Raw genomic sequence first — 139,963 nt, 5'->3', positions numbered from 1 at the left:
TCAGGCCGAGGGCAGGCGGGATTCCAAATATTCACATACCGAGATGCCGAGCCTCGCTCACAGGAAGTGAGAAACACGGAGATGTCATTTTCCGCTGAGATCAAAGTCTGACAACCGACCTCCCGGAGAGGCTGTGGGGAGACCGGCTCTTCCATACGCAGCCCTGCTGAATGTCCAGTCCAGCCTCTGGGGACCACAGTTTGGCAACTGTACCAAACCAGAAGCACACAGCCCTCTAACCCAGGGACCCCTGTCTAGGAGCCTGCGCTGCAGATACACACCTGGCCCAAACTGAGCGCAAGGTCACGACCACACTGCCAGTGTGCCGGAACCCCAGAAAAACCCACATCTCATCAGTGGGGGACGGACGCGGTCAGCGGAACCCAATACACCCTCCAGTAACACCCACAGCCGCGTGGAGACAACAGCTACCAAGCACTCGGGGCTCACCACGGCTGGCTTCAAGTCCACAACACCAGGGTCTCCACCCGGAAGAGGTGGAGGCACAGACACGTTAAGATACTTGTCCAAGGACACACAGCTGGTTTAAGTTCAGAGCTAGTTTAGACCAGGACTGGAACTAGGTCACCTAGCTTCAGAGTCTGGGCTCCGGAGCGGTAACCTTCCCGGGAGGGGGGTGTGATGTCCCGCACAGAGACACAGAGATCCTCCCTGAGATACAGGCTCCGGTGAAAACGGCACTGACTGCCGGAAGCGGACGGCGTGGTGGCAGAGCCGTACGTGAGAACGTGTTTCTGCCCCTGAAGAGACCCAGAAAACGCCAACGTCGGTGTGGGGCCAACGGGGAGAGAGAGGGGTTACCTTTTCCCAGGCCACTTTTATAATCGATTTTTTTTTCTTGTGCCAAATTACTTATTCAAAGTTTTAAAAGCTATTTCTCCGTGTGTCTCAGAGAAGTCTAAGGACTCAGGGACCTCCGCACGCCCCAGGGAGTGAGGCACAGAGCCCCGGCAGAAGCCAGGCCTCCGAGGGGAGAGGCGGCGCGGGCCCCCGTGCACTTCCTCCAGGCGGGGGAAGCCGGGGCCGCTCACGCGAGAGGAAGCCACTGCCCACAGCCAGGTGTGCGGCCCGGCCGGGAGGGGGCAGGAGGGAGGGGGCAGGAGGGAGAGGACAGGGACACGGGGGAGAAAGAGGGGGACGGTCCTCCTGGCCCTGGGACACCGTGTCTCAGCGGCCCAGTACCCGGCTTCCAGGTACTCGCCGTCACACTGGACCCGTGCCCTCCCATGTCACCTCCTGTCATGCCACAGCCCCCAAGGCCACCACCCGGCTCTCGAGGGGGAGGGCGGAGGCCACCCAAACACAGACAGCCGGGCTGGGAACTTCCCCTCAGCCAGGGGCAGGTCCCGTGGCCTCAGTAAACAGGTTTCAAAACCATTAGTCAGCACTTTGGCCCGCAGATCCGCCTCAGGTTCCCAGTCCCCAAACTGGCTCTCCAGGGTCCCGGACCCTCACCGGAGCCGGGCCCCACCTTCGGCCCCAGGGGCGGTGAAGGGACCCGGAAGGGGCCTCCTGAGCCGGCTGGGCCTGAGGTGGACTGCCGCCTGGTTGCCTGCCGGCTGCCTCCGGCCTGGGCTGTCTGGCCCCGACTGCCAGCTAGAAGGCATCTCCTCGGGCCCCTCCCCTCCCCCAGCCTGACGCAGGGAGGGACCGGCCAATGCCAGGCTGGAGCAGTGTCAACAAACAAGCCGCCGGCCCAGACAGGTGGGCCAGGCCGCCGGCACCTCCCTGCCCCAGGCCTGCGCGGGGGACAGGACCCACGGTCCGGGCCACTGGGTCAGATCCCCCCGAGGCCCACGCCGCAGCCGGCTTGACCTCCGTCAGTCCCAGGAAGGCGACCCGTGGTGACCTGCTGGTGCCGGCGGCAGACAGGCTGCTAGGGCCGGCAGGACTCTCCCCGAATGCCCAGAGGAAGCAGGCCCTGAACTGGGCCGAGAAAGAAGTCTCCAGGGTCTTGCTCAGGCCTCTCAGTTGGACAGGCCAGACAGCGATCTACACCCAGGGGTGCCCAGCTCCTTCCAACACAAGACCCTGGCCTAGAACCTTCCACGACCCAGCAGGGTCTCAGCACCTGGCTGGCTTGGGACCCACGCTTGTGGGGCCTGAGGCTGTGCGCCAGCCCGCCAGGGAGGGTAACACACCCCCTCCCCACCGCCGACGCACCCAGAGCCTTACCTGGAAGTCATACAAAGCCACGATGTTTTCATGTTTCAATTCCTAGGACAGAAACCAAGTTTCTTAGGATGAAAGCTAACTCACCCCCACCACCGCCCCTACCGCTTCCAAAGCCCGCTCACCTTGAGGATCTTGATTTCCTTCCCCAGGAGCGTCTGGGACTTGGCCAGGTTCTTTTTGTTAATGCACTTGACCGCGACCTCCAGGTCATGCTTCTAAAAAGCAAGCATGGATGTTCCTCAGGGACCAGGAACCCAGAAATCCGTAGAGGGCCACCCCCAGGCCAAGTAAGCACCTGGGGGGGGGGATTCCAATGCCAGTGGAAAGGCCCCAGGTGTGGGGTGGGAAAGATGGACTGTCCGGGGAAATAGGGAGACCAGGATGTGGGGATGGGGATGAAGGCCCATGTGGTGGGGTGGGTATGAAACCCCCGCGGTGTGTGGTGGGGATGGGCCCAGGGATGGGGATCCCCGGGCGTGAGGAAGAGATGGGGGTCCCCGAGTGTGGGGCGGGGTTGGGGGTCCCGGTTATGAGGCGGAGATCGGGGGTCCCCGGCTGTGGGTCAGAGCTGGGGGTCCCGGGTGTGCGGTAGGGATGGGGGATGGGGCGCCCCGGACGTGCGGGGGGAGGAGGGGGCGCCCCCTCGCCGGGGCTTGGTCCGGGCCCGCCGGCGCCCCTCACCTCCCGGTGGCGCCCCTTGAAGACCACGGCGAAGGCGCCGTGCCCGATCAGGTCCTTGCGCGAGAACTCGAACTTGCCCACGGCCTCCAGGCCGCCGCGGCCGGGCTCCATGGCGCGGGCGGGCGGCTCAGGCGGCGGCTCGGGCCGGGGGTGGCGGGCGGGGGGCGCGCCCCATCGGGCAGGCTGGGTCCGCCTCCAGCCCCGCGGGCCGCTCGGGGCACGCTGGCAGTCCGGGCTGCTGATCCGAATCCCCTCCCGGCTGCGACTCCGGCTGGGGTCCGCGCTCCGGCTTGGACTCCGACTGGGAAACAAAAGAGCCGCGGCCGCCGGGCCCCAGAGCCTGAGACGCCGGCGCAGGCGCAGAGTGCGCCTGGGGGCGGGGCCGGGGGCGGGGCCGGGGGCGGGGCCTGGCGGGGCGGCCGCGCTAAGTGGGCGGTGGGGCAGGCGGCGGGGCGGGGCCCTTCGGGGGCGGGGCCGTGCCGGGGGCGGGGCCAGCACTCGACTCGCCCCTTGGGGGTCGGGGGGAGGGGAGGTTTCCCCGCTGCGACAGAGCCTGGAGCCCCTCATCTCTGCACAGCGGTGTTAGTATCTGGACGTGGCCTGCGTACCCCCGGGCTAGGGACCGCACAGAATAAATCGGGCTGCTTTAGAGCTGTCGCATTTTATTTATTTTTATTATTATTCTTTTTTTTAGTAGGCTCCACACCCGAACGCTGAGCCCAACTGCGGGGCTTCACCTCAGGACCCTGAGATCAAGACCTGAGAGGCTGGAGAGTCGCAGGCTTAACCGACTGAGCCACTCAGGCACCTGAGGTGATGCAGTTTAAATTGTATTCAACAGTAACAAATTGTCTGCCACATTGAACCAAAACATAGGAAATCAGAGGGAAAGTTCCCATAAATCCTTTCACTGGGGTGATACCCAGCAGATTCCTAGATGCAGTGTTAACTAGACATGTGCTCGGGCTTAAAGTGCCCCAAAGTTTAGAATTAAAAACTGGGCTACTAGCTGTCATTTAGAAAGTCCTGTGAGGCTGTGAATGCAATGTAATATACAGGAGAACGCGGAGCCCAGGGCTTCCCACCGGACAGTCCGTCCCCAGAGTGACTCATTTATTTCTCCAAGGATTCCATGAGATGCTGGAATGCTGTTCTATCACCGTGTGACAGATGAGAACATTGAGGCCCAAAGAAATGTACCCAAAGTCACATAGCAAGCAAGGAGAACAGATTCTCATGCAAGAAACTGCTAGCAGGGTCTGCCCGGGGAGGAGCCGGTGCTTTTCACCGTCTACCTTGCACACCAGCGTGCATTATTCTAGTCTTGGTCAAGTCCTGCTTCTGTAAATGGGGAGTATGAGCAGTCCTCCTCTCTGCGCCCCCGCCCGCAGTGACACCCCAGGCTGGTGGCACCACCCTGCCCGCGGGGCCAGTGGGCAGCTCTCTGGGCTGGATCCTCCCTGCTGCCTCCACAGAGCTGCCTGGCGGCTGCTCTTCCCACACCTCTGGGAGGAACGCCACTCAGATCTCCCGGAAGCCCCTTCACCTGTACTCGGGGCCCTTCTCCAGGCCCCAGAACGTGCAGGCTCCTGAGCCTGGACTGAGGCCAGCGGCCACCAGAACTGAGAGGGACCAGGGGTGTCCTGGCCAAGCACCTTGCTTTTCAGGGGAGAGGTCACCCACATCACCCCTAAGGTCACTTTCCGTTCCCTCCATGCTCCAACACCAGCTACGTCTGCCCAGGGCCAGAGAGCAGCAGCCGCACAGAGTGCCCGCCCTCAGCAACGGTTGGGGTGGGGGGACGAGAGGGGCTGTAACTGCACCAAAGGTCGTAAGTTGCAATGGAGGAAGCGCACTGCGAGGCCGGCTGGGTGGTGGGGTGGGGGTGGCTGTGGGAGCAGGGGTGCTGGATGGAGCTGGTGCCTGGGGCAGGGGCCCCGCCCAACTGGGAAGGGGATCTTCAATCTCAACTCCGGGAAGGTGGGGAAGGTCGGTGGAGTTAGGAGTGTGTGGGTGGAGGTGGGATTTGCATTTGGAAGACGTCTCTGGGCCCCAGAGGAGAAGAGTCCCCCTCCCTCCCCCAAAACTGGGTACGCCCGGTTCCCCGCCCCATGGGCCCTGCCAGGTCCCTGCCAGGTTCCTGTCCTCCTCTGTCTCATGGTCAGTGCTTTTATCCTCATTACTCCCATCTGGCAATCTGTGTACTCACTGAGCTGTTCCGTAACCTCCCAGTCAGTTGGCAGCAGCATGGTCCCCTGGGGGCACATTCCCAGCTGGGGGCAGACTCGGCCACCGGACCCTCCACCCTATTGCAGCTTGCTACTCTAAGCGACCTTCTGGGCCATTAGGTGCCACACAGTTTGCATTTTTGTGCCTTTGGGGGTGACTTCGCTGTTGAAAACAGCCCCCTAAGGGGCGCGGTGGAGGGCTATCCGTGTTCCTGAGCACAGGGAGGCTGTGGCGGAGCAAATGCGTCAGGGAGCTCTGTCGCCTGTCCGTGGGATGTTACTGAACCAACAACATGTCTTAAGTAAGGTGTCTTTAAACAAAAGTGCGTATTGGGACGCCTGGGTGGCTCAGTTGGTTAAGCAGCTGCCTTCGGCTCAGGTCATGATCCCAGGGTCCTGGGATCGAGTCCCACGTCGGGCTCCTTGCTCAGCGGGGAGCCTGCTTCTCCCTCTGCCTCTGCCTGCCTCTCTGTCTGCCTGTGCTCACTCTCTCTGACAAGTAAATAAATAAAATCTTTAAAAAAAAAAAAACAAAACAGAAGCGCATATAAAACAGACTACGTATCGAGCAGTGACAAAGGCCCGGTGAGCAGAGGCCCACAGCGACCGAGCCTTGCCCCTCCGTGGCGTCCTGCTAACTCCCTGTTCCTCGTTCCCGGGTGCAAGCCAGGGCACGTGTACCGCAACTCCAAACTGGCTGTGTGCGCCGTGGCTCGGCGGCACTTGTCTAGGGAGGGGCTCTCACGCCCATGTTGACCCTAGGAAGCAGGTTCTGGTCCCTGTCCGCACTTCGTAGGAGTAGGAGCTGAGGACCAGAGAAGTGTAGGCGCCCACCCAAGGTCACATGGCTAAGTGGCCGCTCTCGGACCGAAGCCAGGCATCCCGGTTCCACTGAACGCACGTGCTCCTTGTCCTCCTGGGTCCCCAAGGCAAGGACTGAGTGCCATCCATCTCTGACCCCCAGCGTCCAGCCCACAGCCTGGCAAAGCAGTAAGGACACTCGGAAAGGAAGTTGAATGAACTTGAAGACCCACCTCACGCAACATGCAAAACCCCACCCCAGCTACCCACCCACACCGGGTGCCAAGGCCACCGCCACTTTCTACAACAGGCATGACAAACTGGTGTCATTTCAAAGGGCCTGGTGCTGCCTCTCCAGAGCCTTAAGGCCAGAGCTAGGAGGGGGGCCTGTGATCACTTAGTAATGTCTGTCACAGACGCTGGGGTGAGGGGTGGTTTGTGAGCCTTCAAACAGACGAAGTCCACATTCTTGGGTCACCATGACTTCAAAGATGTCAAACTTTCAGGGCGCCTGGGTGGCTCGGTCGTTAGGTGTCTGCCTTTGGCTCAGGTCATGATCCCAAGGTTCTGAGATCGAGCCCCGCATCGGGCTTTGGTGGGAAGCCTGCTTCTCCTGCTTGTGTCTCCACTCTCCCTGTCTCTCTCTGTCAAATAAATAAATAAAATCTTTAAAAAAAAAATCAAACTTCCAAAAAGTTAAAACCCTTACAAATACGGAAAAAGCAGGGGCTGGAAGTTTATTGAATTCATTAACAAGGAAACCGCAGGATGGTAGAGATGGTTGCTGGGTGGGGGGCAGGGGGCCCTGGCTGGCTCATTTGGTGGAGCATGTGACTCTTGACCTCAACGTTGTGAGTTTGAGTCCCACACTAGGTGTGAAGTCTACTTAAAAGCAAAAAAAAAAAAAAAGAGAGAGAGACGGTTGCTGAGTGGAATTTGAAGAATCGGTTATTTGCAGATGTGAAGACTGTTAGAGTAGATTGGCTGATCAGATATGAAACTGTTCCTTGCTCTCCAGGACGAATGTTTAACCTGCGACGATCTTTCTCAGTGTGGAGGAATCATCTGTCCTCTGCATCACAGAAACCGGCAAGTTTGCACAGAGATAGTATTGCAGGCCCAGAGCCTTCAATCAATGGGTAACAGAAACCCAGACACACGCAGAACCCCTCCATCAGGGACTGGCAAACTTCCATGGAAGGGGCCAAATCCAGCCCCGCTCGTGATTTTTTTTCTTTTCCTTTTTTATTATGGTAAAATAAACATAACCTGAAAACTGGCATCTTCTTACAATCTAAGTGGACAGTCGGGGGTACTAAGCACATTCACACCGTTGTCAGCCACCGCTGGGGTTCACCTCCAGAACTTTCTCGTCTGCCCAAACTGACGCTCTGTCCCCACTAGACACGGACCCCGCCCGGCCCCTGGCGCCCACCATCCGCTCCGTCTCTAGGAGCCCGAGGGCTCTGGGGCCCCCCGGCTAGGTGGGATCACGCAGCGTCCGATGATGACCGGCTCATTGCCCTCAGCATCAAGTCCCCAAGCTTCATCCATGCTGAGGCCGGGGTCCGAAGTCCCTTCCTTCTGAGGCTGAGCGGTAGTCCATTGTAGGGACGGACCACGTTTTGACTGTCCACTCGTGCACTGATGGACCCTGAGGTCCCTTCCACACTTCAGCTGCTGTGAACAACGCTGCTACGGACACAGGTGGGCAAATGTCTTGGATCCTGCTTTCCACTCTTGGCGGCGTACCCCCAGGTGTGGGATTGTTGGCTCGAACGGGAGCCCTCTTTTTAACCAGCTGAGGGAGCTCCGTGCTGTCCTCCAGAGCGGCCGCCCCAGTTTGCTTTCTCACCAGCAGGGCAAGAGGGTTCCAGGCTCTCCACGTCCCCACCAACACTCGTGAGTCTCTGATTTTTTTAAAAATAGGCGAGTGGGTGTGAAGCGGCTTCTCGCATGGTGTTGATTTGCATTTCCCTGGTGACTGGCGACGCCGAGCGTCTTCCCGTGTGCGTGGGGCCTTTGTCTTCCCGGGAGAGGCGCCTGCTCGAGGCTTTGGCCAGTTTCTAATCAGGTTGTTGGAGCTGCAGTTCTTTATACGTTCTAGATGAAACCCAACGGCGTCCCCCGTGTCTCATGGCGGCTGGTTTAGAGCTGCGGCTGCAGAGAGGAGGAGCCGGGGGTCTGTGCGGCCTGCGGAGCCGTGTGTTTCCACCTGGCTTCATGGAAGCCATGGGCCCACCTCGCCTTGAGTTTCCAAGCCATCCTCGGAGGGGCCCGGGCAAGGACCCTGCGGGACACGACGATGAAATGGCAGGCCACCGCCCTTCTTTACCAGCTGTGGGTCATTCTCCCCAACAGCGCGGGCGGGTCCCAGCAAAGCCCCACGAGCTCCACGTAGTTCCTGCCCGTCTCCGAGACTGCAGCAGCCGGGGCGGGTCTGTTTGTCAGATGGGACCGAAGCCTGCGGGCAGGGAGGTGGGCCTGGGGACAGCAAAGACCCCTGCCCTGGCCCTGACCCCTTCCCCACCACTGCGCAGCGGTGGGGGTGCTTAGCTACCTCCCTAGAAGATGGGCGAGGTCCCGGAGAGAATTAGGAGAACAATGTACCATAGCCAGCTTCTCTCCTCCAAAAGGACAGGGCACCTCCCTGCCCCTGGGGCCCAAGCTCCTGTCAGCCCCTGAGCTCATTCTGGAAAGGTCTTTGTCTTCCTCCAGGGGAATTTAGGCAAAGCTTCTCAGAGCACAGGCTGGCGTTCAAGCCTTCAGACTTCTTTTTTTTTTTTTTTTTTAAGATTTTATTTATTTAATCGACAGAGAGAGAGTACGAGTAAGCAGAGCGGCAGGCAGAGAGAGAGAGAGAAGCAGGCTTTCCACTGAGCAGAGAGCCCGACGCGACGCGGGGCTGGATCCCAGGACCCTGGAATCAAGAACTGAGCCGCCCAGGCGCCCCGAGGCCTGCAGACTTTGTTTAAGTGAAGGACCCCCCAACTCTGCCCCTGGAGCCGGTATTGTCTCTAAGCACTGTGGGGGGGGGATGGGAATTTGCCTCTTGCACTGTCTAAACAGGGGTAGGGTGACAGCCTGAGGGCTTCCGAGGAGGCTCTGGGCCACTTTCAACCCAACACCTGCCTCCCCCAGGCGGAGAAAATCGGTAGTTTTGTAATTCAAAACGTAAACGTCCCTGACAACCTGGCCATCCCAGGCCTGAGGTACTCCCAGTAAGTCCTGAGAGGGAGATGGTTGGGAGAGCTGATGACCCAGAGCTGGGAACCAACGTCCGTTAGGGGCAAAGAAGAAACAAATTGCAGGACGACTTCTCAGCAACCAGAAGGACTGGACAGAGGTCTGGGCCAGCAGCGGCGTGCACCAGCCGCTGAGCGGCGACACAAAGGCCCCCGTGGAGGGCAGCGGCTTCCCGGCGGGCTGGCGGCTGGGAGGCTCCGAGGCTCCTGGTGCTGGTGCCAGACACCGGCTCGCTGCTCAGGGGTGGGAGCACCCGTGGGAAAAGAGCTGGGCCCTCTGGGGCTGATGAAAGCGTCGGGGGTGACCGGGGTGGTGCTGGGCATTTGGCTTCATACAGTTGTCGAAACGCACTGAACTGGGCCATTAGGGGGCTCAGTCCGTGAGGCGTCCGGTGTCAGCTCTGGGCCGTGATCTCAGGGTCCTAGGATCAAGCCCCGCGTCCGGCTCCCTGCTCAGCGGGGAGTCTGCTGGAGCGTCTCCCTCTGCCTCTGCTGCTTGCTCCCGCTGCCCGTCTCTCACAAAACAAACAAACAAACAAACAAACAAAAAAACCCAACCCGCAGTGAACTGTGTGCCTTTCATCATGACTGAATTACACCCCGTGCAGCTCGCCTTGAGGGGACGCACTGACCCACGGAGTGTGCGCAGGAACCTGGAAGGCCTCCTGGGAAGCGAGAGAAGCCACATCCCAAGGGCCACACCTTGGCGCATTCCACGAACCCGAGATATCCCGATGGGGCAAACCCAGAGACGGGAAGCAGGGTGGTGGGCGACAGGGGCTGCAGGAGGGAACGGCTTCCCACCCCGCATGGGGGCACTGCCGTGCTGCCCGGCCTCAGGGGCACGTCTGGTGCCAACGTCCCCCGGGGGCGGCCTGGAGGGGAAAGGAGGGAGCTGCTGCTGGGCCCAGGGACCCCAAGCGCCATCCGGCACCCTCCAGGCCCAGAGGGTTCCCGTCCGTGTCCTTCAGCAGCTCCCGAAGGAGACCGGGACGGGCCCCTGCAGAAGGCCTTCCCGGGCGGCCCCGGGCGTTTGCACCCTGCTGGTGGGTGACTCAGCCTGACTCCGAGGACAGCCACTCCGCTGATGGAGGATAGAGAGTCACGAGCCTTGCAGGACATCCTCAAGGCATGCAGAAACACCCTGGTGGCCTGAGTCACCACACGGCTTGGACGGGGAAAGGCCAGGGGCCAGGGCCTGGGCTTCCTCCAAGCCCTGGACCCCAGCTCCAGAACTGTCCCAATGGACAAAGCTGTCCTCCCTCTACTCCTTGCCGCCTCGAGAGCCACCCAGGTGTGTCTCTGGGATGAGGCTGAGGCTCCCTCCTGCCTGGTGTGAGCCGGCCCCCTCCTTCTCATGCCCCTGCTCTGTGCTGCAGCGCCCTCGGTCCACCCACAGGGGGAGGGGGCGGTGAGGAGGGTGGGGGGCACAGAAGCCGCTGGGAGCTGCTGTTTATACTCTGGCTCTTGACTGGGCTGCTGAATTCACAGATTTGCAAAGTATAAATAAAATCAGTCCTGCCTGATGGTGACAACGTCCTGCAAATCAAGAGGCACGCAGGTTAGAATCTTCTAGAAGACAGCTTATGCAACCGTGCGGACACGCATGTGTACTCTCCCCCGCACTGGCCGCCTCCGGCCACAGAGAGTCAAAGGTCGCGTGGGCACGGTCCATTTCTGCGGCGTATCCAGGACAGGAAACTGCAGAAACAGGCAGGTTGCTGGTTGCCAGGGCCCGGAGGAGGAGGAGGCCAGCGCAGAGCTACAGCCAAGGGGCCCAGGGCTTTACTTTGGGGTGATGAGCACATCCTGCAATGGAGTGGGTGGTCTCGTGCCCTGGGAAGTCCTGGGTTGGGGGGATTCTAGCGCAGGGGGAGGGGTCTGAGGGGCTGGGGAAGGGCTCTGAGGCTCTGGTGTGAGTGGGGCTCCTGCCACCCTCCCCATTTGCCAGGTGGGAAAGCCAAGGCTGGCCTGGCCCAGGGTCTCCTGCTGGTACATGAGGAGCTCGGACGTGAGCCCAGCACGGGCACCGGGGGCAGGTGCTGCCCACACCTCCCGCAGACGCCCCCAGATGCTTCTGACGCTCCCTGTCTGGAGGCAGGCAGATGAGGCTGCGCTCCGTTTTCTTTTAGGTTAAAAAAAAAAATCTATAACTCATATACCATCAAATTCACAATTTAAAAGCATCGAATTCAGGGGTTTGGGGGTAAATTCAGGGTTCTGCAGTCATCACCTCTGCTCATTCCCAAATGGATTCATCGCAGTGGGGGAACCCCCATCCCCACGACAGCACCGCACCCCCCACGCCGCACAGCCACAAAGCTTTCTTCTGCGGGTTTGCCCGTCATTCGGCAGATGCTGGCTTATCTGGTGCCATGTGACATCTATCAGGCTCGTCTACATGGTAGCCAAACCGGCTTCACACCGCGTTACTGCTGAATAACGTCCCACTTTGCGGTAGAACACCCTTGCTTTCTTTAACTGTCAGTTGACGGGTATTGGGATTTTTTCCCCACCTTTGGCCATATGGAAAATGTTAGTGCCCGACTTTTTTCCTTCAGTGCCCGTGGTTCTTGGTGACATCACTTTGGAGAAGGACATTCACCATCTAACAGAACTTCTGTCTCACTTATTACGGTGTATGGTCTGTCTCTGTCCCGGAACTCCAAGACCTAAGGGATTCCCCAGGACATAAACTGGCAGCTGGCCCCAGGGAGCCCTCAGGGGACACTTGTGTGAATGGTCACAGGCACGGGCCCTGTCTCAGCTCCCAGACCCCATGAGTAGCATTATGAGTCCCTCGTATCCATCAGCTTCCTGGTAGGAAACAGTCCTGCTCCAAAGAGCTTCCTGGGACGTTCGTGAGGAGGCTACATGCGGGGACCTGGGGCCTTGCATGGCCTGCGAGGAAGGGCTGGAGCTGGGGCGGGGGGGGGGCGGCGAGGAGGGGCGGGGGCGGGGCCCGGCAGGGGCCCTGGTTGTAGAACTCAGTGCCGTGGACCTCTGCTTGGCCAAACCCAGGAGAAGGGACCAGCCTCCAGGAACCTGAGCCTGGCCTGCCATTCACAGGTCTGGCTGTAGGGGCACAGAGATGGCACAGGACATCTGACTCAGGGGACAAAACGGAGGCTGGGGGAGGTGAAAAGACCCCCCCCCCCCGGCGCTGGGCAGAGCCAGGGCTCGGGCAGAGCTGGGGCTCCACAGAAGCCACGAGGCCCTGGTCCAGGGCCCACCTCACCAACAGCACGGCCTCCCCAGGGACCCAGGGCCCTCCAGGCTAGCAAGCCAAGTGTCCGGAGCCAGATTCCAGCCTTCTGACACAGCAAGGCGAAGCTCTCAAGCAGGTGTCCTGGGCAGGAGCTCGGGCCCTGGACAGCCACACCCACCACACCTGTCCTCCTTGGGACCAACCCTCCCTGCGTCCCAAGAACTAGGTGTGACTCCTTAGGCAACCTACTTTTATCCTTTTTAAATTGCTTTCTCCTGGGTACAAGGGGGCCCTGACCTCCGAGTGTGCCTCCGGCGTCCCAGCTCCTGGGGCCCGGTGCTCACGGGCCTCCTGCCTTCTGGGGCTTCGAGGCCCATCATCGGTTCTGGCTGACCAGTTGTCAGTGGGAGCAATGTTTTCTGCCTCTGGAACAGAGCTCTAAGGGCTCCCAAATGTTCATGAGGGACCGGGCTCCAGCGAGCACCACCCCCTAGCCGGCAGGGAGCACGTAGTGGGACCAAGAAACAAACCTGCACGGATTTGAGTGGCTGAGCTGGGGGAGCTGCTTGTGACCGTCGGTCACCTGGCCTGTCCTGACGGACCGGTGGGCAGTCATCGCTGTCTGCGGGTCCAGGAGCCGAGTCTAAGCACCCCGCACACGCACGTGCATACCCGACAGGTGATTCACGGAGTCGGTGGGTCCTCCAGCCGCAGCGTCAGGCCTGACGTGTTCACTCAGGGCCTCCCAGCCCTGCCCTGCCCTGCCCTGCCCCGCCTCACCTGCCTCCCACGGCCTCGTGGCCCCGCCCACGCCGGCCCCAGCTCCTCCCCTGGGCGCTCCTGCGGGCTCACTCTCCCCTGCCGCTGGGCCTGGCCACCTCCCGGGACTCAGTCCACACTCCCTCCTCCCAACCGAGCCAGAGTCCCAGCTGTCATCGGGGCAAAGGTGGGCAGGAAATAGGGGACTGTCATGGATTCAAAGAGTTACAAACCTATCCCGTGGTCCTGGACCGGGTCCTCGGTTGGACAGATCGACCCTGAAGACGTTTGGAGGGACGAAGGGGTCAGATTTGATTGTGGGTGGGAGTCAAGGGACATCAGGGCACTCGTCTTCATCTCATGAGAGGAGACAATGAGGTTGTCCTCTGGTAGGAAAACGCCCTTACTTGTCACGAGATACACCAGGTACGGAGGGGTAACATGTCCTGATGTCTGTATTTTACTCGAAAACACCTTTGGCAAAGACAGAAATAAGCGAAACAACGTGGCAAAATGCGGCCAATCACGGAACCCAGTGCTGTGCGTCCAGCTTCTCTAAAGCCCGTAAATCTTCACGAAAAGGAAAAGATACTGCACGAGAGAAATTTAAGAATACCTAGTGTTATTGTGCACTCCTATATGTTAACTTTTTCTTAGGATTCAATGCACATAGAAAGCACAGGGGGACACCGCACAACCTTGAAGCCGCTGGGGGAGGGGGCATCCCAGTTGGAGGGGGCAGCGGCCTCCGGTTCGTGTCTGTCCTTCCTTTGTTGTGACTGTCAACCCGGCGACCCCAACACGCGTTAAGTGCTCTCATCTTAAGGATAATTTTTACACCACTCTGCTCAAGACACAGGGTTTTCCCAGACCCCAGAAGCTGTCGGGAGACTCCCCTTCACTGCCCTGCACTTCCTGCCGGAGCAGGAGCCCCGCTGGTCTTGAACTTGATAGAATCGGGTCACACAGAGCTCACTGTGTCTGGCCCCTTTCAGAGAGCACCCTCTCCATCAGGGGCACCCATCCCCCGGGGTTTGCAAAGCAATGCGGGCGCATAGGGGATACGGACCCGTAAGGGTTTGTCCGGGCGTCTAACTAGATGTATTTTCCAGGTCTGCTTGCTTGTGAGCTTTATAAAACTGGCGTCACCGTGTGGAAAAAGACAACACAATAGTCCAAGAAAGTGAGAAGCTCACCCGTGCAGGTGACTCTATAGACAGGTGACACCGAATGACGGCAACGGCCGAGGTAAGCCCCTTCGAATCCTAGTACAGAAGCTATACACGAAGTATTAAAAATAACGATGACTAATAAATATGTTAAAATACACACAGTAGGAAGAGATACAGACTGTGACCAAAATACCGTAAAACGTGTGTGTGGGACGGGAGCTAAAGCAGACGGGTTTTGTGTGTGGCTGAACACAAGTTTTCAACTTAAAATAGACTTTTGCGACTATAAGGTGTGTGTGGAGGTCAGGGGGTAACCACGAAAAGTTCCTAGAGAAAGAGGAATCAAAGCAGATCCATGTTGAAACAATGGAGACAGGCAGGGAGGACAGCCAGCCGGCGGGGAAGACAGAAGGACAGGGAGACAGCGCCCCTCGGCCAGGTCCTCCCGGCCAGCAGCCCGTGTGCCAAGTTGGGTTACAATCCCATCAGTGTCCGCGCAGATCCACCATCCTAAACGGATTAAACGCCTCTCCGCCGTGGAGAGGCTGGCGGATGAGAGACCCAGACCCAACTCGCTGACCGCTAGATTCCTCCTGAGACTTGGGGCCCGCGGCGGCCCGCCCAGGAGAGGAGCCCTCCGGGGAGTCCAGAGGCTGCCCTGGGGGTTCCCACGGCGCCCCCGTGCCAGTACGCACCCCCGCCTCCTGAGCCAGCGAGCTGTCTTAGAAAATTCTCCACGAGCTACATGAGGGACGGACGAGCCAATTCTTCCTTGTCCACCGGGCTCCCGCGCTCTCCTCTCCACCCCACGGGAAAACCCAGATTTTCTTCCATTCACTTACCCGTCTCAGCACTTCTCTGTAAGGGTGTCTTTCGATCTTTCTCTCAACTTCCTAACATCTGCCTGGTTCCCTCCTTGAGCGAAATCTTTAACACCTCTTGGTTTTTATAGCTCTGTGAGTCATGATTTTCCCTGTTTTGACCGTCTTTTAACAATAGCACGGGGAGGGTGTCGCACATGCTTTTCTCATTCACCGTGGTGTGGACGAGCTCCATTCCAGGCCGCGTGCGGGGCGGCCGCCCCCCCTGCCGCCCAGGCTGCCCCCCGCCACTCCATCCTGGAACGTGCTTTGCTCTGACCATGGCCCGGACAGCTGGGTCCAGACTGACACTGTTAGTGTCTCACTCCTGTTTCCTCACATGAGTCTCTCTGGGAGGCATCTGGGGGTGGGATTGGAGGGACGTTACAAAACATGCCAATCCGTGTTCCTGAGGAGATGCAAAGAGGGGGCGCACCCCTCAGAGCTCCCCTTGATTCGCCCCTCCCCACCACAGGCCTGGACAGCCCTTGACACGCCCGACAGATACTGATTTCAAAGAGCCCCACCTGGCAGCAGGCCAGGTCCGAATGGAGGAGGAGCTGCCCACGGGGACTGCCTGGAACAGCACCTGGAATGGAGTGGGTGCTCCATGAGCGCCTGTACGGTGGGTGGACGCGGGGAGGTGTGTGTGCCCAAGGCGTGCAGCCAACTCTGCGGGAGGCCACAGGACCTTGGCTCTGCCCTGGGCAGGTAGGACAGGAAAGCTGAGGGGGCCCGGGCCGCCACACGTCTCCAGGGGTGGGATGCATGGGTGCAGGTCTGTCCTTCCCTCTCCTGGTCCTTTGTCGTGCCCAGAGGCGGAGGCCATGAGTCACCCACAGGCTGCAGCTGTGGCTGGGGAACCTGGAGATCAGCTCTCCTGCTTGGGGGTGTTGGGGATGGCCGGCAGCTGTGCTGAGAGTGCCCGCGGGTCCTGCCTCCTTGCTGGGCCTGGGGACTCTGGGGAAGAGGGTCCTGGGCTGCCCCCGCACCGTCTCACCTGCCCGCTGCTGTAGGGCCACATGAGGTCAGTCGAGCGTCTGCTTGGGGAGGCGCCCTGCTTTCCCAGCTCCAAACCCCAGAAGCACCCTTTCCACCCACGCGGACGGAGGCTCGCTTGGGCCCGTGCTCCCGATCACCGTGCGGAGACGTGGTTTCCACAGCCGAGCTCGCCCCCCGGCACGCGGCTCTCACCCCCCGAGACCCTGGGCTCAGCCGGGCCTCCCCACCAAGTCCACACCTGGGCCAGGGTCACAGGTCCTCACCCTCCAGGACCCGTCTGTTGGGGGCCCCCCCCCGCCCTGTTTCGGGACCAAGACAGGCCTGCAGGGGCCTCTATAGGACTGGGGAGAGCCCAGGGAGCTGCAGAAGCAAAGGCAGAGGCCTGAGATGGGTTCATGCTTTTGAGTGACAGACGCGTCCAGGAGGTTGAGGGGTGGGGCTCCTCTGCCCCAGCCTGGAGGGGGGGTGCGGGGGTCACCCCATGACAAGTCCCCTCCGGCTCCTCCCGCATCCACACCCCAGACACCTGAAACTGGGCTCTCAGCAAAAACGTGTTTGGAGTCCACGTTCACGGCAGCTCGGGGCCCTGCTGTCTCCCTTGTGCAGTGGGAGCTGTTGGATTTCCCAAGCTGCCCGCCACAAGACCTCGAGTCTCATGTGCCTTTTGTGGAATGTGGACGGACGCTCAGTCACCTGGAGAGGTGGGATCTGTCCCCATCCTGCGGCTCAGGGCGGCCCGAGACCTCGGCAGGAGCCAGCCCACCTGACCTCGGAGACAAGGTCACAGCAGTGATGCGGTCCCCCCACCGGCCGCCATATGAGGACCCAAGGCCCGTAGAGGCCCCTCGGCAGCTGGCTCCTCTGCCCCCTGGGCTTGGCCACCGCCCGGCGGCAAGACTGGACAGCTGCCGGGGCAGAATGTTCTGCTGAGCCGAGAGACGTCTGGACACAGGACAGGAGTCGATGGGTGTCGCGGCTATAAGCCCCAAGATTTGGTGACCGGTCACGGCATCTGGCAGATGCCCTTGGAGAGAGGGCAGTGGGCACCAGGGTCTGTGTGCAGTGCCTTCTTCTCATCCCTGCAGATGCGCCAGGTTCCTGTCGCCCTTCGTAGGCTCAGGGAGGGACAGCAGAGCCAGCAAGGGCCCGACTCCCAGCTGCAGGCACGTGGCGGCTGGGGGCTGCTGGTTTGGTCCCCAAGGTGGGGAGGACTGCCCAAGCGCATCCGATGGCCGCCCCCACATTCACCCACCACACACAGAGCCACATGGATTAGCTCTGAGCATGGTCCCCTGGGTTCCACTCCCAGGCCCCTTGCCCAGAGCCCAGTCCTGGCGGCTCACAGCCCCTCTCCCAGGGAGACGCGACCACATGCCCTCCCTGCACAACATGAAAAGGATCCAGATGAGTGTGTATTTGTAAAGTGCAGAACAGGACCAGGACAGGACAGCGCCATCGTACTCTTCTTTGGGGTGAGGAGCCCCCCAAGCCCCACAGCCTACTCCCAGGGGAGGTGGCAGGAGGGGGCGCAGTGTGGCCGAGGTCGGAGTCTGGCCTTGTGGCCCACACTCCCACGTGTGTCCACAGAATGTCTGTGTCCCCCCTGGAGTCTCCCGGTGGGCGCCCCGCCCCCAGAGGAATGGCATTTGGAAGCAGGATCCCCTGGGTGGTGAGATTAGATGAGGTCCCAGAGGTGGATCCCCCGCGGACACAGCGAGAATACGCCGTCTGTGAGCCAGGATGCGCGGGACGGAAGCCACCAGCACCTGTCGCCGGCCGATTCCCGCCTCTAGAGCCGTGTCGGCTATTTGGGCCTGTCTGTGGTACTTGCCGCACTGCCCGAGCCAAGCCGTGCCTGTGCCTCCGTTTCCCCACCTGCTGGGGGTGGGGGGTTGTGCGGCCAGAACCGCTGTGTTCTGGACCCTGAAGTCACCTGTGCGGGTGTGTTTTATAAACTTGCCACCCACGCACACGGAGGCCGGCCAGCACCTGGGCCTGGCGTGTGGGACGAGGGGGGTCCTCGTCCGCGCCGCTGTGGTGCCGTCCTCTGGCCTTTCTCAGAGGGCTCTCGGGCCGGTCACAGGGCTGCTGGTCCCCTGGGGGGCCACGGCTTCCCCGCACAGAACCAGCACACCTGAGGTAAAGACTGGCTGAAAAATCCCAAATTCCACACAAAATGTCTAGGTGCCGAAGTGGTGACTCACCTAAAATGGAAAGACTGTGCGGGCAGCATCATTCCGGGACTTTCCTGCTGTTTACTTCTCCACGCAGCACGGAAGGGGCGGGGAGGTTTTAAGAAGAGCAGTTGCCTTTAACCCAGGGCTAGGAGCACAGCCCGTGTTCAGAACCCAGCTCCGTGCTGGCTGTGCACCCTGGGGACTTGGGGACCCTCTCTGGGCTGTTGCCTCAACCGCACAAGGGCCTAAGGTGGGCCCTCACAAAGCTGCAGGAGGAAATTGGGACCCCGCTGGAGCGCCCCACCTGCTGGGCGGGGGCAGCCACGCCTCCGCGTCCAGGGTGGGCTGTGGACCTGCCTCTGCTTTCTGGGTGTCAGGCGGGGGTGGGGCGTGGGGCGGCAGGTGGAGAAGCATGAACGTTTCTGTCCCTCCCTGCCGCCGGTGGCTGCAAGGCAGGGGTGGGACTGGACGAGCCCCCCCCTTTGCAGGGAGGGAACCCCCATGGGCTGGCCCTGCCCTCCCGGGTCCCCCACACCCCCGACACGTGCACCTTCCTTCCCTGGCCAACCTCTTCCATCTGACCACATAACCAGCTCCTCCCTTTGCTTCTGCCCATCGTGCTCAGGCTTTCCGGACCCCCAGGAGAGCAGTGTGTCACCCGGAGCTGGGGGTTAACACACACGGCCGGTGCACCCACTGTGCTCCGATCGCGGGGGGCGGGGCTGAGACTCTGCATTCTAGCAGGTCCCGGTCATGCCGGTGCCTGGGGTGCTCGCTCTAACGGGGCCTGGCAGGCCCTCTGCGCACCCACCCTCAGGCCTGTGGGCGCCTCTGGAATCAGACTGGTCACCTCCTCTCGCTGGGGAAGGGGTGAGTCCCAACACCTGGAGAAGAGGTGGGGGGCGGGCCTGGGTTAGGAAGGGAGGAGCCCGCTGGGGAAGGCCAGCCACACCCGTCACAGGCCGTCTCTCCTGACTGTGGGGCGCACCTCTCACTGCCTCTCCAGGTGAGGGGGCGGTCCCCAGACTAGCCGCCCAGCCGCCTCCCTGCACTTCCTGCTGGGTGGCTCCCTGGTTTTGGCAGCTGGTGTCCCAGACGCCTCCCCGAGAACAGGCACCGTCTCGCTCTGCACGTCCCCTCAGAGCAGCAAGCACACGGGGAGGGGCCTCGTCAGCGAGCCCGGGGCGCACACGCCCGAGCCCCCGTTCTGAGACCCGCCTGCGGGACGCAGGCTCCTGTCCCGGGACTGAGCCTCAAGTCCCCTGCCTGGGATATGGGTGTAAGGACCGAGGGACAGGGATCGGGAGGTGCTGGACAGGAAGGGGTCAGCGAGCCCCAGCGAGGAAATGAGCACGGCACAGGCCTCTTCCTGGAAGCCCGGGCCCCTCCCAAGGGCAGAAGGGTCTGGGGCCAAGTCTGCCCGGCCCCTCCAGCCCCAAGGACATTCACCCTGCGGCCCCCGCCTGCAGGGCTTCAGGGAGCCGAGGCCGAGCCAGGAGGAAGCAGGGAGAGGTCGTGTTTGTCTGAAATGTGTCAAGAAGGGGGTCGGCCTCAGCCCCAGCCTGGGGGCTCATGGGTGGGTTGGAGGCAGCTGCGGGCCCACAGGAGCGGGAGTCGGGGGTGGACAAGAGCCCCCCAGGGGTGGGCGGAAGCAACAGCGGCCGCAGTTGAGGCGCCAGACGGCGTTGGTTGGTGCTGGCGACGGCTGCGGCTTGGCTCCGCGCAGGCTGAGGTCCCCAGGCCCGCCCGACGCCCGATCCCGCCCCGCGTCCCCGGGCTCATCCCTGCGTCCTGGTGGTGCGGCGGCAGGCTCCCGTCCCCAGCCTGGCCTGGCGAGCCTTGCCTTGCCGGAGTGTCCCCAGCTCAACAGCCGGCAGTCAGCACCCCCGCGCCGGCCGAGCGCCTGAGGGGCAGCGCCCTCTGCCGGCCGCTTCGCACCCTGCGGGGCATGGGGGGTGCGACCAGGTGGCCTCTGCTGGGAGTCGGCAGCGCGTCCTTCTCCGCCAGGCTGGGGCCCCAAGGCCACGTGTGGCGCTGCAGGAACTCTCGGTCCGGGCACCGGAGGGGTGGGGGCATCGCCCATGTTCGGAGAGACCCCAGCCGTGCCCCCTCTGCCCTCTCGCAGGCCGGCGGCGGTCAGAGCGCCAGGGCCCGGGCCGCTGTCCACAGGACGCTCGGGGGCAACAGCAGCGAGGCGGCCAGCAGCGGGCCTGAGGCCCCCGCGGGAGGAGAGGCAGCCGAGGTGCAGGAGCAGACCTCGAAGGCGTCCTCGGCGCGGCTCTGGCCGTGCTGTCCTGGCTGGGCATGGGCCCTGGCCTCTCCGCCCGCGGCCTCCGGGTCCGCCTGCGGGTCGCTGCAGACCAGCCAGTCCCGCGCCGTGGACTGCGGGTACCCGGGGGCTGCCTCCAGCTCACCATCCAGCACCTTCCAGTACTCCTTGCCGCGGAAGAAGTAAGCAGCACCTGGGGGAGCAGAGACTGTGAGCTGTGGCCCCGTAGCACGCAGGGGTGAGGCCGAGGGAGCAGAGCGCAGGCCAGCGGGGAGATGGGGGAGCGGCGTCGGCCACAGCGGTCTGTCTCAGCTCTGATGGCTCTCTGCGGGCAGCCGGGGCCTCCCAGGGAGAGCCCGGGGGGCCTGCCAGGAGACAGGGGGATAAATGAGAGGAACGCTCGCTCTCTCACTGGATGTTTGTTGAGGGCCTACTATGTGCCAGGCCGCTCTAGGTGTTGGAGACAGAGCATTGAAAACAGAAAGGAAGCATCTGGCCCCATCAGCAGCCCCTGTGCGAGGGAGATGTGTTCTCCCCTCTGCCAGGCGGGGCTGCACCACATGGGCCTGAAGCGGGTGACCAGGCTGTGTCTGCGGGGTGCGGGGCAGGTGCAACGGCCCTGGGGCACACAGGTGCACGAGCCGGCTCCCAACGAGCCCGCCCTGATCCCCGTTCCACCGGCAGGGAGACGGAGGCTGCGCGGGGCTCACCGTCAGACCAGCGCATGGCATCGTCGAGCGTGCGGGGGATGCCCCTCCACGGGGGGCTCCGGGCGGGGTGGCCGGGGTCCATGCGCCGTGTGTGCTCATCGAAGCGCCAGTACAGCTCGTCCTTAAAGAAATAAGTCTTGTCATTGTGGGCCCAGGCGAAGGCAGCGTCGACGCCGCCCGGCGGGAGGCCGAAGTCTGAGACGGGCCGTGGGTATCCTTCCTCTACGTTATTGTCCTTAAATACCCAGTATCTGTCTCCTGGGGGTGAGAGAGAGCGCCGTGGGCCAGAGCTCAGCCCACCCCGCAGGGCGCAGGCTCCAGCCGTCCCTCTCCCTGTTGCCAGCCCCGTGCCATCGCCGGCCCCACCACGCCCCGGGGGCCTCTCGTGTATTTACTGAGCACCTGCTCTGTGCCTGGCACGGGGTCGGCCCACCTGCCGGCAGCCTGAGGACCCGGGTGTGATGAGGCACCCGCTCCACAGACAGGGGACCGACGGCCCGACCCCCAGAGGCCGCTGGGCTCTGACCCGGCGGGGTGGCGGCGTCTTCACGGGCAGAGACAGGAAGGCCACTGGTCAGGGCCTGACGCGGACGCGCGGTGCACCTCTGTCAGCGTTCACACGGAAGCGAGACGTTTAGAAATCACCAAGAACTTGCATTCCACATGTCAAACTGAAAAGAAACGGTTTAGGGTATTTGGGGGGGCACATCCTTGACTGTGCTCTGGGAACACCACTTTGCTGTTCTGCCAGTCAAGTTCTCCCCTCTGGCCCGGCCGTGAGCCGCTCTTTAATACGCAGAAGAGGAGGGGGGAGCGGGGCTGGGGTGGGGAAGGAAACAGGTAAAAACCTTTTGCCAGACAAAGGATTAGAACAGACATTTCGCCAAGGAAGATGCTGAAATGGCCAAAAGGCAACATGGGTAGATGCCTGAGGTCACTAATTAGAGACACGCAAATCAACACCAGCAGGGGGTGTACCACCCACACCCACGAGAATGGCCTCAAGCAGAGAACCGAAAAGACAGTGTTGGCGAGGATGTGGAGAAACCGAGCCCTGCTGGAATGGAACACCGCTGGCAAAACCGTCTGGACGGTCCTCAAGATATTCCACACAGAGGCTCCAGCGATCCCACTTCCGGGGAGATACTGGAAGAGCCCAAGGCGGGTCTCCGAGGGGTGCGGGCGCACCTGCGTTCCCAGCAGCATCACTCACAGGGGCCACGAGGGGGCGGCACCCCAGGCGTCCACGGGTAGGCGGTGGACACGCACCAGGCGGGCCGACCACAGGATAGATCACCTTGAAAAGGATGGACGCCGGGGGAGGGGGGGTCGGTGTTTCCTGGGAAGACGGAAGCGTCCTGGAGATGGACGGTGGTGGCCGCACCCCGTGGGAAGGGGCACGTGGATGTGGTTAAGATGATAACGTTTTAGGTGCTTCTTCTTTTTTTTTTTTTTTTTTACCACAATTAAAACCCTAATTTTAAAAAATCCTTAGCCAGAGACAGGAGACAACTGGACTGCCTGAGTGGGGAGGGGGTGCATGAAGCAGACCCCCACACACACAGGGGGGAGGAGAGCAACTGTGCCCACAACACAAGGGCAGAAGACACGGGGTGAGGGAGGGCTGAGCCTGGCGGGTGCGCTTGCCCGGGTGGGCGCAGCGGACGCTGCCGGACGGCCCCCGCTGTGGATGGGGCGGCCTAGGACACATCTGTCCTCGTCGCTCCGCCGGAAATGTGCGAGAGCAGAAGTCGCTCAGGAGAAACTGCTGGGTGACCTGCCCAAGGGGCGCCGGCCTGGATGCCGCGGATGCGCCCGGGGCAGGCAGACGCTGTGTAAAGGGTCCCGGTGTTGGCCGCTCCCTCCCACCGATTCAGGAAAACACAGGCCCGGAACCGTCCGTAGGAAGGAAAGGAAGCAAACAGAGTAAAATGTGAACACGGGGGTGAAGCTGGATGACGAGCACGCGGCGTTCATGGGCTGTTTCTGCAACGTTCCCAAAGTCCAAGATCACCGCGCAGCGACGGGGAGCCACCTCCCAGCTCCCGCGGGCGCCGTGAGACGAGGGACGGCTGCTGTCTGCGCGGAGGAGGGAGGCAGCAGGTGCGCCCCTCGGCCCCCCACGCGCACCACACGCTCTGAGAGGCGGGGCCCCATCCAGGGAGGCCAACGGGCAGCACAAACGGCATTGCAGGTGGTGTGTCCCATTTGTCTGGCTTTGCTCTTCCTGAAGGTTGAAATAACAGGGGCCATCGACAGGGAGCCCCCCGGAGCCTGGCTTCCAACTCGCCCCGCGCACGGGGACCGGACCCACGGGAGCCGGTGGGGATGGACCGGCCGCCCCAACAGCTCACAGCTGACAGCCACGCAACCCCAACCAGGCGTTGGTAGGTGACAGGCAGGAGCACGAGAAATGTGTGGAGTATCTGCTACCTCCTCAGAGAGACAGGTCCCCCGGCGGGTTGACGGTGCTCCCCCAAACGCACGCCCACTTGGACCTCGGCATCAGACTCACGCAGGAATGGGGGCTTTGCAGGTGAAATTAGTTAAGAGTGAAGTCGCGCCGGAGTCAAGGGGCCCTCACATCCGCTGACGGTGTCCTTGTCAGAGAGGACGCACGCGACAGAGGGGGCGCAGTGAGACACACAGGACAGAGCCCGGAGGGACACAGGCAGGGCCAGGTGGCGGGGCACAGTCGCCCACGCAGCCTCAGAAGGAACCAGTCCTGCCAGCACCGGGCCTGGGGGCTCGGGCCTCCACGGCTCCTCTCCCCGCTCGGTGGGACCTGGACACGGGAAGGGCGGGGGGCGCGAGGCTGACCAGCTCCATCTGCCCCGCTCGCCTGCACTCAGCTCAGGCCCCAGGCGGCCACACCGTCCGAGAGCTGGATGCTGGTGCCGCGGGGGTCTCTGGATGTTCAAATGTTGAGAAATAACCCCAATCTAGAAGACCGTGCCCTGCAGGTCCCACCTCCCTGCCTGTGGCCTTGGGGTGCAGGACCAGGAGGCAGTGATTCTGCCATCGGGGGGCCCACGGTATGTGGCTCCGGGGGTCCCTGGGTGGGGAGGGGTCAGCCTCTGGAGCCTGCACAAAGCTGGGCTGGACAGCCTGGGTCAGGGCAGGAGTGTGGCTTCAGCCCGGGGAAGTGGGGTGGCCCACCCCAGAACACAGCACACAGAGCAGCGTATGTGTGACGCGAGGCGCCCTGCCCGAGGTGCCCACACACCCATGGGGCTCCTGCCGCAGGCATCCAGCCCGTGCCCCAAGAGCAGGCAGTGCCTCCCCAGTTCAGCCCAGGGAACCCTGCCCAGGGAGCGGGGTGTGGGGGGGCGAACGACACCCAGCGGGCAGCAGACCGTCGTTGTCATCCACAACCACGGGGAGCCCGTGGAAGATGTGGGACCTGGGCGGGGCTCCCATGGTCAAGAGAACAAACCCAGCTCCCTCCCCGTGGGCACACACCTGCGCTTCCGGGCTCCCGCACCCCCACTCTGGCCTCACCCCCTCCTTGGGTATCTGGGTGCCCAGCAGGATGGTTCTTGCCTTTGTACTGGCCATTCCCTCTGCCTGAACGCTGTCCCCTCAGCTCTCCCCGACCCTAACTCCCTCATCACGTGCAGGTGCCAATTGCCTCCTGTGGGAACGAGGGGCGATCCCTGCCTGTGTTGCACACCCAGCAGCAGCCATGGCCATCAGGGTGTGAGGACACAGTAGGTGCTCAGTAAATACACTCAGGCGTTGTGCCCATGAGTGAGCTGTCCCCGCCCTGAGCAAGCCGCGGGGCTCCCGGGGCACGGCCCAGGCTCCAGCAGCCCCGCGGGCAGAGCGCCGAGTGGGGGTCCGCCCACCTTTGAAGAAGACGATCTTGTGGTCACTGGCACGCTCGTACACAGCGTCCACACTGTCCAGGCGTGGCGGGAGACCCCGCCAGAACCGGTGCATCTGCGCCGGCCGCAGTGACACCAGGTGCCCATCCCGCGTCAGTCGCCAGAAGTACTTTCCTGGGGGGACAGGGAGGGCGTGGGGCTGCAGACCACCCCCCTGCGTCTGCACGAGAGGGGGCCACCCTCCCATCGGTCAGCCACTCACTGGGCGCCTGACCTGGTGGTGGTTACCTTTGAAGAAAAAGGCCTCCCCGCGGATCTGGGCCACCGCGTCGAAGTCCGTACTGCAGCGGTGCGGCATGTCCTTCCCGGGCCTGGGGGCAGAGAGAACCAGGGGGCCTGGGGAAGGGGCTTGGGGGAGGGGCAGCGGGAGGGGTGCCTGGGGGAGAGGCAGGTGGGTGGGGGAGAAGGGGATGCTGGGGCTGGGGGCAGAGAAGGGGAGAGCGAAGGGGGAGGGTGTGAGGGAGGGAGAGGTGGGGGCTGGGGCAGAGTAGGGGAGAAGGGAGGGGGTGGGGCAGAGAGAGGTGAGGGCTGGGACAAGAGTAGGGGGGTGGCTAGGGAAGAGGGAGGTGGGTGAGGGCTGGAAAGAGAGAAGGGGTGTGGGTAGGGGAAATGGGGTACTGGGGCGGAGGCAGAGGGGGGTGGGTGGGGGAGAGGGGATGCTGGGGCTGGGGGCGGGGAGAAGGGGTGGGGGCTGGGGGCACAGACCCAGGCAGGTTGGCAGGAACCCCCTTCCTGAGCCGCTCTGAGGAGCTGGGCTTTACGAAACCCCGGAAAGAGCCCCCACATCACCCCCTGCAGGCTCGGAGATGCGGGACGATGGTGTGTGTCAAGACAGAAGAGGGATGGGGCGCCTGGGGGGCTCAGTGGGTTAAGCCACTGCCTTCAGCTCAGGTCATGATCCCAGGGTCCTGGGATCGAGCCCCGCATTGGGCGCTCTGCTCAGCAGGGAGCCTGCTTCCCTTCCTCTCTCTCTGCCTCTCTGCCTACTTGTGATCTGTCAAATAAATAAATAAAATCTTAAAAAAAAAAAAGACAGAAAAAGGAATTAAAAGGAGTTTTGTGTGTCAACGACACTTAATAACTAAAAACCCACAGCCTGCACCCCTTTTCCGGGGTCCAGAGTGCAGAGGGAGCGGGGCATCGGGGAGCATTACGGGGTGCATATCTGGGATAAAGGTGAGAGGTTCACCACCTCTGTTGCCCGGGGTCGGGGTGAGCAGGTGCCCCTCTGCTGTCTGGGGTTTAAGGAAAGGGATGTGGCCCCCGGAGCTGTGGTTTTCTCAGAAGAGCCTGGAGGCTCTGAGCCACAGTCAGGGGTGGTGCCGGCCACAGTGTGCAGACCAGGGCCCACGGCTTACGGGGAGTTGGACCGATTGTCGGGGGGCTCTGGCAGGAGCGGAGGCTCCTCGGGCTCCAGGGCGTCTGGCTGCGCCGTGGGGGACACAGACTCCCGCACGCCTGTGGAGACAGGAGGACGCATTAAACCTGTGAGTCCACCTCCCTGCAGACCCCACCAGCTCCCCGGGACCCCCGTGCGGAACTGCGGCCACTGGGAGGCAGGCCCGACACGTGAGCGGGACCCAGAGCGTTGCAGCATGAGTAGGAGACACGTGGGTCCCCAGGAACGCTCCTTGACCTCTATCCCCCCAGGCTCCTTCGTGGGTGCAGAATGAGGTTATCCCCCCGACCCCCTCGTGGGGAGAGAACCCAAAGAACCAAACACAGGGTTACAACCAAAACTCATCTGTGAACAAGCACAGCAGCCAAAACGGGGGAAACGCCCCAAGTGTCCACCAGCTCGAGTGGACAGATAACGCTTGGCCACCGAGGGAAGGCAGCGGTGGCGTGGGACGTGGGTGGGTGGCGGACAGCCTCGGGGACAGGGCGCTCAGGGAGAGAAGCCGACACAAAAGGCCACGCAGGTGCATTCCATTTGTGTGAGAAGTCCATGGCCGTGCACACAAACAGAAAGGAGGTCAGTGCTGCCGGGTGGGGGAGGGGGGAACAGGGGTGATGAGGAATGTTCTGGAACCAGGCAGAAGTGGCAAATGGGCAACACTGTGATTGTGGTAAAGGCCACTGACCTGTATGCCCTGAGTGGTTAATGGGGTACATTTTACCCTAGTAGGAGAAGCCCAGAGGCAACCGAGGGCGGAGGGCACTGGGGAGCTCGCGGCAGTGGGGGAGGGGCTGCCACGAGCAGGATGGGAGCAGGGTCTGGCCACGGTGCGGTGGGGGGGCACACCGGGGTCCAAGACCAAAGCCGCACATGGGGATGGGACCACCGTCTCTGGCCCAGGCTGGCAGGCTGGGGCCTCCTGTGCCAGTCCCTGACGCGTCCGCAGCAGAGCAGGTCCCCAAGGCAGGCTCTGTCGGCTGCCACCCAGCCTCCCATCTGCAAGTGGGGATGGCCGGTGCTCCCTCACAGGTGGGAAGACGGGGAGCCGCCAGGCACACGTGTGGTCTGCACAGGCCTGGGGCGCCGTCCGTGCCCACCGTGGTCACCGCCGACAGCTGTCTGGGGGCCGGCCCGGGATCTCGCCCAGGGCTCAGAGGCTCCGGGGCGAGCTCTGTTAGCAGGACTGCAGGCCCCGCACCCAGGAAGCCCGGCGACAGGCCGTTTCCTCACCCCACATGCACGGGGGGCGCAGCTAAGGTGCGCCATTCAGAGTGTAGACGCTGAGCCCGCGCGGACGGACAAGGCGGAAAAAGCCCTCCTCCTAGGGCGTTCTGTGCGCTGGGGGTCCCCTGCCTTTCTGTCCCCATCCCTGGGGACTCCGGTGGCTGACTCTGGGGGAGGACTCACCGTACAGCTGCCAGACCCGCACCCTGTCCTCGTAGGGAAGCCGGTAGTGCAGAGGGTCGCCCACCGGGCCCCGGTAGTAGGGCTGCATGATGGAGCTTGTGGCCGCCACGTGGCTCAGTCCGATGGCGTGGCCAAACTCGTGGACAGCCACAGCAAACAGGTCCGTCTCGTGGGCATCTGGGAACACGGGGAGCAGTGGGTCAGGGGAGGGACGGCCAGCCGGGCCGGGCCACAAGGATGGGACAAGCCTGTGCAGAGGCTAGGGGGCACCCATGGGGAGGGGAGTGATGTGAGGAGTACGCTGTCCTGGTTCCTGCCGAGGCCCTCCAGGGGTCTACGAGGGCCTCCTGGGCCTGAGTTCTGAGTTCCCGACATGCAAAGGGCCCACAGGTGCTGTGGGGTCCTTGTGGATTCCTCAGGCTGGGACCGGCTCCCCCCAGGCCGGAGTGTGGACTGACCCCGCAGTGGCCCCCATCTCTGGGCCCATATCCGTGCCCTGGGCCACATGGCTCCGCCCCTCTGCCCACCTTGGGCCTGGGGGCCTGTTCCAGGGCCGGTGGGGCTCAGGGAGCGAGGGGACGAGCGCGCGAAGGCCCACAGAGGCTTACAAGCTTCCGCCGCCTCTCGGAAGCTGGGACCAAGGTAAGGACCAGCCCGCTCAGCCCATCATGGGGGAGACACGTCGAGCCGCGCCTGTGAGCTCAACACCAGCCAGACATCTGGATGGCGGGGGGAGGCCGGCCTCCCTGCGCGGGACAGACACACACCGCTCTGGGCCTCGGGGGCTCTTCCTCCCCTGGGCCTCTAACCTGGGGGGGTCCCTGGGACTCAGCCTCAGCCTGACACACCTGAGGAGCGGAAGGCCCAGGGTTCGTCATCGTCGAAATGGGCGTCCCCCGCGGCGTGGTGGTCTCCGGGGAAGAAGGCGTGGGCCACTGTGCCGCCGGGGCCGTCGAAGGGGTAGGCGTCGTTGTGGTCGGCCGTGGAGAAGTCGATCTGGATGTCCGCCGCGCTGCCCGCCACCTCGTGGAAGTTGAGGGGCGTGATGTCGCTCCAGACTTTGAGGGCATAGTGCATGAGCGCCCGCACCGTGTCGCGGCCCAGGGGCGAGTCCCGTGGGAACGTGCGGACCCTAGTGGGGTGGGGTCGGGGACCAAGGTCTGTCCACCAGGTGCAGGCCCTGTCTCCACCCCAGGCCGATGGCAGCTCCCACATCCTTCCCCAGGGCTGCCCATCCAGGCCTTGTTGGGAAACAGGGTTTTGCGGATGGAGTTAAGAGTGAGATGAGGCCTCCTGCATGGGGTGAGTCAGAGGGCACAGCGGGGGTCGCAGGGACCGGGGAGAAGGCTGCAGTGGGTCGGACGTGGCCAGCAGCACCCAGCAGAGAGGCTGGGGGCGGTCCCCCCACCGGCCCGCCATGGAGCCTTGGAAGGAGCCAGCCCCGCGAGCCCCGGACCTCCGGCTTCCAGCCTCCGGAACTGAGGACACACTCCCCGTCCACGAAGCCTGGCTCGCGGGGGCTTGCTTCGGCAGCCCCCCACACTGGGCCCCCGGGGGTCCGGCCGGCGCAACCCACCCACCTCCAGGACAAACTCCGTCTGCTCCATGTGGTCGGAGCTGGAGCCTGGCGCCTCCTCCGCGCTGGGGCTGCGGCTGGGAGGTCGGGGAGGGAGCACCTCGGGGTCTTCATCAGCGCCAGGGTGGCCTCGTCTGCAGGGGTGGCTGGGGGTCAGGTCCCCTGGACCTGGTGCCAGGCTCAGGCCCTCTTCCCCATTCCCTACCCAGGGCTCCAGCGTGCCAGGCCTCACCATTGGGGGAATGTCCACAGGGGCCATGCGAAGCATTTACTAACCACGGCAGGGCCTAGACCCATCGGAGGGGTCGCCGCGGGGCCCTGGCTGTGGGAGGCAGCACGGCCCCGACCTGCATCCCACAGGCCGAAGCTCCCGGCAGTTCAGAGCACAGGCACCTGACCAGCTCTGCTGTGACATGGACATTCACGCCTCCTCCGAGGCCTGGGCACAGAGGCTCTCCCTCCGCCCATGGAAGGGGCTCTCCAAGCCAGGGATTTGTTGCCAACACGTAAAAACTGGTGCGCTCACATAAACACCCCAGATTTCCGGTTTCCCGTGGAAAGCTGCAAGTTTTGGCTGCACAGATCTGCCACTTGCACGGGACAAGAATCAACTGGGACTGTGGGTGGCAGATCCTGCCCCGACAGCTGGCCCCCTAGGTCCCCATGGGCTCAAGCGTGTGAGACCCTGCTGGATGGCATGCAGATGGGTCTGGGCACAGCTGGCTCACACTCTCCCCACACCGCACCCACATCTGGGGGTGGTGAGCGTGCTGGGGATCCCATGTCCTGAGGGACAGCGGGCCCAGCCCTAACCCCACTCCCCACAGGCAGGCTGGGGAGGGCCAAGGGCCCCAAGGGGCGGCCGGGGTGGGGTGGGGGGGCACTCAGGGGAAACCCCACTTCCCACCGCCACTGGAGGACTGACCCAGGATGCCGGTGGCCTCCAGACCTCCGAACCGCTGCATGGCCGCAACGGCCTTGGTCAGCTCCTCCTGTATCTGCAGCCGCCCTGCTGTGGGGTCCGCAGGGGGCAGGTAGCCGAACCTGCTCAGCCACTCCTGAGAGCAGAGAGCAGAGTAAGGCGCGGAGGTGGTGGGCTCAGCCCCACAAGAAGAGCTGCCTGCCCTTGAGGTGAGGGGCAGGCCTCTTCCGGCCCTGATCACCACCAGCCCCGGCCCCCCATTAGTCCACAGGGCACCTCGTGCCCTCGCCCTCTCTTTAAGTTACTTTATGGACAGATGCTGGAGAAACATCTTCATAAACTTGATGCCCCTTAGAAGGGGTGAGCTTATGCAGTGCACCACCTGTACGACTGTCCATGGCAGCCCATCCCACCTCACTTCTCCTAAGCCAGGACATACCCAGGGCACACTTGAGAAAGTGAAATGATAAAAAGGTTATTACATGTGGCAAGTGCCAAATTCAGGCCCAGAGCTGCCTTGGGAGGCAACAATCTAGGACCCGAGGTCTGAAACCCACACTGAGAAGGGCAGTAGGCTCAGACTTCGGCTTTAAGAATCTGGTCATGAGCCGCCCGACTCCGAAGCCAGGCTGTCTGGGGGCAAATCCCACTCGGCCACCAGTTTCTTGGGCTCCTGGGACAAGTCCCTCAACGCCTCTGGGTGGTCTCCTTGCCTGTGGATGTGAGGGTACCATGAGTTAGAACACGGAAAGTGCTCACAGCAGCACCTGATGCAGGTGCTCTAAACTGCATACATGGCGTTGTCAGGGGACGGCTCTGCCAAAAAGCGCACTGGCACTGGGGTCCCCTGAGCCAAACAGGAATGGCAGGTGACCCTTCCCCACGGACACAAATAGAGCCCCCTCCCCAAGCCCCAGCACCTTCACCCCTGTGGGGGGATGGGGACAAAGGGCGGCGCTGACACCATTCATTGGGGGAGCCTCAGCTTCAACCCCCAAATGGTGTCACGCCCACTTCCTTGCCTAGGTGACATGAAAGCCTCAGGCCAGGTCGATGGCGGTGGGCTCCCCAGAGGGGGAGGACCCATAGGTGGGTGGGGGGCAAGGTTGCAGGAATTCCCTGAGCCCCTCCCCTCCCAGGTCTGGCTCCAAGAAAGGAAGCAAACTGCACGCCTCTTTGTTTTTTGGTGGCTCACGTATGCTACCTGCAGGGTCCCCGGAAGCTTCTGAGTCTGTGGCCCCTGCGAGTAGGACCCCTGCCCGGAGGCTCTGCCCCCACAGGGGGCCCAGCAGGTGCTCGATGGGAGGGAGTCCACACTCCTAGAATTCTCAGGAGCTTCAATGGACCAGGAGGAGCCACCTCCATGATTTGCATACAATTTGCACACACCTGCAGAGAACCAGCTAGATTCCTCTCTTTCCAGGAAACACAGTCTTTCCTGGGTTTCTCTGTTCCTTTAACCCCTCAAACCCTTATTGGCCCAGAACCGCCAGCCCTGACAGAAGACCCCTTAGAGACTGTGCAGACCTGGGGCCCTCGGAGGCTGTCGGACAGGACTGGGTAGTGGTGACAGTGACTTGGTCCTTGATGGACAGAAATCAGGAGACGCTCCTGATTAGAGGGGCCTGAGGAGTGATGCCCTATGCTCAGACAAGGTGGGCATCGGCTGAGACAAGCCCACCTCCCCACCCTGCCCAAAGATCTAACCCCCCTCAGGGTTAAATCTTTGCCATCCTTGAACACCCCTCTTCCTTTGGGAGGACCCCCTTCGCATCACTTGGAACGCATTAAGGCATGTCTATCTCAGGCTCCAAGATGGGCCATGTCCTGCGACGAGTACCCGGCTAGGCACCAGAGATACTCAACACAAAACATGTATATTTGAGGCTACACACGTTTTTGGGGAAAATTTCACAAATATTTGAAACTTGTGATTTTGCAGTTTTCTTTCTGAATGTCAACACACACACACATTTCAAAGCCCTGCTGCTCAACACCACAAGGCTGCCTCCTCCAGGAAGCCCTCAGGAGTCTCCTGCCATACAGGATGCCACGCAAGGGTGCCAGCCCCCACCCTCCTCAATGGGGAAGGGTCCATGCTAGCGGGTGCCTTCCCCACCCCAGGCCAGCTGCTTCTGACAGGTTGGGGCTGAGGCGTGAGAGAGAAGGACCGCCCTGCCCCGGCTGCCTGGCCTGTGGGTCAAGGTAAGAGCTGGTCTCTGCACTGAGAGGCTCCACGTCCCCCCCGCCCCCCACAGGGTTCTGCTCAGGAAGGAGTCCTGGCGCCCCATTCCCGGGGTCTCCAGGGAAGTCTGGCAGGAGACCCCCATTTTCGGGCTTAGAGAAGCCAAGAGCACTTCAGGCAGTTTTGAAACATTTGCCAATGCTGAAAAGCAGGTTTTAGCCGCGGGTCCGAGTGGCCAGCCTGGGTTAACTTGCAGAAGAAGAGGCGGCTGAGTGCAGGCACGGCCCCGGACAGGGACGGCTGCCCCCAAGGTCAGTGGCCACCCCCACTTGCCCTGGCCCTGGGAACACTGCACCCTGCAGCACCCCCGTAGTGCGGGACCCTGAGATGGGGCCGAACCCGAGGGGCTGGCCAGGGAGCCCCCACCCGCAGGCAAGGGCTGGGGGTGTCTGTGTCCTCAATCACACTTCCCACCTGCCCCCAGTGTGGGCCCTCCTGACGACATCAGCATCACAGAGCAGTCCCGTCTGAAGCCCCAGCTGCTCCTCCCTGGGGCCCCCAGAGGCCCCTGCAGTCCTGGGGGGGAGGCTTCTGGGTCCATTCCTGGACAGTGCAGGGTGGGAGGGCCGGAGCACCCCACCAGCTGGCCAGGGGAGATCCTAAGGAGGAATCTGACAGCAGGATAAGCCCCTGGTGGGTGTGGGGGGACGCTGGCGGCCACTGGCCCTCGGGTGGCCAGGGGGATGGCACTGGGCCTGCCAGCCCGTGGGGTCCCTGCTCAGGACAGCCGTGGGTGGAGGCCCAAGTGTCTGGAACGGGACAGCCGGGGAAGGCTCGGTGGCCCCCGCAGAGGCAATGAGGGGTCCTGGAGGAGAGGGGGCGGCTACGACCGGGCTCCCTCCACCCGCCAGCTCATCTCCATCTGGGGAGGAGACCGGTCAGTTCCCGAACGGCCTGGCTTCCTCTCCTCCAGGGCAGCGCTACATTTTGAGGCCCGGGAGACTAACGGTGCGAGCGGCGGGGGCGAGCGGCGGGGGCGTTAACCCGGGACGCGGGCCGCCGGGCGGGCGAGCGCTGCACCGGTTCTCGGGTGGGGGTGGCGGGGGTCGCAGCAGGGGCCAGACGCTGCTCCTGCCTCCTCCTCGCGGGCACGCGCCGCGGGGGCCCGTCCCCACCCCGCCCCCGGGGGTCCCGGCACCCCCAGTCGCTACAGAGCCCGCGGGGTGCACGCCCAGGCGGCCCCTCCCTCCGCGCCCACCCCGCCCTCCCGGCGCCGTCGCCACGGCGACCGCGTCTCCAGGGCAACCAGGCTGCAGCCGCGGAGGTGAACCTTCCAGAAGGCGGTGGGGCTGGGAGGGAAAGGGGGGGGAGGGGAGGAGAGAAGCAGGGGTGCCCCAACCCTGCAGCTGCTGCCCCAGCGGGGAGGATCCCCAACAGCCGAGGAAATGAGCTCTGCCTCCTCCCAGGGACCCCTGAGCTGAGCCATTACCACAGATGGGGAAACTGAGGCTGGGGTCATGGTGCCTGGTGCCAGGCCCTGGCAGGACACGGGGCAGTGCATCAGACTGGCCTTTCCCGGTGCGCCCACGCGGCCCCAGGCCTCTGGGTTTACTCTTCCCCTGTGTGCTCATCACAGTTAATACCGGGGTGTCCAGCCAACAGGTCCAACTGCCCCCCCACTCTTCAGAGTCACAGGGAAGCGCAGCCCTGGCCCCAGGGCAGCCCCAGCAGGTGGGCACCAGGAAGCCCAGAGGGATGGCACTGAGCTGCGCTGTCCTGTGTCTCACCAAGCCCACAAACAAGAAGTGCTTACTGTGTGCAGGGTCTCATGTGGTCCTCCCCACTGCCCCACCGTGTGGCTGCTGTCGTCCCCACATACAGGTCACAGGTGGGGGCCTTTATAAAGCCTGTGGTGACCAGGAGACCCATGATCCCCTGGAGCCGGGCCTGGGTGCCTGTAGGTGTGCCAGGGACCATGGCCGCGGATGGCTGACCCGTGGGCCCTTCCCCTGCACAGCCCATCTCCGGCTGGACCCCCCAGCCTCTGGGGGGCGGGGCACAGAGAGCAGGTGTCGTTAGCATTCGCGGCTCTGCTCAGATGACGGAACCCAGGCTCAGAGGCCACCATGGGGCCGCGCTGTGTGCAGATGCCAACCCCCACCCACGGCAATGTGGCTCAGGAGCCGTGGCGCTGGCAGGCAGTGGCTTCAGAGCACCCTCAGGCCCCCAACGCTCAGAGAATGCAGAGCAGAGCCCGGCCGGAACCCCCACGGTGCCAGCTCGCTGCCTGCTCGGCGCACCCCCACTTGGCACCCATTGGGGGGGGCAGCGTGCCCACCACCTCCACTCAGCCCCTGAGAAATGCGCCCCCCCACCCCATCCCATGTCCAGCCAGCAGCGGAGCCCGGAGCGGTGGTCTGGCGCTGTCCCTGTCTGGCTTGTTTTGCCTCGGGGGCCGTTATAGATCCCGGAGGGGAATGACCTGAGAGGTCCTCAGGACGGGAACCCCTGTGCTTGTCCTCCTCTGGGAGTTGATGGCGGGAGGCTGCCAGGGGCCCAGGCCCCAGTGTCAACCCCAGTGTCTTCCCCGTGGGGATGCTCCTAGGTCCCCCCCTGGACAGCCCCCCATTCCCTGTCCAGCCATCTGTCTCTCCCAGGCTGGGCGCTGGCTGGGCCGGGCACCCTGGGGACAGCGAGGGCCTGGGAGAGCCCACCCTGCAGACAGGGCTCCAGGCCCAGACAGTGTCCTAGGACAGAACAATGCTGAGCAAACGTAGCAACAGGGACACCGGACTGTGACTGTGTCATGCGTGACCATCTTTAGCAGAAGTGATCCCAACAGCCAGCAGTCACCGAGAACTCCTCCGTTCGCTAACCACTCAGTGCTCATGACACCCCTCAGGGCAGAGCTCCATGAGGCCGGGGCGCATCGCCTGCAGTGTCCAATCCATGCCTGGCGCACAGCAGACACTAAGTAAGGACCTGCTAAATGAATCCGATGAGGCGGGCACCATTATCCCCATTTTACAGATGGGACAAGGAGTCTACAGAGATTAGGACATGTACCACAGTCACCTAGCAGCACGGGGCAGGGCTGGGACTGGAGCCGGGGCGGGGGGGGGGGGGGGGAATCTGGCCTCAGAGCCTATTCCCATAACCTCTGTGCTAGGAGGGGATGTGACAGGGTGCAGGCACTAATTAAATGGCGGTCGGGGCAGATGTGTCTGGCAGCCTGACAGCAGGCTAAGACCTGGAAGATGAGGAGCTGGTCAGGTGACAAACCCTACAAAAGTTCAGGGAGGTGGGCGTGGCAGATGCAAAGGCCCTGGGGCAGGAAGAAGCCTGGGAAGTTCCACGGAGAAAGGAGTTCTGTGGATTATAGGAGGGAGACAGATTACAGAAGCCGGCCACCAGGAAGGAGTGGGACCTGAGTCTGTGCGAGTGGGGAAGTCGGGCTGTGCGTCCTGCCAGACCACTCTGTTCTGCCCCTCCTGAGAGCAGGACAGTGCTTGGGGGACCCCGCAGGCTCTCAGCTTATGGGGAGCAGATGCCTCACCCTCCGTGAGCAAAGCACAGACCCTACACCCAGAGCATCTCACTAGAAACTCAGACCACCGCCGACAGGCAAGAAGCACACACCCTTGGAAGGCACTGTGTCAACCCCCCTGCCAGGCCCCAAATCCTGTGCAGCCTCCTCTCCACACACCCCCATCCCCAACACGCAGGCCGCTTACTCCCTGCCAGCGCCGTGGAGAGGACTGCGGAGGCCTCACCAGAACATCCCAGCAGCCCCGGCTCACCGACAGGAGCCTGAGGCCCCCGGGCTGGGTCCGGACCCCCCTGTGTCAAGGGCCCACATGAGAGAAAACGCATCCTAAGTCCCCAGGCCAGCTGGTCCACACCCCAAGGGCACAGCCCTCCCCACAGCGTACTGGCTTGAAGGACAAAAGCCCCACAAAGACTTCTTTCAGACTGGCCTGAAGCCCCGAAGACAGTGGGTGCTGGGGGCAAGGACTCCCTGCGGACAGCACGCCTGGGGGGGTGCTCGGGAGGGCTGGGGTGGGGGTCTTAGGTCCTTCACATTTAAATTCAACCTTCCACAGAGGTGCTGGCAGGAGCTTTCCCTCTCCAAGGCTCAGGACAAAAGCGGGCTGAGGGCAGGTTGCAGGCTAGCTCTCTGCCCTGGGGGTGAGTGCAGTCTGGCCCAGGCCCAGGTGTCTGTCACTGAGGTGTGCGAGGGACAGTCCCTGTCCCAAGCCAGGTCTGTGACCTCAGTCCCGAGGGCGCAGGGCCCACAGGCACCCCTGGGTGCCGAAACTGAGGAGTAGGGACCCAGAGGCCACTGGTGAGGGTGACCGTCACCCCTGCTGCAATCAGCCCCTGGGCCCGGAGGGGGACACGGGGCTCACACTCGCTCTGAGGTCCTGGCTGGCGACCAGTGTCGCCACTGTCCAGCCTCATCCTGCCCATCCCCGCGGGGCCTCCTGGGGCCTCCTGGGCCATGGGAGGGTCTTGCCCGTTCCTGGCCATTCTCAGCCACACACCGGCCACCTGTCCCGGAAGTCAGCGACCACAAGCTCCGCCAAGATGCTGCGTGGTTCGGGGCCCTGGGAACTTTGTGGCTACAAGCAGAAAGCTGAGCAGAAACTCCAGGGGATGCCAAGACACGGGGCATCCCCTTCACACTGCCCCCGCCCGCCCCCCCCTTCCAGGCCCGGGTCCCACCCACTCATCGGCAGGTGCCAGGTGCCAGGTGCTCCCAGCACTGCTGCCGGCTTGGCAGAGTAGCAGCAGCAGCCTGCACGTCTGTGCCCAGGGCTGGCTGCAGGATGTGACGTCCGGGTGAAGCGAGCGGGGCTGAGCGCCGAGCGCGGGCAGCCCCAGACATCCCGGTACCGAGCGGACTGCCAAGGGAAAACAGCCGGCGCGGAGCCGCGGGCAGCGGCTCGTCACCCACAAAGATAGGGGCCCAGGTCCCCACGTCCTTTTGAGTGCCCAGTCCACCTCCAGAAGGATTCTCAGGAACAGAGGGAGGGCAGGGAAGATGGGATTTCTCCCGCAGGCCCCTCCGTGTGGCCCGGATATCGTGCCACACTGGGAACCTACCCAGAAATTAAACAGGGAAAAGCTGGGGCCCAGAAGGACTCCAAGCCGACAGCCCCGGGGGAGCACAGCGCACTCCTCTGTCCTGCGCCCCGAAGGCCCCGGCTGGGCGCAGCAGGACTCAATCCGGGGCTTTGTCCTCCACTAAAGCCGCGGGTGGGCTGGGCGGGCCGGCCTGTCCCGGACACCAGCCAGGGCTCCAGACCCGCTGGGCTCAACTCGGGCAGAAGCTGGTCACACTGACAAAGGGGCCCTTCTCCTCCCTGGCAGCCCCAGATCTGAATATGCAGAGTCAGTGGGGCCTGGGCGCGGGGCAGAGGGGGGTGGGGGGGTGGGGGGTGCTGGTCTACGGAGGGGACGGGGAGGAGCCCCCTCCTCCCCGTAAATCCTGCCTGGGAGACTTCTTGCACCTCCGGGTCCGGGGCTCTGAGCTGTCATTCCCCAGAAGGCCGCCAGAGGCCGCCCTCCACCCACAAACAGGGCAGGAGGTGGGCAGGCAAGGCCACACCAGGAGGGACAGTCCTGCCTTCCCTGGGTTGGGGGGCCTCTAGGGTCGGGGCAGAATCCTCCGCTGTTTCCCCACAGGGCCAGATGCCGGGGCCCTACTGTCTCTGGGGCTCCAGGCTGAGGAGCCCTATCCCCCCACCCCTCAGTGCACCCCCCAGAGTTTGGCCCAGGACTGCCTGCCCCCATCCCCCTGGAAGCTCTGGGGACCCCGGGGAGGGAGACGAGGAGGTGCCCAGGCCCTAGCTGGGAGGAGTGTGCCCACCCACTGTCTCCAGGCAGGCAGAGAAAAACTTGAGAACTGCAGGGGATCTGAGAATGAACTTGGCCCGGCAGGGACTAGCCTCCCTGACCGCAGGAGGTTGGAGGTGGGTCCTCCTTAGCCTCCGGAGCAGGGCCTTTCTGGGCGGGAGAGAGGACCCCGAGACCTGCTGCCCCCCGATCAAGCGCCCCAGGAGCGGGTCCAGGAAGCCCCCAGCTACAAAGGGGCCCAGAGAGCGTGAACTGAGGCACCCCAACTTCAGGGCAGTTTGGCTGCGAGGAAGCCCAGTGTGGGGTCCCTCAGACATCTGGACGCCGTCTGCAGGGACCGCGGCTGCGCCCTCCCAGACGGCTTGGAGAGCTTGGCCAGCTGGGCGGGGGTGGCCCCAGCCTGTTTCTCAGCCAGAACCTGTGGCCAAGTCCTGCCAAGTCTACGGGGCTGCGGATGACTCCCAACTGCCCCCACCCAAATGCCCCCGCCTGCCTGAACCCCGCCTGCAGCCGGCAAGTGCCCACGGCGCTGGGAGAGGGGTCCGGCCGGCACCCCTCAGACACTGCTGCGGGCCGTGTACGGGGGTGGGGAGGCCGTGGCCCCCGCGCATCCCCGCGTCTCGGCGGAGTGGGCAGCAGCAGGGGCGGAAGCCCCAGAAGAAATCGTTCGGATCCAGCGGCCCCTCGAGCCCTCCCTGGCTTCTCGAACCTGGGGACGGCGACCCATAAAGTCTGAGCTCAATCCTCCGGGTCCAGAGGAGTCTGACTGGGGGAGGGGTGCGGGAAGAGGCCACTGCCGCCGCCCCCAGGACGGTTCCCAAGGCAGGGAGACAGCCGGCGTTACGGGAGGGGGCGCTGGGGACGGCGGTGGGGCTGCATCAGAGCCTGGGAATGGAAGGGGGACCCCATCAAGCTCAGACAGGGCCAAGGGGGCGGCCGAGCAAGGCTGGCCGCCCTGGAGGCGGAAGGGGACAGGGAACAGGGCCAAGATTCATGCCCAGCGGGGGCAGGGGGCCGCTTCTCTTGCTCCCCAACACCCCACGCCGAGCAAACTCGAGAGCCACCGGCTTTCCGGGGCGCCCACACTCCGCAGCCCCGACCTTTCCTGGGCGGTGGGTGCGCGCCCCTCCCCCCGCCGCCACTCCCACTGGGAACGCACGCGGGGCGCACTGCCTCCGGCGGCTGCGCCGGCTGTCCCACTCGCCCGGGGTACCTCTTCGGGGCCGCTCTAAGCCGCGCACAGGGCTCCGGCCGGAGCCTCAACCTCCGCTGCCTCCGGCGGCTGCGGCGCGCGGCGAGCGCAAGGAGCCGGGAAGGCACGCGGCGCCCCTTTCCCAGCCCCGGGTGCGCGCGCGTCAGCCGCTCAGCCTGCGCGCCGGCCTCAGCGTTCCGCCTAGGAAATGGGTCCAGGGCTCCCCGACCCATTCCCGCGCTCCCGCAGGCGCCGAGGGGCACGGGCGGGGTCTTCCCCAACCGCGGGACCCCGCACGCCAGCCGCGCACTCACCACTCCGAAGCTGAGGTCCTCCGCGCGGGGCGCGGGCGCGCCCCAGGTCCCGCGGGCCGCCAGCGCGAGCAGCAGCAACGGCAGCGGCGGGAGCCGGGGCCGGGGGGGCGACGGGCCGGGCCCGGGGGCAGCGCGGCGCCCCATCCCGCTCGCGGGGCCGTCGGCAGTGCAGGTCCCCGCGCTCCTGCGCCCCGCTACGCCCGGCTCCCCGCGGCCCTGCGTCTGGCTCCCGGCGCCGCTGCGCCCAGCTCCGCGGCTCTGCGCCCCTGCACCCCGCGCCCGTGCGCCCCGCTCTGCTGCGCGCCGCTCCCGGCCCGCCCGAGCCCGGTGCACCGCCTCCCAGCGGCGGGGCGGGGCATGCTAATATATGCTAATCACCGCCGGCAGCGTTCGCCCCGCCCACCGCCTTAAAGGCCCCGCGTCCCGCGCGGGTGCTCGGACCCCACCCGCGCCCCATGCCTCGCGCGTGCACCGGGGACTGGGGCTGCGGTGGCCGGAAGGCAGGAGATTGCCGAGTGTCCCTAGACGGTCTCGGGGCGGCGGGCGGTGCGCGGACGGGGTGCCCCCCCGGGGGCTGACCCGGTCCCCCCGCCCACCCGCGCGCTCCGCGGACCCGGACCCAGACCCGGAGCCCGGATTCGCGGTCACGGCTGGGCACCCCAAGCGGCAGTCGCAGCACGCCCTGCAGACGCCTGGTGGAGCCCTTGAGCCGCGAAAGAAAGGGGTGGCTGCCGGGAGGGGGCGACCATGGGGGCGGGGCGGGGCGCTGTCGGAGCGCGAATCTCCTGGGGTCTGGGCTGGGGAGGAGGGTGGGAATGCTGACGTTTACTGGAGCTCAGAGTGCGCGGGGCACATGTCCAGCCCGGCGCCTTTATCATCTCACCGGCTTCTCACAGCATCACGTGTGATGGGAACGGTTATTCCCATGTTTCAGACAAGGCAACTGAGGTCCAGAGGAATTACGTAATTTGCAGGGCGGGGGTGTTGCTGCGAGGTTCGGAGTTCAGATGCAAACGTCCCCACACCTGAGTGAGATTTCTCATCCTGCTGGTCTACAACGGCTTCCCAGCCACGGCCCCTTCACCCTCTGGTCCCCGCTGCTGCTGTCAGATTGAGGCCCTAGGTCAGGGAAACTGAGGCCCAGGCACTTCCGCTGGATCCCCATCACCCAGTCTGGGGGGGCATGGTGAGGGCTGGTTTCCAGGCAGAGCCCCCCTTCACCATCCTTCCCTGTTACTCTTAGAACCTCAGTGGCCCCTTTCAGAGCGAGGAGACTCTGCACCTGCTTCGGAACGGCTCTGTACTGACTGATTGAGACCCCTCGCAGCGAGGCAGCCCCGCACACACTGACCCTTCACCGGCACGTCCCCGAATTTTGCTCATGTGCATCGGGACAACCTGGTTGCCAGTGGCAGAGACCAGCTCAAACAGGCTGGTCAAGGAAAGAAAATTTAGGGGTTTGTTTGGCTGGGACAGCCGGGAGCACACTGAGGGCAGGCAAGGCTGAATCAGGTTGCACAAGGACCAGATCAGAACTCAGCTCCTCCCTCCATTTCTGCGTTGGCTTCATTCTCGGGCAAGGTTTCTCTGAACGGCAGCCAAGATGATGCCGGGCAGCTTCAGCCAACATCCTTGCCATGGCACGAGCCCAGCCACACACAGACCCACAAGCCACAGACCCAGGGCCATCTTTCACGGATGATGTGGATTGTGTGTTTGTCCCTGAGTCAACCATGTGGCCGGGGGATGGAAATGAGCTGACCTGCCTGTGTAGCCCATGGGAAAGAGGGGGTTTTCTAAAGGAAACTGGAGGTGCTGCAGTCAGATTCAGGAAGATGGATGGCAGGCAGGGCTGGATCAAGGAGCTCAGAAAGGGAGGCCGGAGCAGTCCACCCTTGTGTAAGGGTTCTTCCTGCATTTGAGGGTCTGGAGCAGGATGCTGGGGCGGGGTGGGGGGGGGCTCATTCCAGTTGGTGCGAGGAGAGGTAGCTGTGACCGTGGCCTCAGGAGCACAAACATAAGCGTGGACCTTAGGTGGGTCTAGATGGTGGCTGGCGACCTCGACGAGATCTGGGGAAGCTGGGCTAGGACACACTTGGAGGGGGGCGTCACTTCATGCCAGGGCCCATGCCAGCCCAGCTGCTGCTCCCTCTGAGCCTGCCGCTGAATTCTGGCGTTTGAACATGGACAGAGTTCAAGCACCGATGAACAGCCACTTTTCACTGTCCGACGGGTGATGTTGGAAAAGTGATAGATCATTGTGCACCCAGGGTGTGGGAAGTGGAGACTTTGGGGCCATGGGGTGGGGGTGGGGCACAGACTTACTGGAAGGCCATCAGGGAACAGCTATTAAAATTTAAAAAGTACATTTTCTGTGGCTAGCGTTCTTGGTGTCTGCCCTAGAGAAACACTCCCATCTTTGCACGAGAAGGCGAAGACCGGACGTACTAGTTCGCCGTCAGGAGCTGCCCGCATGTCCATGCAGGGCTGACCCACTAAAGCAGGACAGCGTGTTGGGTCGCTCGTGCCGGCTGTGGCCCAGGACGGGGCTGAGGGCGTTGCCCTCTGATCTGTGATTGCTGGCGCGGGGGTGTGTCCCGCGAGAGAAGCAGGCGCCTCTTCTAAGACACGGGAGGTGCCCCGGACAGACACACCCAGAAGACAGAACTACCTGGAAGTCAGAAAGAAAGGACTAGATGGGGGGTGCCCCAGCGGGCCCCCCCCACACCTTGTTGAGTGAAAAAAACAAAGTGTGGGAAAAGAAGTCAGGAAAACCCGCAAAACCACAAGCACATATAATGATATTATCCTTCTGAGCTCTTGATCCCGCCTTGTCTGCCGCCCATCTCCCTTTCTCTGGTGTCAGCATCTCCAATTTCCTTTAGAAAATCCCCCTTTGGCCCCTGTCCGCCCAGGGGTTTGGGACACGGACCCCCGCCGCCTGGAGCATAGAAGCCCGGATGGCCCCATCCCTCCTTACCATCTCCGGGCCCCACGACTGGTCCGGGGCTGCCCCCACAGCCCACGTCCTGCAAGGAGGGACAGCCCTGGGATGGTGGCTTGGGCTTGCTGAGCTGGACGGATGGGGGCTGCCGCTTACCTGGGCTCTGTGTGTGTGAGAGGGAAAGTTCTGGAGAGAACCCAACCCAGCGTGTGGTGAGGACTCCAGGCAGGAGGGCAGGGAGCAGCCTCAGACCCGAGTTCTACCCATGTCCTCCACTGGGCGCTGCCCCTGCCACTCTGTCCCGGGCCCTGAGTGTCAGGCCCAGGAGTGCCGCCGGGAGATGCTCCAGGCCCTCGCATGTGACCTGCCCCCTCCAGGGACACCGCCTCTCGGGGGCCCCTTTTGCCTTCCCGTCCCTAACGCCCCGGACGGGTTCTCTGTCCCTGGGATCCTCGGCCTGGGGTCTGCTGGAGGGACCGGGGAGGACAGCGGGCACAGGGCTGGGGGCGGGGCAAGGCGTTCAGCTTCTCAGCCTGCTTTACCCTCCTACCGGGAGCAGCTATTTCTGGTTTGCTTGTGTAACTGAAAATCAGTAAAGTGAGAACAAGAGAAGTGTTAACTACGTGTGTTGGATGCAAAAGGCAGACTTACTCAAGGAGGGGCCCTCCTCCAAGACGGGGGCTTCCGGGGGAGGTGGTGCCCTTAGGCCGGGCCCCTGACTGCACTCTAGCAGGGCGCTGGGGCTCGGGCCTGAGGCCCTGCCCTAGTGTGGGGACACGAATCACGTAGGCAAAGTGCGGAACACAGATGCCCCGTCCCAACCCCCAGGATCCCAGATCGTGGTCCCTCATGTGGCCAAACTGGCTCCAAAGCCCCGTGATCAAGTCAAAGATCTTGGGATGCGACTGCCCTGGAGGGTCTGGTGGCCCAGTGTCATCACCAGGGGCCTTACAGGAGGCAGCAGGTCACCGGACAAAGGAAGCAGTGGCCAGAGTGAGCCAGCAGCTGGGGATGCGGGTGTCCCTGACAGCCGGTAGCCCTGGACCCCCTTGGGCACCTGCTTTCACTCCAGCAAAGCTGAGCTCTGTCTGCTGACCTCGGGGCCGTGAGAGCCCGACTATGTCTATGCCAGTGAGCGTGTGCTCGGTGTCACAGTGGCCATGCGAACCCTTACTTGTGGGACAGGGTGGCAGTGGGGACGGGCAGGACAGCGACAGGACATGGATAGTCAGCTCAGCTGAGGCAGGACAGCCTGTGCCCAGTCCCTGGGGCAGCCTCTGTGTGTCAGAGGAGCCAAGGGGGAGGAGGCCGGGCGGTGGGATCAGAGGGGGAGGTGATGTTAAAACATGTCCTTAAGGGGCGCTTGGGGGGCTCTGTCGGTTAGGTGTGGACCCTGATTTCGGCTCTCCCTCTGCACCCCCAACCCAGCCGCTCTTGTACAAGCCTGCACTGGCATGCACCTTCTCTCTATTTAATAGATCTTTTTTTTTTTTCTTTTAAAGATTTCATTTATTTATTTGAGAGAGAGAGAGACAGCACATGAGAGGAGAGGGAGGGAGGGAGAAGGGGAGAGGGGAGGAGGGAAGGAGCGAGTGGGGGAGGGGCAGGAAACCGAGTGGGAAAACTCAACACCAGGCTACACGCGGGGCTCATCCCAGAATCCCGGGGATCATGACCTGAGCCAAAGGCAGACGCCCAACTGATTGAGCCACCCAGGCGTCCCAATAAGTAGACCTTTAAAAAAAAATTAAAATATGTCCTGAAACTGTGACTCTTGTCCCAGGGAGGCACTGCCCTCCGCTCTAGACAGAGCAGCCCTTTGTGACGGCCTCCAGAGCAGACGGGCCGGGGACTCATGTGATGACTTCGGAGCTGGCTTACCGGGTCCCTCTGCGCACTCAAGCAAGACATTTCCTGGCAGGGGTTGGGGGGAGGGAGAGAGGGGAGGGGGAGGAGGGGAAAGGAGGAGGGGGAGGGAGGGGGAGGAAGGGGGAGGCAGAGGGGGAAAGAGCGGAAGAAGAGGAGAGGAGAGGGGAGAAGGAAGGGGGAGGGTAGGGAAGGAGGAAGAGAGGGCGAGGGGGGAAGGGCGGGGAAGGGGGGGGAGGGGACAGAGATTGGCCAGGACCAGGGCGGTCCCAGCCACCCCCCCATACTTGCTCTGGGCTCAGGCACCAAGCCCGGGGGCAAGGGGGCCGTCAGGGCCGGTGAGAGCAGCTCTGTGCTGCCGCCCATGGCCGCGACCCCACGGGCCTCGAGCTGTACCAGCCCACTGTGTCGTGTGTGCTTCTCACTGTCCGGAGGTGCAGGGCCCCTGTCCAGGCGCGGCACAGGTCCCGTCCCCAGCGGCGGGCTGGCCCCTCCCTGGCACCCCCCAGGGCTGCAGGCAGCGTCTTCTCTCCCCGTCCTCAGGGATCCAGCCCCATCCGTGTCTGCGTCCCGCTCTGCTCTCCGCGGGGACTCAGTCCTGTGGGACGGGCCGGCCTGGGGGACCGCCCGTCTCCTGTCCCCCTGCGCACGCAGTCACATGCCGTGGTACGGGGGTCGGAGTGGGGGCCAGTTGAGCCCAGACGGAGGGTGTGAGGTCAGGGAGCCGGGTCCGGCGTGGAGGGCTCGGGTGAGGTGGCCGTGGGAGCCAGGGTCCCCGTTGGTGTCTCGCTGTGCTTGGAGACACAGCCTGCTCCTCACGCCCTGCCACACCTCTGTCCCGGGGCTGGTCCCCGTGCCCAGGCCGTGTCCCCCAGGAGCTCCACAGTCCCTCTCTGCATCTGGCCTCTGCATCTGGACCCCGCTCGGGTGGGTCCTTGCAGGCACCCCCCGCGGGGGGAACCGAGAGGTCCCCCAATTTAAAAAGAACCGCGGAGGGGGGCCAGGTGTTGGGTATTAGGGAGGGCACGGATTGCACGGAGCACTGGGTGTGGTGCAAAAACAATGAATACTGTTACGCTGAAAAGAAATTAAAACAAACAAACAAAAAAAGAACCGCGGAGCTACAGAGCGGGAGGGTCTCTGCAGGGTCGTTCAGGGCCGCAGAGCACAAACACCACCGGCCTGTGGATGGACCCCCGGGAGGGGGTGCACCCACCGTGGGTGGGGCCAATATGACGTGTCCACAGCCGACAGACGGGGCACCAGAGGTTGGGGGAGGGGTGGGGAGCAACTGCTCTTCTGGGGGAGGTGGAACGTTCTGGAATCCAACAGCGGGGGCCCGGACGCTGATGCCATGCAGGTGCGCCCACCCCCAGGGAAGGAGTGGTCAGGGCGGCTCCGGGCCCCAGAGCCGCATGTCCCTGTCCCGTGACCCCTGCACTCAGGCCCCCGCTGCATGAGCGGCACCTTGGGGAGCCGCAAGAAGCCAAGTTTCCGTGGGCCGCCAGGTCTGAGTGGCGCGGGGATGTCGAAGGCTTCCAGAAGCAAGAGCGCTGCGGGCAAACCAGGACGCGCGGCTCTGGGGTACGCCTTTGGTTTCCAGCTTGTGGGCGACACAGACCACCGCTGGTCCACTGAGGGCGACAGGACGAGCGTCCAGGGGACACCGCGCTGGTGGGGAGACGGGCTCGGGAGTGTCGTCTTGGGACCAGGGAGACGGGTCTGGGGGTGTCGTCCCGGGGCCGCGAGACAAGGCCCGCGCGACAGGCGCTTCCTAACCGGTGCCCGGAGGAGCACGGCCGTGGCGCGAAGGCCGTGGCGCGGGGCGACTCTCTCCCCACACCCTGCTCAGCCCAGCGCTCCTGGGAGCTACAGCAACTACTCTGGGGTCTCGGAGTTTCCTTTGGGGCCCCTGAAGTGTGGCAAACGGTGTTCCCCCAGATTTATGTCCGCCCCAACCTGAGAACGTGAGCCGATCTGGGGAAAGGGCTCTGCAGACGGAAGCACACTTGTGGCTCCCAAGAGGAGACCGTCCGGCTTCCCCAGCGGGGGCGGGGGGGGTCCCGAGTCCGGGACTGTGTCCTGAGAAGGGGGAGCGGAGGGAGCAGCCGCGGGGGCATCTCCCCCAGAGCATCCAGTGGGAGCCACCGCGTAGCCCGCATGAGGACCTCAAACCGCAGAGCTAAGACAGTGGGGTCCTGTGGTTTGGGACAGCTGCCTGGACATTGTCATACCACCTCCCTGCCCCTGCACACACCCTGCCCTGCTTAGTCGCAGTCAGGGCTGCCTTCCCTACATGAGCAGGGGTGGGGCCCTCTGCCTCACCCGTTAGGGGCGTCCCCTTGCACTCAGGAGACGGATCGCAGCTCCTCGTCTGGTCTGCGGGTCCTGCCCAGGCTCCTCATCCCCACCCTCTCCCCTAAACTGGCTGGAGCCCCCGCCCTTCTGCTTCTCCCTGTCACTCAGGCACATTCCTACCTCAGGACCTTTGCACCAGCAGCCCAGAACCCCGCAGTGCCCCCCGGACCCCTGCGGACCGTGTTACCTCTAGCAGGTCGCCGTCCCTGTGTCAGCGCCTCAGAGATGCCCCCTCGCTCGCCTTCTCTGCACAGCCCACTCTACACCGACCTCATGCACTGCTTAGGACAGAAAGACGGTGTCGGCCGCCCGCCCGGCAAATCCTGTGAAGGCTGAGCAGCACGTGGAGACCTTCTGGTTTCTTGGATGATGGGGTGAACCGTCCGTTCTTGGAAGCCTGCGTCCTTCCCACCTTCTTTGGACAGCAGCGCCCGATGTCTGGGGGGCGCTGGGCTGTCCCCACGGGCTTCGTCCGCTCCCGTCTGGGGGCCATGCTGTGCCGCGCCCCCCGAAGGCCTGGGCCAGAGCTTGGATCCTGACCCTTGGAAAAGCCTGAGAAGGGCTGCCGCTCCTGGGCTCCGTGGGCTCGCACGGCTGCCCGTCCCCTGGGCCCCAGGGAGCCACTGGGGCGCTCGGGGTCCCTTGCAGGAGGTCCCGCGGCACTGGGCTTGAGCCCGCGGGACTGAGGATGCCGCCGGTGGGGGCGGGCAGAAGGGAAGGTGATCTGCACGCTGCGGCCCACTCCAGCCCCCACATCGTGACGCACGGGCCACGCTGGGGTCAGGCCCCACCGCAGAGCACTTTGTTGGGTGGTCCTCGCTCTCGCGCGTGTCGACAGCTGTGCTGCAATGTTTATGAAGAAGACACCGCGGGGGAGGTTCGCAGTCAGGTACAAAATCGCTCCAAGGCAACAGTCACCCCGGCCGGAGAGGACGCTGGCGGGTGACGCGCCCCCTCGGGTGTGAGGACGGCCGCGGGTGGGGCAGGGCAGCCAAGAGCAGGTCTGCCCGTGTCTGTGCAGGGGTGCAGGGAGGGTGCACCAAGGTGAACGGGTCACTCACGCCAACACCCCAGTGTTGCTGGAAAGCGCCTGCTGGAGCGCCCGTGTTCCGGGTCCTTCCCACGGCTCCGCGCCGCTCCGTCAGGGGCCCTCCCAGCGGCTCCGGACTGTTCCGGGAATCTGCTGGAGCATCGGGCCGCGCCGCGAACAGGCAGCAAGAGGTTTTGGAGAACAATTTTACTGGCCCATTTTTAAGAGCCTTAAAAAAAATCCAGTAAAGGGCGCCTGGGGGGCTCAGTGAGTTAGAGCCTCTGCCTTTGGCTCAGGTCATGATCTCAGGGTCCTGGGATCAAGCCCCGCATCGGGCTCTCTGCTCAGCAGGGAGCCTGCCTCCTCCTCTCTCTCTACCTGCCTCTTTACCTAGTTGTGGTCTCTGTCAAATAAATAAATAAAATATTTTTAAAAATCCAGTAATTCATCCTGAGAGAATCTTTCTAAACGGGAAAAACTCTTGACCCAACGCCGATGGCAGTGTCTGTGGCGGACCGCGTGGAAGCCGTCCCGTGTGGAGGAGGAGGGCAGTGTCGGGTGGGGGGCACAGACCGGGAGGGCAGGGGTGCTGTGGCTACCTCTCCCGTCCCACAGAGCACGACAGCCTGGGGCTGGCGCGCGGGCTCAGCGGTGGTGGGGCAGAATGACAGATGCGTCCCACCACAAGGCCCGTGTCCCGGCACCCCCGCTGCAGCCGGCGCACCGCGGAGGCTCCGCAGGGGACCTGGGAGGGGCCAGGAAGCCTGTGTGGGGGGCCCTCCGCTCGTCCCCTTGTGTGGCGGCCCCCAAGCACAATCCCCATGGCTCGTGCCTGTCTGGTGGGCTCTCCGGGGCGCGCTGCTAGCATCTGTGCAAAGCTGGGGTATCCCCGGCGCGCTCCCAGACGCTGGGTCAGACGGGGTCCGACCGCGGGCACCGCTGGGGACACGGGGCCCACGCTGAGCGCCGCAGCCGTCCTGCTGTGTCGGCCCCCGCGACTCCCTCCCCATCCACACTCGCTTCCGGCTCCTTCAAGGGGAAACGACGCCGCTGCACGGGGCCCCTGTGAACAAGGAACGAGGGACAAAGCAAGGGCCTGCTCGAGGCCATGAGGAAAATGAACAGCCGCCTCTGAAAGCAATGTCTGCACAGAAACAAGGGACCTGCAGCCGAGAACAAGGGACAAATTAGAAAAAAGTAACTTAAAAATAAACGGTGCAGGGACGCCTGGGTGGCTCGGTTGGTTGGGCGGCTGCCTTCGGCTCAGGTCATGATCCCGGGGTCTTGGGATCGAGTCCCGCATCGGGCTCCTTGCTCAGCGGGGAGCCTGCTTCTCCCTCTGCCTCTGCCGGCCTCTCTGTCTGCCTGTGCTCGCTGTCTCTGACAAATAAATAAATAAAATCTTAAAAAAAAATAATAAACGGTGCAGACAGGACTCAGCGGGACACTTGGAGCGCCAGGACGGAGGCAGACGCTGAGTGACGGGCGGCCCAGGCACAGGGTCTGCTCCGCAGAAGAAAACACAAGTGGATGTTTCTGAGAGAAGCTGCTCCACGGCACCCCTGGTAAGAAATGACGCATCAGAGACAGCATCTGAGGTCACACCGCCCTGGGGAGGGAGCACAAGGGCGCGCAGACGGGTTGGGGAAGAGCCTTCCGGACAGCTCGTGTTCCTACCGAACTCAAACCTGCGACCGTCCTCGCACAGCCAGGGACCCGCTCTGCAGGCAAAGCCGCCGGCAGGCCGCAGGCTGACTCCTGGCGCATCCCAGTGGGGGACAGCAGCAGGACAGGCGAGAGGAGACAGGGCAGGGCCGGTCCCTGCGAGCCACCGCGTGCGTCTGGTAGGCTCAGAAGACAGAGCCCAGAGCAGTACTGGAGGCTGAGCGGTGCGTGTCCAGACGCTGGCCAGGGGGCGCACACATCTGGACGGACACCTGGCGGTGGGCGGGGGCTTCCTCCTCTGTTCTGCACCTGTCCCTCCGGCTCGGGGCCCCCAAAGACCCGCTGCCAGCCCCTCCCGACCGTCTGGGGCAGAAGGAGATCCAGGGAAGCAGGCGGGACCCTGGGGACCGGGCTGTGGACAGGCGGGGCACGCGCACGGGCAGCAGACTGCGGCAGTGCCGTTCCGAACCTCGGGCCGCCGCCAGTACGCCCTCGTGTTTGGTGTTTTGACTAAAACCGTACCAGGAACGGTGTCTCCTGTGCGACCCGGCCTGCTGGCACCCTCAGTGCCCGAGACCCCAGGCGAGGCAGCGAGTCTGCACTTTCCTGCCCGAGGGGGATGCCTGCCCAGCGCCAGGAACCGGGGGGCTGAGCTGCGCAGGGCTCGGGTGGAGACGCACGGTCTCCGCAGAGGATGTGGCGGCGGCTCAGGAGGGACCGCGGGCGCCGCTCCTCCTGCCGCCCAGGCTGGGATGTGTCCGCCCATCGCCGCCAGGCCGCCGCCTCTGTTAGGACGCGACGGGAGACCCAGGACAGATGACAAAGGGTGAAAACGCACTCAGCCAAACAAGGAAGAAACCGCCCCACAGTCGCAGCTAGAAAAGGTGTTTTCCTCCCATTTTATTTGATAATACATTTTCACAGAAACATGATATTATTTACAAATATACAGGTAAGAGACTGCTGGTCAAAAATCTTAAACTGAAAATGTCATCAAAAATTAATTTACAAAAACCACCAACTGCCCAGGGGAGTCCTGGGGGAGAACGTGGACGGCGTGGGACGGGTCTGTGCGCGCAGAAGCGTCCTGGCTCTCCAGCCCCCGCGGCCCGGGCGCTGGGCCGGCGCGATGCCGCGTCTCAGGAGGCACTGGTCTGCATGTTCTTGGACGCGGCGAGCATCGCCCTCACTTTGGCCATGAGATCCTGCACGGAGAGATGCATGGGGTCCCTGTGGCTTCCCGCTCAGACCCGGCATGCAGACGGCGGGTACAGGAGCGCCCCACAAACACGTCGGTGGGACGGCCTGGCTGGGGACGCCGCAGCCCTCCAGCGTCAGTCAGGGCCCACCGGCGGGGGCGAGATGGGGGCGCTGAGGGAAAGCCAGCCTCCCGGAGAAGGGGGGTGCCACTTTACCTGAGTTATTTTGCTCTGCACGGAGGAGACAATTGCCGAGGAGATCTGGCCATCTTTTTCCTGAGAAACTCCCCTAATGTAAACAGAGAGAGGTCACAGTCTTGAAAAATGCTTAGACGTGCTGTCGTCAACTATTACGAGCGTGTTTAAAGATGCCGAAGTTATAAATACGTATTTTGCGTTCATGTTTCACATTACAGACGTTTGAAATTTTTTGTAAACTGCAACCTAACGCTGAGAGCATTTCCCGTGAACACCCTGTGAGCCACAGGTAGCGAGGACGAGAACAGGACAGAAGCGGCGGAAGCCGGAGGCGCTCGGACCGGCGATCCCGTGGAGTCGGGCGCTCCGGGTCGCGTGCCCGACTCTGGCCTCGGGGGCTGCCACACGCACTCCTCGGCCAGCACCTGCAGAGCCACGTCTCAGGTCGCGACCCACCCTGGGAGCCAGCTGTACGCCTGCTACCTACGAACCGGTTCTCTAGTTTCGGGGCCCGCAACCCACACGGAGGAAGGCAGCGGGTCCGCAGCCAACAACGATGGAGCCTTGTTCCCGAACCACCGGCTCCGGAGCCCCTGCCCAGCTCTGGGTGGGTGGGCAGCAGGGGCATCTAGCAAACGCTTCCTGACGGCCACAGGCATCGAGGACACGTACATCCGTGCCACCGGCAGGCTGCTCATGTGACAGTCAGCTGTGGACTCTGATGTTCGACCCCGACTCATGTGGCTTGGGGTGAACAGGGTGACTGGGCTGGGTCCCGCTCACCACCGACCCCCACGCCCGCCGTCTCCGGGATCACGCCGGGCTCTGCAGCTGGGGCCACGCCCGCCCCAGGCGGCCCTTGCTGAGGACAAAGGCGCCATTGTCGGTGGTTTCAGAACAGCTGTGATCACACCAGGCACCATTTCCCAGCGGATCAGACAGTGGGGAGTCCTCTAGCCAGCACCTGGGGGGGTCGCCGGCCCACCCCGGGGGCCGCCACTGACAGGGCCGCTGCGCGGGGACTCCCTCTGCTAGAGCCAGGGCACCGGGGGCAGTTTCCGGACCGGCGCTCCCGAGGCCTGAGCCCAGTTCCGAGCAGCTGCGTGCGGGGAGCCCAGGCCGGGCTCAGGGTGGGCTTACCTGGAGCGCTCCTGGCTGGAGCCCCGACTCTCCACGGGAGAGATGCTGGCCGAGTGGGCCGTGTGCCGGCGTGTGGCCTGCTTGCTCGGGGATGCAGACTGGGACCCAGCCTTGGACTCGGTCCGGGACCGCGAGCGCCTCTTCTTCTTCTTCTCGTGGGGGCTTCTGCAAGGAAAGTGGCTTCAGACCAAGACACAGCAGACTCCGGAGGAGCGGTTTCAAGCGTCTTCCCAGGGCCAGCTGGTGGGGTCGGCTAACTCCTTTTGAAAGCTGTGCACGTTTTACTTAGCTCGCAACTGACAGATGCAGCAAGTCACACACACAGAAAGAAGGAAGCCCCTTCCCCCTCCCCAGTAGGAGGTCTGTCCCCCATTTCAAGAGGCCTATGGGATTTGAAACATGGTCAGCACTTTATCTGCATTTAAAAAACCGAAGGAGAGTCACCAAGTGCCGTTCACATCGCCTGTCCGTACGCAGACGTGAGGATGACTCCTCGCGCGAGATGGGGAGGATCACAGCCGGGGCCGCGCGTACAGCCGCTCCTGCTCCCTGACCTGCCCTCCCCGGGACTGCAGAGCCCGTCCCTGCTCGCCCAGCAGCTGACTCGGCCCACATCCCCCTCCAGGGCCCTCCGTCCCTCGTCCCCTTGCAGACACAGCCTGCTCCCCACGCTCCGGCCGGCGAAGCTCCAGTGCCCACACTGCGCTGTGACCCTCCTGTGACTCCCCAGAGAACATTTCAGAAGGAAAAAGAACATATATGGGAGGCCCAGATGGACACCGGGCCTCCTTGCTCGTGGCCTCTCTGCTTCCTCTGGAAACTGATGGTCACTGCTGTTTGGAAGCTGTGCCCCCTCACACATGACAGACAAGTGACCGAGAGGCGACCGAGTACTTGCTGGAGAGTCTACGTGCGGTCAGTGCCATTGTGAGACCCTCCCATGTGCCCACGTGGGTCCTGTGGGTGATGGGACTCACGAGGGTAGGCACCTGCGTGTCTTCAGAGCTCGACGTCCGGGGCCAGCCCACACGGCCCACTCTGCTCGGCGCCTCTGAGAGGCAGAGCGGCTCCTGGACCCTTCCCCACCTGGGGAACCCACGGCCTGTCCACACGCCCGCGCGCGCGCTGCCCCTGGGCTCCCCACGGTGCTCTCGCGCAGAGGCACGCGAGCGCACCGAGGAAGCCGTCGGACACTCGGGCGCGCCGAGGAGCGTGCGACCTGCTGCCACGACCGTGCTCTCTCCCAGGCGCAGACGTGTGCACTGCTGCCCGCTGTGGCAATGACAGATCAGGTCCTCCCGAGGACGAATGCTCCCGGCGGGGGAGCGGCGGGAAGGACCGTGAGGCAGTGGGACCAGTGCTCGGTGTCCCAGGAAGCGGCCCCATCGCCGGTCCCCGCTGCGGCCACTCCGCGCCGAACCTGAAAGAGGCCAGCGTGCTCGGCCGCTCTTCGGAGGCCAAGTCCGGAGGCCGCGTCCGTGGACTGTTTCGTGAACTCTGGTCACCGCCAGCTCCTCGGTCGGGTCGCTTCTAACGGACACGGGCCCTTGGCAGAGACACACGCCGCGAGCGCTCTCCTCCCTCCGGGCGGGGTTCTCCACTGGCGGGGACCTTCTGGGCGTGCGGGACCCTCCCCGAGCTCAGCTGTGTGCCTGCGGACCGCGCCGCCGTCCTCCCTCGGGACAGCCGGCCGGAGTGAGGTCCAGGGCACAGCGCTCGTCCCGACCTGCTGGGCGTCCCTGCCGCTTCAGGACGTCACCCTCACGGCCTCCCCGGGAGGCTCGAGTCTGGAGCGGGCAGGAAGCGCCCCCCAGGCCCGCTCTTCTGTGAGACCGCGGCGCCCACTCCAGGTCCCCCCGCGCACACACGAGCGTCCCGTCCGCTCGCGGAGTCCCGCCGGGGCGGCACGGCGCGGGCAGGACAGTTCAGGGAGAAGAAACCTGAGGGACGCCAGGCTTCCATCCACGAACACGGGCTCTCTGTGTACCTCCGGTTCTTAGCTTTCTCGAAAATGTTGGCGGCTTTCGGTGTAGAGAAGTCGACGTGAGTAGGGCTATGGTCACCTTCCCCCCGTTCCAGACTGGATCGCGGGAGGAAACCCTCTCCAGTCCTCCTGCCTTTCCGCCCTGTTCTCGGCCCGCTGTCTGGGCGGCCAGCGCGCCCCCATCCCCGCCAGACGCCTCCCCCGACTCCCTTCGCTCAGGGCTCTGTCTCCGTGTTTTCTTTTTAGTGAACGGGTGAAGCGTGTGTCCGACAGCTCTCCTGCCTCTGCCGGGACGTCCTGGGACTTTCCTCCCTGACTCTGAACAGTGAGTTACCAGGGTCGCCGGTGGGCGCTACCGGACCTCGCGGTCCTCAGAGCCACTCGGCTGGGACACGTCTCCTTGTACTACGCTGCTGGGCGCAGACTGCAGACGCTCCACAGGTCTCTCCACCTCTGTCCCTGAGCATTTTGGTCTGTGAACACACACGCCCCTCTGCACATGTGCACGCCCCTCCTGACACGCCCGCCGGCCTAGGTCTGCAGGAGCCCCCGCCACGGAGCCTCGCACCATGAGCTGCCAAGTGCTCCTCGTGTTCTTTCAAGATGGTCTATAAACTGGTCTCTCCTTGCCCTTGAACACTTGTTAGAATTTAATGATGGAAAGCATCTGGGTCTGGAGTCCGGTGGTTTTAAATGATACATAAATTCTTTGGCAGACACGGTTATTCAGATTTTTTATTTCTTCTGGTGACAGCGTGGTCACTTGTATCTTTCAGGAATTCGTCCACTTCACCCAAGTTGCCAAACTAACTAGAAACAAATTTCCTTATTCTCCTTTTAAGGTCTGTAGGCTCTTTCACTCTTGATCAACCTAAAGAAAGACGTTGGTTTTTGACCATTTTCTTTCCTTTTTAAAAAGATTTATTTATTTATTTATTTGACAGACAGAGATCACAAGCAGGCAGAGAGGCAGGCAGAGAGAGAGGGGGAAGGAGGCTCCCTGCTGAGCAGAGAGCCCGATGCAGGACTTGATCCTAGAACCAGATCATGACCTGAGTGGAAGGCAGAGGCTTAACCCACGGAGCCACGCACGCGCCCCTCCCCTCCTCTTTTAAAAGAGGCCACGTACAGACGACACACAGTGTTACGCTAGTTTCCAGTCCCCACGCGAGTGTGTGACACTGTGCTCACAGGTGTAGCCGCCCTCTGTCACCAACAACTCTGACCGGACTCCCTGTGCTGGGCCTTCTGTCCCCAGGACGCCTTCAGCCCACGACCTCCTGGGCCCCGGCGGCGACAACCAGCTTGTTCTCTGCACTGTGGGTCTGCTCGTTTCTGCAATTCCACAGACGAGTAAAATCCTGTGGTAGTTGTCTTTCTCTGACTTATTTCGCTCAGCACAATACCCTCTAGCTCCATTCACGTCACTGCAAATGGCACGAGTTCATTCCTCTTCGACCGCCGCGCAACAGTCCCCGGTACAGACCACGCCTTCTTCATCCACTCATCAGCCGACGGGAGCAGCTTCTTCTAGTTCAGCTGTTGCAAATATTGCTGCGATAAATATGGGCGCACGTGTCGTCTCCAGTCAGGATCTTCATTTTCTCTGGGTAAATACCCAATAATGAGATGACCCGATTGTAATTTTTTCTTTATTATCTTGAGGATCCTCCATGCTGGTTTCCAGAGAGGCTGCACCCGCGCTCGTTCCCACCAGCAGTGTAGGACGGTTCCCCTTTCTCTGCATCCCCGCCATTCGTTTCCTGTCTTAATTTTGGCCATTGTGACAGGTGTGAGGTGGGATCTCACTGTGGTTCTGATCTGGCTTGAACTCATGACCTTGAGGTCAAGACGTCAAGACCTGAGCTGAGATCAAGAGTCAGATGCTTTAAAAAAAAAAAGAGAGAGAGAGAGAGAGAGTGAGTGTCAGATGCTTAACCAAGCCACCATGGTAACCTTCTGCCCAGTTTTAAATTGGATTATTTTGGGGGGGGAGGTGTTGAATTGTATCAGTTCTTGACAGATTTTAGATCCTGGCCCTTTATCTGATACGTCATTTGCAAATATCTTCTCCCATTCTGTCGGTTGTCTTTTAGTTTTGTCGACTTTTTCCTTTGCTGTGCAAAAAGCTTTTGATCTTGATGAAGTCCCAATAGCTCATTTTTGCCCTTGCTTCCCTTGCCTTTGGCGATGTTTCTAGGAAGATGTCGCTGCAGCTGAGGTCACGGAGGTGGCTGCCTGTGTTCTCCTCTGGGATTTTGACGGATTCCTGTCTCACACTGATGTCTTTCATCCATTTTGAGTCTGTTCTTGCGTGTGGTGTAAGCAAATGGGTCCAGTTTCATTCTTCTGCACATAGCTGTCCCGGGTTCCCAGCACCATTTATTAAGAGACTGTCCCTCTTCCACTGGATGGTCTTTCCTGCTTCGTCGGAGATTAGTTGACCATAGAGCTGAGGGTCCATTTCTGGGCTCTTTATTCTGTTCCGTGGATCTGTGTGTCTGTTTTTGTGCCAGTACCATGCTGTCTTGATGACAGCTTTGTAATAGAGCTTGAAGTCCGGAATTGTGATGCCGCCGACTTTGTTTTTTTTCTGATTGCTTTGACTAATCGGGATCTTCTGTTCCACACAGATTCTAAGATATGCATTTTTCTATTTTCCTGATTTCTTTCTTTTAAAAGTTTTTATTTATGTATCTGACAGGCAGAGAGAGGGGGGGAAGCAGGCTCCCCGCTGAGCAGAGAGCCCAATGCGGGGCTGGATCCCAGGACCCTGACATCATGACCTGAGCCGAAGGCAGAGGCTTAACCCACTGAGCCACCCAGGCGCCCCTATTTTCTTGATTTCTGATCTTACCTTCATTATTTCTTTGCTTCTACCTACTTTGGGTTTAATCTGTTATTTTTCTAGGTTCTTTTTTTTTTTTAAGATTTTATTTATTTTTCTAGCTTCTTAAGACAGAAGATTAGATCATTATTCTTAGACCTTTTTTCTTCCCTGATGCAAACATTTAAAGCTACTAACTTCCTTCTAGCCAAATGAGCCCACAGATTTGGCTGTAACATTTTCACTATCATTTAAAAATATTTTCTCTTTTCCCTCGTGATTTTGTCTTTGACCTATGGGTAATTTAAAAATGTATTAACTTCCCAATATTTGGGGATTTTCCAGGTATCTTTTTATAGATTTTTAGACTTGCTGCCACATGGTAAGGGAACACAGTCTGCACCACCTGAGTCTCCGGGGACTTCCAGAGCCTTCTGCACCAGCACAGTGGACGAGCTAGCGCGTGGCTGTGTACGGTTTCCATATCCGCACGGTCTGGTTGTCTGCCTGTCCCCAATTCTCTCAGTGTTGCTTCAAGTATTTTATTTCTTCTTCTTACTATTTTGTTTTATTCATGTGTCAGAGCGAGTGAGTGAGCGAGAGAGCACAAGGTGGGGGAGCGGCAGGCAGAGCAGGCAGGGGGAGAAGCAGGCTCCCTGCTGAGCAAGGAGCCCGATTCGAGACTGGATCCCAGGACCCTGAGATCATGATCTGAGCTGAAGGCAGAGGCTTAACTGAGCCACCCAGGTGCCCGTTCTACTTAGTTTTTTTGAGAGAAAGAGAAAGAGAGCATGAGAGAGTGCGCACACACGAGTTGGGGCAGGGCAGAGGGAGAGAGAGAATCTTAAGCAGACTCCACGCCCAGCACGGAGACCGCCGTGGGGCTCCATCTCACAACCCCGAGAGATGAGGACGCGGCCTCAAATCAAGAGACGGAAGCTTGGCGGACTGCGCCAAGCAATTTTAAGCTTCTGCCTTGTGTCCTCTCCTGGCTTTTAACTCCTTTTCCTTTGCAGTGGCTGACCCACGGAACGAAGACACGCGGGCTTCGCTGACAAAGTCTACTGTGGACGGGCAACACGTAGCGTGTAAGAGCCTGCCACGGCGGGTGTCACTCGATGCTCACGGATGTGCCCGCTGCAGCGCTAAGCGAAAGCGGTCCGTGGCCAACCAGCCCGAGCAACCACGTACTATTCACTCTAATAAGAGGATGGGGACCCTGCGAGGTGTGCTGGGGTACGATGTGGCCATTCGCACAGATTCTACTCTTTAAAAAAGTTCACTGTAACCACATCTTGATCTTCAAAAGCTCAGTACAAGGAACCAAGGATCCTTGGACAAGCAGCGGACCCCCGTGCTGGGGCAGGGAAAGCACTGGCAAGGCCTGGAATATTTGGGGCCAAAAAGCAACAAAGTGCTTCAAGAACCACGGGGCCACGTGGGGTGGATGTCGCCGTCAGAGCAACCCTGGCGATGGATTCACGCGGCACCGACAAAAACACAAAACCCTGAACCCAAAGTCCACAGTGACACAAAAGTGAGGGGCGTGTCTCCTGTAGAAGACGACAGAATTTGAAAGGCACCACTTGGCCGTGACCACTGTGCGAACCAGTTTTGCGTCAGTGAACGCTAAGGCCAGTGGGGTGTTCGCGTGGCATCTCGGTGCCATCGCCTGATGACCTGTGTGGGGCGTGCAGCGTCACTGACGATGGGACAGGCAGCTGGTGTGACACAAAAGAAGTGACATGTCACTTTTGTGGTGCTCCTGCCAAAATGTTTCCCGTGAACCCAGCCACGGTCACGCAGTAAGACAAGTCCAAGTCATGGGACACACAAGTAGGGAGGGGCAGGAGAGGTCGGGAAGGAAGGAGAGGCGGCCGGATGGAACCACGCTGACCCTGCTCAGTCGGGCTGACACACACACACGCACGCTCCCTGCACTGTTTTCAATGGTGAGTGTAAAACTATCTAGTAAACCAAAAAAATTTTGAAACAAGAAGTCAGTGAAAGGGGCACTCAGAGATCAGCTTGTAGAGATGATCCTTCAACTTGGGGGGTGAACAGGCCCCCACGGGAAAGGAGCGGCCTCACCCCTGCTCTTTGTGGAAGGCTGCAGGGGAGCGGTGACTGCTGGGTTCACGGGCTTGGACCCGTGGCTGCACACGTGCCCTCTCCTGGCCCCACTGGACCCGGCACAGCCTCCCACTGCCCGGGGTCAGGCAGGGAGTGCGGCTCTGCGGTCGGCGGAGCCTTCACTTGCTTCGCACAACTCATTAAAACTCCAGCGATCACACAAGTTCTCACGATTCCTAATAGAACCGCCGCCTTCTCCTGAGACGGCTCCTTGAAATGCAAAGGTTAATTTGAGGCCAAAGCCAGAATGCTTCTGTGGGGAGAGATCTTTTGTTGCAGGAACTAATTTTAGACCATGCCCTTTACGTACACCGGAGGTGACAATAAATTTCAAATGTTCAACAGTAACGAGGGCAAGGAGTACAACGGGAAGTGGACCTGGAGCCCATCACGCTGTCCGGGCCAGGGCGGGTGCCGCACGTGGGAGCAGGGCCCCGGGCGGAGCGCACTCGGCCTGCGCGGCGAGCCCGTCCGCCGGCTCAGCCGCCTGCGCCCCTGCGCGGACTCCGCGGCTTCCAGAGAAAGATCGCACTTCGGCAGCGAGCAGACTGCAGGCCCGTTTCCCCGTTAGGAACGTCTTTCCAGAGCTGTGGCCGCGATGAGCCCTGCTGCAAAGGGGCCCCAGAGGCTGCTCGGCCTGTGTCCTCTGCAGACAGGCAGGACCTGGAGAGGGCAGGGCCCCTGAACCTGTCATTCAGGTGTGTCGTCTGGGAGGCTCGGGAACCCAGAGTGTCCCAACTCACATACATGCGAAGCAGTCACGAAACCGGAGCAAAGACGCACACAACCCCCGGCCCCAGCCTCCTCTGGGCAGGTCTGTCACGGGGAGAATGATGCTCCTCACCCAGCTACCTGAGCCGGGGCCTGGGCGCGCTCCCATGCAACGACACGAGAAACGAGAGCTCCTCCCTTCGGGGACAAAGGAACAATGAGTGATGGGAGACCATGGGGGTGGCAGCCCCCACGTGAGATGATGCCCCCGCAGTGCCCTATGGCCGAGACGGAAACACTTGGCGGCAGCCCCGTCCTCCACCATGCTCCCGGCAGGCGCGCCAGCAGGCCCTAGATGGGCCCACCCGGCCCAGACGTATCCCGTCACGGGGGCGGGGTGCCAGGACTTTCCGTGCTGTGACTTGGTGGTGCTCTCTCACTGGAGGGGCTGGGGACGCTGGCGGGCCGGGAGTCGGAGGCCGGGGGCCAGGCGTCCCGGCTGAGAGGCCTATTGTAGCGGACATGGCAGCCAGTCTCGCTAGTGTCCCGCAACCATGACAGGTGTCAAGGGGAGGAGCTCTCTCTGCTCTCAGCCCGGGAGGACCCTGTGGCCCTGCCCACAGCACCTGCTAGCCCGGGAGTGGCAGGGACTCACTTGGGACTCGACCTCCTCCTCTCCTTTCATCTGTGTGTGCGGGTCCGGCAGGGTGGCTAGACTCGGGGGCTGGTGCTGGGCGCTGCCCGATGCCACCCCGACCCCAGGGACACAGAGCTCCCTCTGCAGTCAGCTCCAGGAGTAACAGAAGAGCTGCTAGGGCTGGGTGTTTGCCGAGGGCCGCCTCCCTGGCTTGTGCAGCGCTCCGGACACGCTGCGGACACTCGTTCGCATTCCCGGCAGCGCAGACTGTGTCTCCGGACTCAAGCCGCCTACCTGGACCGGGTCCGCTTCCTGCTGACACCTGGGCTGTTACTCATCCGGTAGGCAGTGGGGACACTCCTTTCTTCCCTCCGTCTCTCGGGAGAGTGTGCTCTTCTCCGAGGGGACCGGGATCGTGACCTGGGCAGAGGAACAGAGGAGTTTTAGTCTGTGTGGCCGGGAGGCGATCATGTCTACGCTGAGGCAGGGATGGGCCCCATCTGGGTCTGCAGGTGCCTGACAGGAGCCGCCTCTGTGCTTCCGGGGGGCACAATAGTGGCCCCCTCCCTGGCCTCACTACCCCACTGACAGAACTGAGTCCAGGCGCAGAAGCGGACAGAGACTCTGCTCCCAGTCCGGAACACTCAGCACACAGCCGCCCAACGTAACCAGGGCACAGCACACGCGAGGCTGGTCCGAACGGCCCGCAGCACCAACGCTGCCCGATTCCAGGGCTGACGGGTGACTGACGGCCAACTCAGGCCTGCGGTTTTGCGTCCTCCTTCTGCCTCTGCGTTTTACTGCCCTCGGCCATTTTCAGCTCACAGACCTCTCGATCCAAATGACACAAGGAAAATCGCTGATATTCAGGGGAGCTGTTTCTATTTGTTCTGAACACTGGCAGCAGAAGAAAGCAGACGAACCAGAGGCACTACTTCAAACCCTCTCTCGTTCACACCCACCGCACGGCATCGCGGCGTGAATGCTGAGCCGGCCACAGCAGTTCAACTCCCAGCAAGCCGCCTCTCAAGGTAATTTACATTTGGGAGATGCCCTGGATTAAAACCATCCTTTAAAATATCTCATTTTTCCTTCTCGGGTTCCTGGAGAGACACTCGCTCTATCCGGGCAGTGACCTCGTCCACTCAAGGCAACCAGTGCTCTGAGCACCGACTCCAGACCCTCACCCACCGGGGGTCAAGGCCCTCTGAGGAGGGTCTTGTAATGACACGTTTAGGATTCTCCTTTTTTGTTCATTCAGTGAAATTACTGTTTTAAGAAGACAAAGAGTAAGCAGAAATCTGGACAAAAAACCAATTTCTTTTCATTCTGTTTCTATGACAACCCATTCAAAAATAATATAAAGAGCAGTTTGATTTTGCCATAAAAGATTCCACACCGAATCATTTTAATTACAAAAACCCCCCAAATAACACACACCGTTGTTCCAAACATCAGCTTATCACCACGGTCCCCGCTCCTGCGTCACAGAGAGAACCCTGCGTCACTCCTGAGAAAGACAGGCCGTGAACAGCCCCAGGTAAACCGTCATCGGCTTTGTCTTCTCCAGCACCACGTGTTCTGGCTTACAAAATGGTGTTGATGGTTTTTCTTCCAGACCTTTCCCAATATTTACAAACTTTGAGGGTGAGGTCCATCAGACACCTCAACATTTTACCAGGTTTCCCCTCCAAAGAGCTCCGGGAGTCGGGGAGAGGAGCTGCTGACAGCTGCTGCGGTCGGTGCTCCCGCTGGGCGAGCGGCCCTGCGGCACTCTGGGCTCGGGGGCCCCGGGGAGGCTGGGGCCTGCGACATGGAGGCGCACACTTTGCACTGAGAATTCAGGGTGCTGGCTGGGGTGGGACCAGAGCCCCAGAGAAAGCTCTGCGTAATGAGACCTCTACACCCGTGGAATGCTCACACGGAGAACGATACACTCGATAATCAGGAAACGTGCATTAGTTTTTAGTGCCTGCAGATTCCTAACTCTCACACAATACCACTCTGCAGTGACCGTTCCAGGTCTCTGAGAGGAGGTGGCTGTCCCCAGTAGATGTGGAGTCATCTGGGAAAGTAGCCTGCTCAGTACCAAGGGCAGTAAGCGTCGTCAGATGATAACTTAGGTTTTATTTCTTTCTTTAAGGTTTTATTTATTTATTTGACAGCGATCACAAGTAGGCAGAGAGGCAGGCAGAGGGGAGGGGGGAGCAGGCTCCCCACTGAGCAGAGAGCCTGATGCGGGGCTCAATCCCAGGACCCTGGGATCACGACCTGAGCCGAAGGCAGAGGCTTTAACCCACTGAGCTCCCTAGGCCCCCTTTAGGTTTTACTATATGAAAGAAGCACTGATGCTTTAATTCTGTTAATGAGGCAGTTAATACTGGTATCACAACAACGCCAGAAACAGGAGCTCCGTTTTATAAGTAAATAACCTGCGCGATGGGGCTCAGACACTTTTTCTTGCGGCTCATAAATAGCGGTCTGCTTTCAGATAGCGGCGGAACGCGGCTCTTCACCTCGATGACAGTGCTGTTTGCAAAAAGCTTCTTTCCTCCTGCGTTTAACCACTGAAAGCACCCCCTGCCCCGGTCCCTCCACCGCTCCGGAGCTGCTCCTGGCGGGCGTGGGGCAGCAGGGTGCAGTGCTCACCGGCCTGAGCAGCCAAGAGCTCCCGCAGCCGACCATACTCCACCCTCCGCCCAGGCGGCTCCCAAGGGGCCAGATGTCCCCGCACGGCTGCGGATGCGGAGAGCCCGCAGGCATCTGCTGGGCTAGGTTCCGCTCCACAGAACGGGGAACCCCTGGCCCTCGCCCGCACACTAAGCACTGAGCGTCACCTCTTGGGAACCCTGTGCAGGATGAGGAGATTGTAAGAATGACCATCATTACCCCAATTTTGCTGGCGTAAGCTGTTTCTGAATATTAACTCTGACTTAAAAAATGTGTTTCTAGGGGCACCTGGGTAGCTCAGATGGTTAAGCCTCTGCCTTCGGCTCAGGTCATGATCCCAGTGTCCTGGGATCGAGCCCCACATCGGGCTCTCTGCTCAGCGGAAAGCCCGTTCCCCCTCTCTCCCTGCCTGCCTCTGCCTAATTATGATCTCTCTGTCAAATAAATAAGAAAAAATCTTGAAAAGAAAAAAAACGTCATTCTAATCCCTAGCTCGTCCCCAAGCAGAAGTCTGGAGGGAGCTGGGGACGGTGGATGCTGCCCCCAATACTGTAAACTGGGGCACAGAGTTCTATCTGGAACCTGCCCCCATTTGGCTGCCCCCTAAATGCTGACGAGCCGACGGAACAAAGGCCCAAGGTGATCTTCTCTAGCGTTCTTCAAGTAAGCTTCATTTCAAGCTTCAGAGTCTTATAAGATTTTAACAACACCTGACTATTAAGGCTCAATTTTTAGGCGATACACTAATGGCCCGAGTACTACTTCGTTCCATTTACGGCAGAGAACCTGGTGAGACAGAAGCGGAAAGCACAGAGAGGGGCATCTGGGTGCCTGGGTCGGCAAAGCCTCTGACTCTTGATTTTGGCTCAGGTCCTGGTCTCAGGGTCGTGGGACTGAGCCCCGCGCTGGGCTCTGGCCGAGCGCGTAGCTTGCTGGAGTTTCGCTCCCTCCCCCTCTGCCCCTTTCCACCTGCATGTGCTTTCTCTCTAATAAATAAATCCTCACACAAAAAAGGAGGAAAAAAAGTCTTACATTTCAATCAATGTTGATTTAAAACACACTAAGCACTATGCATAATCGCTGTGCTTTCTAAGAAGCAACATACTAATTTCTGAAGCTAAAGATTACTCTATGGCCCGGCTGCCTCTGGAGACCCAGGGCCACCTACAGCTTCGATGAGCTTCGGACTCGGACCGCAGGCATGTGAACGCCACTTATCTTCAGAACATGGAGATCACTGCTGCTAGGAAAGGGCCTCTAACCCTAACCTTCTACGCCTTACAAAGCACTTCAATAATTCAATATGTAAAAGAAAATACATCTCAACCACAGAACTCCACAGGTACAAATACTGACAAAAAAATGTGCCTTTTACTTGGAGTTGACAGGAGTCTTTCTGAAATAAGTCGGGGGGCGCCTGGGTGGCTCAGTGGGTTGAGCCTCTCTGCCTTCGGCTCGGGTCATGATCTCGGGGTCCTGGGATCGAGCCCCACATTGGGCTCTCTGCTCAGCAGGGAGCCTGCTTCCCCTCCCCCTCTGCCTGCCTCTCTGCCTATTTGTGATGTCTTTCTCTCGTCAGATAAATTTAAAAAGTTTATAAAAAAAAAATAAAATAATCAAGTCGTGCGTCAGGCCCGGGAACAGTCTGACAGGTCCCTTACTGTAAAGGGTAGCGCTATCTGAAAAGAGAGTTAACAATGATGACACTGTCTTTAGCAACTTCAAGATTTGGTTAAAAACTGACGTATTTTTCACACATCCAGATTCAATTACTGAGAACACCAGTGTCTCCTGGTTTAAACCTGCTGCAGTGTAAACCCACTGGGGTCATCCGAGCTGGCAGAGCCTGGACTGAGAGAGCAGGGGTGACCGCCCGGGGATACATGCCCCATTCCCAAACGAAGCAGACTCGAGGCTGTCAGCCGCGAGCCCAGGCAGGACTCCCCTGGGGACTGGCGTGAGCCACCATCTCCTCTGAGCAGTCCCGGGCTGGTCTCTCCTCTCAGCTCCGCAGCCCCGAGCTTGGCGGGGTCTGGCTTCAAAAAGCATCGTTGTCACATGTGATTTTTCAAGGCAAAACATCGTGGATTACCAAACACTTGGAGGGCTTTGTGTCACGATACAATTTTTATGATTTTATAATGAAGTGCACTCTGCCCTGCTATCCTATGAACTGCCCGTCCGAGGCCGGAGGGTCTGGCTGCCTCGGTGGACAGAGAAGTCAGCCCACGTCCCCACAGTCAGCCGGAAGGAGCACGGAGACGCTCAGCCACCAGACCTGCAACAGCCTGAGTCATGAAAACATCTGCCCTGGTGACACGTAATGTAACTGTAGGTCAAATTAAGGGGAAGCTGGCAGTCTGCCAACGCAGAACTCAAAAGCAGAGAATTTTTAACCTTTTTCTTGTAACTCAAGGTTACACACTAAAAATTAGGATTTTGCTTCTTGTACTTGTCAGCACTGAACATACAGAAAAATATAAAATACATTCAGATACAAAGTATGTAACTCTGAATCTTTTCCAAAACAATGATTTAGGGGCGCCTGGGTGGCTCAGTCAGCTCAGGTCACGGTCTGGGGGCTGCGAGACGGAGCCCCGCGTTGGGCTCTGCGCTGGGTTTGGAGCCTGTCTGGGAATCTCTTTCCCTCTCCCTCTGCCCCTCCTCTCCCTCTCTCAAAAAATAAAAACCACGGGGCTCCTGGGTGGCTCAGTGGGTTAAGCCTCTGCCTTCGGCTCAGGTCATGATCTCAGGGTCCTGGGATCGAGCCCCGCATCGGGCTCTCTGCTCAGCAGGGAGCCTGCTTCCCCCTCTCCCTCTGCCTGCTGCTCTGCATACTTGTGATCTCTCTTCCTCTGTCAAATAAATAAATAAAATCTTAAAAAAAAAAAAAACCCTAAAAGCAATTATTTAAAAAGTATTAAAATAGGGGCACCTGGGTGGCTCAGTCTGTTAAGTGTCTACCTTCGGCTCAGGTCTTGATCCCAAGGTCCCGGGATCGAGTCCCGCATCGGGCTTCCTGCTCAGCGGAGAGCCTGCTTCTCCCTCTCCCTCTGCCCCTCCCCTGCTCATTCTCCCTCTCGTGTGCTCTTTCTCTCTCAAATAAATAAAACCTTAAAAACAGTATTAAACGACATATAAAATGCCTTACTCTATTACAGTCAACTAAAAAGCACATAAAACCTAGAATCTCACAACTCTGAGAGTCAAAAGAGCACTGCAGCCGTGACGAGAACAAGAGCTGGGGAGATGCTGGCGGCCACCCCCCCCCACCCCCACAGCTGGGGATGGGCTACACTTGACGCTCTACGCGCTGAACACTCGCGATCAGAGCATAGCTCGCAGCTCGCACTGCGGACGGGACAAGTTTCATCGTTGCCAGTCCCCCGGACGAGGGGTCAGGGATGCCTCACGGTCGCCCTTGTTAAAGCTGTGCGGTGAAAGACAGCGGGCCAGAATTTACCGGGCACGCTACCGCTCAGCGGGCTGGTGCGGGCCGACGGGACTTATGTCCACTACACGGTACCGTAAGAAACTCTCTCAAAAAGAAACTTTAAAACATTTTGATATTTACCTACAAATTCCAGGGAGCTGCCCAAAATTGAAATTCTATCAGCAAAGTTGTTCATTTAATGAAAGAACAGCAAGGAGTGTGGGTGTGTGTCTGGCTGTGCACGTGTGTGTCTGCGTGGGGGGTTGTGTGGCAAGACGGAACTTCGAAAGAACGACCAGAATCGCACACAGCCGAGGAGCAAACGTGTTTACGTGGAGAAAATGCAATTTCACTGCTGCCATACTTGTCAGGCCTTTGAGGTCTGGTGTTGCTAGAAACAGGGACGTACTCAGAGAGGCGGGTGCGCCTGAGACAGAGGACGCGCCGGGCGCGCGCTTTCCCAGGAAAGGAGGCGAACGTGCATCAGCTGCAGAGGACAGACGCGGTGCCAGCAGGCCGAGCGCCGCGCCGGAGAGGGAGCCGGCGGACTCCACTCGACGCCGAGTAACAGGCCGTGATGCATGGTTTAAAGCCAGAGGTTTTAAACCCGCTGCAACCCAGTTGTTTCAGACAAAACTGCTTCACTGGGCAGGGAATTCTGTGACCCTTTAAGGGCCGCGGTTGTACCTGCGGCCTCAAGTCTTCACTTGCTCTCGAACCCGGCGGTTAAGAGCACCTCTTATGGGTGGGCAGAAGGGCAAATGGACGGAGGGAAGAGACAGGTGCCACCCGCGTGGACGCCGGGCAGGAGCCGCGCCGAGCCCCCGTCACAGCACGCACACGGGCAATTAGCACGGGAAAGGCCACATGGACAAAACGAGACACCCCGCCCCTGTGAGTTTTACATACTGAACAAACCCGCTAAAATTTATATAGATCTGTTCTTAAAAAACCTGGCTGTAGCTTTAGAAATCAAACTCCGAGACAACCTGGAAAGATGTCACTGGGGTTTGCAAGCTGGACCTGCAGGTGAGCTGTCAGGAGGTCTGTGCTCGCCCCTGCTGGCCCTGCCGCTCTGGGGAAGGAGGACCCAGCACCCACGGCAGTGCCGCGCCACGGGCACCCTGCACACACACCTGGAACGGCGCGCCGTCCGATAGGCACTGGGGAGACAGTGCTTTGCTTTCGAGTGGGACCTGGGTCTGGATTTGGAGGACGAGTGGTACTTGGGGGAGCGCGACCTTGTGCGAGACCGCTTTTTGTGCTTTTTCTTCTTCCTCTCCTTCTCCTCTTCCCTCGGCGGGTCCTTACTTTTGCTGGAGGGCCCTTCCGGGGGCTTAACATCTGAAGTGGGCAGAGGTCTGCCTCCGGCCAGTAGCGGACAGGGCACAGAACTGGCTTCCTGGGGACAGAAGCAAACATCGGGATGTTAAGAGGAAACGCAGGACATTTCAAAACGCGCACACATAAAATTTCAACGTTGGGGCCCTCATACCATTTAACGCACCAACACCTCTCAGAAAGGAGCACATCTTTTTCTATGGCTCTAAAACATCACCCTGGTCTCCGGGGAAGTGGCAGGTGCCGGGAGTAAACGTGACAGTTTCCCCAGCCTGTGCTCGTTCACCAACCCCAGCCGGCGGCACTCGACCTCATCAAGGGAACGTGGCAGCAAGGACACCGAGGTAGGAAGAGAGCCGTGCTTGTGCCTTCATAAATCACCGTGACCTTCCACTGACCGAGAGACTCTCAGACCTCCAGCATTGGGCTTTTATGAATCCCTACACCAATCTGAAAGTAATTTTTGAAGGAAGACCTGAACTAAGAGGTTCCTCTTTGATTTTAAGAACTCTGTCAAAAGAAAAAAACCTTCCTTCCTCCTTCCTATGTCTGAGTTGATGGATGTTAACTAAACCCATCGTGGCTATCATGTCACACACACTCGGTGATCACACCGCGGACCTCACACGCACGGTGCATGCACCAGTCATGCCTCAGGACCAGCGGGAAAACACGGTTCTCACGGTGGTCCGCACCCAGACAGCTCCACGGGAACAAGCCAGTCTGCATGTGCTGACCCAGCACGGTCCTGCACTCAACACGCTGTTTACCATAAACCCCATAAATGCGAAACATGCAGAGGGGATGCGCCCCGAGACCCCACGGTGGGAAGGCCCGCAGGTGGACGAAGACAGGGGAGCCCGTCAGCTGTGACCGTCATCCAGGGGAAGGCCAGTTCTAGCAATTCCTTCTGAAGAGCCAAGTGTGCACGCTGCACGCCCAAGGCCCCATGTCACACCACTCTGGAACGACCATGACCTGCAAACCATGCAAATGACCCTCGAGGGCACTGGTCGCATGTCTTGCAGCTGGACAGTGAAACAGTGCTCAGCCTTTACAAATAAGGCGGTAATCTACTATGTCCACTGACGGTCCGCATCATAGTGTAAAATATCCAAGTTCACGGACACAAAACAGAACAAACCCCAAACCCACCCAAACCCGAACCCGAACCCCAGCTCACAAGCTGCCTGCCCTCGTCCCCGAGAAACGTCCTTGATGCGCTCTAACTGAACACCACACAGACCGGGGGACGCCCCGCAACTCTGCATTTGAACACTGGGGGCATCCAAGGACCCAGCTGGGCGGCTCTGGGGACAGCGCAAGGCGGGTGCTGAGCCTGAGGGAGGGGTGCACCTGCGGGGCAGGGCCCGCGGAATCCCGCAACTGCTCCTGTCCTCTCCTTGGGTCCTTGTGGTCCACGTGGACAAGGCCCACTGGATAAGGGGACAGCGCTTCCTGCTAAAGCCATAACCCCCCCCTCGGCCATGTCCCCACCTGCTGCCGGGGCCTGAGCTGTTGCTTCTGAAGCCCAGCCGAGCCACCCTGCACACTTGGGAGGCGGAGACGCTCACCCGCCCACAGCCCGGTCCACGCCAGGGCAGGAGAAGGGCAGGCTCCACCACAGTCTCATGCAGGCTGTGCCCACCCCCGCCCGTGAGCAGGTGCCGGTACCAAGCTCAGAGACACGCCACCTGGAGGTTTTCCGGCCATGTCCGTTCCGCACCGACAGGACGGCGGGGGCGGGGGGACGTGCTTCGGGCGCTCCAGGCACAGGCCTGAGACTCTGGCTGCGCAAACACAAGGGCAGGGTACCCGAATGCCTCTCAGGGGTGTCCCATCACTCGCTAAGGGACAGGTGTGCATCACTGGGCTGTCAGCTACCCTGGAGGGATTCCTGCTACACAGGGAGACAGGCCAGGGAAATTCAAGGGACACCGAGGGAAGTTTCTCGCGGATGCAAAATAACGACTTGGGCCATAAAACTCTTTCAGAAAATGTAAGCAGAATGTTTGGACAAGTGCAGTAGACGCCTGCTCCCCTACGTGAGCAAATCCTGCCCGTGTGGGCAACGGCCCTTCCTGCCCCCTCAATCCATGAATTCCAGAGGACACACACTACCTGAGCAGGGGACAGACCAGAACATTCCAACTCCCTGGTCGCTGTGCCAGGTTGGGGGAGAAGCACAAGAGCCCAGTCAAGCTGTCCAGGATTCAGGTCTGAGTGGGCAATGAGGTGAGTCAGGGCTGAGAACGCAGCTGGCCAGGGGACGCTGTGCCTGGAGGTGAATCCTTGAGCCCCGAGGGGGCTGTGCCACGCTCCCACCTCAGAACACGAGCGCCGCTCTCTACTGGTTTTGTTGAGCCACGTGGGGGCAGTGGGGTCGGTTCCTGACCCCGTGCAGTCAGAGCCTGACTGCGCAGCCAAGCCGGACTTTCAACCACTAGAAGACAGACTCAACAGCCGGCCAGCCGTACCCTCTGTGCTCGGCCGCAACAACGGAAGCGTCTGTGCCGCGGCCCGTGCACGGCGGTCAGCTACTGGCCACATGCGGCCAGTGCGGCTAGGGACCTGGATTTTGAATTTCACTTAATTTTTAAAAAAGGTTTTATCCATTTATTTGAAAGAGACCGAGAGAAAGAGAAGTGAAGAGTGCGAGTGGGGGGAAGGGCAGGGGCAGAGGGAGCACCGGCCCCTCTGGAGCGGGGAGTCCGGCATGGGCCCAGATAGTGATCAGAGCCGAAGGCAGGTGCTTCAGTGACTGGGCCACCCAGGCACCCCAATTTAATCTTTATCAAGTTAAATTTCAATGACTCCGGGTGGCTAGCGGCTACCATGTAGGACAGTGCACGCCTTGAAAACACCCCCGCACACAAATGCAGTTTCTGCCTTGACCAAAGTCTCCACCGCCTCGCCAGCTTGAATGGCACGTACCAGCAGCCTGGAAGACAGACTTCCGTGGCTCCCCACGCCCCACTCTGGGTTCCGACGGCACCTAGCCGAGCCCTCTGCGGCCACGATCAAGGACAGGCCGATAGGAAGGCCTGTGGGAGGCACGGCCTCGGGAGTGCAAGTGGACCGGCAGCGAACGAGCAGAGCTGCCTTTCCGGGCTGCAATGTCACTATTCCAGCAACAACCAGCGAAGCCCAAACTGGCAGGGGGAAGGGGAGCGCACGGGCAGGTCTGAGCGGCACTGGGAGAATTCAAGGAGAGACTCTGGGAAACCTTAGTGCCCCAGTTTAGGACACGGGGAAACGACACGAGCCCATCCTTTGATCACAAAGAAGAACTTGCCAACACGCTGGCACGAACCCAACAACTATCACGTCCCGCCGCGGGGAAACGAACTGCCCAGAAGCAGACGAGCATGTACTTGAAGACATGACCTCCCCCGGGAAGGAAGGCCTCGTCAGCTGTCAGAGTGGGGGAACCCCACACACGTCGCAAGGTATGACGGTGAGTCTGACGCTGCAGACTGAAACACGTCCTCTGCAACTGCCCGTCTGGGGACGCCTGGGGGCTGTCGGTGAAGCCCCTGCCTTTGGCTCAGGTCATGATCCTGGGGTCCTGGGATCGCGCCCCGATTCAGGCCCCTTGCTCAGGGGAAGTCTACGTCTCCCTCTGCCCTCTGCCTGCCGCTCCCCCAGCTCGTGCGCACACTCTCTGCCAGATAAATAAAATCTTAAAAAAAATAAATAAATAAACCCACTCCTTTGAATCTCCATTTCCTTCCCATCAGTCACATGTCCTGCGCGGCCCCCTCCCACGCAATCCGACAGCCAGAGCTGAGCGCCCACGCTGTTCTCTGCGTGTTCCGCTGCGTGGGCGCCGCTGGTCACCCGGTCACTCACGGGCCTGCACAAGGCTCCCGCCGGCCCCCCTGCTGACACAGCAGCCGGCACGCGCTCCTCCCGTGGAAGCGCTCTTCCCTGTCCGCGTCCCTCTGATTTCGGCAGACAGCGGCCGCACGGCCACTCCGCCCGCACCTGCTCCTGCAGACCCCGGGGCTGTGCTGATCGCTGCTGCCTCCGGCGGCGGTGCCCACTTCCTGCCCGCGCGGGTCCCTGGCCCCGGACGGCCCTCCCTACAGGGTCACCTCTCACAGGACCAACGCTCCTCAAGCCCGGCTGAGATGCCATCTCCACCTCCCGGAGGCCCAGGCACATCCACACGCTCATCTGCTCAGCTGCCCTGCAGGACGACCTTGGGGGACAGACGCGACTGTGCGGTCACTGGGTAAGAAACAGGCTCCCCGTTCATCTTCCGAGGTGCACTGGCGCCTTGAATACAACAGAGGCTCAACCAACACAGGCTGATTTTTGTTCTCGTGTCCCTGCAATCGCTTGCTGGCCCCATAAACTCGGCAGGACCATTACCTTGAACAAACCGCTAGCATCTGAAGGTGTCCTGAAGGCTGTTACCGCGCAAATGATCACATGACAATGCAAAGGAGCTCAGATTTAGGATCGCTGGTTTCCTTCATTCTGAACCAAGAGCACACCCCAAAACGAGCTACGTATGTGAATTTCTGAGGACTCACGTATGTGCTTTTCTGGGCCTTAGAGACCGCTCCACAATGTACTGCCCCATCTGTCCGTGGCGATAATCCCGCTCTAGGATGTGAGATCGTACCCGGTCACGGAAGACCCCCCTCCTGACATGCAGGTCAGCGGGGGGGACAGAGCGGGCGTGTACTCCAGGAGGCCTCTACGACGAGCGGGAAGGTGAGGGACCTGGCGACATGCACTGTGTCTAGCTGTACGTTCTTCAAACTGAATTCCAAGGCGGCCAGGCCATGGAGGACAAAGAGGAAGACCATCAGGGAAACTGGTCACAAAAAGCCATCCCCAGCGAGAGGTTGGCAGCCAGGAGAACATGTGGAGAGGCTATGGAGGCGGCGCTCGGGGGGCAGGGGCCAGGACACCAGAAACCCCTAGGAAGTCCCTCGTGTCAGGACAGCTAACGTACACAAGCTAATGAAACAGATGCCATCTTTCCACCGGTCAAGACCGACAGCCACCAGAGCCTGCTGACAGCCGGCACCCACTCGGGTATTTTCACAGCCCCGGGAGAGAGACAAAACCTGCCACACTCGTGTCAGGGGCTCACTTAGTAGTGCCTGAGATTTAGAAACCATTTCCATGGTCAGAGGCTCATGTTAAGGTTCCACTCATTGGAGTGAGTGCGCGGGACATGGGAGCACAGTCACAGCGCTAAGACCGGGCCAGCTGCACGTCCGCCCAAGGCTGGGGCAGCTTATGGGCTGGCAGCAGGCGCTCACCCGATAAACACGCACAAGCACGAGCCCGATGGACACAGGGAAGAGCTCTGCGGGGTGAAAAGCCCAGCACGCACAGTAATGCACAGGATGCAGTCCGAGGACTGTGACATTTATTTATTTAATTTTTTAAAAATTGTTATTGATTTATTTAACAGAGACAGAAAGACAGACACAGCAAGGGAGGGAACAGAAGCACAGGAAGGGGAAGAGAGCAGCAGACCTCCTACTAGGCAGGGAGCCCGATGCGGGGCTCGATCCTAGGACCCTGGGATCATGACCTGAGCCGAAGGCAGAGGCTTAACGACTGAGCCACCAGGGCACCCCGGACTGTGACATTTAAATCTACACGTAGAAACAGATCGTTCTCCTTTGAGAATACACAAGCACTAAAATGCAGCATTCGCATACAACGGGTTACTATTCAGCTTAAAAACCAACATCGTGACAGGTGACCCAAGCTGGTTCCGGAAGCACCAATCCCCCGCCTCCACGAGGCCCCGAGGGCAGCCAGGCTGACGGAGATGGACGGCATGGGCGCCAGTGGCCCCCAGCCAGCGGTGCACGGGGCAGTCTCATTCGGGAAGGTACCAGGGTCCTGACGGTGGAAGCTGGGGATGGCGGCATGCGACAGAAGTGTACTCAGTGCCGCTGAATGGTGTGCTCGCAAAGGCTTAAGATGACCAGTTGTAGGTATGGTAGTTTTACACAATAAAAACTACAATGAATAAGAAATTGGTAGTTCCCTAGGAATTAGGAAACAGGAACCCAGGGGAAGGGAAGGGTGCGTTCCCCTCGGCGCCTCGTCCTTGCACGTGAATGGTCTGCGTCACGCACACGTGGCGCTGTAACGGAAGTCGAAGCAGATGAGCTGCCGAAAAGCCCTGCAGGGTCTCGAGCCAAGCCCTCGGAGGACATCCCCAGCTGCCCTGCGCACGATGGCTCACAGAGACCTGGGGGCCGCACGCCAAAGGGCTGTACCCGGGCCGGCGGGGGACAGGTGTGCCAGCAGCGGCGAGCGACGTGTGCACAGAGCAGCCCACAAAGGCAGGCTAACCGGTCTCCAGAAGCTGCTTCCGGCTACACTTTCACGTTGAATCTCACTCATGACAATTGCCAACATATTTATTTTTGTTTCAAAGCAATTAAAGACGTTTACTACCATCTGCTACTACTGTTACATTTTTGTCGAAACAGTGTAGGAGCTACAATCTCCCCCACTAGGTCTGCAAGGGGAATGACCCAGTGATTTAAACAAGAAGCATCAACACTTATTTCCACGTATTATGATTCAGAACACACGCTCGAAAACAAGAAAGGTGGGACTCGCCGTGCATGGATAAACAGGAAAAAAGCCCGAGTTGAAGCCTATCTCGAGTTCATAAGGAAAAAAGCCCGAGTTGAAGCCTATCTCGAGTTCATAGGGAGGAATTCTGCTGCCGGGAGGAGGCCACACGGCAGACCGGGGAGCGCGGCGCACTGACACGGAGCAATTCTGGCTGTGACTGAGTTTTTGCTCGAGCACAGCGCTGTCGGAAGCACAGCTGTGACCACGTGACAGAATCGGCTCCAACAGCCCCACACGCAAATGTCCACGAGCTATGCCATCTACTCCGTGCACACATGGCGGCGGACTGCAGGACGTGCACACGGCCCCCTCCGAGGCCCCGCTGGGAGAGTTCCAGCTCCCCGGCCCCCGCAAGCCGCAACCGTCCCAGCGGAGGCATGTTGGCCTCTGTCCCTCCCTGACCGAGCCCCAGACTGACTCCTGATGGAGACAGCAGGCTTGGCCGGCAGCAGGAGGCAGGAGCCGGGAACTCACCGTGAGGCTTTCCTCGGAAAACAAATACACCCAGAGGCTATGTGTGGCCAAAATCCATCTGGAGTCAGGGCCCTAGACTCTCCAGAGAAGTCCGGGTGATCAAGAGCACAGGGCACCTTCTCCCCGTCACCGGGAAACGCCACTCTAAGACAGGCTGGGGACCATGGGAAGCGCTGTCCCGAGCCCGGGGCGGGGGGGGTGGGGGTGGGTGGGCGGGGGTGAAGCGTGGAGGGCCGGTCGTGGCCATGACCATGTCTGAGTTTGTTTTCGAATTCAAGTGCTGATGTTGACACGGACCCGAGCAGTCACTGTTCCGGCCAAATGTGTCCCCAGGCGGACGCACGTCCCTCCCAGGGAAGCCCCCGGCGGCCTCATGTGCTCACAGGAGCAAGGGTTCCCGGCTGGGGAGAGAGGCCCAAGTCTCTGTGACCGCGCCCGGCACCTGCGGTGGGGGCTCTGGTGGGAGCTTCGGCCACGAGCTCCGGGGCCCCCAGGGCAGGAGGCCCACACTCACCCACTTCTACCCGGAATGCTGATGTGGACTTCAACTCACCTCCACACTGAAAGGATTTTCCTCAACTTTTCCGACTTCTGCTTCTGGCAGAGGATTTTTTAAGGTCTGTAAAAATAAAGCTGCTTTCCTTTTACGTTCTGCTTGAAGCTGCTTCTCCTTCGACTCCTTAGACGCCTGGGCCAGCTTCTCTCTGGCCGCGGCCGCGAGTCGGTCCTCCAGCTTTTGCTTTGCTTGAGGAATAAACAGAAAAAAGCAAATGTTTACAACACGTGGTATTTTCTAAACACCTTGCTATTTTGATTTTCACAGGCAGTGAAAGGGTCACGAAATACAATGCAGTTGTTCTGAAAGATTAACATGACCCAAATTTCGGGACAGACGAATCAGGCAAACTGAATTTTGAGAGACTTAGTTCACAACGCTTATCATTAGTATTTCTAACGTTCCACCTTCAGAATCAAAGCCACAAACTTGATGGGACTGCACAGCAGGGAGAGCGGGGATCGGGGAAACCTCAGAATGCCACTCACCCCAGCCAGGGATGCCGCGTTACAAGGTTTACTCTGGACATGCGGCTTGGTTTACGGCAGCTGGTTCGAATTCAGACGCACACGCACAGAGCCGAGCCTGCCGAGGGCGGGCGACTCGCACCAGGCCCGGTCTGAGGGAGGCATCCTCCTACGAATGTGGCTTTACCCGTGCGCGCGCGTACAGAAAGCACGGCGTACACCCCGGGGAGCAGAGGCAGAAGCTGATGCTGGCGTTAATTAACTATGTGAGTGCGGAGCGCGGTGTGTTCTGGGGGCGGGTGGGAGGCCGGGGGGCACCTGCCCCAACGCCACTGGTGGTGGCGGAGCAGCTGGTGGCCTGGCCGGGGCCCGCGTCACCTTGAAGGGTCGGACGGGCTCACGGCGGGGCATCTCCTTGTCTGGTATAGGGTCTGAGCTGGGAGCACAGGCCGAGCGTTCGGCCCAGGGCTGTGGTCAGAGCACACAGGCCCCCCGCCCCCACGAAAGCACTCTGGGCAGACTCTGGAAACATGCTGCCAAGGCGCTGTGTCTGACGCCTAGTGAAGAGCAGTGCTCACTGCTCTAACCGAGAACTTTCCTTGTGTACAACACCCCCACCGGACCCCCGCGGTTCTGGGGTCTGAAGTCTGGAGGTCCCGGCCGGCAGCCTCTGTCCTGCGGGCTGAGCGGGTTAAGCTTGGGTTTACGTACTTTTTCCTTCAAGAAGTTGAAAACATATGGACAAACCTTGCTTCGCTTCTAGCTCCTCCTGGGTCAGCTGAGGCCGCTTCTCCTCAACCACTACACAGGGCGGGGTGACCGCCGGGTTAGCGCTTGCAGCACTGCTAGAACCTTCCTGGCCTTCTTTGCCTTCTTCGTCGTCATCGCTGTCATCATCTAGCTTGACACGATTTTTTTCCAGGGGAAGTAGATCATTTTCTTTGGCCTTGATTGCAAAGCTTATCGGAGCAAATGAAGCTGTTGAGAAAAGTGAAAACGGTGATAGACTGTTAGGTATCTGGAAGCACAGAGCAGAAACCCACAGGGGCCCCACCATCCACAAGTGCATCGGCCGGCGGGGTAGCGTCCCGAGTAGAGCCACATCTTACATGGAGGGAGGTTCTAGGGCTGCGGGCAGCGCCTGTGTGGTCAGAGAGGGCCGCTGAAATGCACGCTGCACGCAGGGGGGCTGGGCTGGCCCGCGGGGGACCCCACACACGCCTTGCCAGGACGCAGGCACTGAGGGTGAGCCAGGGTCACCCCATCTATAAAGGGTCAGTTGCTCTCGGGGTTTTCCTTCCTTTCCCAGACTCAGCATACGGCTGAATCTGCACAGGACAAACCGGCACAGGATGCGACTCGACTACGGAAAGGTATTTCTAAAACCCCCCACTCTGTAACGTAGCCTCTTCTTACAAAGCAAAAGCTACAGGCCCGGTGCCTCATTCAGCAAACACTTTAACACGCCCCTGCTTCGTGTAAGACGTGATGTCTGACTACTCTACGGCCGCCACAAAATGTCAGGTGGTGCCATGTTCTCCCCAAGAACATCTACGAATTTTACCAAGAGAAATACAAAGGCCTGAAAGGAAATAACCTTCCCCGTCCCCATCCATGCAGCACGCCCTCGCGAGTCCCTGGCTCCTTTGGACTCTATGATGAAGGTGATTCTGAACGACACCTGCCTCACTGTACTGCGCTACTTCACTCTTAAAAACCACGAACCATTACCTAATGAAAGACATTCAAGTAAACGACAACAAAGGGAAATTAAAAAAAATAATTTTATTTATTCATTTGACACACAGAGATCACAAGTGGCAGACAGGCAGGCGGAGAGAGAGCGGGGGAAGCAGGCTCCCTGCCAAGCAGAGAGCCCGATGCGGGGCTCGATCCCAGGACCCTGAGATTATGACCTTTGCTGAAGGCAGAGGCTTAACCCACTGAGCCACCCAGGCGTGCTGCAAAGGCAAACTTTCAAGTGCAGCACACACCGCTGCCTCAGAGAACGCAGGGAGCGGGTCTGGGAAGGTGCTCATCTCCTGGATGCGCCTGAAACCTTCCATTACGAAAGCCGGCAGGCTCCAGAAGGGCTGCATCTGTGGGTCTGCAGGGAGGGGGCCCAGCTGGCCCCCAAGGGCCCCACCATCCGCACTCTGCGGCTCCATACCGCGGAAGCCTTGCAGCACGTAAGCACTCCAGGTCTGCCACATAACCACCTTTTGTCCACAACTGCCTCGGGCTACAGCAAAGCTACACGCCACATGCTGTGAAAGGCACAGCTGGTGAGTCCCCCGGAAAATCCGCGGCGCACCGCCCTTCTCCGTGCACAACACACCCCGCACAGGGGCCACGAAGACGAAGGTTCGTTAGGGGAACCCACATTAACCGCTGAACTGTTACACAGTCTCCTCTTCCGCGGACACGCTAAATCGTCTATGGGTGACAGGCTACGATGTCGGGGACTCGGGTGGGCAGTGGGGGGACTGGAGTGCTGCGCTCATCATGGCATGCTGTGTTTGTATACCCTGACATTTTCTGTGAGAAAACAAGTTTAATGTTACCCTTTACCGCCTATAGTAACAGGACCTCCTTAACGACATACAGCCAAGAGACCTTAAAGGCAAAAATAGTCACTTAAATGTCAATCAAAATTGCTCACGGACTTGGGGCTACAGCAGCATATCCCAAGATAACTTTAACGATTCTCAAAACATCTCTTCCTCCAGACTGAATAAACCAGCCGTCAACAAACGCCGTATTTTAAAATATTCGCTTCTGGAACACCTTCTATGCTAACACAACACGTGTGTGGATCCCGGCATGTATGCACGTGAAACGCAAGGCCAAAGAGCCCCATTACTGACGCAGACACTGAAGCCAGTCAGCAACGGCTTGGGGCAAGGGGCCGCCCCGGGCCGCACCTAACGAACGTGCAGCCCCGTCTGGGATGCTGCTGGGCTTCCTGCTTAAAGGCGGGGAACCAAGGCTACAAAGGCCAAGTAACTTCCCCAGGGAGCTGAGCCAGGGAGCGGGGGACCGGGAACCCTTCCTTCACATAGGAAACCTAGCCCAGTTCCCCTGCTGCAAGGATGCGGCAGCTCCTGCCCCGCCTCCGCCGCCGGCACAGCCTCCCTTCCCCCGCCTCCACCGTGCTGCTGCTTCCTCCTCCAACCTCAGCTCACAGACGCCGCCTGGCCTCTCTCCTCCACACCTCTGCGGGTTTCGCATCGTGTATCCACAGCCTGCTCACCCTGGGCTGCGGGGCGTGGGGCCAGGCGGCTGGGAGCCGGGCCGGGGAGCTCGGTCAGTGCGTGTGCGGGCACGCACGGTCCCCAGGCCTCCGTCCTGCACAGGTGCGCTCCCGCAGGTGAGAGATCAAGCCTCGTGACGAAGGTCAGCCTTCTGAAGGGACCGAGTTCTCTACGGAAAACTGACAGCACAGGTGGACAAGATGAAAGATCAGCCGTGGCAGACGTGGGAGAAGTAACCTGCACAGCTCCCAGGCACGCAGGCGTGCATGGGGCCACACTCGAGCGTTCCAGCCTCCTCCACTCAGGGAGCCACACTGTGCCATGTTCCCGTGTCAGCAGAGATCATTTTTAAAAACCGGAGTTTCATTTCTTGGTCTGGACATTCCAATGTATTTCAATTTCCCACGACTATGTCCGAAGGTTTACCTCTAAGAGCACGAGCCCCGCAGGGAGCACTGGGTCGGGGCGCCGGCCGAGCCGCAGGTGTCAGGCGTGAGCACGTGGCCATTCTAGGAGCTGCGCCCACGCGTGCTTGCATAGACGGCGCGGGTTCCCGCCGCCCTGAGCCTCTCCCTTGCAGAGCATTATGCATAACTTGACTGATTTGAGAGGCAAAAGACAGCATTTTTTTAATGCAGATACACTTTACAAATTTAAAAATGTATCTCCTGACCATCGTTTTTTCTTCTTCGGTGAGCGATCTGCCATGTCCTTGGTCTAGTACTTCTCTGCCGCGCTGTCTTTCCTTACTGGTCACTGAGCTCTTCCCACAGCGTGCACACTGCCCCTTCTCAGGCCATGTGAACCGTCACCAACATTTTGACGTTTGTCATTTAATTTCTTTCAGGTCCTGCCCCCATCAGACTTCCTTACCTTTCCTTAGGATTTATGGCTTCAATTTCTAGAAAGTCTATCCCAACTCTTAGATTATGAAAAAGAAACTGCCTTTATTTTCTTCTATCTTCGTGTTCCTAATTTTAAAAATATTTTATGTTAGAGAAAGAGAGTGTGTGTAGGAGCAGTACGAGGAACAGAGGCAGAGGGACAAGCAGACCGTGCCCGCAGCATGGACCCTGACCCATGAGATCCCACCTGAGCCAAAACCAAGTTAGCAACTGCACCAACCAGGCACCCCTTCATGATTTTTTTTTACATTTAAATACATAATCTGTCTGGAACTATTGTTGTGAGATGTGAAGGAGCAGTCGTATTTACTTGTTTTCTGTAACGGGGGACCAGACTTCCAGCCATCAGTTAGTCGCACTGAAGCGCACCATCCACACCCCAGGACATACCTGCACCGACCGGGGATCTGCTGCAGTGGCCAGGCTCATCGGCTCCCACCCGGGGCAGCGCCCATGGACTGCTCCCAGGCCCCACCTGGCCCCGGGCCGCCCTGCATTCCCACTCCTTGGGTGGCCAGGCTCCTCTTTCTTGCGGGAGCAAACTTGACCTGATGCGATCCTGCCAACTGCCTGTGTTCCGGGACTTCACGGACCGGTGCACGTCCCCGAAATTCTTCCAGACTGTGCATCCATCACACTGCTTCTTCTTGACATGACAGTAGCGATTAATACTTTCCTAGACCATTTTTTCAGTTATTTTCAAATTCATTCAAATTTAGGGTTACACGTATGATTCGTGTGCACTTCGAAAATGTGCTTTTCTTTACCCGTTGTCTGCGGTGTATCCGCCGGCAAAACAGCACGCTTCACCAGCCTCTCCCTACATCCTCGCTGGTCCCTGCTGACACGCATTGCCCCTCACCCCACCGCGTTCCTCAGATGCATTTAATGCTTTCCTTCTGGGTTGTTTTTTTCGTTTTTCTAAGACTTCATTTATTTGTCAAAGCAAGCACACAAACGGGGGAAGGGCAGAGGCAGAAGGAGAAGCAGACTCCCCCATGAGCAGGGAGCCAAAGTGGGGCTCAATCCCAGGACCCTGAGATCATGACCTGAGCAGAAGGCAAATGGTTAGCTGACTGAGCCACCCAGTTTTTCTAGGTTTGAGCTGAATGGCTGTCACAGATTTTCTTTACCAACATAAGCATACAAAGCTATGTAAATTTTTGTTTGACGTTTTTGCTGCATTTGATAATTTTTTGATAAATATTCTCATCGGGGGTGCCTGGCCAGCTCAGTTAGTGGAGCGTGCGACTCGATCTCTGGCTCCTGAGTTCAAGCCCCACATTGGATGTAAAGAGAACTTAAAAGTATCTTAAAAAAAAAAAGAAGAAGAAAAAGAAGAAGAAGAAACATTCTCATCATTCTCATCAGCAGCACTGACTCCGACTCACTATTCCGGAAATGCTGACGCATCTGTTAAGAGTCTGAGCTCGGGAGCACCCGGAAGACTTTCCGTTCAGAATTCCAGACACCCTCTTATCGGCTCTTCTTGCCGCAGACGTGGGTGTGATGGGCCAATCGTCCTTTTCTCTGCCTGGGGACAACCTGCCCCTTTCTCCCTCTGGATTCTTCTCTGCCACCTCTGTCTCCTCCCCTGTGGATCTGAGAACATCTTCAGCCCGTCTTTGCATCCACCGTGCTCCCGAGGCTTTCACCACACTGTACCACCCGGAGGCTGTTTCCAGGCCGTTCCCACAGGTGTGAGGCTACCGGTGGTGCCAGGCCCTGGCGCTCAGTCCCACCGCCTCCCTGGCACCCATGGGCTCCGCGGCTCCAAGCCGCACTGTCCCAGGCACGGGCCGTGTGGTCGTGGTGGTGTGGGGGCAGCCGTGGCCGAGAGGCAAGCCACCTGCCGCCGCGTTCCCCGCGGCCCTGGCCTCCCGCCCACCGCCACTCTGGCTGGCAGAGGCTGCGACAGCCTGGGGGTCACCACCACGGTGTCCCAAGGTGTTCTTCTCTTCTCTGTCAAGTAAATTCCAGGTACGCCGGCCAGCGAATACCTTCCCCCACTTCTGAGGCAAAAACTGATCTTATTCTCTATTACGTTCCTTTGTTATTTCAGTGAGAGTCTGCAGGTGGCTGGAAGGGTGAGCAACTCAACACGCGTGCTTGGCCAACTCGTGCGAGGAGAGGCTCAGAGATACTGAGTCTCCCCGGTCAGTCGTCCATGCGGGCCGGGCTGGCTACTCCAGATCACCCCCGCCCCCCACCCAACACGGCAGCCGGAGGCAAGGCACCGGCCTTCCTGCAGTCCTGCGACCCTCTGCCCCCGCAGCTCGCCCCTCCCCCCACCCCACCTTCTCCTACAGCTCCGGAGCCGGCCCCAGCCCCATCGGCACTCCAGGTGATCCCCCCGGGTGCCCTCAGTCACCCACTTGCACTCACTCCTCTGACGCGGCACTTGAGACGACCCAAGTCCCGGGTCCCCATGAGCTGGCTGTGGCTGCTACGCGAGCCGCTCCCCCAGGACCCACCCGCCATTCCGACCTCGCCTCCTGTGCGCGCCCGCCCGCAGCTCGGGCCACGCAGCCTCTGCCGGGGACCGCGGCCCTGCCCTGGGGCGCCTGGTACTCCGCAGCCTCTCCCGTCCCCGCCAGGCGGGACTCACTGCAGCGTCCTACGTTTGACCCAAACTGAGCCTCCTGTTGGGGCACGTGCGTGGCTTCCCCAACCCCATCCTAGTACACTGGCTCCTTCTGTGCTCGTCTGTCTGAGCAGGTGGAAAACTCCCGCTGAGAACACAAGAGCCGCCGAAGCGGAGGGAGCGGAGGGCGCCTGGGAGCAGCCTCAGGACCCAGAGTCAACTAATTGCACTGGTGCCAGGGTCCGCACATGAGTGTGTCTGTGGGAGTCGGAGGAGGAGCCAAACATCCGGGAACCGTGCTGAACCTTCCCATTAAACTCGCCAGAACAGACCGGGACAAAGCTACGCCTTGGCTGAGCCCCTATCCACATGGCCCCACGCCCCAGCTGAGGAAAGCGCTGCGAGGTGGGGGATCTACGACAGCGACAGCGACCTCCCAGGAGGGGCGACCCCCTCACTCCCTCCCCTGGCCCCTGCCGCCACCTCTCGTCTACGAGGGCGGGACTGGCAGCGGCCTACCTTTGACCAGCTTCCCGTCCGCCACCGTCTTACTGGACGACGCCTCCTTCTTCCCCGGGGGGCCGCCTCTTCCTGCGTCGGCGGCCGAGTCTTCACACGGACCCTCCTCCGCCCCGTCGCTCGGCTTCTCAGCTGCAGATTCCGCAGGAGCCTCTTCCGGTGCGGACGCAGCCTAGAGATGAAATGCGGCGATCAACGGCAGCGTCAGAGACGCCCGGGGTTGGTCACAGACAGACAGACTCCATTCTGAAACTAAGACTTGCCACCTTCTGCTACAACACAACACAGAGGGGAGCGCGAGTCCTGTCCTGTGGAAGGGCAGACTGCCTCTCAAAGCTCTAATGCCGTGCTGGGGGCCACGGCGCACTGCTTCTTCCTCGGAGACAGGTGTCCGAGAAGGCTTTCAGACCCCAGGCGGTGTGCGTCGGCTGCACACGAGTCGTTTTTTGCTCAGTCGGAGCAATTACAGAGAAAAGCCCGAAGAAAGCCACTGATAAGAAGCAAGGCCTACATCCGCTACCCAAACAGTCTGAGCAAAACGTCAGGGCGCCCATGGAACTGGGGGAGCGGAGCAGGAAAGAGCACACAAGGACACAAGGAGCAGCACCCAGCGGGCCTCAGGGTCCCATGGGGGGACGCAGCAGTGCAGCCGGCCGCCCCCCCCAGGGTAAAGGCCCCACCATGGACAGCGCCGCGCAGCACCGGCGTCGGCCAGGAGCCCACACGCTTACAGTTTGCCTATGGACGGGGCGCTTAATGCAAAAGAAATAGGGAACGTGGCCTCCACCAAGAACTGTTAAAAATAACAGCCAACCAAAACATTACATGCTTCAAGAGACAGGACTCTTTGTTTAGAACACGTTGATCATCCATGGACTGCACGGGGGTCAAAGTTTTCTAGGGATGCCAAACACAGGCTTCCACTCTGAGAGGCAGGAAAAGTTAGAGACTGCACGTGCTGAGCACGACCCTCCAAGACACAGTACGGCCAGAGAGCCCTTCGTTAACATCCCGAGAATAAGTACGAACTATTCCCGCATCTGTGCAGCAGCGACACAGAGGCTTCCGGTCTCCCCGGCCCCTGCAGAGGGGAACCAGCACTACCCCGCCCCTCCCCCCTGCCAACCCCCAAAGACGGGTACCTGTGCGCTGTCGCCCCCTTCCTTCTGGAGGAAGAACTGCTTCTTGAACTCGTAGTAGGCGTTATACTGGTGCCATGGCTGTAGGAACTCGAACCTAGGAGCAGAGACAAGGCGAGTCGGCTATGCGGACACGCAGGGCACCTACCGATGGCTCGCTGCGAGCAGACGCCGTCCCACATACTCTCCAACGACTAACTCGAGCCAGTTATGGCAACAGCCGTGTGCAGTAGGATGGCTGGATCCTACCCATTTCTTGGACATGGGAGACAGAGGCACAGGAGGTCCAACGCTCGTCTGTGGCCATGGAATCACACGTAAGCGGAACCCTGTGCTGATGGCTTCTACCCGAGGCACGGAACGTTATTTGATTAAATGGCAGACTCTTTTCCCTGGTTCTTTGTTTTGTGTTTCTTTATAAATACGCATCTTTTTTAAACTGGTATTTTTCTACCTAGCGCATGTATTTTTTCAGTTTTTATTTTCCTTCACTTGGTTACCGTACAGTGTGACATTCGTTTCAGGTGCACGGGGTAGTGACTGAACACTTCCATACCCACCCGGCGCTCATCACGACAGGCACCTACTTCACCAGTCCCCACCCCCTAAATGGCAGATTCTCGAAAAGCAGGAACCAGCCCTGTTTTAGGTAGCTTGAACATTCTTACTTAAAAAAAAACAAAACAAAACAAACAAAACCCCACCACACAGCTGTAAGTAATTCAGCAAAATAATTTTATGTAAATTTATGTAAACACGTGAGGATTAAAACATTAAAAAGAAAGGAATCATGTAGGTAGACTAAAAACAAGCTACGTGAGACGCCACGCGCACGCATCTGCCCCCATGCTCCGTCCCTCACCTCTGGTCGTTCTTGGCACGAACGCTGGTCTCGAACTTGAGGCCGTTGCGAGCCACGTACTCTGCCAGCTTGTCAATCACGGGCTGAATGTCGGGGGGCGGGGGGATGATGGCCGCCACGGGGGCAAGTGCACTGCGGAGAAGAGCTTCATCACACTCATGTGCAGGGACCCCCCCGAGACCACCAGCTGGCCAACCAGTGCGGTGTGGGGGGCTCTCAGCGTCCAGGGACACATGCGCGCACACACACACACACAAACACGCACACACGGAGGCTCTGAGCACAACTTCAACCACAAAGTCAGTTCCTTGAAAAGAGACCAAAGTATCATTTGCCAATGATAAAAATGGGGTTTTATGGAAAATAAGACTTAAAACCACGAAAACAGGTTCATTTCTGCCCCTAACGTTTCCCTGCAGTGATAAGCCAACTCTTAGAAGCAACCAAGAATAAGTCACGCACGGAGTCTTTCACACGTTAAAACAGAGGACGTGGCCTTCAACGTGCCCCTTCCTCAGCACCGTCAAAAGGGAAGTCCTAGGGGCGCCTGGGTGGCTCAGTGGGTTAAAGCCGCTGCCTTCGCCTCAGGTCACGATCCCAGTGTCCTGGGAACGAGCTCCGCATCGGGCTCTCTGCTCAACAGGGAGCCTGCTTCCTCCCTTCTCTCTCTGCCTGCCTCTCCGCCTACTTGTGATTTGTCTATCAAATAAATAAAAATTAAAAAAAAAAATCTTAAAAAAAAAAAAAAAGGGAAGTCCTTGCAGGAACACCCAAGTGTTCAGTCCAATTTCAACCACAGGCACCCGGGCCCCTGACACAGCGCCCACAGCGCGCTCCCCTACTCTGCAGACCCCGGACGCTGGCGTAAGGTGTGGGGGCCCAGTCCCTGGTCCACTCTGCTTTTGTTCAATGCCCAGCTGGCCCGGCCGCCAGCACCCACCTGCCCACGGCTTGTGGGAGTCACTTCCGTCAATTTTATAAATCCTGCACTTCTCGCACATAACCGCAGTGTCCCTTCCGCCTGACTTTACGAAGTACTGCCCAGTTGAGATGGTAACACCAGAAAGGCCAGCTGCGGGGGATCAGGGCGGCATGGGTGCTAAGGACCCAGAAGTTATGGGGGGTGGTGGGGTGCTGAGGATGTGAGAGTTGGGGGTGATGTGGGGTCACTGGGAGTCAATTTTCTAAGTGTTTACGTCACGATGATTTCCGCTGCACTATCAACTCCGTAACTCCGGTATTTGGACGCTTAAACCCACAGGTGAAAGAGACCCTACACGAGACCCAGATTGAAGACCCCAAACCAAGAGCCCAGAAGTGCCAGACGATGGGCAGAAGTGGGCCTACCTTGTGGTGATGGTGGTGGTCACCCCGCTACTCGTCTCTGCTGTGGTTGGGGGGGGCGGGGGCGTGGTTCCGGGGGGCGGCGGGGCAGCAGTCGTCACCCCGGTGGAGCTGGGCACGGCCACCCCGGCAGGCAGGGTGCTGTAGTAAGTGGTCACGTCGACCCCCGGCGGGGGAGGCGCCAGGCAGTAGGTGCCGTCGGGCAGCATGTAGTAGCTGTAGTACATGGCGGCCACGGTCGCTGTGGGAAGACAGGTGCAACGTCACTCCAGCCATCAGCAACCGCACCGTGTTCTAGAGATTATTCTAATACAAGACAGGCAGCCCCGGGGACACGCGATTTGGAGGAAGCAGGCAACGTTGGGACACACGCCCGGGGACACGAGACAGCGAAGGGGCAGTGAACGTGCTGACGAGAAGCCCCCCTCCAGCAGCAGGTGCCGACCAGGCCGATGAGCTCATGCCGCTGAGCGCTGGGCTCCTTTCTTGGTTATTCCGGGGAAGCCGCGCTTCCCTCACATGTCTGTGACGCTGTCTGTGCTCATGACCATACACGGCCCCCCTCCAAGATGCCCAGCAGTGGGCCTACCACACCCCATGGACATAGGTCGCTGGGCACCCTGCCATCACAGACAGCGACGCATGACAGTTTCCTACGTAGTTGGAGCACATGTGCAAATATCTGTAGGGAAGCAGCCTACTGTTTCAATAATTAAAAGTCCTATCAACTTATTCATCTTTTTTTTGGAAAATTTTTTTTGGAAAACCAGCTAAATCACAGAAGATTCAGTGATCCAATTAAGAATTTTATCTCTAATCCTCTTACAGATATGCAAATGGTGCCAACTACACCAAGATTTAATTTCCTTTTCATTGCAGAATGGTGAAAAGAATTTTCCAAGTAGGGATTTCATTTTGAGGGCACCCGGGTGGCTCAGTTGTTAAACATCTGCCTTCGGTTCGGGTCATGATCCCGGGGGGCCTGGGATCGAGTCCCACATCGGGCTCCCTGCTCAGTGGCAAGACCCTCTGCCTGCCGCTCCCCCTGCCTGTGCTCTCTCGTACTCTCAATCCCTCTCAGAAGAAAAAAAAAAATTTATTTTGATTTTCAACGAATTCACTTTTAAATAAGAGCATTTATCAACAGCAGACGCTTCGACCCCAGTTCCCAGTGACGGGTGCTCTGCAGGGAAACAGCAGCAGGACGGCAGCTTGGACAGCTCGGCCCCTGCCGTCCCCCCAAGGCTGGACCGATGCACAGGTGACCGGGCTGCAGGCCCACCCACAGCGACGCGCTCTGTTAGCTGGGCGTGAGCTCTCGGCTTGCTGTCCTTGCTAAGTCACACACCAACCTCGGTTACACATTCACAACGACACCCTGAGCTTTCACAGTCAGACACGTGGCCCCGGATCCAGTCCGCGTGATCCCTGCGGGAGGCCGGGGCCCATCCAAGACCGCCGGCCGGAGGCAGGGGCAGCAGGGACGGCTGGAAAGGCACGTTCACTCTAACCCAGCACAGAGCACGTGGTGTTCGTCAGATGGACAGACGGATGCAGCGGTTCCAGTAGAAGCTTTTCCTAACCAGGCCAGGTGCTCGCTCACAAGCCTACGCCTCTGTCAGATGCGCTGTCCTTGCGAGAATGCAGTTAGAGCTCCTACCCACTCGCCTTCAGGCAGTCACGCTACCGGGGTCCTTCTTCTCAGGCCCTGGCAGAGCCACCCCACAGAGGAGACAACACGGCATCGGCGAGAACAGAGCATAACCCTGACCCGCCTCGGAGAACACCCATATGCAGCCCAGGGTCTCCGGGAGAGGGGACGGGACCCCTGTTACCGCCGAGTCCAGAGTGTCACATCTCAGTGGAAGGACAGACACTCCGTTCTTGTCTGGGACGGTCAGCCTCCTGCCCGAAAGCAAGCCAAAGCACATTTTAAGTCACGGCCACAACCAGTGAGCCATGTGAACGCATAAAAATAGAAGAGTTTACCAGTTTTGACTACCGGTGTAGGTCAGGCATTCTTCGTGTTAACAGAAATCAGCAAATGGTTTTCAAAACCGAGCATCGTGCCTTTGGAAAGTACTTACATGCAGGCTGGCCATCAGTCCATAGGACTCTCCTGAACCATCCATCATGTTAAATTTAACCAGGGTTAAAGACTGCTCCTGGCAAGCCGGCAGACTCGCTCAGGGACCCACGCTCAGAACCCGGGAAGATGCTGGCTGAGATAGAGCAGAAGCTCTACGAGCACAGCCGAGCTCACAAAGAGGCGGGAGATGCGAGCCCGCCCAAACCTGCTGCGCCCTGGGCTGGTCTGCAGGGGACCCCGGCAGGGGTCCCGCGGAGCCGGTGTCCCCAGCCACCCAAGCAGCCAGTCTCTACCCTCTCGACAGCCGTGCAGTGAGCCTTCCAGCAGAGTCTTCATCACGGCAAAGGCAGACAGGAGCTTGACAATCTCCGTTTACCTAAAAATAATGCTGCCGGCCAGCCCACACGGCCGCCTGGTGAGATGCGGGGCGGCTCGCCAGCCAGCAGGCCTTCCGGAGCGGGATGCACGTGCCACATGGGTGAAATGGGTCCCCTGTCAGCAGGATCCTCACTTTGAGGATTGTCAGGGATGAAACGCCTCAGGGAGAGGGTCCTTTCTGTCCCTTTCCCCCAGCTCCGGGGGCTGGGTGTGACAGTGATGGTGACCCGCAGCCTGACACACAAGCCTCGCCTGTCCCACCACCGCTGGATCCCATTCCCGAGAAGAGTGCCTCGCTCCCTCCCCTCTGACACCGGGACATCCCACAGTGTCCTCCACAGGACACGGCCCCCTCCCGCCCCCCCAGGCCGACTCCAGGGGGCACTGCGAGGTGCGAGGGCCCCACATCTGAAGCTTAGTGGCAGGCAGCGGGCACAGCCCTGGCGCACGACAGGCAGTCGCCCGGCATTTCGTGAGCGCAGCCAGCTGACAGCTGGGCCGGGAGCCTTCCCAGATGCTCCGTTTATGCGCACATGAGGCCTCACTCGCTTATACAGAGGCTTTCGGAAGACCAGGGCTCGACGACATTACAGACCCTTAAAAACGACTGTCAGAGCACGTGGGTTTTTTGTACACGTGCCTTCCCCCCAACTCAGAGACAGTCACCAACACCCAGTTTTGAGAATCGCTGGGCCCGACCACAGGCAGGGCGGCCAGAGGCCTGGTGCTCCAAGACCGCGCTCCCTTAGTCGTCGTCGTCGTCCTGGCGGGGAGCAGGGTCCCGAAGGGCCGCAGCCGCTCTCTCCTGCACCAGGCTTCAGAGACCTCACACCCCTCACCAGGCTCACTGCTCTCCACACTCTAGGTCGAATTTCTGGGAGGCGGGTGGGCTTTACAGGAAGTTGGAGGTGGATGGCTGGTCAGCATGCGGGGTGCCACAAATGCCTACTCCAAATGAATCCAAGAGAGACGTTTCCACGGGCACCTACATCTCCTAAGGGCAGACACAGCTGCCAGAAAACAAATCCAGCTGCTTCAGAGCGGAAGGCGCCTTCGGGAGCCCCTCCTTCCCAGACTGCAGCTGGTCAGAGATGGACGGAGCATCCTAACGGGGGGCGGGGGGCAGAGCAACACACCTAATTCCCTTCCAAAACCCTTCTATTCAACTGGCTTCCCGCAAAAATCAGAGTCAATTTACTGATACTTTACGTGCTCTTCATCTCATGTACATTTAACTCCCAGAAGAGAACGCTGGCGTTGAAAGGGTTCAGGGCGGGGCCGGTGAGCAAACCTTTCCGCGTGAGCTGGCCTGAGAGCCAGGCCGGGGAAGACCAACAGCGCGCGTGTGCCCTGAGCATGGAAACAGCTTCACCGAGGGCCGTGGAACCAATCCACCTGACTCACACAAGAAGCCGGGAGGCTGGAGTGTGCCCGGTGGCCCCGGGGCCTGGACTGAACTGTCTCACCCGTCCAAGTCCAGGTCCTCCAGACGGTCCTCCCCATGCGCCCGGGGGGCCTTCCTAGTGAGTTTAATGGCTTTGAACCCTCTGCGTGCTTGAGGATTCCAGAATTCCTACCTCCAGCTCTGGGCTGCCTTGCACATTAACCGCCCACTCCACTCTCCCACTGGGACATCTGATAAACAATTCGCTCGGGTCCAGATCTGGATCCCTGCCTCTTCCCGGCACAGCCACTCTCTCAAGGAGTGCCTCCTGCTAGAGGGTCAGCTGCACCACTCGCTCGCTCCCTGCCCCCCAAGACCCCTGCTCTAAAGCTCCAGGAGCACTGCCTGCACCAGGCAGAGCTGCCCTCCCAACCCCGAAACCCTCCCCTCTCCCCCACCCAGGCCTAAGCCACATTCCCTGCCTCCTGTCCCACCGCTCTCCCATTCCACTCTCCTCAGGCCTCTGGCTTGGAGGGCTTCCCCAACGACGTCCACCGGCACGGTGACCTGCTCTCGGGCACTCCATCTCCACGATTTTCCATGGCGGAAGGAACCTCATTCACTGCCAATCCCAGCAGGGCGCGAGCACAATGCCCATCTGCTCAGTGACCACGAGTTATGTGCACAAGGATGAGACGTGGGATGGCGGGAGGCTTCTCGGCAGTAGCGAGGGCCCCTAGGACACGGAGGCCCAAATCTTCCAAAGCCGGAGGGACAGTATCCAACCGTGGTTCTAGGCCTGTCCGAACTACCACAAGCGAGAGCAGAATGAGGGCACCTTCAGACACTTGAGGACTAAAACATCTGTGCTCCTGCGTACCCCTTCCTGTGTACGCCACTGGAGCATGAGCTCCAAGAGTGCAGGAGTAAGGCATTCCCGCGCCCCAGGAAACGCAGGCAGTGACCCCGGCCATTGGCGAGAAGCCAGAGAACAGCGGGCTGCAGGCTGCGAGCACAGCCCCTTCACATGGGCGCGGGGGCGAGGGGGCTCAGCAAACAGCCGTGGATGTCGCCGGAACGCAGGCACGACCCACAACAGATCGGAGCGCGCACCACTCTGAGAGTGCCCGCAGGTCACCCGCTGCGTCCGAAATGACGATATGCCGGGAGAGGCAGCCCACCACCCGGCGGCCCCGCGGATGCCAGGCCGGGCACTCACGGCGGCTCTGCCTGGGCGACGGCCTCCAGCAGCTGACAGCTGGGGCTCCGCGAATGCAGGCCGTAAAGACAGGCCCCAAACTTACAGAGGAGTCAGGGGAGGAGACTGAGGAGTAAGCCATTTCGGGATCCTTCTGTGAATTTCGATTATAAAGTAGAGATTTAAGTCTATCAGTTCAAGTCACAAGTTATCAGAGACGAAACACTTAAGGTAAGTAAAATTTGGGGTGTGAGAGGAGCACAAATGAACTCAATTACCACCTGTAACAGCAGGAAGATAACAGAGAAAATCTAACCCAGGGAGGATAAACCCTGAAACAGCAGTACAGACCCGTGACTTAGAGGCGCAGGGTAACCACTAAGAATGCAAAGACAAATGGCTGAAAGTAAATACTGTGAAACAAGTGTGGGGGGTTCGACAAATACTTCTCATAAAAAGCATTTGTTACATGACTTCAAAGTGTATTACTTTGACTCAAATAATTTTAAAAATATCTTAATTACAATCAGAGAGATAACGAGCGTCTGACTTTCCACCGCCCCCTGAACGCCAGGGAGGAGGCCCAGAAACAGCCTTATTCCCGCTCCTCTTCAAGGTATTACTGCGTGTGTCCATCCAGCCACCATTACTAAATACGTCCTTGCAGGAGAGAGGAGTCTAGGGGCTGGAGGCCCCGCAGTATCCATGACAGACCAGTCCTGCCCTCCTGCTGCTACAAGTGAGGCTATAAAGGAAACCAGATGAGAAACAAAGTAAGCTCAGACACGGAGAATGGCCAAGACAACGTGAAACCCTGTGAGAAGGACATGAATTGGGGAAGACCATGAGCACAGCCAGGGGAGGTCTGACCTCAGAGGACAGTGTTTCAGGCCAAGGAGGAGCCTGTGCAAAGGCCCTGTGGTCAGATCCCACTTAGCACATTTCAGGAACAGGAAGAGCAGACTGGGGGGCAGTGGAGGTGAGTTTCTGGAATCTAAATGGGATGGGAAACCACAAGGAGGTTCTCAGTAGAGAGATAATGACACAGGGTTCACCTTCAGGATCACACTGGCTGCATGGGCTGCAGGAAGGCAGCACGAGGACCGGGGGCTGTGGCAGATGAGGCTGCTGACAGTCAGCGGCTGAGACCACGAGTGGACCTGGTGAGGAGCGCCAAACTTGGGGGGAAGATCCTGAAGGAGATCCCCAAGGGCATGTAATGTGATCACACATGGGTGTGAGGGACTAGGAGATTCGCAAGGCGCCCGCTGCTCTGGCCTAAACTGGGGGTGTGAGGGCAAGTCAGGGGTCCTGCTACAGAAGCTGCGGATTCAAGACGTCTGCTGCCCAGCCCAGGGGCGACGGCAAAAAGGCAGGGAGGCAGGGGCTACAGACACAGATCTGTATCAACAGGATGTGAGAACACTTCCCAAGAATACAAACAACATACTTGAGAGCTGAATTTTACCAAAACTGGTCTTTGCTGTGAAGGATTTTCATATAAAAAGAAGTCAATAAAATGAAGACATTTATATTCAAGTAAGGTCTCTCACTAATTCTGGGATAGAGCAGGAGTTGGCAAATGTTTCCTACAAAAAGCCAGACAGTAAATATATTACTCCTTGTGGACCAAGAGGCAAAACTGGGGGCATGATATACTCAGAGAATAAGAAAAAATCCCACACATCTTTTAATTGATGAAATTCCAAACATAATAAAAATACCTGAGTGGTTTTTTGGGGGATACAGGTGTACAAATGGGAAGAATGACAGTCTTTTCACAAAGAACGACATTTCACTTAACTGGGGTTCAAAGCAGGCTGTAAAGATTGGTCGCACATACCCAGGCAGTGCCGGCCCCGGCCTGCAGGCCGCCGCCCACCTGGCAGCTTCGTTCATGCTAGCTACACCTCCCTCCCCTCCACAAACTGGAATATTTGTTTCTGTTTTCCAAAAGTCACACTTTCTGACTCTTCTAACCAGCGGTTAATAACTTCAAAAGCATATTCAAACCTACGGAAAAGACACAGGAGTAACAACTGTCCTCAGGCCCACCATTATCTGGGTTTCCCTGTATTCCCTTCCCTTCTGTGACCACACATTCAGGGGTTCCTGAGACATGGGTGGATTCTGGAGAGAGGATGGGAGGCGTATTCCCAAACACTCAGGGGTCTGATCTCCGAGTTGGGTTCACAGTCATCCGGTAAACACACAAACGTGCAACACTGCAGACAATTTCCCAGAACACAAATGAGGTTCCTTTACCCTACACTTCACACTCAAGCTAAAGCTAGACTTCAGGGCGCAGGGTGGGGAGGGGAGGGGGGAGCCACCGGGTAACAGAAGTGACTGCACAGGCCCTGGGGGCAGGCACAGCAGGATCACGGCCCTCCCTGGTAGTTAAGAGCTGACAGACCAGGGTCAGAATAAGTAATTTTCACGGTGATCTCACCATGTAACATAAAACTCTACAACACTACCTCTTCTTGGGGCGCCTGGGTGGCTCAGTGGGTTAAAGCCTCTGCCTTCGGCTCAGGTCATGATCCCAAGGTCCTGGGACTGAGTCCCTCATCGGGCTCTCTGCTCAGCTGGGAGCCTGCTTCCTCCTCTCTCTCTGCCTGCCTCTCTGCCTACTTGGGATCTCTGTCTGTCAAATAAATAAATAAAATCTTAAAAAAAAAAGTCTTTAACAGGTGCCTGGGTGGCTCAGTGGGTTAAGTGTCTGCCTTTGGCTCAGGTCATGATCCCGGGGTCCTGGGACTGAGTCCCTCATCGGGCTCTCTGCTCAGCGGGGAACCTGCTTTTCCTTCATTCTCTCTGCCTGCTGCTCTGCCTGCTTGTGTTCTGTCAAGTAAATAAAATGTTTAAAAAAATTTCCCCAAACAAAAGGAGACTTGTCTCAGTCACCAAAGCCTTAGACTATGAAAATCTGAACGGCTGCTGCAATGACAAAGAATGTCACCTGTTCAGCTGGAAAACCACCCAAACCCGCAGTTTCGCTCTACGAATACAGGACTCAGGGATGTTCTGCCAGTGTTTGAAAGCAATCGCTCTCTTTCTGGCAAATAACACCTTCTTCTAGAAAGGCTGCTTGTCTCCACCCACTATGTAAAGCCTTCATCAGTGACCCTCACACGGCAAGTTTTGAGTTTTCAATACTGTATTGGGTTGGCAGCCTGTTGTATCGAAACAGGCTCTAGAGAGTTCTGGGTGAAGGAGCGGCTCTAGCGCGGGGCCTGAACCGCGGGGCGCCTGCAGATGCGTGGGGACGGCCTGCCGACTCCCGGCTCAGCCGCTCCACACCCCCTTGGAGGCATTTTCAGAAACTCACAGGAGAGCCCAAGACGGGCTTTCCGGAGAAGGCAGCGCTTGGAAAGGAAGACCAAGGGTCTCGGAGGCAGCGGGAACAGTGTCGAGGAAGCACCGCAGCATCGGGTAAAAGGCTCGGACAGAGCTGCCGGCGTGGGCAGGAGACGACCAGGAATGGGCGCGGAGCTGTGTGGCCCCCACAGCCCGGCAGCGACCACCACAGTCTGGACGAAAACAGAACGCACGCAAGCTCGGAGTTTTCGGAGCCGCAGATGAATCTGGTGAGAGAGAATTCCACGGAGCACAAAGGAAAGGAAAGCGAGCCGCCCGAGCCGGACGGGGCCCGAGCGGGGCTGGTACCTGGGCCTGCCGCCCGCTTCCGCACAGCCCGGGAGAGCTCAGAACCGTTCTGCATTTCAGCCGCTGAAAACAAAACAGAACGTTTCAAGACACAAATGTCCTCTGGAATTTAAGTCCGGGCACCCGTGACCCCGGTCTGCTGCAGCCCAGCCACGTCCCCTCGCCCTCCTGCCGGTGCTTGGCCCACAGAGACCGGGGACCCGCAGGACCCAAAACGTGACATGGGGACCTTCCCAGCAAGTCTACAGACCGCGCTGTGGCGCTGCGAGAATGGAGGCCCCAAACCACACCTTTCCGGACCAACACATTTTAGACGGCAACGGACTGAAGAGCGTGAGTGAGAAAACTGGTCACTGACATGGAAGGAGACGGACAGAGACGGACGGACCCATGAGAGAGACACAACGGAAAACAGCTTCCAGGACCCAGAACCGAATCTCCAAGGGGGGCAGGACACGCTCCAGGACAATGGGGAAGTGTGCGTCAGGTCACCAGGCATCCAGCCAGAGTGCACCAGGCCCCCGGCGGCAAGGTGGGGGAGTGGCCAGCCCCTTCCTCTTCCCAACAACGTCCAAGTCCAGAGCCCTCTTGGCAGTGCTCCTGGGCTCCAGGCAACGGGACGGAGTACGGTTCTCTCCGCCACAGCGCTCAGCGATGGGACCGAGCTCCGAGAATGGCGGCCAGGGGCAACGAGTGACAGCCAAGCAGCTAACAACTCTACACGGCTGGTCGGTGGCGGCAGCCGGCTGGGCCAGGAAAGGCCAGGCTGGATGCTAGCTTACAAAGTCGGGGAAGGGAGACGCTCCCCAGAACTGTACACCCAGACCGGCTTTCCTGTCTGCACCAGGGCAGGAGGCACTTCTCGGGCACGTGAGAACGTGTGAACAAGACCCTCACGACACGGGTCCGCGAGGCCCGAATGCGCAGAGGCGCCCCGGTGGAAGCCCAGCCCTCAGGAGCGAGGCCAGCCGACCGGGGGGCGCAGGCTGCAGAGCCCGCAGCGGCACGGCTCACGCTCTCATAACACAAACACAAACACCGCTTCCTGAAAATCTGGAGCTGGGGGCGTGGAAAGGGAAGGGATTTAGGAGTATTTTAATTCCCTCCGGTTTCACAGTTAATTAAGAACATCTAAGATAAAAACAGAACTTTTTAAAAAACCTACACTCTCAATCTCTTTACATGTTCTAATCTCCAGAACAGAACTCTTGATGTACGGAAGAAACTTTTATCTGAAAATCAGCAACCACTTCCCTTTGATTTTTGATTACAGGGTCTTCTGCTAAACTCGAGTAAAATTTAAAAAGCTTACTTCCACTTTAACACAAATATTTCTCTCTGTACGTCCAACCTTCTAATCCCTACTCGGCACAAAGCTCATCTTTGTGTTCCCGGCTGGGAGCTTCCCACTCTCCCCTTGCCTCACCACACTCACGTCAGTGTTTCCCACTGCATCAGGGACGCTCCCTCATGGTAAAAATGTCTATTTCTGGGTGGTGGAATCCTGGGTAATATCTTTACTTTCTTTCTTCCATTTCCCTTCACTTACAATAAAGGCGTTTTTTTAAAAAAGGGTTTCAAAGGTAAACAAAGCACTTCAAGGTCATGATTTTGCAGGAAAAAAGAAATGCTACGAACAACCCCAGCAAAATCACACTTTAAAAAAACAGCAGAAACAAGAAAATATCTAGTCTAGCCACCCGATACGGTTCAATTTCACTTCAGCTATTTATAGAATGAAACATGAAAAAAAAAACTGGGTTGGCATTTTATTTTTAAAAAACTGCATGCAACACCAGTGGGCAATATTTCAGTATCACTGTTTCCTGCATAATTAACTGTATTTACAACCCTCTTCAGCAAAGATTTACAGCTAAATAGCAGGAGAGAACCAAATAACAGAAAATGACTGTCAAGCTAATACAAGCGAATTGTTAGTTTTACACGTCTCTATTTAAGGATCTTTTAAAATAATTCTTTCCAAATAAAAACAGACGATTTTCTTCCGAGGATGCCTCTAACCAGGAAAATCTCTCACTGGAAAGAAGTCAATCCCAAGTACTGGCCCGAGGGGATTCTGAATCACGGGCTAACAGAAAGAATGGGAAAAGCTTGGTGACTCCGGCTCTGATGGGCCCTGTGGGCCCCAGGCTCCTGTGGGAAGAGCTGACAGATGGTGCTCAGACTGCACGTTAACAACACAGGCCTGCAAGAGCCCCTCAGGGTGCTGGGGTAGTCTCACAGAATCGTCCCACCCATCCTTGTGCTTTTTCTGGGAAGGGGACAGTCACCAACACAGTCCAAGAGGCGCAGCCCGGCAGGCCACGCAGCGGGTCCCCATGGAGCCCCACTCCTACAGGTTATCTCCCACCTGACCTGCTGGAGGCGCTTCCCTCCTTCTACACCTGCTCCACCCCTGGCCCCGCCCCTGTGCACGGACCAGGTCCCCTCCGTCCTCTCTGGAGGGCATCCTCTCCCGAGGGCACACGGGGTACGTCAGTCTCCCACCAGCACTAGAAATCTGGCTTGTGAGGACACTCCCGTAGCCCCTTCCTCCCGTGCGGGTCCCAGGCGGACAGAGGCCACCAGCCCACCCGCACTCACTCCCGCCGCGGCACAGGTCCCACCAGCATGGCTTCTCTGTAACCTCTCCCATCACGAAGGACTTCAAGCTCACTGGTGTCAAATAACACTTTCAACAGCCCAGAAACCCTGACTGCACCCCAAGGCTTAAACTTCTCGGGTTCGCGCGTGCCGCCCAGGGCCCAGAACCGTGCTGCATCCTGCACACGTGCGCTGTGGTGTGGCGCGACGGCGACCCTGGCTTGCACTCCCCGCGGGCCGGGCTCTAGAGCCAGCAGGAACGATGCCATTCGGGGGAGCCGCGAGGGGAACCCTTGGAAAAAACTGCATGGCCATGTTACCTCCCTGAATTACTCACACGGCAGTCTGTGTTTCTGCTGCACATTTTTCTCTCCCATTTGACTATAAAAGCTGTTGGCGTGTTAGACTCTTCTGCTTCCTCAATCAGTTTTTTTCTCTTAGCAGAATCTAGTCATCTGTTGGCTTAAAGAACAGAATCCTTCGCTGGTTAAAGTCTCCTGACTTCGCGGGGAGCTGTCCATGCAGCACCTCCGCCTGGAAGCTGCCAGGCTGCTGGGTCACGGCGGGGCTCTTCCCCGGGGACCCCCTTCCTTCCAGACTGCCTGCATCTCCTTCCCCACCCATTTCTGAGCGCGGGTCTCAGGGCTCTGGCTCCCGAACACTCTGAAGGCACCCTTGGTTTGCGTGTGGGGTGAGCCGGTAACAGGACACGCTGCACCCTAGGGCCGGGAGGCTCCTCTCCGGCAGGCCGGGCCTGTTTGCCCAACAGAGCTCTCCTGTGAAGTGATTTCTTCCACAGAAGCTACCGTGATGACATATTTAATTAAAATTTATGCAAATGGATGGAAGGACAACTGCTTACAAGACTGCGCAGAACCAGGGAAGAGAACGGGGCGTGAGAGCCGTCACATCACAGATGCCACCCGAACTCTGCTCTGGGCGCTGGCACCCCTCACCACACAGCGTACAGCGTGGAGTGGGGCAGCTCGACACACCGTCCCAGGCAACTGGCCAACAGCCCAGCTCGTGTCCTCGTCGCGAGATGGTTCAGGTCTGCAGGCGCCACTTCTAGACCGGTTCTTAGCACAGAGCTGGTTTGAACCCCCACCTCGTCAGGCCCCAAGAGGTCTTCCCTGTAACATTTCACGGACTGCCTGACAGGACTCGTTTCCCTTCACTGTGCCTCCTTCTCAAACCTTTCGTATTCTTGCTTTTTTTTTTTTTAAGATAACCATAGAATCTACAGATGAAAATAAACATCTTTGAAAACCTGAGTACAGGTGCTCACACGTACTTGTACTGGGCCTTTTCCTGGAAACTGGATCAGTGTGTCCAGCCGTCCAGGCCTGCTGCCTCACCCCACGAGCCCTGGACCCTGGACCGTGGCCGCTGCGGCGACCCTGGGGCTGACGCTCTCGCAGTCCCCACGAGGCACGGCCCCTCTCCCTCTGCATGGCCCGGCTTCAGAGGGCCCGCGCTCAGGCATGCAGTTCTACCCCGTCTGCTGTCCGGTTTCTGGCCATCCCCACATCGACGGGACGGCTCTCGCTCCGGCAACAAGGTGTCTGCCTGAAGTGCGGACACCTCGCAGCCCGCCTCTCTAGGCAGCCCCGACCTCCGCTGAGCACAGACTCTAGAGCAGCCCCGGGACGGCCTGTCGCCCTCGCGCCCGCGGCCCCTTCCACAGCAGAGGCTGCCTGTAAGGCGATGTCTACAAGCAGCACCCACGGGGCCATGTGTTTTCTTGGCCTGCCGTGCATTTTTTACAGAATATGATCTCATTGCCAACACCTGCAAATTGAGAAAGTTCACCTGAACGTTTTAGATTTCTTGCTTCTCGGCAAATGCTGGCACCCGGTCCCTGACTCTGGCACAGCCGCGACGCACGTGTGAGCTGCCATGGGTCCTGTCAGCGCTGTTCTTTCAGCTCTTGGGTTAGACAGCTGAGCTGGGAGGCTGAGCACCAGGCGCGAGTCCCAGACACCCACCCGCACCCGCCTGTCAGGCTAGGGCTGCGTGAGGAGGCGGGCGCTAACTGGCGCCTCCTGCTGGAGCACTCCCTGGGGGAGGGGGGCTGGGGTCCCGGCAGGGAGTCGCACCTGGTGCACCTGCCGTTTGTCCGAGGAGGGACTGGCATCAGTGGGGCTCTGCGAGCCCACAGGGAGCCCAAGTCACAGAGCAACCACTGGGCCAGCTGTGTGGCAGGGTCCCCCCACCCAGTGCCATGGGGGCAGCAGACATGCCGCCCGCCACCACCCTGGGTGCTGAACAGCATGTGCTCCATGACACAGAGCGACGATCTGGTGATGGTCACCTGCCCCCAAATTTCCTCTCTTCCATGCCAGACAGTTCAACAGCTCCACAGATCTAGTGGATGCACATGACAAGGTGTTTAACTTGCAGAAGTTCAATGACGGGTGCGAAACAGGAGAACGAGGAAGCTGAGGGATGGTCCACTCAGCCAATTTCTACGGTCACTCCTGGCTCCCACTCACCTGTGGGGCCCTGCCGTCCACAGAGCGCTCCCCGCCGTGAGCACTGCAAACCCCCAGTCCTTCACGAGGCTCTTTCAGGATACGCGCATTAAGTTCCCTCAAGTCACTGACCTGTAAAGCCTGCAGATGTCACTTTGGCCCATCAGTCACACATGGCCACAGGCCGCGCCAGGACAGGGGCGCAGGAGGGCCTGGCTACTCTTTCGGACAGACACTCAAATAATAAGCAGCCTATGTCTTAAAAGAGAATTACTCTCCGGATGACCTCTCGCCCTCTGATGGTGACGAGCTTTACAGATAGATCATCCGATCGGATCTGCCAGGGCAGGACCACGAACCCCCGCAGCCACCCTGAAGCCTCTGCCCTCGTTCATTGTTAACTTCTGAGTAACTTTAAAAAGATCGGATAAAGAGACCGAGCTCCAATACTTTCAAATGATTACTTGAACAAAACCTCAAGATTTGCCTTCCATGAATAATCTTCCGGTAATTAAGAAGACAAAAGGCCAGCAAGCAGGCTGGACAGGAGGGAATGTACAAGCCGGAACGCTGAGGCGCACATCGCACACTAGCTTGAGCTGCGTCTTTTGCAGGAAAGCAACCATGCAGACAGCACTACAGCCCGCCAGTGTCCATGCTCCTTGGGCTTCGTAACAGAGCTTCGACTTCAGTTAGGGCCGTGGCATGTCTGACTCCAGCCCCCACCGCAGGCCGGGAGACCACATGACACTGTCCTGTCTGCGAGGGTCAAAGGGAGGCACCAGGCATGGCTTCTTGGGTGGGAGGGGCGGGGCGCCCTTCCAAGAAGAGCAAAGTCCCCAAACACGTGCTTTCTGCCCTCGCCCTTCTTCTTCACCCTTCCTGGAAGGCACGGCTGACACTGGACACAGAGCAGCCATCTGTCACCATTAGGACGCACGACAGGATGACGCCACATACTGAGGACCGCTACCCACAAAGACCCAAGGGACCGAGTCCTCCCAGCACCTCCACCAGCCCCGCACTGCATGCACGGCTGTCGAGCGGCCCGGCTGGGTTGGCGGCACAGCAGGCCACGGGCCAGGAGGCGCACAGCGAGGTACTCACAGTCAGGGGCGTACTCCGCCTGGGAGGGCTGCGCACTGCCGTCTGCCGAGGGGGGGGTGGGAGCGGGGCTGTCAGCCTGGGCTTTACGGACCAGCGCGGCAAGGGGGTGATCCGGGTCCACCACCTTCAAAGGCTGCAGACAGAGAGGATGTGTGGTCACATCATTCCCGTACCCGGAGTCAGGGAGAACCCTTTTGTGGCCAAGAAGGCTCAACTCAACCACAGGACACAGTGTTTCAGAGCATGGTGGACGTGCTTCAGGACACGCAGAGAGCCCGAATGACCGCGGCCATGCTCTATGTGGCTGCTCATGAGTCCCAGGGGAAGCGAGGGAACACATGGCTTCCACCTTCTAGTAACCACTCGGGAAAGGAAGGCGGGATGGCCAGGACTATACTGCCACCCATAAAGTGTGAGCCACCAAGCAAACAACAAAAATGCAAAACAGACTTTGATGATGATAAAGTAAGATACAAAAGAAATGGCCGCTTCATGATTTCCCAAAACTAGACTAACACCAGTTCTGTTATGGCATAAAAATCACAGAAGATCGAAACCTTCATCAGCTCCTCCAGGCGGTTACACTTCTTGGAAGCGAAGAGAGACGGGTGCAGGTAACTCCCATCTCCTTCATCATCGTCATCATCAGAGCTGACCCCCGACTCTGGAAAGCAAAAGCGTGTTTCAAGATTCTGGTGTGTGGGGAGAGACAGGGCACAGATATGTGATGGGAACACTCAGAAGCAGACAAAGGCGGGGCTGCAGGCAACCGTGCGGCAGTTCTCCACCCAGAAAGCACCCCTGGGGAGCAGCCCCCGCAGCACTACCGCCCCACGCACGAAGACAGGCGTGCGCCGTGGGCCCACCCAGCATAGCCGTCCAGCATCGCCTAGTCTGGGGCCATTGTGTGTTAATTTTTTAGAAAAATGGCAAAACGTGCTGATGGATGAAAGGTAGAACAAGGCAACAGATACTTTAGAAAACTAATGGACGTGAGAAAATGAGATCTGTAACCAAGGTTTGTACAAATGAATCTGAAAATCACGTTTCCACGGCAGACACATACAGACTGCTGTCCCTGAACGTTATGCAAAAGTTACTTGGCTTTTGTGGTAAGAATTCCCAATTTAGATATTTAACAAAAACAACTGCTTAAGGTAGACATGAATAAAAAAGGGAGAGTAGAACTAACTTCCATTTTTGTGCACATGTTACTTAACCTCAGGCCCTAAAGCCGCGGTGCGTGTATGGCGGGAACCATCCCAGGAGGCAGATTTACTCTTTTCTCCGGGAAACGTGAAACAGCCAAAATGAGAGGAAAAATTTCCAACCCAGATGACTGTGTTCTCTGATAGCACCAATAATTAACTATATTTCCCTGTCTCTGGAAATAATTAAGAATCTAGTGTGTTGTCAAGATTTCCTCAAGGAGAGCTTCACCCCATCCTAAACCCCAGCAGCAGGTTGGATGAATGCCACGGTGGTAGGCCACACGAACATTCTGGAAGCCCTGCTTCTCCCCAGCACAGGCCCCATGTCCACACAGGACACACAGTCTCACATACTCTTTTTCTCCTCGCTTCTGTTTTCTGCCAGCACCGTATAGCGTCCTTCTTTCATGGCTTTCTGAATGAATTTGTAGTAGGGGTTGAGGTAGTGATCAAAGCGTAGAAAGTCGAATTGAGAGTTTCGGGCCTGCTTGGCTTTCAGCATTATTTCAAACTGTGCTCCCTGTTTACACACGAAATTCGCCGTGCGCTCAATGATAGCGTGCATCTTGGCTGTTGGTGGCTATGGAAAAACATACATATTCACATGATCAATTTTTCCTCTTTTTCACTGGTCACGTGACTTAAAACAGAAGAAAAACCTCGTTTTACTGTCAAATACATGAAGTAAGAGACATTTCAAGGAGTGCCGGGATGGCTCAGTTAAGCAGCCGACTCTTGACTTTGGCTCAGGTTATGATCTCAGGGTCCTGGGATCGAGCCCCATGTAAGGCTCTGCACTCAGCGGGGAGTTTGCTTGTCCCTCCCCCTCTGTTCCTCCCCCAACTTGCATTTTCTCTCTCAGATAAATAAAATCTTTAAATTAAAAAAAAAAGAGAGAGACCCATTTCGGTCAGAAGAGACCCATTTGAACAGCCCCTGGTTGGTTCCATGACGCTTTGGTCTGTTTCTGGATTCTACAGTATCTCACGGGGAGAAAACTCACAGACCAAGGCAGGCCACTCCAGCTTTGAGCAGAACTGACTCGAGGCAACCTTTTTTTTTTTTTTAAAGATTTTATTTATTTATTTGACAGATAGAGATCACAAGTAGGCAGAGAGGCAGGCAGAGAGACGTGGGGGAAAGCAGGCTCCCTGCTGAGCAGAGAACTCGATGCGGGACTTGATCCCAGGACCCTGAGCTCATGACCACAGCCGAAGGCAGAGGTTTAACCCACTGAGCCGCCTAGGCACCCCTCGAGGCAACCTTTTTTATACCAGCTCACTGTACCTCCACATTCAACAGGTTCCGTCATGGGGCTGGCGGCTGTGAACCCTCAGAAGCCGTATGCAAATTATGTGCATGTGCATGATTCTAGGGAGGGTGTACACATTCACCCAGTTTCTCAAGGGTCTACACAGCACTCCTCTTGCCTTCTGAGCCGGGACTAGATTTCCTAGCTTGGGAAACAGCCTTTTTGGGCATCTGAGGAAAGCCTCATGCTCTCACCTGCTCCTGCACCTAACTCACCCCCACACCACGTGGGCACGGTCCGGCCACAACAGGGAGGGTCTGCCTCACCCGTGGGAACAGAGGGCACCACCTTGCTGCCTCCAAGTGAGGTTACTACCAGGAATCAGACCCTGCCAACCGGTTTCCTGACCAAGCCGCGAAGTTCCTTCCGCCACGTGACACGCGTGGCACTTCCCACCCACCAACGGAGCTCGTCAGACCAGACGCTGAAAGCCATACTTCAAAAATACTTCTAATAATAACGAAGAGATTAACACTTAGAAATTACATGCAAACAAAGTGGGAAATTATTCATTAAAAATGGGCAGTTAAGTATTCAAGATGCTTTCCATAATTCCAGAACCACATCCTTCATAAAATTTAAATGCCTTAATTCTCAAATTTAATGCCTGAAGTGATAGTCCTTCACACTTAAATAGGATAAGTACCTACAATTAAAGTTATTTACTGTTCCCAAAATAAACTAGATTCCACGTCACAGGCCCCCTGTGCCTGAGTACGGCTCCTGAGGCAGACTTTCAACGGCTCGTGCTAACAGCAGGATTAATCTTCGGATCTGTGTTCCACGCACACGTCGATCATTAACAGCGGATTCAGAACAGTGACCTTGAAAGGAAACCACAATGGCCTCTATGGAGAGGCGCTCTCCGCCAACCACACTAAGCTGCTGGTTTAAAATCCCTAAAAGGAGGCCTATTCATGACACAACAGCGTGGTGAAAAGACGCAGCCACGGGGCTGGTGACTACAGAGAGAGCCGTGCTGAGCGCACTTCTGAGCCTCCCCCAGAGCAAGTGGGTAACATGCCCGCACCTGGTGGGAAGAGCCTCTGCTCTCCTCATCACACTATCCTTACGCAGGTCTTTCCCTATTTATACCACGAGTATCCCTACCTCAGAGTGGGATTTCAAGGACACACACGCGTACATGATATGTTACAAAAACTAATGATAAAGGGGGAAATGCTTGTCTTATACAGGGAGGCCTGTGGTTTAAGAAGGTGCCTGAGCCCGAGAAGACAGGCTCATGCCTCCTCACTCCTCGCAGATTACAGACACAGCTCTAAAAACTGTGGGGTAGGCGGTGGGAAATGGAAGAAGGTGAGAAAACCCACGCCAGTGTCAGGTCTCCTAACAGCTCTGGAAAAGTGGAGGGACCAGGATGGGGTAGCACGGGAACGGAAGGCAGGGTGAACAGTGATGGGCCCCTGGAGCGGTTGGGCTGGCCCTCTCCTCTGCTGTGATCAGGGAAGAAATAATCAAATGCCCACTTCATTCACAGCCCAAAATAAATATTACATCAAGTCACAATTCAATTGTTAAAAAAAAAAACCAAAAAACTATAAATGCAACAGCAGGAAACAGGAAAATATTTTTAAAATCTTAGGGGTGGGAAGGGACTTCCAGAACAAAATTCAAAATCCTGGCGCTACAATGGGACCTAGTGACGTGTGTGACTCCATAAACACATCCACATTCTGCGAGGAAATAGATGTTGGAAGACAAGGTGCTCGGAGAACACGCATGCACGGAGCACACGGGGCACACTCATCATACGTCAACAGTCCTTACGGATCCCAAAGGCAAGAACTCCACAGGATGCTTCCCGCCCCTATCCTGGGGTGACAGAACCCCTGAATTATGATGACAACAACACTCTAATCTCAACACCCATCAGCCAGAGCTCTGAGCCCTCTAGACCTCAATGCGTCTCCAGTGCGCGGCGGCCGAGCGCATCTACTCCCCAGGCGCCCGTGCTGCGAGGACTGAGGACAGGAGCAAAGCACGGAGCACGCGGTCAGCAACTGTCACCGCACGGCCTTAGCCGCACGGCCAGAGGGGGAAATGTCGAGCACGATTGTGATTACACACTGAGTCCTGCCCTGTTCTTCCTCTGGTTCATAAAGTGTGTTCAGATGAGCGTGTTTCCCCCAGAAAGAACTTCTAATCGGATCTGTGGGGCAGCAGCACTTCCAGCCCCCGTGGCTGACCAGAACAACGCTCCCTCCCCACTCCCAGTGGGGCTCTAGGTGTGCGCCAGGTGTGGGGGCACACAACTCAACACGAGCAGGTGGGAGCGGAGTACACCCTGAGTCGGGACCAGGCACACGGAGAGCTCAGGAGGTGACCAAGATGGGCATCCGGGTCCCTGAGAAGGGGACAGAGGGCTGAAAACACAACCCTGAGACAAACGATGCCAGGCTATATACCAAGGGAGAAACACAAGAAAACACACAGAGACTCACTATGAAAAGCTAAAACAAAGCTGTGAGGTCGCTTTAGGGGCCTGGTGGGATGTGGAGCTGGGAGGGTTGCTGGGGTTTTGTGGAGGACAGCACCAGCCGCGGCCTGTCTCGAACACCCACCAACATCCGTCTCCCGAGTGCCACGATTTCTAACTACTCGCTCTTCACACAACCCCACAGATCCCGTCATTAGGCTCTCCTCCAAAAGCCCAGCTTCAACATCAAGAACACTCAAGTGCCTGCTTTCTTTACCGAGCGAGGGGGGCCCCACGCACAAGAGGCAGCACTGCTCCCCCCTCCCACAGGCCAGAAGCCTCCACTGCAAGCACCCTGTGTTCCACGCCGCACCCCCCTGCCCCGAACATCACAGTGAGAGTCACAGACCACCAACCGCTGCCCCCAAGCCCTGACGCCAGCACGAAGGGAATGACCCTGTCCGGCAGCGCCCCAAAGTGCTCAGACATGGTTTCCACAGAATCAAACAATGTCCCACTTGAGAGGCCGCTCTGCGATACTATCACAAGAAACTCTTTAACATCAAGAAGGCAAATTACTATTCTGGTCTCCAAAGGGTAGCAACTATTTTTAGCTCCAGGAGACCATTAAACAGCTTAGTGACGCTTACTCTGGCTGAGAATGCAAAGCCATTAAATACTTTAATAGAAAGTAAACAACGCAATAAAACCTATTATACTTCCGTGTTTATATCTGCATAAAAGTTTAAAAATACACTTTCACATAAAAATAAATAAAATTCCATATAGTCAACCTTAAATAAAAGCTTTCAGCATTAAATATAGGTAAGGGAGCAACTCGTTTTTAATGGGTCTCTCATGTAAAATAAAAAGCACATTCCAGAACAAGAAGGAATATAACCCAGAACCACACACAGGAAGCCCAGTAACACAAGGCTCAGGATAACCAACGTTCAACTGGCACGTTCAGCTTTAACTGAACGCTGGAAATGGGGAAACAAATACGATAATTCCACCCAGCAAAATCCACAGACATGGGGCGCCTGGGTGGCTCAGTGGGTTAAAGCCTCTGCAGTCGGCTCAGGTCATGATCCCAGGGTCCTGGGATCGAGCCCCGCATCGGGCTCTCTGCTCAGCAGGGAGCCTGCTTCCTCCTCTCTCTCTGCCTGCCTCTCTGCCTACTTGTGATCTGTCTGTCAAATAAACAAATAAAATCTTTTTATTTTTTTTTTAAAGATTTGATTTATTTGACAGAGAGAGAGGGAGAGAGATCACAAGGAGGCAGAAAGACAGGCGGGGGGGGGGAGCAGGCTCCCCGCAGAGCAGAGTTCAATGTGGGGCTCGATCCCAGGACTCTGAGATCATGACCTGAGCTGAAGGCAGAGGCTTAACCCACTGAGCCACCCAGGCACCCCAATAAATAAAATCTTAAAAAAAAAAAAAAAATCCACCGACATTTTCACTCCTACTTGCACGAAGACTGAGAGAGCGAAGGAGGGAGAGAGTGTGAGTGTGTAAATGCAGGAAGGGACGGGGTGGAGGCTCTGCCACTTGCCATCAACATGTGAAAACAGGGGCTAGAACTTTCCACCAAGAGTTCGCCCCCCCCCCCCCCCCCCCCCGTGCACCCAGAGGCTCAGAACCAGGGCAGGCCTGCATCCATGCCACTAGAAATTCAGTCACAAAAATGTCACGGGAAAAACCACCTGAACACCAACATCATCCCCCCGCCCCGGCCTCTGCGGAGTGCACCCAGGCAACACTCCCGGCCTCCACCCGCACGGCCGCGGTCCTCTCCTGCGGAAGGGGGCCAGGCACAGCAGCTAGCGTATGGGGCCGTTAGCATTACACGACACAGAAGATACAAAGCAGCCAGTGCAGGGCTGGGAGTGCAGGAGACCCCCAGGGATGCCCACTGTAACCCGGCCTGAACCCCTCAGGACGCAGCTGGAAGAGCGGCGTGAGGGGAGCAGGAACCATGCCGCTCGGCCAGGCTCGAGCTGCAGAGCACTCAGGCCGAGTCCCGCCCAGGGTTCCTCCGGAGTGCCAGGTGGCCTGGAGATGCCACTGGGCCTTCGTCCCCAGGGACGGGAAGCCTGGGCACGAGAGCAGCAAGGTAAGGTAAAGGCATTTCCCTTAAGACCCTGCCAAAGCCACCATGGCAAAAGCCAGGACAAAGCCTCTTCCCCACAAGCCACACTGCTGTGATCGAGTGTGTTCTTGGGCCTGAATGTGGCTGACGGCTTCCTCGCTGCTCACCCTGACTCGCTTTCTCCACGCTGGTAAATGTGCGGGCTTAGCCCTACGGCCGCCAGGGCCAGCTCCTTGAGTCCCTGATGCTCTGGGCTAGAACTCCTCCCTTTCTCTTTGGAGGAGGACAGGCAGGGTGTGGTCTGGTGTCCGTGACTCACAGATCATCTGACAGTACCATGACCTGTCAGGGCTGCGGCCGGGCTCCATGCGCCCGGCAATCCTAACCCACAGCGGGAACGACGGGCAGCACCAGGACAGGAGACACACGTACCAGCTCCACGTCAGGCGGCACGTTCAGCCCCACGGGGGCAATGAAAGGCTCCTCGTTTTCCTCTATGTTTTCAGCCTCATTTTTTTCTGTATAAAAAGAAAATATAAAACTTCAGAACAATGACCAGGAAGGAAGGCGGCCACCAACAGTAAGCAACGACAGAGGGACCAGAGCGAGTGGTGCTCCCTGGCTCTTCACCTTCGCATCATCACCTCTAGAGACACTCGCCCGTCTCCTCTTCCGCCCCGGCCTGTGCCCGTCGGGTGTTACCAACCCCCTCTGGATGAGGCCACTGAGGCACGGAGATCTCCCGGAGACCCAGCTCCAGGCATCTCCCCACAACGCGCCCTGCTTAGTGGGCACTCAGCCTGTGGTCAGTTCTCCCCGCTCCCAGCTCTGTGATCTGTGTGTGTGTTTAACTGGCACTAAGACCTCCTCTGAGTTGTTTCTGCAGGATCCCCAGGGAGACAGCACGGCACGGGTGCCCAACCTCCAGATGGCAGGCTGATTTCACCATCGAGCTGTAAAGCCCTTAAGTGTACCTGCCAAGACTTCTTGACACACGCAAACCACCCCCCTACCATCAATAACCAGACGCCTCTTTCCCATTTCCATCTGTGGGTCACACAGATGGGTCACACAGGATCACTGCTCGTCAGAGCCTCCCAAATGAGAGGGGACCTGCGTATCTCGCAATCTCTCAGGGGATCACCTACTGAAAGGACATAGTGAAATGTACAAAAACCTAAGAGAAAACTTATCAAAGCTAACATTGTAAAGGATTTCAAGGCACAGTTAGGTTTCCCTGCCAAAAAAATAACATTAAGTAAACATGAAATCTTCATCAAAATCAACGTTTCCACCACATGTGTTTTCTTGATGAGATGAAGGTTTCCTATCAAATCTAATTCTTCTACGAAGCCAAGGAGGGCTTGTAAGCAGGTTTCATCGTACCTAAAAACCTGGGAATTGTAGTCTGATGAGATATGGGAGGATTAACACCGTCTGTCCCATCTGTTTCTGCTTAGGCAGCCTTCTTCTCCCCTAAGAACCAGAGACACTCAGGCCTGATCACTTCCTGCGATCAGCAGCCCTGCAGCCTGGAAGTAGGGCCCAAATGGCCTGGTGTGGCTGCAGGATGCTGGACACCCTGGTTTGCAACACGTCAAGGAGCAACTTCAAATCTCACAGTCTCCTTGAGCCTGGGGCCGCTGCTCCCAGAGTAGCGGAGCCCAAATCAAGAGCTGTGTGGAACACGGATGTTACACGGGACGCCTCTGTCCTTACACACACCTTAGTTTACAGAAAAATGGCTTTAGTAGCACAGAACAAAACATAGCTGTTGCAACACTCAGATTCAAATAAATTCAAATCCCCTTTTTTTAAAAAAAAGATCTTTTTTTAAAAAATATTTTTATTTATTTATTTGACAGAGATCACAAGTAGGCAGAGAGACAGGCAGAGAGAGAGGGAAGCAGGCTCCCCACTGAGCAGAGAGCCCGATGCAGGGCTCGATCCCAGGACCCTGGGACCACGACCTGAGCCGAAGGCAGAGGCTTAACCCACTGAGCCACCCAGGCGCCCCCACAAAAAAAAACTTTAATAATGACTGGAAAAAAAACAGGAAAAGGAGAATCTGCCATGCGGGAAGAAGAGGAAATGATGCACAGACACAAAGTCACCGCCACCGCCGGCTCTCAGCATGAAACTTCAAGTGTCCCCAGAATGCCAGGACAACAGAGTAACTTTGAAAATCAGGGAATATTTAGACCTGCTGATGGCACCGAGAAACCCCAAAACAAAAACAAAAACAAAAACAACCAACTTTTTTTTTTTTAAATAATGCAACACTGAAGTAGAACTTCTTTGTCAGTGGTACCGGGCACCAACCTGAATTCTACTGTGTGCAGGTACATGTGGCATTTTCCCACATTAGCATAAGCGAAGCACTAAAAGCCGAGATGTAAGTTTCACATGGGCCTGACTTTCACTGGAAAAACGGATCAGCAGGACACCCGGGTGGCTCTGTCCGCTGAGCGCTGGCTCTTCAATTTGGCTCGGGCCAGATCTCGGCTCCTGGGATCCGGCCCCGAGTTGGGCTCCGCACTCGGTGGAGCCTGCTCCAGATTCTCCTTCTCCCTGTGCATCCAGCCCTCCACACCCCCCCCCCCCCAGGCACATGCTCTGTAGTGCTCTCTCTCAAATAAATCTATCTTCAAAAAAAATTTAATCAGCATATAAGGTAAAGTCCTGAGGATGACCACAGAAAGAAAAATAAATTATAAAATACTAAAGAGAACTTAATGTTGAAGTGAAAGCATACTAAAACTTCGAAAGCTAACTAAATCACACTGAAATTCTTAAATTTCAATAATTATGAAGAAGTTTAATTATACCGAGACAATATCCGACATGTGTAACAGGGGTTGGCAACTTTCTAGACAATGCCAGACGGTAAGCTCACTTCTGGCCACACGCGCCCTGTGGGCCAACTACTCGACTCTGCGGTTGAGACACAGAGGCTGCCCAGACGCTGCGTGCACAAACCAGTGCGGCTGTGACCCCATGACACTTCTCTGACAAAACCTGCCGTCTGGGGTGATGGTGGCAGTGTGCACAGCCCTAATCGAGAACGTTAAGAAATTAGTATTATGGGTTTTTCCAAAGGTTGTCACTTGACCTTGCAAATGACATTTGGCTTTTATAAATTTCCATTCTTCAGGTACAAAGTTACATAGTACGTATTCCTTCCTTCTGATCAAAAACGCTATGTGTTTAAAGCAGACGTAATGTACACGCTTCGGAGACGAAAAAACGGAATCTACTATCCGGAACTCTAGTGGAGGTAAGTGTGGACAAAGGAGCGAGCGCTTACTTCCGGACCTGTAAGAACATTCCCACTGCGTCCTCACTTCTGAAGGCGTGAAATGCCTTAACGAGGTTTTAACTGATCACAGTCCCAATGACAGCTGGAAGTCTTATCACAAGCTTCTAGGACACAGCCGCACAGCCGTGACCGCTGCCCACAACGCAGGGAGCAGGAGGAGGGGAGGGGCAACAAGGAAGCACCCGTGCAAGGCCTCCCTCCGTCCCGTCCCGTCCACGTGATGCCCGCCCCTGAAGGCCGCAGGAGCCCCCAGGCAGCCGCACCAGGCTGGGCAGACCACGGTGCATCACGGAGCGGTCGTAACCACTTTAGACTTGTGAGGAGGTTTGCAAAACTGAAGGAGAAACCAATTAAGTCCCAAATAACCGAGTGTTAGCCCTAAAACGAAAGCCCTGGTTGATGTGATTCAAGTTCATTATTTTAAACATTCGAATAAAGTTAAACATTCGAAAAGTGAAAGTTCTCCTTCCCTTTAGTCACGCGCTCTATGGACGGGGCCAGCCGGTGCCCCCCACAGTTCTCCTTCCCCTTAAACAGAGTGTCCTGCGCACAGTGACCCAGCCTTGCAGTTTCCGGCTCACGTTGTCATTACCGATGTTAGCGTCTGATCGTTGCGCAAGGCTGTGACAACGGTGCTCTCAGAGCCTACCAAAGCGGCAGGGTACCTGTTCCTGCGCTCACAGTCCAGCTACTTTGGGGCACTCTTTTTTTATATCCAAAGTTCCCGGAGTTAAAACAGCCGAGTAGGATTTTAAAGTCTCCCATTTCACATCACTATGGCTACGCACCGCTCCACGGGCGCGCGCGCTGCGGATCCTACTGAGTCCAACCGGGGGTGGGGGGTGGAGGGGTCTGGTCTCCGGCTCTTCCCTGCTGAGCAGCAAGGGACTCCACAGCCAGCCTTCTGCTGAGCCCGGCCGTCACTTCAGGTGTGGAGGGCACAGGGAACGGGGTTCGCTCAAGGGTAGTTAACGCCTACTCTCTCAACGCCCCGAGGGCCAATCACTGGGTCTCAGAGTTAAGGAACAAAGACTCCAGAGTAAGTAATTTCCAGTCACTGGAGTCCAAGAGAAATCTGCGAAAGGCAACGGGGTCTAATGCAGACACGAGCCTGCATTCAGTTTCCACCTCCAAGAACACTTAATTTTCTGGCTTCTAGCTCTGTTCTACCCCGAGAAGGAGTCTGCTAATGGTGCCTGCGTCGCCGTGAGGTCACAAGTAACTCAGCGGCCGCACCCGTACCTTGAAGACTTTCCCACTGCGTATGCCGTAGCCGCCAATACTACGTCACCCGGTGCGGTGTTCTCCCCTCACCTCTCTGTTTAGAAGGTTCCTCCTCTTCTGTGGGCTCTGACGGGTCATAGTAGTCACTACCATACGTGAAGCCCACCGCGTTATAGCTCCCATCCTCTGCCAGGGCTTCACTCAATCGCTTGTATTCTTCCTCTTGAATAAAAATGAGAATTTTATTAACAAAAATGGAAACTTACTGAGAAAAATTTTACATATTTCTAAAGTTGTGGCTATCAGTAAAGCATACAACACACTTTTTTCAGCCTCTTTTGGAGGCAAAAATGTTTTTACAAATTCACACCTCACATCTATTAATATGTACTTTTGCCAGTACACGTTTACCACAGATAGCAGAATACACGTCTTTTGTGGAAAATTTCTTCCTGCTGAGAAATGTGGGGATTAAGAACTGTATTAAAGATTGTTAAGGCAAAGACAAGAACATCAATTTTAGTTTATACGATACTGTTAAAGAAGAACAGTTAAAGAGTTTGGTTTTTGTTTTTTCAAATCCCAGTCTGCCCTCAAAAGCTGGGAAAATTCTTTGTGGCTCTCTATATATAAACTATCCTGAGGTCCTCTCAGAACGCAAAGACTCCTGTTTTTCCAATCCACTGGGTACTGTCAAGATAATATCAGAAAGAGTGAGTATAAAAAAATGAATGGGAGTAAATTTTAAATACTTAAAAAATTTTAAAAAGTTTGTTGCTTAAGTAAGTTTTTCTTGAGCAGTACCTTGCCTTGCCTCCTCCTCAAGCAAGTCCGTATGCAAGGCTAAATACCTCTCCTCATCACACAGGGCATCTACTCGAGCCTCCTCTTCAGACAGCTGGTAATCGCGGTTCCACGTGGAATACTCGGCATCGTACTCAGAAAGGTCATGCAGGTGACCGCGCCCATCATATCTGTAATATGAACACGCTGGTCACCGGGAAGAAGTTAACGTCTGGGTTGGTTCGTGTGGGATGTTTCACATACATACTTACCCATTAAAACAAAGAAGTAAAAATACGAAAACAAACATAAAAAAATCTTCTCCGATTTATATTTAATTTGGCTAGTCACATCTCACCTACTTTTAAAACTCAAGTTATCTTAACAAAGTCTACATTCCTTCGTATAATAGGGTAAGGCTTATAATTAAAGGTAAACAATTCTTGAACAGCATAAATGGTGCCCACTTCACTGGCAGCGCTTACCGTTTATGGTTTGGTCAACCATTCAATGCCATTTGCAAAAAAATAAAAACTAGAAATTTTTTTTTTTCTGAGAAGTCAAATATCATAGCTTACATTCACACAAACCGAATACATAAATACCTATCCGTAAGAACCCAACGGTCGAAATTTCCTCGCTTCTTTCTGCTAGTCCCGAACTCTCAGGAGAAATCTTCACCAAAGAAACTTGCGTCCATTGGAGGTAAAATCTTGGCTAGGCTCGCCCCCTAGCCACTTGGCTGAGGAAATAAGTGCTGGGTTACGTGATAGAGAGACACACATACATAGGAACAGTGACATATACGTGCAGTTTAAGGAGGTTCACTGGAAACAGAGCAAAACTATTAGCAGGTGCAGTATAAATATCTTCTTCTAAACTTTACACCCCCAGGGAATCACATACGTCAAGACGCATCCATGTTTACGTGCATGGACCAACAGGCACAGCAGCCAAATTAGGAATAAGAAGGGCACTTTTTGTTATGCTTTTAACATAAAGATTCAGGGAAGCTGCTGTTGATGTGCAATATCAGATAATAAACGAGTGAGTTAGAAACACTCAGATTTAGGCTTGCAAAAACAAACAGAGAGAGACAAACAAAAGTCTGCCTGATTTTTTAATGCTGACTTTTGTAATGCGGACCAAAAAGTATTAAAAAAAAAAAAAAGACGTTTACAAGAAAAAAGGCCAAAATTCCAGAGTAGCCAAGTTATTGCACTTTATTAAATTTCAAAATTATTTTTACTTTGCTGTAAACCTCCTTAACTTACAAATGTAGATCATTATTTGAAAATATTATACATGTACATGTGTAGCGTTTGCTCCCCATTAGTTTTGGAAGACCTCACTCCAATCATGTACAGAATGATACGGAAAACTGCATAAGGAGCTCAGACTTAGTTGCTTACCAAGCAAGCTTTAATAATAAATATCACAAGTAGCACTTTGTAACACTTTAGAAAAGCAAGCTGCCTGACAACTCAGGCATCACTGATCACAGAAGCTACGGTTTAAAGGCACAGCATGTTTGAGCAGAGCATGGAGCGTCAGGTCCAGACCTGCTCCGCAACCCTCCCTTCCAGAGTCACTGTTGTCTAGATCTAACTCCAAACGGCAATGTCAGGGATGGAAAAAGGCCTATTTGGTCATGAATGTGTCCATTCTGGCCAGCTCACAGGTCATCCCTACAGTCATGTCCCAGGGCTTTGCAGAATCCAGCTTTAATCAAACGACGGGCTTCCTTCACTCGGAGACACTATTCCACAGTTAAATGGCTGGTCATCGTTAGCTTTTCAGTCCGGGCCCCAGACGTCGAGTTGCCAAACCGGCAAAAACCCAAACCAACAAACCAAAACTCCAAGGAGGAGAAGGAAAGTGGGACTGAAAATATGGCTGGGGGGGGGGGTGGGGAGCAAACAACCTACACCATGTAATGCCATCCTTTTCAAACCAAACATCTTTAGAAATCCCCAGTCCCGGGACCCCTCTGCCCAAAGTGGCTAAACATCCTCCAGGGCGATTACCTAAAGCAGGTTTGATTTGAAAAGAAACACATCTGCGTCCCAGTTCCACCCTTCGGTTTTAAGAGACCGTGAAACCTGCCCTAAGAACACTATCTCTAACACCAAAGCCAGTGTCTGCCCCCAAGTCAACCGGCTTCCAACTGACTGGCACCTACAACCTCGGTCTGAACCAAGTCAGCTCCGCCAGATTGTCCCAGTGGGGAGGAGGGGGCTGGCGGAGTCAAATGTCATGCCGGCAAAATGCCGGCGCTCCACAAGGAGGGCGCAGGCGGCACACGAGGTTCAAGGCTAACTCTCGGGATCCAAAAGGTTTTCTAACCGCGCGGCCTCCGCGTGAGCATTTCGCGGTTGCCCTGCCACCACACGGAGCCGTGGGAGGGCCGCGAGTAGGGAGGGAGGCAGCGCACTACCCCCACGAGAACGCCGATCGGGAGAGGCCAGCGCACCGGCCGCTTCCACCGCGCAGAGCGGCCAACCGGAACCAGCGACCGGGGTGAGGGGTCGCCAGGGGCTGCAGGAGCAGAGACGATCCCTCCGGCGACACACGCGGCGCGCAACTCCAGCCAGTGTCTTAGGGCAGGTTTCACCGTCCCCCTCCCTCCAAAACCTGGGGGATGTAAGGACAGAGGAGGGGGTCCCCCAGATCCCCGCTGGCTCCACAGAACCCCTTTTTAGTCCTGGCCATCAAGTCAACATCAGACGAAATCGAGCGGGCGAGGGAAGGGGAGGACCGGCGGGTGGGGGGAGGAACCGACCTGTCGATGAGGATCTTGTGGTCCCCCATCCAGGGGATGAGGTGCTGTCCCTGCTCCTGGGCCAGCGCTCGCTCGTCATCCCGGAACAGCTTGCAGGCATAGCCGAAGACCAGCAGCTCCACTCGGTTCCCCCCACCGCCGGCACCGCCGGGTCCGGCCTCCTCCTTCGCGCCGCTTTTCCTCTCGGTTTTGGCACGGCCTCCGCTCGCGCCGTACATGACAGCGTCCCCGGCGTCCAGGCTGGTCCTCTTCTGCGCCGCGCGGATGTCCCCAATGCCTCCGCCTGGCCTACCCCCTCAGTCAAAAGCGCCGCATCCCGGCCCCAAACTCGACACCGCCGCCATAGCGGGCAACAAAATGGAGGAAGCGCAACTTCCGGCGAGGGGCAGCCCTACTTCCGGCGAGCGGATCCCGCAGATTCGCTACTCCCTGGAGCCGTTCGAGGCGCCAGAAAGTATTTTGGTTCTAGCCTTTTGCATTCGGAGGCGTCGCCACGGTAGGAGTTGATGCGATCAAAGGATAGCGCGTGTGCGGTGTTCGTTTTCTCAGACCGTTGTCCAGAGCAGTGGCGAAAGCGCGGCGCCGGATTGCGCGCTACCTGCATCGGGCCTGCCGGGCGCTGGGCGGAAGGAGGGCGGGGGCTGCGCAGGCCGAGTGCGCGGCTCTCTGGGGCGGCCCCTCCCTGCGCCGGGGCGAGGTCTCCTGGTACTCGCTGCTGGGGCGTGGGTTCGGGCGGAGGACTGGGGATCAGGGGCTGGACCCTGGGGGACCGGGAGATTCTGGGGCTGGGGAGCTCTTGGGCCGGAGGGCTGGGGGCCCCAGGGGCCGAGGGGCAGGAAGCTCGGGGAGCGCCGGGGCTGGGGGGCCGTGGAACTCTGAAGGTAGAGGCTGGGGGCTGGGGAACCCGGGGAGCTCTGAGGCTAGAGGCTCTGGGGGAGCGGGGAGCCCTGAGGCCAAGGGCATGGGGGCTAGGGAGCTCTGAGCCTGGGGGCTGGGGGTCAGGGGACCGGGGAGCTCTGAGGCTAGAGGCTGGGGGCTGGCGGGGGAGCTTTGAGGCTGGGGGTTCGAAGGCCGGGGAGCTCTGAGGCTAGGAACTGGGGGACCAGGGAGCTCTGAGGCTGGGGGCCGGGGTCTGGGGTCTGGGGTCGGGGGACTGGGAAGCTCTGAAGCTAGGGGCTGGAGGGCCAGGGAGCTCTGAGGCTGGGGGCTGGGGAGACCCGGGGTTGGGGGCCAGGCCCTGCCCTGTCCAAGGCAGTCGCTCCAGGTTTCTGAGGCCCTGGTAACTTCTGGGTCCTGGGGATCGGGACCCTTATCCCGTCCATCTGGGAATGTTTCCGTAGCAGAAACCGAAGGGCTTAGCAAGCCGTGAAGGCTCCCCTGATAGCCCGGCTTCAGGGTCTGGGGACTCGGGTGGGAAAAAAGTAGTGGAGATTGGTACAGGGAGCCTGGTTCGGGGAGACCAGCCACCTGGATGTGAAGCGACTGCTCCTCGAGTGGGTTCCACCTGGGCCTCGGTTTTCCCACCTGTGTGTTCTGAAGCAGAGTGGCACCTTCCAGTCCAGTCTAGAGCTTCAGGGCAGACTGCCCGGTGGCTGGAGTGCAGAAGCACTTCTTGGGGCCCCGAGCGCTCTCCGAGCTGCGCAACTGGCAGGGAAGTAGATGTTCTTTCCGCCAGCCCACATCTCTTGTCCATGAAATACAGCTCTTTCCGCTGATAAGGTTGAGATAAGGTAATGCATATAAACAGTAATAGGGTTTTAAAAATTGAGGCACGAGCAGTTTCTACCTCAGGGCCTTTGCTCTTGTGATTTCTTTGGCTGTGTCAGTCTTCTGGCTTTTTCTGGGCCAGGCTTCCCATCCAGGTCCCAACTCTGTCCCCTTTTCAGCCTGGCTGTGGTTGTGCACACTAAGTAGAATTTCCTGCACTGGTCCTCCCTTCTTGAGGCTGATCTGCCCTTGGAGCACCAACCACCATCTCACATTACATCCTACATAGAGCTCCCCCCAGTATTCGCTTCAGGAGAGCAGGAGTCTTGTGGGTTCTCCTGAGCATCCCCAGTTCCTGGGCTAGCGCCTGGCACACAGTTGGCCAAGCATGGATTTCTAGCTGTAGAATGAACATGATGGAGTCATGGTCCTATCTGGCTCTACAAGGCTGCCTTGCTACCACCGAGGGGGCGTACCGTAGCTTTCTCAGTTGCTCGGTAAGTCCCACCGGATGCTCTAGGCGCCTGTAGGTCTGGTGGGATGCTGGCTCTGCGTCGAGCTTTTCCTGGAGTCAGGGAGCTGGGTAAGGCCCAACGCTCCCAGCCGAAGTCCTCTGGTCCTTTGACCTGTAGGGATTCTGGAAGCCTTCAGACCCTGTGCAGATGGCTTTTTCAGCCTGGCACGGGATTTTGAAGACCTGGGTTGCACTCCTCACCCCGATTTCAGTTCCACTGGAATTTTGAGTTCTGTTCTTTCTGAGCCTCTCTTCTCTGTAAAGAGGGGACAGGACAGGACTCTGTCCCTTGGAAAGCTGCTGGAGGTCTTAGCGCTTATGGCCGAGGATGTCCATTCTGCCCCCAAGTGTGTTTTCTTTTCTTTTTTTTTTTTAAATCTATCCCTACAGAATAACTTCTTCTTTTTTTTTTTTTAAACATTTTATTTATGTATTTGACAGAGAGAGATCACAAGTAGGCAGAGAGACAGGCAGAGAGAGAGGGGGAAGCAGGCTCCCTGCTGAGCAGAGAGCCCGATGCGGGGCTCGATCCCAGGACCCTGAGATCATGACCCGAGCCGAAGGCAGAGGCTTTAACCCACGGAGCCACCCAGGCGCCCCCCAAGTGTGTTTTCAAACAAAAGCGCTGAAGCGTGTGTGTTGGGGGACGCAGGAGGTTCGGTGTTGAACTGGTTCAGTGGCGTTTGAACGGTGGGCTGCAGTCCGTCGCTGCCTATGGAATCCATTAAGAGGCTCATTACCTGCATGAAACACGAAGAAAAAGCCCCTACGTCGGTTCTCCCATTTCCAAGTGAATCTTAGGATCGGCCCCGCCCGGTTCTTCCCGGAGGCCTCCACGTGTTGCTGCTGGGACTCCCCGGGGAGGGCTGACACCTTGATGTTTGCTCCTGCAATTGACTGGGCACGCATCTGCCAAAAATTCTGTCCGTGTTTACTCCGCAAACTCGTGATCCCTTTTAAGTCCCACTTGCAAATAGCTTGTTACAGAGAAGACTGTCTTCACACACTGAGTGTGTGTTTGGCTGCCTTGTCCGGCTTCATTATTTCTTGTTCTTTATCTGTAGCTTGGTTTGGATTCCTGACCTGGACAATCATACGGTCTGTGACTGATGCCCACTTTGCTTCTTCCCAGTCCCACCCTCTCTTTCCCGTCCGGTCATTCTTCCATTCTCTCTCTCCCCTCCCTCGTAGCATGAGCGCCTCTGCTCTGGCGGGGGACACGTGGGTGTCGTGCACATGCTCACTTGTTCCTGATCTCAGTGTGAAGGTTTTACCAGCTCCACTGTTGAGTGTGGCTCAGGGTGGGGGTTCTTGGAGACTACCTTTTATCAGAAGAACATTCCCTTGTATTCCTAGTTTGTTAGGTTGTGTGTGTGTGTGTGTATTTTAATGAAAGAGTAGAATTTTATCAAATGCCCTTTTTGCAGTGAGGTGATTATTTGATTTTTCTCTTTTAATCCAGTAAGTGAGTTACATTGATTTTCTTTTTTTTTTTTTAAAGATTTTATTTACTTATTTACTTGACAGACAGAGATCACAAGTAGGCAGAGAGGCAGGCAGAGAGAGGAGGAAGCAAGCTCCCCGCAGAGCAGAGAGCCCAATGCAGGGCCCGATCCCAGGACCCCGAGACCATGACCAGGCCAAAGGCAGAGGCCCAACCCGCTGAGCCACCCAGGTGCCCCACATTGCTTTTCTAATGTTAAAGTAACCCTGAGTTTTTCGGATCATCTCAACTTGGTCATGATATTTTATTCTATATGTACATTGCTGGGTTTGATTTGCCAACGTTTTGTTTAGGAATTTTGTTGTTGAGAGGGGAGAAGACCTACAGTTGACAGAAGTGCAAAATATGTAAGGAGCTTGTATGAATCAGTAAGAAAATTAATTAAAAAATAGGTGAGGGGCACCTGGGTGGCTCAGTCTGTTAAGCATCCAAGTCTTGGTTTCAGCTCAGGTCATGATTTCAGGGTTGTGAGATCGAGCCCTGCACTGGGCTCCACGCTTGGTGGGGCATCTCCTTGAGATGCCCTCTCTCCCTCTGCCTCCCACGCACTGGTGTGTTCAGTGTTTCTTTAAATAATAATAATAATGGTGAAAGATTAACAGGGGCTTTTTAAAAAAGGACACGTAAATGACAATGAACACATGGAAAGGAGCTTAATCTCTGTCAGGGAAATGCAAATGGGATACTGCTTGGACCCCAGAAATGTAAGCCCCAACGGGAGTAAGAGTGGGTAGGGACGTGCGGCAATGCGCACCTTCGTTGGCCCCTCGCGGATGGAAGTGGGTAAAACCTCTGTTTGGTTTATTCAGTTTTTATTCTGTTTATTTGTTTATTGCTACAGCCACGGCAGGAGACCTGGACACAGATGTTTCTGGTGCCGTTCGTTGAGCGGCCACACACTGGGAAGAGCCTGTGTCCGTCAGGAGTAGAAGGGATGAGTAAATTGCAGGGTGTGGAGATACGTGATGGGATATAACGCAGGGAGACGGGCCGCCGCTGTCGGCAAGAGCGTTGATGGGCCCTGCAAACGATTTTGAGCAAAGGAGGCAAGATAGAAAAGTGCACACAGTGTTTGAGTACACACACGATTCCACGCATAAAAGGCAAACAGGCGGAATCCCCCTGTAGTGTTTAGGGGTGAGTATGTGGCTGGTGAGGTTAAAAAGAAGCAGAGTGGTGTTACAGGTGTTACAGCGGGGGAGGGGGAGGCAGATGGTCACCCTAGGATGCCCGTTTGCGTTGCCGAGCTGGGGGGGGGGGTCACTGTGTGGGTGATCAAAACTGTCAAGCGCCGTTTTCTCTAATGCCTTTAAAAAGGAAAAAGGACATCCCGGCTGTAAGTTGTTACTACTTTCTATATTTTAATCTCAGCTGCACCCACGCACACACGACTGTACTTCTTACGGGGGCTTGCTGTAAACATTGGGGAGCTGCTTGTGTTCTCTGGAAGGCGCCTTCCTGTTCTGTGATGGGGTGTTGTCGCTAGCTTACGTGAGCTTCGTTCCCACAGGGGAGTGCGTGTCGGGGGGCGCAGCCGGCGTCTCACAGGGAGGGCGGGTTTTAGGCAGGACGGCAGCCCCTTCCCTCCCTGTGGAGGTTCCTCATCTGTGGGACTAAGAACCTAGCGGGGCGGGGTCCCCCCCTGCATGCTGACTAGTCACGCTGGTCTGGGGGAGGCAGAGGGAATGCCTGTGCTAAGATCACCCACGGTGACAGGCAGAGGCCGGAAGTCAACAGTCACAAATGGGTCCATATGTCCAGATTTTCGTGACAGTCTATTGTCTTGCATTTATGTTCTGTTCAGCTGAATGGGATCTGATCTTTGTACACGTGGAAGGGTTCCTGTGAGGAAGGCGGTAAGTCAGAGTGGTGGGCCCTGGGTCCCAGTTTGGGTTCAGGGTGATGAAAAGCGAACCAGTCATGCCATCTTGCCCGCATACCCACCACTGTGTGGCAGAAAACACGGATTTGTATCCCAATGGCCACAAAAATCCATGACTCCTCGTCGGTTGGGAATTTTGTTCCGTGACAAATGACACGGCGGCCTCCAGGAGCCGGATGGAGCGGAGAGCTGTGTTTCTAACGAGGTGCTTTGTCTGCTTGAATGAAAGGAAGATTCTCTTGCTAACAAAGAATGGGTACTGGGAGGCCCAGCCAGCAGCAGCTGCGTTTTACATTATTCCCGCTCAATGTGTAATCAAGTGGGAGGGGGAAGCCACGTAAACATATAATTACTGCAAAGGGGCGTCCGGTCTGTGAATCTGCAAGTGCTCGGCTGGAAAACAGGAGCGCGTGTTACCGAGCGCTTCGTCAATCAGGTTTCAGTCTGGAAAACAGAGGCAGTTCCGCGGAGGGAAGTTAGTGAGCACATAGTGAAGTCCCAGGGAGAGCTACAAACAGCTGGGCCGGGCAGCCCCAAGCCCCCGCCACGCTCCGAGGGAGGAACAGGTCAGCAGTGACCCCACCGGAGCCCAGACGGGGCCCCTGAGGGAGCTGGAGGCAGGAACTGAGAAAGAAGCCGCACCTGATGATGGAGAAAGCCCACGGCCTGACCCCCTCTTCCTGCCCCCGACAGCTCTGCGGTGCCACCATTGGCTGGAGCCAGGTGGAACCCGGGGCTGAGCCCGCTGTGACGCCGGGCCCAAGGCAGTGGTTGATGAGAGGACCGGTGGCTGCCTCACCCCGGAGCACCTGTGTCACCCACTCAGTCCCCACGAGGCCGTGCTACAAAGAAGGCAGTGGGCCTTGGAGGGAGTCGTGTGTGCTGAGCCTCGCGTCCCCAAACCAGGACAATGACAGTTTCAGATCTCCCAGAAACGGACTCTTCAGCCGGTCCGTCAGGACCCGCCTGGTCAGCGCTGGTTGGGTCCTGTTAGACCCCTGCCTTCCCCCGAAGGGAGTAACGTCGCCATAACCAGACCGCTTTTATTTTTGTTTATTTTTATTTTTAAAAATGTATTTTGGAGAGAGTGAGAGGATGAGCGGGAAGGAAAGAGGCAGAGAATCCCAAGCTGACTCAGCCTGGAGCACAGAGCCCTATGTGGGGCTCGACCCCACGACCCTGAGATCGTGACCTGAGCGGAAACTGAGAGTTGGACGCTTTACCTGCTGAGACTCCCGGGTGCCCCAAGAAACCCACTGATCTGTGTAGTGATGGCCTCGTTCCTGCTCCCTCTGCCTGTGAAAGTCCGCTCAGCTCCTCAGAGCTCCTGTCTCTCTGCTGGCCGGATGCCGCCCGAGTCTCGAACCCTTGAATCAAGCCAGAAAGACCTTGACGGTTTGGCGAGTTGAATTTTGTTTTCTCACAGCCTCTTCCTGAAGAAGGCGCCGTGCAGAGCTCGCGGGCCCGTCCAAGGCTGCGGACAGGCAGGGGCCTCCCGGAGCCTGTGCTCCTGACCGCGGTGGAGGTGTTATGTGCTGGCTGCAAGGCGCACGCGGCCCCTGTCGCTGAGAGGCTCAGAGCTGGGAGCGCACATCTGAAATGCCCGGGTAGCTGGGACACAGCAGAGGGAGGGTTTTCGTAGGACGTTTTCTCATTCAGTCTCTGTCCGCCCGCCTCTGCCATCGTGTCCGCGATAGCAGGCGTCTCGGTTGTCCTGTGACCCAGGCTTGCCTCCTTCAGGCCGGTGTGTTTTTGTTTTTGTTTTTGTTTTTTTAAGATTTTTTTTTAATTTGACAGAGAGAAAGAGCAAGAGAGGGAACACAAGCAGGGGGAGTGGGAGAGGGAGAAGCAGGCTTCCCAACAAGTAGGGAGCCCCATGTGGGGCTCGATCCCAGAACCCTGGAGTTGTGACCCGAGCCGAAGGCAGATGCTTAACTGACTGAGCCCCCAGGCACCCCTCAAGCCGGCATTGTGACTGCTGAGTCTGAAGATGAAGCCAGGTTGTGCTGAAGACAGTAGCCTGTGCATCGGCTGGGGAGGTTTTCTGGTAAAGACAAAAGACAGATCACATGCTCTGCCCTTAGTGACCGGTTCTCTGTCTTCCCACCGTGTCATTTCCAGAAGCTTCAAAAGCTCGGGGAGAAAAAAGCACTCTTTCAAAACGAGGGCAGTAACAACACACCGAAATCCAAATGCACAGATCTACCCCCCCACCGGCCTGTGCTGTTTGCTAGGCTCAGAAACCGCCACAAGACGACCCCCCCAAATAAGCAGCCCAGTCTGACCCCCCCGCTCTGGCCCATGTCATCCCCAATCTGTCCCTTTGGCGTGAGAGTCTCCGGGCCGTCGTGGGGCAGCCCTTCGGGAAGCATCAGTGTTCCCGCTGGGGCGCGTGCTCAGCTCCGAGGCGTGCCAGCTTCGTGCGGCTCCGCCGTATCACACCCCAGGCTTTGGTCACCTTCATTTACCGATCGCACCGACTCACCGACTAGATAGGAAACTGTGTATTTTACTCCTCACCAAATTCTTCCCGGTCATCTTTTCACTCACCGGTTGGCGTGGTATTCGGGCTGGACTTTGGGCACCATTCCTGAACCGGCATTTCAGTTGAGCCATCAGGCTAAATTTGGGTCAGACTTTACCCGGGCCTGGGGTTCCCCGGGGGACTTCAGAAACAGGAGCATGGTTACCTTCGTGTGGTCCGTGGGCCCCTGATCGCGGCTGTCCCGTGTCTTGCATTGCCTTGAACTGCGGCCGCCGTCGTTCCGTTAGACACGTAGGGCAGTAGCCCACACACGTGCACCGTGAAGAGGCCTCAGACGGCCGAGGGGCTTTGCAGGCGTGATGAAGTTGAAGGTCTAGAGATGGGGAGCCTGGATTATCGGGGGGGGGGAGTGGCGCTCAATGTGATCGCCAGGGTCTTTATAACCGGGAGGTGGCCGAGGGCACGTCGGGGGAGCAGACCATGGGAACATGCAAGCAGGCTGGGCGCTGTGGCGACCTCTAGAAGGGAGCGGCAGAAAGCATTCCGCCCCCCTCCGAGGCTCCCACAGAACCAGCCCCGCCCACACCCAGATTGGAGCCCCTTGAAGGCTCATTCTGGACTTCCAGTCTCCAGAACTACAAGAGGACAAATTTGTGTTGCATTAAAGCCACTGAATATGTGGTCGTTCGTTACGGCAGCCTCGGGAAATCAATGCATATGGTGGCAGCCCCATATTTAACTGTTTGAGGAACCGCCAAAGTCTTGCCCAAATGCTGTACCACGTGCATGTCTACGGCACGCGGTGTGGTCCGTCCTCTCTATCTGAGCCATTTTAGCAGGTGTGAACCCCGCTGTGGTTTCGATTTGTACTTCCCTAGTGACTAATGAGGTTGAGCATCTGTTTTTTTTTATATTTTATTTATTTACTTGAGAGCAGGAGAGAGAGCAAGTAGGGGGAGGGGCAGAGGGAGAAGCAGACTCCCCGCTGAGCAGAGAGCAGACGTGGGGCTCGAGCTGGGACCCTGGGATCATGACCTGAGCCGAAGGCAGACGCTTCGCCGACCGAGCCACCTGAGCATCTTTCCACGTACTTATTAGCCATGCAGGTATATTCTCTGGTGAAGTGTCCCCTAAAATCTCTTTAAAATCATGGTATTTTTCCATATATCAGGATATACTGATTGGCTTCCTTCTTGAAATGAACTAGTTCCCTGTTTTATATCACGGTAGCCGAGTTTTGCCTGTCTTTACGCTGTAGATAAATGGAATGCTATCGTATCTGGCGTCTTGCTCATGATAACGTCTTCGAGTCATTCCTATCGTGTTCTTCTCTGGGTTCTTCCATCTCACGGCTGAATAACACCCGATCGCGGTAACAGCATCATTTATTTATCCGCTGTGCTGTTTCCGGGCATTGGAGTGGCTTGCGTTTGGGGCTCTTACAGACAGCGCTGCTGCGAGCCTGCTCACGCCTGCCTTTCGGCGTGCGGTTACCCTGGCATTTGCCCACGGTGGGGATTGGACCTGGTGGTTCTGTCATCGGGCATTTCCCAGGTGACCCTGTTTCCGATCAGGGCAGCTGCCACGGTCATCCTCTGGTCGTCGTGGCACAGACGAGTGTCAAGGTTGGGAACCTGGACCGGGGGATGGGGTGAGACCGAGGGTCCGCCGGCGTGCAGATGACTCTGCAAACGTCTGCTCGGGGCGACTCTGCTCAGCACCACCGCAGAAAGCACGTGGCCTCAGGTGTGGCCGGAGAATTTACTTTAGAGGCACGTAGGGCCATGACCATTTCCCAGGGAGGGGGGTTGGGGGGGACTCCGCCTGTAACTGGTAGACAGGTGTGACAGCACCGAGGCGTCCCTGCTGTTGCCAGGTTACCTTTGCTGTCTGTCAAATGAACCTGCAAAGGACCAGGTGGCAATGGTGGCCTTAAAGGGCTCTTTCAGGGACATCCTCAGGCGAACCCACACCACAGCCAAACCTCTTCTCCAGATCAGGGATGGAAGCAAAACAGTGACACGCTGTCTTTCCCCGAAACACTGAGCCCAACACTTCATGATTTGCTTCCACCAGGAGCAGATGCGGTTTGGGCAACCCGGCTGTGGACCAGTTCCACGTCCTTCCATCCTCCTGGAGCAACCTGAGTGTTTTGAGTCCTGAAAACGATCTTTTCCTCTCAACCATGGGTATTAAACTCAGGTGCTTGCAGGGGCCAGACGTGATGCTCATGAGGTCACTCAGTGCTGGGGGGGGTGGTTGGGAGCGCCTCTCTCTGGAATTGAGGACCCTTGCCCCCATGCCCAGGGGCTCAGGGAGAAGCTAAAAGTCTGGTCTTTATGTGCCTCCCGCTTTTTAAGTCGGAAAAAGCAGACCCAATAAGGCACCTTGCCCTCTGGCCAGCACTTTGCAGTCTCTGTTCCGAATGCTTTTGAAGGGGGTTGAACCCGCAGAATAGCGTTTCAAAGCGGGGGCTCCAGTGGAGAGACCCCAAGGAGAGCGCGAGTGCCGCCGGCCCTTCTCCCTGTCCCTGGGCGTGTGCTGAGAAGGGCACCCTCGCCGGGATGCACTCCCCTGGAAGAGTGTCCCGCCCACGGGCCGATGTGACCGAGGACCACTGTCGTCCCGCTGAAGGGACGGAGGGGCGGCGTGATGGCGCTCAGCCAGGGCGCCTGCGGAGGCGGTGAGGGGTGGGCTGCGTCGGGAAAGTCCAACTGGTGAGGGCCTGAGGGGACCCAGACGCAGACGAGCAGGGGGCGGTCCAGGCGGCGAGGCCGGAGGCTGGTTAGCATAGAAATGCCGCTGGCGGGGCTCTGCCCCGCTCTCTGAGGGCCCTGCCATAGGGTCCTTAGGGTCGGCTGGGCGAGTGGGGTTTTACTGGGACAAAACCCACCCCAGCACTCCCTGGTCAATGTCCCCGAATGCCTGGGCTCCACCCAGCCCACCGAGACCCCCCACCGGTACCCGACGCGTACGGAAGTGAGAATTAGCGCACTCAGGGGTCTGACAAACCTGATGCGGGTCTGCAGGGTTTTGTGGGCACGGACACAGGTGGGTTTTAGCGTAGAGACGTCTACCTGTAAATTCTCTCCTTGAATTTTGTGTTCAGTTGGGGATGGGTCAAAGTCCACAGAGGATTTTTTTTTTAATCCAAAGCAATATTTAAATATTTGGAAACTTATCTCAAGGAATAGAATTACCTAGACTTTTGGGCCAGGGCTCCGGCCTGCAGACACTGTTCTGGGCCAAAGGGCGGCTGTCCCTGTGGACACAGTCCGCCCCCCTCCCCTCCTTAGCACTGCTCCTGAGGGGTCTATGGGGAGCCTGGGAGAGGTCAGCTGCAAGGTCTTCTGGGAGCGTGGGCCAGTGCCCGGTCACCACCTGCTGGAGGCACAGGTCTCTACCCGCCCCAGCCACTGTGGCAGCTCAAAGCCTCCTGGGAAGCTGGACAGGGAGGCAGGGGTTGGGGGTTGGTGGCAGCCAGCAGACTGCATCCCGAGCACTGACACCCCCCCGCCCCCCTCTTCTCATTCTGGCCTCTCAGAGGGTCTGATGCCCTCACGTGGTCCAAGGGCTTCGTGTCACCAGAGCAGACACCAGCTGCTTCTCCTCCCTCCCTCCACCCTCCTCTCTGGCTGTGGCTCCCTCTCTCTGTGCAGAGGAAGGAAATAGAAAAATGCAAGATCATCTGCCTGCCCAGACCCCACCTCCCGGGACCAGAGGGCAAGGGTCCTGCCAGGTCCACCCTGAGCCTCCTGAAGACAGTCCTGATGCTGTCTCCTCTCTCTTGTCTGTCTCCGTCTCTGCATCTGTGTCTCTGTGTTTGTCGGTCTTTTGTCTCTCTATCTGTCTCTTCACCTGTGTCTCTTCCTCTCTGTCTCTCCCTTCTCCACTTCAGTCTGTGTCTCTGTATCTTTCCCTCTCCCTATCTCTTTGTGTCTCTATGTCTCTCTCTCTGCCTCTCTCTGTCTCTTCGTTTCTGTCTCTCCACCTGTGTCCCTCTGTCTCTGTCTCTCTCCCTATCTTCTCTGCCTGTCTTTGTGTCTCTTTCTGACTCTTTCTTCCCCCTCTCTATTTCTGTGTCTCTGTTTCTTTCTGTCTCTGTGTCTCTGTTTCTTTTTCTCTGCCTCTGCCTTCTCCATATTTCTGTGTCTCTGTCTGTTTCTCTATTTTTGTCAATTTCTGTCTCTCCATCTGTGTTTCTGTTTCTCTCTGTCTCTATCCCTCTCTCTCCCTGTGTCTCTCTCTGTCTCTGTCCCTCCTTCCCTCTCTGTCCCTGTATGTCTCTCTCTCTCTATCCCTCAGTCTATGTCCCTCTGTCTCTGTCTCTCTGTCTCTACTGACTGGGCGGCCCCTGGGTCTAGAGCATCATCTGCGAAGATACCTTGCCCAAAGCCCGTCTCCATCTGCCAGGCCCTGCTCTGTGATGACCACAGTCACTACTGAGGGCCCGGCTTTGCAGTGAAATGGTGAAGTGTGAGGACCCCAGACCATGTGGCTGGCTCGCTCACCCCTGGGGCAGAGGCACCAGAGCCGTGGGGTCAGCCAGGGTTGGGGGGCCTCTCTGCACAAGCCTGGGCCTGGCTCCCGAGGGACAGGGCTGCTCCCGAACCCAGGAACCAAAGCATCTAGGGGACAGCGTCCACTGAGGACCAGACAGGCATCGGTCAGCTGGTGACAGGTGGGCGACTCTGTTCCTGCGGGTGGTGAACAGTCCCAGGGGACTGTGATGGGAGCGATGACACTGCCTCTCACCAGGGACGATGCAGAGTCACCTGAATGAGACTGGACAGTCCTTGGAGCTACTCCACACCCTGACTGTCTCGTGCCTGAGGTGGGTGGTCTCAGTCAGGGCTTCTGTGACCCAGACTCTGCCTCTGACAACTCGGCCAGGGCCCTGCTGGCACCACAGCACCCTTGTGCAGACCAGGAAAAGGCCCCTGCTCCAGGGGACACCTAGCTACCTGGCCTATGCACTACAGGCTCCTCCTTGGCCCCCTCGTGCCCCCTCCTGGTCATCCTGAGCAGTGCACAGCCTGCTCCACCAGCCTGGGCGGCCCTGACTGAGCCCTTGTAAAATGGGCTTGAAGCAGCTTGAAGGTTGAAAGCACTCCAGGCCTTCCTTCTAGAAATTCATCCCAGGGAAGTAATCAGGAGTGTGTGCCAAGATTTATGATCATAGCAGTGTTGTTTATAATGGTGGAAAAATTGGAGACAATCTAAATGTTTAAAAATAGGGCTCCATTAAGTAAATTATTGTGCAATATTCTCTGAGCATTCCAAGCATGCATTACAAATAATGCTCTAATGTGCGCAAGGACGTCTGTGCAAGGACATGCATTGTGGGCTTATTTGTCGAAACAAAAGGCTGAAGTAAACGTCTGTTGTTAGGGACCCACCTCAACTGTGGGGCGTCTGCGCAGCGGGGCTCTGCCATCTCCCCACGGCGAGGGCGCTGCAGCCTCATGACGCGGAAGGATCCTCGAGATGTTTATGAAATGTCCAGAGGCGTGCTACCATCTGGAGAAAAAGACGTGTGGTTATAGATGTAGGTGTGTAAGCACGTTCATGCTCAGACTCGCTCTGCTGAGGCCAGCAGCTCACTCTGGCTCACATCCCTGCCCTGGGTCCCCCTGGCACTCTATTTAACCATGGGACTTAATTCAGGAAGGAAGTAAACAAAACATACCCTGATATGCAAAAATAACGGGGTGAGGGCATCTTGTCAGCTTGGGGATGCGTCCAGCCCTGCCGGGACGGGGGCTCCCTCTCTGGCCCCGCCGGATCGTCCCCACTCACCCTTTTTCTGCCCCAGCCCTGGCATTAGCTCTTCCTCCTGGAATGATGGACACACATGCCCAGGGAGTCCCTCCTTCCTGTCCCTCGAGGGAAGCGGCACATCAGTGCTGTTAGGATCAGAGAGTCGTTTGTGGGGGTGAGGCCCCATGACAATGCGGGGGGATGATGGGTCACAGAGGACTCTGGCCCACGGATACCGCGTGCTGCATGGGCTGAAGTAGAAGTTAGATCAGTTTATGGCAGATGCAATGTGCCTTAGGTCTCACACTCTGAATTTGGGGCTGGGACCTCTCCCTCCCGGGAGTTCCCCGCATGGCTGGCTTGTCTTCCCTGCCGGTCCCCTCCTGGGTCCCGGCTCCACCTCCCACCTTTCCTTTATGCCCTCCGGTCCTGTCAGCCCTCCAGGGCTGCCCTAGGGTCCTGGGAGATCCGCAGCCCCCACTCCTCCCGCAGGGGCCTCCTCTAACTGTGGGCTCCTAACGAGAGCTGCCTCACGGTGCCTAGACGCAGGGCCTGGGATGGGCTAGCTCACCATGAGGTGTGGACGACTCCACAGGCAAAAACCAGGCCCTGGGTGTCACCAGCACGTCCAGGGAGGAGCTGTCTTGGGAAGGACCTGGGGCCTTTTCCTCACCGGGTCCTTCTCTGGGCGCAGGCAGAGGGAGACAGGGAGAGGTGCGTTCTCTTCCCCATTCCCAAATCCCCTGCCTGTCCCCAGATCCCCCCTTCACCCTAACCTGGCAGGTCCCTCCCAGAACACCACCTAGTCTGTGGTCTGGCTCTCCTGAGGCAGGACAGGGCACAGCAGCGCCGCGGCCCATCTTCCAAAACCGCGTCTCTCTGCCATCACTTGGCAGGGACTCCCGGAAGCCCGGAGGAAGCGCCCCCAGAGGACAGGACTTGAGAGGCCGGGGAGCGGCGAGCGGGACGGAGACTCCAACAGCTTCTTTCTCAGGGCCACCCTCCTCCTGCCCTCTGGGGTCAGCGCCAAGGACCGGGCCATCTTCTGCAGCTGAACAGATTTTTCTGTGACATTTCCTTGATCATGCGCAAATCAATATTTCCCCAATTGGGGACATTTCAAGCCCTACTTGAAGTGCGCCGGAGGTGAACGTGGCTTCCGCGCTCACCAGGCAGCAAGGGCCTGGGGGGCGCCCGCGTTCCGGGGCTCCCCTCTCCGGGAGCGAGGAGACCGTCTTCAAGGGCTGGGGCTCGCCGGCTTGGTGAAGCCAGAGGACTCGGGCTGCTGCTGGTGTCCTCACGCCGCGACCCTCCGGCGGTCCACGCGGCTCGGCGCTCCGTGGCGAAGCCCGGGTGCGCGGTCCCGGCTCCTCGCGGGGAGCCCCAGAACCCGGCACGGCCCGCTCGAGCAGGCGAGCATCCCCCTGCAGGGAGGGCGCGCGACCCCAGGCCCCGCGGCGTGTCGCGAGGTCGTCGCCCCCCCCCGCCCCCCCCTCCGGGAGCGCGCGGCGGAGGGTTCCGTTCTCGTCGGCACGAGCAGGACCGAGGAGGGGGCACCGGACCCTCCCAGGGAAGACCCTCCCCACCCCCTTCAGGACAGAAACGTGTCCCTTACAGCCCCGCCCAGAGCTTGGCCCGCGGCCGAGCCCGCCCTTCCGTGGGGGCGTGGGGGTGGGGGAGGGGCACGGCCGCCTCCGCCGGGTGGGCGGGGCCGGGAAGGGGCGGGGCGTCTGCGGAGCCGCGCCCACACGGACGGGCTCTGCCGGCTGCTCCGACCCAACGTGGGGTCTCCCCAACCGTTACTTATCAATCGCCAAGGTTTTGGGTTTTGACACACGACGCATGCCGGGGGAGTTGCGCTCGGTGACCCCGCTCCCGCGGCGCCTCGTGGGGGCGGGACGCACGGCCGCAGTGCGGAGCGCGGCCATCCGACGGTCTGCGCTTGGGGGACAGCCCGGCTGGCTCCCCGGGGGCGTGCGAGGGGCGTGGATCTACGTGTTGTGGCCGGCCCGCCGTGCACCCGCAGGAAGCTTCCCCTCCCTCCCTCTTGTCACCTGTGGGCCTCAACCTCAGGCCCCGCACGGGTCCCCCGACAGCCCCAGGTCCCCTCCCGCCGTGACCTCACCAGCCCGGCAGGCCCTCCAACCTCGCATGCTCTCCAGGAAGACCCCCGACTCGTCCAATAGCTCCCGCAACTGCCCGAATAGGACTCTGATTGGTCCGCATCAGGGTGCATGCCCAAACCCTAAATGACGCAGTGGCGGGGGATGCTGGGCATTGTCGGGTGACCCAGGTCCCAGCATTCACGTGTAGGAAAAGGCAAGGGCCCTATATACACCAGAGCGGCTGGCGGCAGAGAGGGTCCGCCCCCAACACTAGGAGGGATAGGGAAAGGAGAGGGTCCGCCCCCAACACTAGGAGGGATAGGGAAAGGAAAACCTCAGGTGCCAACCGTGGAGAGGGAACTTTACTGAAGGCCTCCCGGCGCTCAGTGTCCGCGGCTGCGCCCCATCCTTGCACCAGCTCTCTGGCTCCTCAGGAGAGGCTGTCTAGTGAGCCCCGGCACTGCATCCATCAAGGGCAGGCCCTGGGAGAAGGCAGAGAGCCCTGGTCTACGTGGGACCCAAGTGACCCAAGAAGGCTTTCCGTGCAGGGAGACTCCAGGGTGGGGGGGGGGTTTCCTGATGGAGGGTCTGTCTGTCCCATCACTCGGGCCCCAACCCCTGGGGCGGCAGACGAGGCAGGCCCTCCTTTTCCTGCCCTGGGCCTGCTGCCATCTCCTGCCCCAGGATGAGGCTGCAGCTGGTTCCCGCGTGACCCCGAGCCTGCAGACAGCAAGTAGATGGGGGCTCCGCTGATGCCCCCCCAGGCGGCCTCGTGCCCACATCACCAGCTGCGGCCCAGAGTCTGTGCCTGCGCGCTGGGGGCGGGCAGAGGAAAAGCCAGGATCCCTGCTGGAACAGGAGCTCCCCACAGGCCAGGCCTCCAGGAGAGGTGGCCAGACCCTGGCTCTGGGGTGGGAGAAGGGGAAGGGCAAGGCTCAGAACTCAGCGGCCTGGGACCTGGGGCGATGAGGCCACCACCGGGCTCTCAGTTTACCCACCCTGTGTCTCAGGCTGGCAGTCTGACTACACGGGTAGAGTGGGTGGGGGCGGCACGGACACATGGGCACACTGTGCTCCCTGGGTGGTGGGTGTTCATCTGACCTCACCTCCAGAATCTCGCCCCTCCTGGGGGCCCTTCCTTCCTGCTTTGTGGTGGCTCAGCATTGGCTCCTCCAGTCCAAATCCTGAGCTCATTCCAGAACTCCGGAGGTTCCCACTCCAGTCATCTGGTCAACCCGGATCAGGCCTGCAGGCCCCACCCCTGCTGGGGTTTGCACACCCTAAGTGGAGGGAGCCACACTTGGCTTGTCCCTGACACATGTTTACTGAGTGTGCGCTATGTGCCAAGATGGCTGGAGTGGAGGGCACACGCCAGTGAGGACACAGGACAGCCCCGCCCAGCAATATGCCCAGCATTGGGTCACACCCAGACTGCCCCTGCAGCGTTGTGAGTCCTGGGGGCAGAGAGGGTACCCACCAGCCCCATCTCCCCTTTGCACCCACTGGGGCGCGGGGGAGGGACCTGTCTCCTAGAGCTGGAATTGGAGGGTCAGAAGACACTCACAGCCGGGGGCTGGCTTCATTCCGGAGCCGCACGTTTGGATCTGTGGGTTTGCCTCACAGAGCAAGAGGGTTCTTAGAGGGTGTGGGATCGTCCAACTGGGCTCTCCAGCCTGGTGGGAATGTGTCTGTGGCCATGCTCTGAGGTTCACAGCTCACCATGAGTCCCTGTGGGGTGATGGGTGCCAATATGTCTCCCTGGAACCCTCAGGTCCCCCCGAAGGGCACAGCTCAGGTCCATGACATTGTCACACCTGTGGGCCTGAGCACTCTGGTCCAGGCTAGATGCTCCTCCGTGGCCCCTCCTCCCTGGCATCCCCCTGGCAGACCCCAGAGCCTGCACCTGCTTTGGCCCAGACGGCCGGGCTGCACAGGTCTGGGACCCACATCCTGGAGGGGCCTGTCACGGGTCAGAGCCATGGCACAGGTGAGGCCTCACTCTCATGTCATTCTGTCTTGCCTTTGGATGGAATCCAGCCATGGACAGTGTGCATATGTGCCCGTGAGTGTGAACGTGTGTGTGTGTGTGTGTGTGTGTGTGTATGCGTGCGCACATGCACAGCTGCCGCTGAGCGAGAACAACCCCGTTTGATTACTGCTGTTGATCTCGTTGGACCCCGGACTGAGGAGAGATGGACAGACAACACATCCACTTTACGGTCTCTAGAACCCACGTGTTTGTAGAAGCACTGTTCTCGGCCAGATAAGCCAACAACCTCGTGGGAGAGATGATAGTGTAGTGCATGCGACTCGCGTACGGCAGCGAAGGCTCAGAAGCACAACTTGCACGTGGTGAGTCCATCCCAGAAGGCCTCAGGCCCCGGAGTCATCACGAAAGTGGGCAACACCCCGTCCACGACAGACCGTGTGTCTAGGAAGCAGGCCGGGACTACAGCACAAATAAGCCAGGGGGAGAGAGGCACGCGCTGAGGACCCCGGTCCGTGGGCTGGAGGGGCCCCTGCGGTCCCGCCGTGCTGAACCCCAGGCCCGCGTGCAGCCGCGGTCTGGGGCTGTGTGAGTGTAACCCGTGCCACGGCTCAGGGCGCCTCTGTCCCGGCCGCTGCCCACCGCCACAGAGGCCGCCGTGACCACACAGGGGAGGCCGGAGCTCAGGGCCTGTGCTCCTCGCCCGTCCCACGCACGATTTTGCCCACTTTGCTTTGTTGTGAGCCATTCTGGACCCTCAGGCCCCAGCGTCCAACGTGGCTTTAGACTCTGACTCTCCAGGAGACTCCTTTTCTAAATTAAACTGAATTTCTGAATACCGCCTGTGCCACGGGGACACGTGTGGGGGTTGCTAAGGCTCTGTTCCCATGGAGCCGGCGCCCAGCAACTGAACGCGAGGTGCCCCTGGAGGGGCCTCAGCAGAGCTGGACTCTGGCTATGTTTGTCCCCGATCCCTGTCCTGGGGCATCCAGGCTCCTAACCTCCTCTCCGCCTGCACCCAGGGCCCGGGGCCGGGTGCCCACGGCAGGGCCACACCCTACTTGCTCCCTCCCCCAGGACGTGGGCACTCACATCTGTGTCTGCCCCGACGGGGACCTGCTCGCGCCCCTCGTCACCCCGCAGAGGGCGTCTAGGGTGGCCACAGAAAGTAGGGAGAACTCATCCTCCTCCTGCACCCGCCTTCCTGAGATTTTGTGCCCCCAGGCACTGCCCCTGCCCCTGCCCCTGCCCCTGCCCCTGCCCCTGCTTTCTCCTGGTCTTTCCTAGACTGGAAGCATGGTTTGGCTCTTCCCCAGCCGGCACCACGGGGAAGGGCAGATGATGCTGCTCTAGAAAGTGCTGGAGGCTAAGCACCTGCCCAGCTTCCTGCATCTGGTTGGTGGGAATGAGCTGACCATTACCCTTCACCCCCTCAGAGACGTGCTCCCCAGAGGATGGGGTGGGGGCTCAGCTGGGACAGAGGGATGGGCCCCCGCCGTCCCTACACCATCCCAGGCACCGCGCGGGCCAATTGGTTGAGTCACCGTCTCTGAGCAGCTGCCTGTGGCTCCTCCTGACTCTGGGATGTTCTCACCGTCACGGGCACACACATGACTTTCACCTCCATGTCAGTAAGCAGGACCTCGATGCCCCCGTGGGAAGTAGCTGCTGCCCACACAGCCAGGGGGTGAGGACAGGGGCCCTGCAGACAGACAGGCAGATACACAGGCAGACAGACAGCCCTGGTGAACACTCGCTGGGCTTTCTGCCGGCGGTGTGGCCAGGAGCAGCTCAGTCCCCATGCAGAGCCCTGTTTGCTGTCCTGGGAGCTGGGGGCAGGGGGCGTCCCCTGATTTGCTGACCCCCTCCTTCCTCCACCCCCCTCACACACCCCCAGTCTTGTCCCTGGGAGAAGCCCCTCCCCCAATTTCAGACTTGTGGGCAGGAGGCAGACTCTGCACCCCAGGCCTGCAGCCAGGATCCGAGGGGACCCCAGACCCAGGCAGTCCCTGAGCTCCATGTCCTGGTCACAGGATGGGCTCCGGATGGGGACCCACCCAAGTAGGCCTGGCAGATGAGATTCCAGGATCTGGGACTTGGGAAGGTGGGCGGGGAGGGCAGGTGCGTCCTGGACGGGGGTGGACATTTGCACCGGGAGGGGAAGGTCACCTCCTGAAGACAGCACAGGAGGGCAGAGAGAATGGGACACGGGGACAGACCAGCAGAGGTGCCCGGTGCACCCCGTGGGCCCACAGACTGGAGGCGGCACCCCTCCCCCCTGCACCTGCCAGTCACGTGGCCCCGCGCCTGTGCGGTTGTTCAAACGCTCCCGCGACGAGAGAATCCGGCTCCTTTCCTCCGGGCTGCGCCTGAGGTCCCCGGACACCTGGCGGCCCGGCCCAGCCCAGACGCGGCTGCGCGTGCGCAGAGCAGCCCACCCGAGAGCCTGCCCCGCGGTTCCCGGGACCACGCGGAGGGCCCTGGGTCTGGTGGGGGCGGCTCACAATCCAGGGACCCCGCCCTCGGACGGGCACAGGGGAAGGGAGGAAGGAGAAACCATTCCTTCGGTCATTCATTCGTTTCTTCAACACGCGTTGGTTGAGTCCCTACCTTGTACCACGCAGTGTTTCCTGCCCTGGAAGCACAGCCTTGAATAAAACCACCAAACCCCAGCCCTCCTAGACGTCCTAGTCAAGAGGTGAGACCCACATTTATTTCACAGAACACAGAACGTCTGCTGGCGACTAGAGGTCTGGGTCAGAAGGAGGAGTCAGGGAGTGCAGAGGAGGAGGAGGAGGCAGGGCTGCCGGGTGCTGTTGGCCAGGTTGTGCACTGCCCAAGTCTGCCAGTACAGTTCCCATCAGTCATCCTAGAGTTGTGCCCTCCCAGGGCAGTTTCCCGGCAGATGGCAGTAACGCGTCTGAGGAAGGGCCTACTTGTAGTTTGCCCAGAGCCATGTCCTGGGCTCACAGAGGTGGGAGGAGTGGGGGTCCTGTCAGGATGACACAGAGTTGGGAATGTCACTTCCAGGCAGCTCTGCTGCCCTCAGGCAGCTCCTATCATGACACCACATGTGTCAGTCCCCAGAGGGCTCAGGATGAGCCATCAACTCAATGTCCTCAGTCCCCACACAGGAAGAGCACTTGGGAGGGAACAGTTTGTGTAAAGGCCCCGAGGCAGGGAGACAGGTGTCTCAGGGACACAAGTGGCCAGTGTGGTGGGAGGGATGGAGGAGGAGGATGTCCGCGGTTGGGAGAGGAGGCGTGTCCTGACCCACAGGTCACGGGGAGGAGTTTGGATTTTATTCTCAGTGTATCTGGGAGCTACTGACTTAATTGTTAGGATCAGTGCTGCTGTGGAGCTCAACCAGGGCAAGGGGGCATGGGAAGCAGGGATTTCTCATTTCTTCCTAATTACACCTACTTAAACATGATTAAACTTTCTTTGAGGCGAGCAATGCCGAGCTAGCTGATTATATTTCGTGGGCACATCGCACGGGAATGAGGGCGGCATCAAGTCTGTCGTTCTCACGCGGTGTGCACCACGGTGTGGGGTAGCCGTCGTGATAATGACATTGTAAATTCTCAGGCAGAGTCTGTAGGGGTCCCGTCCACAGCCGGTTTCGGGGGCGTTTTCCCTGTTCTGTGAACAGCAAGAGTGGGAAATGGTCTCCGTATGTTGTGATGCGTAAATCACGGTGATGTTTGCTTGTACGCTCGCTTATTCTAGAAAATGCTCAGCTGTCATCTTTCCCCCCACAATGGGTCATCGTGTCTACACCCTGGTAATGGGCTTTAACGAGTTCATATTTATTCTCATCATAAAAGAAAACAGAATTGACTTGTCCTAAAGTCGTGAGTTTGGGAAATCCTGGAGGAGAGGAGGCAGTGGCTGGCAGTGATGCCCACAGCCTCCCAGGTTCCTGTGCGGGGACAAGACCTGGCCGGGGGCCCCAGGTCCACGTGGAGGGTGCCTGAGTCCGATGGGCTCTGATGGGCCCCCTGGCCATGCCAGAAGCCACCTTGGTGGCAGGAGGATGAGCCCCCCCACGGCTCACACCTGAGCCCCATGGGCTTGCGTGGACATGAAGGACCCAAGCCCACCCTGAGCTGAGAAGAGGGTCCAGAGAACAGCACTGGGACAGGGACCCTTTGCTGGGATGTTGGAGGAGCAGACGTCCACATGGCTCCCCACCGAGAGCTCCGGCCTGTGTCTACACTGGGTGGAGGTCCCAAGGGTGTGGTTTCACCTCTGCCCCTCCCCTAGGTGCCCACAAACAGGATTCTGCCAAGACCTTGCTTTGCCCACGCCCTGAGCCAGCAGCAGCTCTGCCCCCTGTACCCTCCGGACTCCCGGTCCTGTGCCTCACATCAGGAATGGGCTCCCCAGCAGGGAGACGGGACACGGTGCCCCATGCAACCCCCAGTGAGGGTCTTGGTGAGGAATTCGCATGTCAGCCCAGCTGGGTTGCGGGTCCCAGGTATGTGGTCGATGTTTCTGTGAGGGCGTTTCTCGATGAGGCTGGTTGTGACGTCAGAGAGAATCAGTAAAGCAGGTTGCCTCCGTGGTGGGTGGGCCTCACCCAATCAGAGGATGGCCCGGAATGTGTATGTGGGTGGGAAGGCCTCACAAGGAAGACAGGCACGGCCCCCACCTCCGTCCCTCTCTGAACGGCTCCTCTGGAACGTGATACCTCTCTGTGATCCATCAATAACCCGTCCCGCCGTTTCTGCTCTGGCTTCTCCCAGAAGGGACGAGCTCTTCCTGGCATTACGGGATTCCAGGAAACCTCTCAGATTCCCTGGGTCCCAGCACCGGGACCATCGGGACACTCAGGGCACAGGGTGCAGGTCCCTGCGTCTGGGGGCCGAGTGGGCTTTCTCTGGGTCTGAGGAGGGCTGGGATTTTGTGTCCAGCTGTGTGGGCAGAGAACGTTTCTGAAGCTCGCGATATTTCCACAAAAATTCCTTCCCCAAATTTATGAGCCTGAACAGCACATTCATTTTTGTGACACAGAATGAAATAAGGCATCCATTTTTC

General features: G+C 58.6%; 3 protein-coding genes across 8 annotated transcripts in view; all 3 read right to left on the bottom strand.

Annotated features, from left to right (window-relative positions):
* ULK1 (unc-51 like autophagy activating kinase 1) overlaps window positions 1-3,167 on the bottom strand; it is a 21,519-nt gene extending 18,352 nt beyond the window's left edge. For 3 of the 4 annotated variants that reach the window (XM_080820968.1, XM_080820966.1, XM_080820967.1), the window contains exons 1-3: window positions 2,878-3,167; window positions 2,319-2,411; window positions 2,197-2,238 (exon numbers count right to left, since the gene is read on the bottom strand). In XM_080820968.1, the coding sequence (XP_080677094.1) occupies window positions 2,197-2,238; window positions 2,319-2,411; window positions 2,878-2,988 (246 nt within the window). In that variant the 5' untranslated portion in view covers window positions 2,989-3,167. The remainder of the gene's footprint in view (window positions 1-2,196; window positions 2,239-2,318; window positions 2,412-2,877) is intronic. The other variant, XM_080820969.1, reaches the window with a different exon arrangement.
* Window positions 3,168-20,465: 17,298 nt separating this feature from the next.
* Window positions 20,466-40,193, bottom strand: MMP17 (matrix metallopeptidase 17; the record flags this gene model as incomplete). The annotated part of the gene is made up of 10 exons (XM_080821005.1): window positions 20,466-20,791; window positions 21,309-21,566; window positions 25,157-25,309; window positions 25,424-25,506; window positions 26,554-26,653; window positions 28,002-28,178; window positions 28,850-29,133; window positions 29,582-29,711; window positions 30,503-30,635; window positions 40,050-40,193. The coding sequence occupies 10 exons, from the start codon at window positions 40,191-40,193 to the stop codon at window positions 20,466-20,468; spliced, it is 1,788 nt and encodes a 595-aa protein (XP_080677131.1).
* Window positions 40,194-50,797: 10,604 nt separating this feature from the next.
* Window positions 50,798-117,349, bottom strand: SFSWAP (splicing factor SWAP). 3 transcript variants are annotated; one of them, XM_080821819.1, is made up of 18 exons: window positions 116,980-117,349; window positions 114,219-114,388; window positions 113,505-113,636; window positions 109,304-109,389; window positions 103,385-103,610; window positions 102,377-102,483; window positions 101,820-101,952; window positions 86,920-87,157; window positions 85,573-85,704; window positions 84,714-84,807; window positions 83,572-83,743; window positions 77,057-77,287; window positions 75,840-76,030; window positions 67,981-68,246; window positions 61,036-61,161; window positions 52,450-52,614; window positions 51,328-51,400; window positions 50,798-51,117 (listed from the first exon to the last, which is right to left on the bottom strand). In XM_080821819.1, exons 1-18 carry the CDS (start codon window positions 117,195-117,197, stop codon window positions 51,052-51,054), a joined length of 2,826 nt encoding a protein of 941 aa, XP_080677945.1. In that variant the 5' UTR covers window positions 117,198-117,349; the 3' UTR covers window positions 50,798-51,051. The 3 variants fall into 3 exon arrangements, with proteins under 3 accessions (XP_080677945.1, XP_080677946.1, XP_080677947.1); XM_080821820.1 differs by having other exon boundaries at window positions 83,605-83,743; XM_080821821.1 differs by having other exon boundaries at window positions 114,266-114,388; window positions 116,980-117,347.
* Between the last annotated feature and the right edge of the window lie 22,614 nt (window positions 117,350-139,963).

This window comes from Martes martes (assembly GCF_963455335.1).
Source record: "Martes martes genome assembly, chromosome: 13".
Lineage (NCBI taxonomy): Eukaryota > Metazoa > Chordata > Mammalia > Carnivora > Mustelidae > Martes > Martes martes.
Note: the sequence above shows the minus strand (reverse complement) of the source record. Positions and strands in the feature narration are given on the sequence as shown.

Bases quoted from the DNA above. Each gene is read 5' to 3' on its own strand.
- SFSWAP (XM_080821819.1), bottom strand. From the start codon at position 117,197: ATGTACGGCGCGAGCGGAGGCCGTGCCAAAACCGAGAGGAAAAGCGGC. The intron at 102,484-103,384 runs GTATGTGAGACT...TTTGCTTTCCAG, and splicing joins CAGAAGCGAGGAGAAAAAGA to AGTCGGGGGTCAGCTCTGAT. The intron at 83,744-84,713 runs GTACCCGTCTTT...TTTCATCTCTAG, and splicing joins AAGGGGGCGACAGCGCACAG to GCTGCGTCCGCACCGGAAGA.